This window comes from Oncorhynchus nerka, unplaced genomic scaffold, assembly GCF_034236695.1.
Source record: "Oncorhynchus nerka isolate Pitt River unplaced genomic scaffold, Oner_Uvic_2.0 unplaced_scaffold_15___fragment_2___debris, whole genome shotgun sequence".
Classification (NCBI taxonomy): domain Eukaryota; kingdom Metazoa; phylum Chordata; class Actinopteri; order Salmoniformes; family Salmonidae; genus Oncorhynchus; species Oncorhynchus nerka.
Window position 1 is genome coordinate 102,952 of NW_027040332.1, and position 144,179 is coordinate 247,130.

Genomic DNA, 144,179 nt, shown 5'->3' on the forward strand with positions numbered 1-144,179 from the left:
CAATGAACTTTTTGTCCTGAATGCAAGCAGTAATGTTTGGGGAAAATCCAATACAACACATTACTGAGAACCATATTTCCAAGCATAGTGGCTGCTGTATCATGTTATGTCATGCTTGTAATTGTTAAGAACTGGGGAGTTTTAAAAAAATACAAAAAATTAACGGAATGGATCTAAGCACTGGCAAAATCCTAGAGGAAAACCTGGTTCCGTCTGCTTTCCACCAGACACTGGTAGATGAATACACTTTTCAGCAGGACAATAACCAAAAACACAAAACCAAATCTCCACTGGAGTTGCTTACCAAGAAGACAGTCAATCTTCCTAAGTGGCCGAATTAAAGTTCTTTCTTAAATCTACTTGAAAATCTATGGCAAGAATTGGAAATAGTTGTCTAGCAATGATCAACAACCAATTTGTCAGTTTGAAGTATTTTAAAGTATGTGGAAAGGTGTGGAACAAAGCTCTTAGAGACTTACCCAGAAAGACTCGCAGCTGTAATCGCTGCCAAAGGTGATTCTAACATGTACTGACTATGTAATCAAGATATGTGTTTTATTTTGAATTGATATTTTATAAAATGTTGATATTTTTCTTCCACTTTGGCATTAGAGTGTTTTGTGTATATCGTCGACAAAAAATGTAAATGTAATCCATCGTAATACTACTTTGTAGCACAAAGTAAATGTGGAAAAAGTAGTGGTGTGAATACTTTCTGAAGGCACTGTATGTCAGGTGATATGTACAAAACAATACATTACAATACAATGCATCATGAGTTCACCTACAGAATGAGTCAGTAACTTATTGCAAAATTATCTTGGCAGAGTCCTGTACATTAGTCAGGTTTTGGATTTAATTCAATTGATTTGAATGTGTGACTACTGCAGAGATGCATGATGAACAGTAGCATTTCGGCAGTTCATAAAGGACTACGGGCAATTAGCTTAAAAAGTCATCCTGTTCATAACACAAAAGCCAAAGACACATCCTGTGTTGCAGTTTGACACATGTATGCCCCACACTGTATCAGTCAGTCAAAGCAGAACATTTGATGGTGAGGTTTGAGATGTTTCAACCCTGAGAAAACAGCAGGTATGAGGTGTGTTTCTGTAATGAAGCAAACATTCTCAGATAGGACTCCTTAGAATTGAAGATATGAAATAGGACTCATTGGAGAGGAACAAACACGTGAGAGATATCCAACACCATAAGTCTTTTGATCTGAAGTACAATTTACTTGTGCATTCAATGTCTCAGAAAATATTACCATCCAGACACTAAATCAGACATACATTATAAGATGGTGTTACATGTAACTCGATCATTAAGAATTATGATCATATTTGAAATAGAATATGTACGCTAGCAACATAGGTGTTTGATATACACCGCTGAATACCTTGATATTCGTTTACTAAGGTATTATTACAGTTCATATAAGGAATCAGTCGGTTGAAATAAATTCATTAGGCCCTAATCTATGGATTTCACATGACTGGGAATACGGATATGCATCTGCTGGTTACAGATACCTTTAAAAAAACATGGTTCTCACAATGAGTCTCAGGATCTTGTCATAGTCTTTCTGTGCATTCAAATAGCCATTGATAAAATGCAATTGTATTTGATATCCGTAGCTTATGCCTGCCCATATCATAACCCACCGCCACCATGGGGCACTCTGTTCACAACGTTGACATAAGCAAACCGTTCGCCCACAAGGCACCAAACACGTGAGGCCGCAGACCACGTTGGAGGCAGCTTATGGTAGAGAAATGAACATTCAATTCTCTGGCAAAAGCTCTGGTGGACATTCCTGCAATCAGCATGCCAACTGCAAGCTCCGTAAAAACTTGAAACATCTGTGGCATTGTGTTGTGTGACAAAACTGCACATTTTAGTGTGGCCTTTTATTGGCCCCAGCACAAGGTGCACCTGTGTGATGATCATACTGTTTAATCAGCTTCTTGATATGCCACACCTGTCAGGTGGATGGATTATCTTGGTAAAGAAGAAATACTAACTTAAAGGGATGTAAACAAATGTGTGCACAAAATGTGAGATAAATAAGGTTATTTTATTTAATCTCATGAAACATGGGACCAACATCTTACATGTTGCACATCTTGTTTCCACATCTTGTTACGTTACATCCTTATTCTAAAATTTATTAAATTATTATTTTTCCTAAGTCTACACACAAAAGTCAATGTCAAAGAAAAAACAAGTAATACATTTTTTTTTTTTAAGTATTCAGACCCTTTGCTATCAGACTCGACATTGAGCTCAGGTGCATCCTGTTTCCATTGATCATCCTTGAGATGTTTCTACAACTTGATTGGAGTCCACCTGTGGTCAATTCAATTGACTAGACATGATTTCGAAAGGTACACATCTGTCTATATCAGGTCTCACAGCTAACAGTGCATGTCAGAGCAAAAAACCAACAAGAAAACAACTCTGATGAAGGCTGTGAGGCCAATACGTAAAGCTTATTAAGGAGCAGTGATACTATCAAGAGCAGTGTGCATGTTTCTTTATTTTTCTCAAAGCAAAAAGGAATTGTCCATAGAGCTCCGAGAAAGGATTGTTACGAGGCACAGATTTGGGGAAGGGTACCAAAAAATGTCTGCAGCATTGAAGGTCCCCAAGCACACAGTGGCCTCCATCATTCTTAAAGGGAAGAAGTTTGAAACCACCAAGACTCATCCTAGAGCTGGCCGCCCGGCCAAACTGAGCAATCGAGGGAGAAGGACCTTGGTCATGGAGGTGACCAAGAACCCGATGGTCAGTCTGACAAAGCTCCAGAGTTCCTCTGTGGAGATGGGAGAATCTTCTCTGCAGCACTCCACCAATCAGGCCTTTATGGTAGTGGCCAGACGGAAGCCACTCCTCAGTAAAAGGCACATGACTCTCAGACCATGAGAAACAAGATTCTCTGGTCTGATGAAACCAAGATTGTACTCTGTCCTGAATGCCAAGCGTCACGTATGGAGGAAACCTGGCACCATCCTTATGGTGAAGCATGGTGGTGCCACATCATGCTGTGGGGAGGTTTTTCAGTGGCAAGGACTGAAAGACTAATCAGGATCGAGGGAAAGATGAACAGAGCAAAGTACAGAGATATCCTTGATGAAAACCTGCTCCAGAGCGGGACCTCAGACTGAGGCGTAGTTTCGCCTTCCAACAGGATAACAACCCTAAGCACACAGCCAAGACAACTCAGGAGTGGCTTTGGGACAAGTCTCTGAACGTTCTTGAGTGTCCCAACCAGAGCCCGGACGTGGACCCGATCGAACATCTCTGGAGATACCTGAAAATAGCTGTGCAGCAACGCTCCCCATCCAACCTGGCAGAGCTTGAGAGGATCTGAAGAATCAGAGCAACTCCCAAATACAGGTGTGCCAAGCTTGTAGCGTCATACCCAAGAAGATTTGAGGCTGTAATTGCTGCCAAAGGTGCTTCAACAAAATACTGAGTAAAGGGTCTGAATACTTATGTAAATGTGATATTTTATTTTATTTTTATTACAAAAATGTCTAAAAACCTGGTTTTGCTTTGTCATTGTGGGATATTGTGTGTAGATTGATGGGGGGGGGGGGGGGGGACGATCATATTCATTTTAGAATAAGGCTGTAACGTAACAAAATGTGAAAAAAAGGTGTCAATTCTTTCTGAATGTACTGTAAGTGGTAGGACTCAAACTAAAAAAAGATTATCTACATGTAAAGCAATGCTCCAAACAACCATTTTGAAAGGCAACATAATATCAAGATCAAATGGAGTGTTCTATCTTAGACAGTTCTTCATGTTTCAGATTGTTGCATGGCATTTCCTCTCACATGAACCAAAGATGGTGGGAATTCAAAGGGACTCGGCATGTCAAAATCATGATTCAACTGCACATCTTTCAGGTAGTTATGATAAGATGAGCTCAAAACAGGATGAAAACAATCTTTTTTAAAATTCTCCATAGTTTCTTCTTCCATTTTATCTCTTCCCCTACTGAGGGCACCTGTTTGACATGTCACTTATCAATCTCAGATATGGTCCTTATTTCTTTCTTTAGCTCCAACTTTAAAGAGTACAATTCTTAATGGCTACCAATTATAAATAAGTACGGAAGGGCTTTAGAAGATAATTGTCTAAGTCGTGCGTGTCACGACTTCCGCCGAAGTCGGTTCCTCTCCTTGTTTGGGCAGAGTTCGGCGTGCGATGTCACCGGTCTTCTAGCCATCGCTGATCCACCTTTCATTTTCCATTTGTTATGTCTTGTCTTCCTGCACACCTGGTTTACATCTCCTACTAATTAACATGTGTATTTAACCATCTGTTCCCTCCATTTCTGTGTGGGGTATTGTTTATTGTCAAGGTTGGTACCCTTCCGGCTGGTTTGCGCCGGGTTTTGTTTTATACCCGTGCTTTGTGGCAGTTGGTACGTTGTACTTGGGTTTTGTACTTTGTGCTGCCTCAATTGTTCTTTGGGCATTTGTGTTGTGACGCGGTCGCATTCTGCCTAAGTAAAGTGCTTTGTCCATTCATCTCTGCTCTCCTGCGCCTGACTTCCATGCACCAGCTACACCCACCACTGACAGTGCGGATGAATCACCTGCCAATATCATGATTTTACTCTCTTTCCCCCAAGTCTCTAAATCAGCACATTAGTGAAAAATCCCAATTTTGTGGTTAAAAAATAAAATCACAGCTCAAATAGGCCTATGTAACTGACGACAAAGTGCCACAAAGCACATTTCTCTCAACTAATTTATCTCCACAAACTGACTTAAAACATATAAATGAAAGGGGGGAATGCCTCTAGTATCTAGACGACTAATGATCAGTTGAATGAAGCTCTAGTAATTATCCAAAGACTCTCACAAGATCCCCAAACAAACAGGCAGGGCTTTGACTGACTGGAATCGATGTAGCCAGTATTCCCCCTTCTGAGTAGAGTTGAAAAACTGATAGCCAAACAGATTAATTCTCAAAGTGATGAAGTGCATGATCCTCTAAGGAGAGACCATTTCAGCTTCGGTGACCACAGAAAACCACTAACGATAATACTGTTGACTATCTTCTTATGTCCACTTCTTATGTCCACTTTTATGAGCTGAAAAAAATATCCCAGAAAATGTCCATACGCACAAAAAGCTTATTTTTCTCACATATTGTGCACACATTTGTTTACATCCCTGTTAGTGAGCAGTTCTCCTTTGCCAAGATAATCCATCCACCTGACAAGTGTGGCATATCAAGAAGCTGATTAAACGGCACGATAATTACACAGGTGCACCTTGTGCTGGTGCCAATAAAAGGCCACTCGAAAATGTGCAGTTTTGTCACACAACACAATGCCACAGATGACTCAAGTTGAGTGTGCAATTGGCATGCTGAATGCAAGAATGTCCATCAGAGAAAAGAATGTGGGGGGTGGGGGCGGTGGGGTTATATTATGGGCAGGCATCAGCTACGGACAACGAACACAATTTAATTTTATCGATGGCAATTTGAATACACAAAGCTACCGTGACGAGATCCTGAGGTCCATTGTCGTGCCATCCATCCGCCGCCATCACCTCACGTTTCAGCATGATAATGCACGGTCCAATGTTGCAAGGTTCTGTGCACAATTCATGGAAGCTGAAAATGTCCCAGTTCTTCCATGGTCTGCATACTCACCAGACATGTCACCCATTGAGCATGTTTGGGATGCTCTGGATCAACATGTACTACAGCGTGTTCCAGTTCCCACCAATATCCAGCAACTTCACACAGCCATTGAAGAGGAGTGGGACAACATTCCACAGGCCACAATCAACAGCCTGATCAACTCAATGCGAAGGAGATGTGTCGAACAGCATGAGGCAAATGGTGGTCACACCAGATACTGACTGGTTTCCTGATCAACGCCCCTACCTTTTTTAAGGTATCTGTGACCAAAAGATGCCTATCTGTATTCACAGTCATGTGAAATCAATAGATTTGATTTATTAAAATCGTCTGATTTCCTTTTTTGAACTGTAACTCAATATAAAATAGTTGAAATTGTTGCATGTTGCGTTTCTATTTTTGTTCAGTGTATTATTACCACCTAAATACAGTAAAAAAAAAACCATTTCAGCTCCATTCTTACCATCTGTACTGAAGCTATGTGCTACTATCTTTTTATTTCCTGAATGTGCATGTTAATCATTCATACAAAAGGAAAGGCTTTGTATTTCACAAAGAGAGAGACAATGGAGTGTGACAGCTCATTGGGAATGCCCAAGAGCACACAAGTCGTTATGATGCCGACAGTAAAAGGGAAGGGTAACCTTTCCTTCCCATACAACTGACACCATCCTTATGGGAGCTCCAAGTCATCCTGACTGGAATTCACAATGAGACACCATTCCAATCCAATGACCTCTGCAACTTTACAAAAAAAGGGATTGATTTATGGATAGGCCTTAAATACACAGCCTCTCCTCCCACTGGGCCATCAGATCTACATAAAAACTGTGATTAGAGAAAGCAGGAGGAAGAAATAATCTAACTATGAGGAGGAGAGACTGGAACTGAAGAAAATTTAGTGAGTACATTTTGGTCTTGGTCAAAATAGGGGTGGTACGAATGTATTATTCTAGCAGTTGGGTGTCAAGGTACTAAGAGCAGGAAATATTTGATATGGATTAACTCTTTTGAAAAGGCAAATTGGTTAGTACTGAAAAGGAAACCTGTTCCCCAAGAGAAATATCTGGCTCCTGAATGATTGAACTGTTAATATTTTTGTTCAGTATATATTATTAACACAACATGTGAAGTGTTGATTGCATGTTTCATGAGCTTAAACAAAAGTTCCCATGTTTTTTATCTCAAATTGTGTGCACAGATGTGTTTACATCTCTCTTAGTGAGCATTTCTCCCTTACCAAGATAATCCATATCAACAAGCTGATTTAAACAGTATGATCACACAGGTGCACCTTACGTTGGCGACAATAAAAGTCAACTCTAAAATGTGCAATTTTGTCACACAACATACTGCCACAGATATCTCAAGTTGAGGGAGCATGCAATTGGCATGCTGACTGTAGGAATGTCCATCAGAGCTGTTGCCAGAGAATTTAATGATTAAAGTCGTGTTAGAGAATTTGGCAGTATGTCCAACCGGCATCACAACCGCAGACCACATGTAACCACGCCAGCTCAGGACATCCACATCTGGCTTCTTCTCCTGTGGGATTGTCTGAGACCAGCCACCCGGACAGTTGATGAAACTGAGGAGTATTTCTGCCTGTAATAAAGCCCTTTTGTGGTGAAAAACGTATTCTGATTGGCTGGGCCTTGGCTCCCCAGTGGGTGAACCTATGCCCTCCCAGGCCCACCCATAGCTGCGCCCCTACCCAGTCATGTGAAATCCATAGATTAGGACCTAATGAATTTATTTCAATTGACTGGTTTCCTTATATGAACTGTAACTCAGTCAAATCGTATACGATGATGTTGCTATACCTTTCTTGTTGCTGCTGTTGATTATGATTATTTTATTTATCCTTTATTTTTTCAGGATATCAAATTGATATTAAATAATCTATTTTTCAAATAAGACCATGATGATGATGGCTATGATATTTACATCGGAATATGTATATTCCACCCTTGAATTCAAGGGTTAGTGGCATCTGGCTAATCAGTAATAAGCAGGCACTTTAGCAACTCTGAGGAAGCAGGGCTCTCTTCCCTCTCTGTCTCTGTCTCTGTGTGTGTGTGTGTGTGTGTGTGTGTGTGTGTGTGTGTGTGTGTGTGTGTGTGTGTGTGTGTGTGTGTGTGTGTGTGTGTGTGTGTGTGTGTGTGTGTGTGTGTGTGTGTGTGTGTGTGTGTGTGTGTGTGTGTGTGTGTGTGTGTGTGTGTGTGTGTGAGAGAGAGAGAGGCCATTACAGTCAACCTGTCACTGCAGACCAACACATGCTCAGTATTCTGGACAATGCTCAGGACCTCTTCAAAGCATCAGGAGCCAGAAGAAAACAGAGGTAGGACTGAGATTCCCGAGCATCGACCGGCTGAAGAACAGAGAACTAGCAGCCAGCATTCTCAGACAGACAGAGACAGGCACACTTCTGTTCCTCTGGACACAACACAACCAACCATCCCCTCTACACAGCACATCCTGCACACGCTTTCACATGTATTCCCTTTACATATTATGTCAAGTTGACATCCAGTTTCACATATTGATATTCAGTATGAGCATAAAACACATTATCCACATGCATAATTGAGACATTTTCTATTATGTCATTCACATTCACGGATGTGGTAGTTAAATATTCTCTTTTATTTCACCACATATTCTAACAGGCAGAACTTTTTCATAGGGCAACTCCACCACATGATGGATCAGGGACCATCCTATGGGACAGAAATCCTTTAACCCCTATTTTTCTCACGTGTGAATGCAAAAGTCAGCTAGCGCTAGTGAAAGCACTCCAGGACATGTATCATATTCTTTTATGTGAGCTGGGCCAGTTCGGTGCCATTAAATGCACAGTGGGATACTCCTTTTGTTCTCCTTACTTACAGACACAGGCTATTCTATCCACAATTATGGGATTTCTCACAAATTCTCGAGAATGACCCTCCATTCAATAGCTGAGAGCAATATGCAGAATATGAACATTGAGACTATTGTATAAACATTGAGACCATTATATCTGCTTACTACTTAGTCTAGATTGTAGCACCATGTCAATATGTCAACAAAAGGAAACTGCTGATAATGACTTCTGAGGAGCATTTTTACATGATTAGTTTTGTTTTCCTTAGGTTAGCCATTAGCCCTGTTGAAGGTCCTCTGTGTGTTTCCTTCATTTACTCTAGCAGCTCCTCTGAACCTTTTGACTCTTTCAAGGAAACATCAATGTTGATGGCAGCACAGAGGGAGTAGCCTACACGTGATTCTTTATCCAAGAACCATCTCTGTGGAAACCAATCCTGTTCAAATAGTTACAGAACTGAGAGGTTGAAAGCGGAGGGCTAAACCAACTATTCAAGTCGTAAAAGTGTAAGTATTGTTTTAGACAGGTCTACACATTCATTGATCTTTCAATACTAATCAAAGTCTCAATAGTACAACATAGAATACTAATATAACGCAGACATTGCAGACGTTCTAGGTTGGGATCTTTAATTCTTGCTTTTGTGTCTTTTCTGTACACACAATATGTACTGTACTCTGTTTATAGGTTCAAAGAGTGAAGGTCATTCCACAAAGTCAACTGGAGGCATACATTAAATTGCATGAACAGAAGTGTTTTGAACACAAAGTAAGAAATCACCCCACTGGGAACATACTGGTTGAATCAACGTTGTTTCAACGTAATTTGTCAATGTATTGTGTGACGTGGACCTACATGGAAAATAAATTGGATTTGAATAAAGTCATCATCGCAAACTGTTGTTCTGAGGGTGGAATTTCAACCACAGGATTATGTCAAGGACTACCTTCAAACTCAGTACCTCTTTGATTGACATCATGGGAAAATCAAAAGAAATCAGCCAAGTCTGGTTCATCCTTGGGAGCAATTTCCAAATGCCTGAAGGTACCACGTTCATCTGTACAAACAATAGTACGCAAGTTTAAATACCATGGGACCACACAGCCGTCATACTGCTCAGAAAGGAGACGCGTTCTGTCTCCTAGAAATGAACGTACTTTGGTGCAAAAAGTGCAAATCAATCTCAAATCAACAGCAAAGGACCTTGTGAAGATGCTGGAAGAAGCCACTGCTCCAAAACCACCATAAAAAAGCCAGACTACGGTTTGCAACTGGGGACAAAGATCGTACTTTTTGGAGACATGTCCTCTGGTCTGATGAAACAAAAATATAACTTTTTGGCCATAATGACCATTGTTATGTTTGGAGGAAAAAGGGGGAGGCTTGCAAGCCAAAGAACACCATCCCAACCGTGAAGCATGGGGGTGGCAGCATCATGTTGTGGGGGTGCTTTGCTGCAGGAGGCACTTCACAAAATTGATGGCATCATGAGGATGGAAAAGTATGTGGATATATTGAAGCAACATCTCAAGACATCAGTCAGGAAGTTAAAGCTTGGTAGGCAAATGGGTCATCCAAATGGACAATGACCCCAAGCATACTTCCAAAATCATGGGAAAATGGCTTAAGGACAAGAAAGTCAAGGTATTGGAGTGGCCATCAAAAAGCCCTGACCTCAATCCTATAGAAAATTTGTGGGCAGAACTGAAAAAAGCGTGTGCGTGCAAGGAAGCCTACAAACTTGACTCAGATACACCAACTCTGTCAGGAGGAATGGGCCAAAATTCACCCAACTTATTGTGAGAAGCTTGTGGAAGGAAGGCTACCCAAAACGTTTGACCCAAGTTGCAATGCTACCAAATACTAATTGAGTATGTAAACTTCTGACCCACCAGGAATGTGATGAAAGAAATAAAAGCTGAAATAAATAAATCATTCTCTACTAATTATACAGACATTTCACATTCTTAAAATAAAATGGTGATCCTAACTAACCTAAGACAGGGACTTTTTTAAATGTATTTTTTTATTTTAAATTTTACCCCCTTTTTCATGGTATCCAATTGTTTAAGTAGCTACTATCTTGTCTCATTGCTACAACTCCCATACGGGCTCGGGAGAGACAAAGGTTGAAAGTCATGCGTCCTCAGATACACAACCCAACCAAGCCGCACTGCTTCTTAACACAGCACACATCCAACCCAGAAGCCAGCCGCATCAATGTGCCGGAGGAAACACCGTGCACCTGGCAACCTTGGTTGCAGCGACAAGAGTCGCTGGAGCGCGATGAGACAAGTGTATCCCTACCGGCCAAGCCCTCCCTAACCCGGACGACACTAGGCCAATTGTGCGTCGCCCCACGGACCTCCCGGTCACAGCCAGTTGCGACAGAGCCTGGGCACGAACCCAGGGTCTCTGGTGGCACAGCTGGTGCTGCAGTACAGCGCCCTTAACCACTGCGCCATAACAGGGACTTATTACTCGGATTAAATGTCAGGAATTGTGGAAAACTGAGTTTGAATGTATTTGGCTAAGGTGTATGTAAACTTCCGACTTCAACTGTAAATAAACAAACACAAAACCAAGAGGGAGGAAGAATTTGAGGGATTTCTGAAGAATTCATGCCTTGATAGGGAAACAAGCATTCAGGTGAACAAGCAAAAGAGCACATCGAATGGAGGTGTGAACATTCAAAGCGTTGAGAGAGTGTCACGGGTGTCATTGGAAGTAGACCAAAGTGCAGCGTTGTGAGCGTACATTTTATTATAATGTCTCCAACAAAAACAATACAAACGACCGTGAATCTTACAGGACTAAGTGCCACAAACAAAGTTAACTACCCACAAAGACAGGTGGGAAAAGGGGCTGCCTAAGTATGGTTCTCAATCAGAGTCAACGATAGACAGCTGTCCCTGATTGAGAACCATATCCAGCCAAAACAAAGAAATACTAAACATAGAATGCCCACCCCACATCACACCCTGACCTAACCAAATAGAGAAATAAAACGTCTCTAAGGTCAGGGCGTGACAGAGAGTCTTTTAAAAAATGACTGCCTTTAAAAAGTGAAGAATCCATTTGAAAACAGCCTGTGGCATCAATATGAGTCAGAAATAGTTTTTCTACTGTCAAAATTGACTACAAAGTGTAAGCAGGATTATTTTGGTCATTAAGTCAGTTTCATCCAAAATGGAGTTTGGAATATCCTTTTGTCACAATGGGTAAATATGAAGGTTGAGTTTTGATTTGATGATGTCCATTTGCCCACGAACATGGAGTGAACAGCTGCGGTGATTGCTCTCAATCCAATAGCATAGATAGTGAAATAGACCTGCCCAGCAACTCCAACTGTTTACATAAGACAACACGTAGAGCATTTTATTTTTGAGAAATACTGCAACAAACACCACAGTCAGATGTAAAATTGTGCAACTAAAACATCCTCGGCAAAAACATAAAAATTAACTACAGATTTATTGAGTTCTTAGATTCATTCTGGAGATTGAGGAAGTGACTTAGGCTTCCACGTAGGGTTGGCCAGTATCCAGATTTTCATATTGTCATACTGTTCTTCTCTCATCCCAGGATTTACGGTATTACTGGTTTAGTACACAAGGCGGCACTAAAAATGCAATAAAAAGCCCAGAATACTAATAACATTTGCACAAGTAACAGCGAATTGCCATGGCGGCTGCTAGCTAAATATGCAAATGAACACAAATGTTGTTTTTTTTCATTGTAAAGACAGGTAGTCCAACTCATAACATTTTATAAATATATATGAGCTACCGAATTTCATTTTGGGTGAGGTCGGACATTTACAAGTGAATGTGAACAAGAGACATTGTGCAAATGAACAGTACTGGCTCTGGAGCAGCATGTGTACATGTTGTGTCTGTGTGGGGTCTCGAGTCTCTAGGGCAATATGCCTGCCTGCCTGCTCCTAGAAGATAGGGGAGGAGCAGACTGGCGGATGAACTGAGACGAGAAAAAATGCAAGGAAATCAAAAGATGGCAGTGGCACCTGTACCGATAACTCATCCAAAGGGCTTTGACTTCTCAAACACGGCAGAAAGCCGTGATGATGCCCCATCACCTTGTAAATGCAGCCACGTACTTAGATAACTGGCAAGTTCATTCTGTGTTAATAAGACCCCTAAGTGTATTTGTTTTTCACGCAGGAAAAATATATAAAAGGCATTGGATGAGAATTCGGGGAAGGACATTCTATCAGCAGACAGCACTGATGTATAGCTACTTTTCTCTGGTTCTTTTCTCAGTGTAGCCAGCCTACTTTTCTGCAATAAAATGCTAGATTAACTTTGAGGAAACAATAGGAAATGTAGCTGGCTATATTCTTTCTATGAAAACAGAAATATGATGGCCATGTATAGTTTTTGCAAAAAATACCTTGCTTTTTCATGGTAAATACAGTATACCACTTCTACATCTACAGTTTGTCATGGGGGACAAACATAATTAACTAAACGCGGAATCGGTCAGGATACAAACCTCTAAGACTGAAATCTTGTTTTTCGAATGAGTAACAGAAAAACACAAGTGCCAATCAGTGTGGTCAGGGGCTCTTTAAAAGTGTAACTGACAGCATTAACTATTTTATAGATACAAAAGAGACAATCATAATATCAGTCGAAAATATTAAATTCCCAGTTTATGTTTCAAAACAAACTTTATAAGAAGTGATGTACATTAAGGCATTGGCAGAATAGATGGATGCAGTTCAATGCATGATTAATATAACTAATTCACCAATACATTTCTTTGTAGTCCAACAAATATTGCTAACAGGTTGTAAATCACAGCTGGCCTGGTATTTAAGTACATTGGTACATTGTTTGGTTTCTTGATTTAGTCATTGTGTGCTATGAATATGGGACCAAATACGTTTGACTACTTTAATACACATGTAAGTACATTTGCCCCAATATATTTTTTAAATAAGTGCTTTCATCAAGACGTACATCATTCTAGAGCTGAGTGCATTGTTTAAAGAGGTCACCATGGAGATGAAGATGGATGCATTCTCTAAGCATTGTTTCCACTTGCCATCACTTATCCTGAAAATGTTACAAGTGAGTCAGGGAAAAAATCTACTCAAAAATAAATTACTAAGAGAAACACCAGAGACTTATAGGGCTTCCTCCTAAAAGCAAACAAGGAAATAAAATGCTGGGCACACATCTCTCTAAAAGCCCAACAATGAACTTAACATGTCAGAAAACAGAACAAATGAGGCAATTGTACATTGATTCCACCCCAAAATGTAAAATGTATATTTATAATAATGGCACTGTGATGGTTCAAGGTTCGGAGGCCAGTTGGATACATTTGTCCAGTACTTTAATCCAAATAAACCTCTTGTTGCCAAACTTAAAACCTCTCCACCAAAATTGGCTACAACAGGCTCCATTTCCTTTGTATCCCAGGATGTAGTCCCCAGTGTCCTTCTCCTTCCCCCGCCTGCAGCACATATAGCCCTCTGCATGCCACTCTCACATGTGACACCTGCAGTATCACAGGATCTCAGAGAGGAGGAGATCAGCCTGGTGAGTCAGCATAGGGATAAAATCTGGGAGTTGCCGTCTGCTATCAGGTGATTTGAGGAGGACAACTAGTCCCTCAGGTTGTAAGTGCGCAGAGTACAGTCAATATAAGCTATCTCCAGGATCTGCAGAAGGAGCTAAAGCAGGAATTGGTCAGCCACCACCCGTAAATACCCATCAACCAAGCCAACCAACCAATCCACCAACCCTGCTCACCCCCTCCACCCCAGTCTCACGGCCTGTGATTGCTCCCACTCCAGCCATCCTCCACAGGCCTGATAAGACGCCTGACATTGTTTTGATGATGGACTCCAATGGAAAATATAATAATTAGTATGAACTTTAAAAGAAAATTGAGTGGTGGCAAAGTTGTGGTGCCCCACATCTGAGAGAGCCTTAGAGCTTCTGACCGTGGCCCAGCTCACCGAGCCTTATCATTGTACATAACTGGAACCAATGACCTGCATGCTCAACAGGAAAAGGTGGCCACATCACTTGGGAGGGTGATGAGAGGGCCTCTACCACCTTTCCAGATGCTAGGATTGTAATTTCCACCCTGTTTTCACCATGCCACCATCAAGAGGCTAAATCAAATCGTATTTGTCACATGCGCCGAATACAACAAGTGTAGACCTTACCGTGAAATGCTTACTTACAAGCCCTTAGCCAACAGTGCTAAGAGGGAATATCTCTCTGCTCTGCAACCAGTACTGAATGATCCTAAGGTTAGCGGCCCAATAATAGAATCTGAAATCCGATAGCGCTAGACCGCCATCTGGTTTGGGCCTCTGCAAAATCTGTTTTCAGATCCTAGGGGGCTTTTTGTCCCATATAAAAAGGTAGAATTAGGCCGTCGATCTTTTTGAAAAATGCATTGGGAAGAAAATTCAGTAGGCACTGATAGAGATAAGAATTTATGGAGAGCATTCATTTTAAAATAATGAATTATTGCGACTAAGGAGAGGTGTAGCAAAGACCAGCGTTCCAAATTGTCCTCAGTAAGGGTTAAAAGAGGAGCAAAGTTGGCCTGAAAAAGGTTTTCAAATATGTTTGTGACGTGTACCCAGAAATAAATAAAACTACTGTGAGCAATTTTAAAATGTCAAGTTATGTAAAGGGCATTTTCTTTGCAGCCACATTGTGCATCAATTTGCTTTCACCCTGATAAGTGACCAAAGGATGTGAAAGTGGCAAGGGCAGCAGGAACAGAAACAGAAAGGTTGGATGTGTAAAAATAAAAATGTAATAAATCATCTACATATAAAAGACAGTTTGTGTTTGTGTCCGTATCTGACTATACCTTTCATGAGGGGTTGGAGCGGAGTGCTACTGCAAGGAGGTCTATGGATGAGGGCAAACAGTAATGGACTTAAAGGGCAACCCTGGCGTGTCGATCGTTGCAGAGGGAAGCTATCTGATTGTCAGGACTAATAACACTCAGAGGCTTGAGGGGATGAGTACAGAAGTCTTATTCAAGTAATGCATTTGGAGCCAAAGCCACATTTATTTAGAGTGTAAAAACTTTGCTCTCTCCGCATCCAGGGATATAATTGCTTCAGAGGCATTGGTGACAGAGGGATTAGATATAATCGAAGATTGATGAATGAGTGTCTATTTTTAATAAATGCTGTTTGGATCCGGAGAGATAAAATCATTACAGAATCGGATTGTGCTGTCTGGTTTCGGCACCAACACAATGTTGCTGCACCACTCACTATTTGACTCTTCGATTATATCAGTATCCAACATTGTTTTTACCTTGGTCCTGAAAGCCTTTCTCCTTGCTTCCTGTATGCGGTAGGATCTCAACTTCACCTTTTTCCCTGATTCGGTGATGATACGGTGTTGTACCAGATCGGTGTGTCCTAGTTCACTGGTGAACACATCCTGGTTTTGGCCGACCAATTCCCTCAGCTCCTGCTTCTGGGCTTGGCTCAGCTGCACCCCCATTGGCACCTCCACTGGCTCGGTCTCTATGGTAGCTTTCTTCGGGCAAATAGAGTAGAATACATCACGTGCATTCCATTTCTTTAGGAGATTCACAAGTCTGTGTCAGACGTCCCGGCTGTCCAATCTATGCATGCCAAATCTTTTCAGTCTCCCGAGATAGAAAAGGTTTTGTCGTGCCCTCTTCACGACTGTCTTGGTGTGTTTGGACCATGATAGTTCGTTGGGGATGTGGACACCAAGGAACTTGAAACTCTCGCCCCGCTCCACTACAGCCCCGTTGATGTTAATGAGGGCCTGTTCGGCCCACCTTTTCCTGTAGTCCACGATCAGCTCCTTTGTCTTGCTCACATTGAGGGAGAGGTTGTTGTTCTGGCACCACACTGCCAGTTCTCTGACATCCTCCCTATAGGCTGTCTCATCGTTGTTGGTGATCAAGCCTACCATTGTTGTGTCGTCAGCAAAAAATGCCAGCCTCTCCCGGTAATGTGCTAAATGGCCAAATGTAAAGTTGGCCCACCATCCCACCTTTAGTCTGGACTGTCTGTATGATAATGTACATTTGATCAAATGGCTGTTCCCACCTTTGCCAGGACGTTGCTCTGGGTGGCCAGTCATCCTCACCCCACAGGAGCAGCAGACCAGCCACCTGAGACAAACCCTGAGACAAATCAGATGCTCCTTTAGACCTACATCTGGTGGCACCTCACAGAGACTGGAGATCAGCCAGAAACGCTGCCCCCCATACCATGCTCCACCACTTCTCTCCCAGGAACTGCATGCAGATACACTGAGCCTAGCCCAAGCCATACGCAGTCACAGAGCCCCCACTCAGGAGCGTCGCTGTCTACACTGCCCTCCACACCACCCACTTCAATTCTCCCACAACCTCCCTCCCATGTTACCAGACTAGGCCCGCCTCAGCACAGCACAACCAAACCCAGCCCATCACAGCACAGCTCTACTAGATCCAGCCCATCACAGCACATCTCTATCAGACCAGGCCCACCTCAACTCAGCCCAGCTCTACACAGCACCAACTACTACCCTAGGGTCCCACAACCTCCCTCCCAGGCTAGTTTTGGTTGCCCTCTCTACTCATGTCCCTAGGACAGCCCTGGGACCCTCCTGCCCCTCATGGTAGACCCAAACCTGCAACAGAAGCTACACCAAGTAGTTGGTTATTTTAGGGGATTTAATTCTGGATTAGCTATCCCCGGTCTCAGATCAGTTTAAGAGTATATGCATTGATTTTAATCTGACTCAATTGATTTCAAAACCCACCTGTCTTTTAAAAAGCATATTGATGAGTTAGTTAAGAATCTAAGTTAAGTTAGTTAAGAATAAGACAATCTGGACCCTTTCTTTCTAAAATTATCTGCCGAAATTGTTGCAACCCCTATTACTAGCCTGTTCAACCTTTCTTTCGTGTTGTCTGAGATTCCCAAAGATTGGAAAGCAGCTGCGGTCATCCCCCTCTTCAAAGGGGGGGGACCCAAACTGCTACAGACCTATATCTATCCTACCATGCCTTTCTAAGGTCATCGAAAGCCAAGTCAACAAACAGATTACAACCATTTCGAATCCCACCATACCTTCTCCGCTATGCAATCTGGTTTCAGAGCTGGTCACCTCAGCCACGCTCAAGGTCCTAAACGATATCTTAACCGCCATCGATAAGAAACAATACGGTGCAGCCGTATTCATTGACCTGGCCAAAGCTTTCGACTCTGTGAATCACCACATCCTCATCGGCAGACTCGATAGCCTTGGTTTCTCAAATAATTGCCTCGCCTGGTTCACCAACTACTTATCTGATAGAGTTCAGTGTGTCAAATCAGAGGGTCTGTTGTCCGGGCCTCTGGCAGTCTCTATGGGGCTGCCACGGGGTTCAATTCTTGGACCGACTCTCTTCTCTGTATATATCAATGACGTCACTCTTGCTGCTGGTGAGTCTCTGATCCACCTCTACGCAGACGACACCATTCTGTATACTTCTGGCCCTTCTTTGGACACTGTGTTAACAACCCTCCAGACGAGCTTCAATGCCATACAACTCTCCTTCCGTAGCCTCAAGTAAAACTAAATGCATGCTCTTCAACCGATGGACGGTTCTGACTTAGAATATGTGGACAACTACAAATACATAGGTGTCTGGTTAGACTGTAAACTCTCCTTCCAGACTCACATCAAACATCTCCAATCCAAAGTTAAATCTTGAATTGGCTTCCTATTTCGCAACAAAGCATCCTTCACTCATGCTGCCAAACAAACCCTTGTAAAACTGACCATCTTACCGATACTCGACTTCAGCGATGTAATTTACAAAATAGCCTCCAATACCCTACTCAATAAATTGGATGCAGTCTATCACAGTTTTGTCACCAAAGCCCCACATACTACCCATCACTGCGACCTGTATGCTCTCGTTGGCTGGCCCTTGCTTCATACTCGTCGTCAAACCCACTGGCTCCAGGCCATCTACAAGACCCTGCTTGGTAAAGTCCCCTCTTATCTCAGCTCACTGGTCACCATAGCAGCATCCACCTGTAGCACGTGCTCCAGCAGGTATTTCTCTCTGGTCACCCCCAAAACCAATTCTTCCTTTGGCCGCCTCTCCTTCCAGTTCTCTGCTGCCAATGACTGGAACGAACTACAAAAACCTCTGAACTGGAAACACTTATCTCCCTCACTATCTTTAAGCACCAGCTGTCAGAGCAGCTCACAGATTACTGCACCTGTACATAGCCTATCTATAATTTAGACCAAACAACTACCTATCCCCCTACTGTATTTATTTATTTTGCTCCTTTGCACCCCATTATTTCTATCTCTACTTTGCACTTTCTTCCACTGCAAATCTACCATTCCAGTGTTTAATTTCTCTACCATAAGCTGCCTCCAACATTGTTTTAGAGAGTTTGTCCAACTGGCCTCACAACCGCAGACCATGTGTATGGCGTTGTGTTGGCAAGCGGTTTGCTGATGTCAATGTTGTAAACAGAGTGCCCCATGATGGCGGTGGGGTTATATTATGGGCAGGCATAAGCTACAGAACACGATTGCATTTTTTTCATGGCAATTTTAATGCACAGAGATAACGTGACGAGATCCTGAAGCCCATGGTCGTGACATTCATCTGCCGCTATCACCTCATGTGTCACGGTCGTCCTCCTCTTCATCTGAAGAGGAGAGGCGAGAAGGATCGGAGGACCAAAATGCAGCGTGATATGTGTTCATGTTGAATGTTTAACTAAAGAAAGAACTGAACACTGAAACACTATACACAAACAGTAAACAAAATAACAACCGTGAAGCTAATGCGAGCTGCGCTGAAACAAGCCATCAACATAGACAATCACCCACAAACAAACAGTGCAACCCAGGCTACCTAAGTATGATTCTCAATCAGAGACAACTAATGACACCTGCCTCTGATTAAGAACCATACTAGGCCGAAACATAGAAATACCCAAATCATAGAAAAACAAACATAGACTGCCCACCCAACTCACGCCCTGACCATACTAAATAAATACAAAACAAAGGAAATAAAGGTCAGAACGTGACATCATGTTCCAGCATGATTATGCACGGCCCCATGTCACAAGGAGCTGAAAATGTCCCAGTTCTTCCATCTCCTGCATAGTCACCAGACATGTCATTGAGCACGTTTGGGATGCTCTGGATCAACATCTACGACAGCGTGTGCCAGTTCCCGCCAATATCCAGTAACTTCGCACATCCATTGAAGAGGAGTGGGACAACATTCCACCGGCCACAATCAACAGCCTGATCAACTCTATGCGAAGGAGATGTGTTGCGCTGCATGAGGCAAATGGTGGTCACACCAGATACTGACTGGTTGTCTAATCTACGGCCCTACCTTTTTTTAAGGTATCTGTGACCTATAGATGCATATCTGTATTCACAGTCATGTGAAATCCATAGATTAGGGCCTAATGAATTTATCAATTTGACAGATTTTCTTATATAGACTGTGACTCAGTAAAAATCTTTGAAGTTGTTGCATGTTGCGTTTATAATTTAGTTCAGTAAATATGAAAGCAGCTGACACTTCATTAAAGCTGTTAGATGTAGTTAATCATTGCGCACTGCGCTTTAAGTACTGCATTCTCAACCAGAAAGTTGGTTGACCCTCTTTGATGTCACATGGGTTGATACATTGCTATGTTTCATGTATAAAGCTCTTTTACAAAGACTTTCACTGTACTTAACATCCTTACTAAACTTTAGAATTACGAGTTACCACACCCGGTCTCAGGGATGGTTAACTCTGGAAATGCATTTGGTCTCTACTGAGTTAACTAAAAGCTGAATTACCTTGCACCTTATTTGTTGAACAATCTTCAAAATGTTAAGTTTTGGTGCCTCTGGGGCAAGCTGATTGAGGACCTTATTGTGTAACCTTTATTTAACTAGGCAAGTCAGTTAATAACACATTCTTATTTACAATGACGGCCTACACCGGCCAAACCCGGACGACACTGGGCCAGTTGTGCGCTACCCTATGGGACTCCCAATCACGGGCAGTTGTGATACAGCCTGGATTCGAACCAGGGTGTCTGTAGTGACGCCTCTAGCACTGAGATGCAGTGCCATAGACCGCTGTGCCACTCGGGATCCCTATACATATTACTGAGGAATGTGTTTGTTTTTTATGACTGTCTTTTTCTTTTGCTTATATTTTGTATTTATAATTTCTGTACCACATCTGTAAAATAGTCCTTGGTCTCAGTATGACTTCCTGATAAAGTAAAGGTTCAATAAAAATACAATGAGATGAAAGGTTCTGTGTGATGTTCACAGCGGTGGGGGCAGATGTTTTGATTAAGACCTTTAGAAAATATGCACTAAACACACAAATGTGTATTTTACACTTATAAGGAATGTGAAATCTTATAGTTCGTAGTTTTATCATTTGATTGTGCTATATTTAGAAGGCAGTGGCATCAGTGGCATCAAAGCCTCTCATTGGCCAAAATCAGAGAGGAAGAGGTAAAGAGAGGCCCAACTCAGCTGAAAATCTGTCTCCCTCCAGCAGGTAGTGTTTTTATTCTTCGTTTTCTCACCCACCAAGCAATGAGTTTTTGAATGGTGGTCAATGAGTGTCGAATTTGGTCAACAACAAAACAATGTATGGCTTATTTGCTACGTGAGGTTTATTTGATTGAAGAGAAGTTTCGTAATGCTTAGGTTGTTACGAGTGTACTGATATCAGTAGGGCACATGACATCCACACAACTCTGAGAAAAAACACTTTATATCGGAGTTGTCCTGTGATGACTATGCATATTCATGGTTGGAGGCTAGTAGAATAGCATCTCTCCATTGTGTACATGTGGTTGACGTCAACAATCCTCATTGAATATTCAAACAAGTATTAAAATAATTAAATGTATCCACCAATCCAAAGAAAGGATAGACGGGAGCTAGACAGCACGTCGTGCTCCATTGTGGACAACGACTCCCATTGTTAGGGCGGAGAGACAAGTATCTTGTCAGTAAATCCATAATCTTTGCCAAAACATAGCATCAGCAATCCAGGGTTTGTATACATCATTGGTCGTAAGGGGGTCATAACTCAACATCCATCTAAAAATGATACCTGTTGCATTATACCTAGTAGAAGGCAGGCGTAGGGATTCAAATTGGGACTATATTCATCATGATACACACAGAAAATAATATCAAGCTATATATGTCTTGTGTTCATATTTCACAACCTCCAGACTTTTCGAGTTGCCTATGCATGAGTCAATAGCAAAATGATACACTTGATTTATGATACGTTGTAAACTGGGTGGTTTGAGCCCTGAATGCTGATTGGCTGACAGCTGTGGTATATGAGACTGTATACCACGGGTATGTCAAAACATTTATTTTTACTGCTCTAATTATGTTGGTAACCAGTTTATAATAGCCGTAAGGTACCTCAGGGGTTTGTGGTGTATGGCCAATACACCACGGCTAAGGGCTGTATCCAGGCACTCCGTATCACGTCATGCATAAGAACAGCCCTTAGCTGTGGCCATATACCAAACCCACTCGTGCCTTATTTCTTAATTATAGCATGCTAAACATGTCTGATCAGTGATAGATTAGCGAACTAGTAGATTGGCTACCACCTCCACTTATTTCCCAGCCAGAGATCAAATATACAGACGGAGATACAGTGAAACAAAATCACATTGATTGATTATCAGGCAAGTTGGGGAACTTTTGGTTGGGATATAGGCTAGATTACTAAGCGAGTGGAGAGCAAAAAAATCCACTTGATATACTAGGCTACGTAAAATGTAGCAAAATGTTCTGAGCAGTGCTAATAAATGAGCGAACTAGGTAGACTAAAGATTATCACTATGAGCACTCACCTCAATTCAGCTAACATTTTCCCAGCCTATATCGTAACCAAATATCCAAACAGAGATGCAATGAAAACAAACATCTGACATTGATTGATTTATCAAGACAAGTCTTCTAGCTGGTTTCAAAGTAGGGCGATGACACTGTCTCAATCAAAACAGTGCTGAAATTATAGTTGACCACACACGACTATTGCTTTAAATGATTTAAACGGTTGGATGCCTTTGGGAGATTCAGTCACCAACAATTTGATAGATACATGCCTTCAATGGCTTTAGACTACTTTATTCCAATATTTTCATAATTCGGTGATTTTCAATCCGACAGTAATTATTTATTGCTCCATTCAGTTGTAGTTTAAAAAAAATGTGCATATGCATATAGTGCTGGGCTTTGTGAAGGGATGGGTGAAGTGACATGCCTTGCAATGTTTCGACGTGCCACGAGGATGGTAACAGCCTGGCAAACGGGCGCTGCCTAGCAACCATCATTATGAAGCATCAAATCTTATGAACGTGCATCGCTTACGACGAATTTAGCTACGACTAGTCTTATTTCTGATTGGTTCAACAGGTGTCAATTCTGATCCCGAAGTCTGAATTGGCTACGCCTGACCTAGCATGTGATAAGACCAACCTTTTTTTTTACGTCCAACTGATGCAACTGGCTCGGACTGTCACATAAAAGAATTAAGGATGAGTCAAGAAATAGCCTAGCACCTCCATCAGATCAGAATATGCAGTAGCTTCTTTTTTTCTAAGTCATTATTCCTGGTTAAAATTATTCATTTTAGACAGGTTCTTAGAGACCTTAACTACAGTAATGGGTCAATGCCACCTTGAGCTTCTGAGCTTCAGAAACAATTGCCCTTGGGGCCCTGTGAATAGCACTGTGATGTTCTGAAGAGGATAACGTGTTAGCCATTGTTTGTTGTCATGTCTCCTCTCCTCAAGAGCTATTCTGAGAATGTGTTTAGCCCTGGATTGTGACCATGAAACAAGGTGACAGGGACTTCTTCAGCCTAAACAAAGCCAGGGTAAGCAGCAAAATATTTTGAAAATCCTTTGACTGAAATATTTTTATTCACTGAATAAAACATATAAAGGACAGACTATGTGAGCAATAGAAGGTATGTTTGTATGTGTGGCCTAAATGTGCATTAAATGGGTTTTCATTCGAGGGTGTCTTGTTGTACCATCTTTCTATTCAGCAGACACATACCTCGCAGCTGCCACATCTGAACCATTCAGTCATGTTGATGAAAGCACACTACCTTTTAGGACGAATTCACACACCTTGACCTTTCCGACCAAAGAAATGGTGTTACAAAGTGGGATTTAAATGGATTTAACTGTAGTTTTTTTTGTCAACAATCTACACAAAATAGTATGTAATGTCAAAGAGGAAGAAATTTTGAACATTTGTAAAACATTTGTGAAAAATAAAACACGAATACATCTTGATTAGAATAGAATTCAAACTCCTGAGTCAATACATGTTAGAATCACCTTTGTCAGCGATTACAGCTGTGAGTCGTTCTGGGTAAGTCTCTAAGAGCTTTGCACACCTGGGTTGTGCAATATTGGCACATAATTATGTTTGAAATTCTTCACGCTCTGTCAAGTTGGTTGTTGATCATCGCTTGACAGCCATTTCCAAGTCTTGCTCTAGATCTTCAGGAACATTCACAATGTTGTCTTGGTAAGCAAGCCCAGTGTATATTTGAACTTGTGTTTTAAGTTATTGGCCTGCTGAAAGGTGAATTTGTCTCCCAGTGTTTGTTGGAAAGCAGACTGAACCAGGTTTCTGGTCTCAGGAATGTGAGATTCTGTCCACACAGTCCCTGACTGTGCTGTCATATCCAAACATTGACGCATGGTAAGAAAAAGAAAAATCACTGAGAATACATTACATAGGATGAAGATGAAGGAACAAGTAGTATGGCCGCAGCTCAAAACTACTTGTCAGACACAGAGAACTGATACCAGAAACTCGTTGTTGGGGTGAGTTTGGCGTGGGGGGTCCGTGGGTGGCTTTTGACTATTTCTTTCGATTCCTCATTGTTGGAAAAAAAGTTTTGTTCAATATTATGTTAGGTAGGCCTACGATATTTACTGAATATTATATGAATCCTATAAATTAAAATGGACAATTTGAGTGCAATCAACAAGTAGCTTAATTTCTCAGAGATCAAACTATATACGGAACAAATTGAACGAAACATGCAACAATTACTAAGATTTTACTGAGTTACAGTTCATATTAGGAAATTTAAATTAATTAGGCCTAATCTATGGATTTCAGATGACTGTGGATACAGATATGCATCTGTTGGTCACAGATACTTTGAAAAAAAGGTTGGGGTATGGATCAGAAAACCAGTCAGTATCTGGTGTGACCACCATTTGCCTCATGCAGCGCGACACATCTCCTTTGCATAGAGTTGATGAGCCTGTTGATTGTGGCCTTTAGAATGTTGTCCCACTCCTCTTCAATGGCTGTGCGAAGTGGCTTGATATTAGCGGGAACTAGAACACGCTGTCGTACACGTCAATCCAGAACATCCCAAACAATCTCAATGGGTGACATGCCTTGTGAGTACGCAGGTCATTGAAGAACTGAGACATTTTCAGCTTCCAGGAATTGTGTACAGATCCTTGCGATATGGGGCCGTATATTATCATGCTAAAACATGAGGTGATAGCAGCAGATGAATGGCACGACAATGGGCCTCAGGATCTCATCACAGTATCTCTGTGCATTCAAATTGCCATAAATAAAATGCAATTGTATTTGTTGTCTGTAGATTATGCCTGCACATACCTCACCACCATAATGTGGCACTCTGTTCACAACATTGACATTAGCCTACTGCTCTCCCACATGTCACCATACATGTGGTCTGAGGCTGGTTGGATTCTTTAAAACAACGTTGGAGGCGGTTTATGGTAGAGAAATTAACATTCAATTCTCTGGCAACAGCTCTGGTGGACATTCATGCAGTCAGCATGCCAATTGCATGCTCCCTCAAAACTTGAGACACTTGTGGCATTGTGTTGTGTGACAAAACTGCCCATTTTAAAGTGGCCTTTTATTGTCCCAAGCACAAAGTGCACCTGTGTAATGATCATGCTGTTTAATCAGCTTCTTGATATGCCACACCTGTCAGATGGATGGATTATCTTGACAAAGGAGAAACGCTCACTAACAGGGATGTAAACAAATTTGTACACAACATTTGAGAGAAATAAACATTTTGTGAATATAGAACGTTTCTTTTAGCTCATGAAACATGGGACCAACACTTTACATGTTGCGTTTATATTTTTGTCAAGTGTATTTCAACAAAATAATGTTGCAGGAATACTACTCTTATCTCTTTCTAACGACAAACAATTTGAGAACAATCTGAGATGGTGGGTGTTGAAATCCTCTTTCTTCTTCGTTTTGAGGTGAAACGACCCTGTAATGAGTTAACATCAAGCCATAAGCTTGCTGTCGTAGGTGTCGTAGGGTGTTGTTGGACTTGCTCTCTTGCATTCATATAAGATTTTCATTAATCAATTGCATAGTTCAATTAATTAAAGGAAGGTAACAGAAAGGTCCAAATTCAATTCATGATTTTATTGTAATTTTTAGTTCCTGATTAAGAATCATTTTGGTCTCATGTCTTGGGCACTTATTTGTACTCTGTGTTGTTTGATTGGCTGATAAGCATGTGTAGATGGTTGCATAAGCTCATTATTTGTTTGTGAGGTAGGAACAATGAATCTCTTGAAAATCACTTAAGAATAATGGCCTGATGATCAAATTGTTTTCATTACCAGCATCATGTCTATTTAACAGTCCCTTTGTGCTGGCTTTTATATCATAATGTTCAAATAACTCAATTAGTCATATCGATCTTCAGATCGCACAGTAAATCCTTATGCATTGCAACATGATTTACATGGTTAAATTAGTCTCCATCTGTGCCCAGTTCTTTACCATTAGCCTACTTGAGTATCTGAGTAGAACGGGTCCTGTTTCGCCTCTCTGAGGAGATCAGGTGATTTAACAGAGTCAATATTTCCAAAGGTTACTCCACATTCCTTAGCTCACTCAGTCCTTGGATGTGGATAAGGATTCTGTCCAAATTTTAAAGGATTTCTTGTCAGTAACAAATGCTCTGCCTAACGACTGCCATTTCAAACTAATTAAATGGCTACCGGAAAGACAGGACCAGCTTATCAAAGACATGTTCATTGTTGCAACAAATAAACCGCTGGTCAGGGTAAGGGAGGAAAGAATATATTTTCCCACTATTAGATTTTTCTTTAGTGTAGATATGCAGTTAACGTATTCCTGGCATAACTTGAGTGATGAGTGATAGATTGGCGCCGGAGGGAATGGCATCCGTTTTCCTGACCAAGTGTGATATTTTGTGTATTTTTTTGCACTAATCTTAACTTTTTTTTGTACATAATGTTTTAGTCATCGTTTCCAATGACCCAAAACAAATTCTGGACATCAGAACAGCTATCACTAACCTCGATTTGGATGAGGACTTCTACTTCTTTGAGGAGGCGAAAGACATATTGATTATGCTGGATACGGCCCAAATCCACTACACTCATAGGAAGCGAAGATGGCGCAATAGAGGTGTGTGCCTCTATATTAATAACAGTGGTGCGCGATCTCTAATGTTATGAAATCTCGGGGTTCTGCTCGCCCTCATGATAAGCTGTAGACTATACTATTTACCAAGAGAGTTTTCAGCTGTATTTTCCGTAGCTATCTACTTATCACCACAAACCAATGCTGACACTAGGACCGCACTCAACGAGCTGCATAGGGCCATAAGCAAACAAGAAAAAGCTCATTCAGCGGCGGCGCTCCTAGTGGTCGGTGATTTTAATGTAGGAAAACTGAAATCCATTTCTACCAGCATGTCAACTATGCAACTAGAGGGATAAAGACTCTAGATCATCTTTGCTCCACACACAGAGACGCATACAAAGCTTTCCCCCACCCCACGTTTGGCAAATTGGACCATAACTCTATCTTCAGGATTCATGCTTAGAAGCAAACAGGATATACCATTGACACGCTCAATCCCGAAGTGATCCAATGAAGCAGATGCTAAGCTACAGGACTGTTTCACTAGCACAGACTGGAATATGTTCTGGGATTCATCCGATAACATTGAGGAGTTTACCACATCAATCAAATGTATTTATAAAGCCCTTCTTACATCAGCTGATGTCACAAAGTGCTGTACAGAAACCCAGCCTAAAACCCCAAACAGCAAGCAATGCAGGTGTAGAAGCACGGAGACTAGGAAAAACTCCCTAGAAAGTCCAGAACCTAGGGAGGAACCAGGCCAAGATGTTCAAAGATGTTCAAATGTTCATAGATGACCAGCAGGGTCAAATGATAATAATAATCACAGTGGTTGTCGAGGGTGCAACAGGTCAGCACCTCAGGAGTAAATGTCAGTTGGCTTTTCATAGCCGATCATTCAGAGTATCTCTACCACTCCTGCTGTCTCTAGAGATTTTAAAACAGCGGGTCTGAGACAGGTAGGGTTCCATAGCCGCAGGCAGAACAGTTGAAACTGGAGCAGCAGCATGGCCAGGTGGACTGGGGACAGCAAGGAGTCATCAGGCCATGTAGTCCTGAGGCATGGTCCTAGGGCTCAGGTCCTCTGAGAGAGAGAAAGAGAGAAAGAAAGAGAGAAAAAGAGGGAGAGAATTAGAGAGAGCATACTTAAATTCACACAGGACACCGGATAAGACAGGTGAGCAACAGCTGTTCGGGATGACTGTGTGATCACGCTCTCCTTAGCCGATATGAGTAAGATCTTTAAACAGGTTAACATTCACAAGTCCGCAGGGCCAGACGGATTACCAGGATGCGTACTCAAAGCATGCGCTGACCGGCTGGCAAGTGTCTTTACTGACATTTTCAACCTCTACCTACATGTTTCAAGCAAACCACCATAGTCCCTGCGCCTAAGAATGCCAAGGTAACATGTCTAAATGACTACCGCCCCGTAGAGCTCACATCTGTAGCAATGAAATGCTTTGAAAGGCTGGTCATGGCTCACATCAACACCATCATCCCAGAAACCCTGGACCCACTCCAATTCGTATACCACCCCGACACATCCACAGATGACACAATCTCTATTGCACTCCACACTGCCATTTTCCACTTTGACAAAAGGAACACCTACGTGAGAATGCTGTTCATTGACTACAATTTAGCGTTCAACACCATAGTTCCCTCCAAGCTCAACACTATGCTAAGGACTCCATCTGCAACTGGATCCTGGACTTCCTGACGGGCTGCCCCCAGGTGGTGAGGGTAGGCAAAAACACATCCGCCATGCTGACCCTCAACACGGGGGCCCCTCAGGGTTGCATGCTCAGTCCTCTCCTGTACTCCCTGTTCACCCTTGATCACCAACAACGATGAGACAGCCTATAGAGAGAAGGTCAGAGACCTGGCAGTGTGGTGCCAGGACAACAACCTCTCCCTCAACGTGGGAAAGACAAAGGAGCTTTTCGACGAAAATGCCCCCATTCACATCGACGGATCTGTAGAAGAGAGGGTCGAGAGCTTCAAGTTCCCCGGTGTCCACATCACTAAGGAACTGTCATGGTCCAAAAACACCACCACAGTTGTGAAGAGGGCATGACAATGCCTCTTCCCCCTCAGGAGGCTGAAAAGATTTGTCCTCAAAAAGTTCTACAGCTGCACCATTGAGAGCATCTTGACTGACTGCATCACCGTTTGGCATGGCAACCGCTCGGAGTCCGACCGCAAGGCGCTACAGAGGGTAATGCGTATGGCCCAGTACATCACTGGGGCCGAACTCCCTGTCATCCAGGACCTCTATACCAGGTGTTGACAGAGTAAGGCCCTAAAAATGGTCAAAGACTCCAGCCACCCAAGTAATAAACATTTCTCTCTGCTACCACACGGCACCTGAACAGCTCCTACCCCCAAGCCATAAGACTGCTGAACAGTTAATCAAATGGCTATCCAGACTATTTACATTAAACCCCTTTATTATTTATTTATTTATCTTCATTGTTTTGCACTGGATCTATGCACACTCACTAGACTCTACCCACACACACTCCAACTCACACGCAGACACACACTCACAGACACACACACTACATCTGCTCACACACATGCATATTGATGCCACACACACACACACACTCGCACATAGACACACTTTACATACACTACTGCTACTCTGTTTATTATCTATCCTGATTGCCTATTAACTTGTACCTCTACCTAGATGTACATAATGTATTACCTCTGTTACCTCAACTACCTTGTGCCCCTGCACATTGACTCGGTACTGTTACTCCTTGTAATTGAGGTAATACAGTATGTACATGTAGGTATGGGTAAAATATTCATGTTTTTTTGCAAATATTTGTCTTATTTTTAACTCTGCACTGTTGGGAATGGGCTCGTAAATGTGCATTTCACTGTAAAGCCTATACCTTTTGTATTCAGCACATGTGACCAATACAATTTGATTTGATTTTGATAACTTGCCAAACAACTGCATTGTGTATAGAAACCATTGGGAAAATATTAAGTTAGTCTCAGTTTTTCATAGCACTGTGCACTGTTCCATAACTACAACGTTATTGGAAAATACTCACCATTGCAATTGTTCAGCTCTTACGTTCTCCATTATGAGAATGTTTCCCATATCTGTTGTTTTGTGGGATATCATGGACTGAAGTTCCTGCGTGAGAAAACATATTGTAATCACTAATGTGTCTTACTGTATCAACAATCCTGCTTTGATGCTTTGATGCTTCTATCCCCTCCGGTGTCCCCCATCATTGATACTATATATGCTCCATTCATCAAACAAGGCCTTTGCACATGTTGCAGTTCACAAGGAGGACAACTGGGACTCCTTCCTCTGAACAGAACCCTGGAAGAAGAAGCACTGCAGTGATTGGTACACCGTTCCATCGGAGCGCTCTACTCCCACTCATAATACAAACCTTTCTTAGCTGCCTGCAGTACCTACAAGGGCATCTGCAGGTTGTTATAAATACCTCCCCAAATGATTCTCCAGTCCATAGCACAAGTCTTCAACACAACCCCAAGCAGCTTAGGACTCCGAGTATAGGGGAACCAAGTCCCCACCCCGTCACTTTTAAATATCGAATGGGGATTCTTGAATCCCTATAAATCACACCGCAGATAATATAGCCGGAAGGCTGCTGCATCTAAGATGCTTTGAAACGTGGCCAAGAATAGACTGCCTACTCTGCCCACAGTTTACAAGATGCTGGATCGACACCTAGAACATGCAGTAAGGTGTCAGGGGAGTCAGATTAGACCAACATTGACAGGTAGTGATTAGGAAAGATACTACACTGATTGAATGGATATGCAGATCTTATAATATGTGACTGTCACAAGACACGCTTCCACATGCAGAATACAGTATTTCATCTTCATGCGATTGTTTTGAGCATGTTGAGTTCTGAATGCATACCACATTGTGTTTTTTAGTTATTCCGCTAATGTCTCTGACTGGCATGATTCAGAAGGTAAGACTTCATTTAGAATACAAGGTATTCTACTCAATAGACAAACAAGCCGTCTCACAGGCAAGATGTTAGCACTGAGTCTCAGTGGAACTGAGCCAGTCCGGCACGTCTCACCTCAACCGTACAGACGGTATATATTTACTCTGTCTGCTCAGATGCAGTAAATAGCCACTAAACTGTCTGGCTGGGTAGAGTTTAGAAAATAAATGGTGTTCTTGGTTCAGAATTATTTCTTGTTGTAGTCAGTAACACCCACACAGTCTGATATGTTATGGTTATCTAACCCACCATTTCAACTTGCACTTTGCCATCTTGGAAAGAACAACAACAAAACACCATTGAAATAAAGGCAGAAATAAATTGAAGGCACTATATCTGTACATTTCCACTGAATCTTGTGCAGCACCTAGAGGTCAATGAGGCGTTACATCACCTGCCTCACGCCACCTTTGACCAGACATGTGAATTACATGTGGTGTGTGTTAGCAATGAGGATTTGTCTTTGACTATGCGAGAGGTCAAACACCCTTTATAATTGGCCTCTAGCAAACTGGAAGAGCGTTTCCTTGTAATGTGCGGACAGGAAATGGTATGTTTTTATTCTGTAGGCTACCAACCTCTCTCACAAACTCACTGCAAAGCTGTGTGTGTGCAGCTCCTGCCTGCCTGGCTGCCCACCTCCATCTAAACCAATGGGGAACCCATTTGCCTTTTAGCCTCCATTACTCCCCCCTCCGTTCTATCTCCTGAATCTTTCACAATCCCTGAATAGTTTTATATGCTGCCAGTGTTTTTCTGGTCACTATTATTATACTATTGTTGAATGGGTACTACTGTTGTCCGCTGATTCAGTGGGCACTACTGATCGTGAGGGAGAACACGAAATACAGTGCATTTGTGCCACTGTCATCCTCAATCAAATCAAATCAAATGGTATTTGTCACGTGACGAACAGGTGTGGCCCTTACAGTGAAAATCTTACTAACAAGCCCTTAATTAACCAACAATGCAGTTTTAAGAAAAAGTGTTAAGTAAAAAATAGATAAGATAAAAAATGTAATGGTTAAAGAGCAGCAGTAAAATAAAAGCAGCGAGGCTATATACACTACACGGGGGGTACCTGTACAGAACAATGCAAATAGTCTAGGTAGCTATTTGATTAGCTGTTCAGGAGTTTTATGGCTTAGGGTAGAAGCTGTTAAGAAGCCTTTTGGACCTCGACTTGGCGCTCTGGTACTGCTTGCTGTGCGGTAGAAGAGTGAACAGTCTATGACTAGGGTGACTGGAGTCGTTGACAATTTTTAGGACCTTCCTCTGACACCGCCTGGTATAGAGAGGTCCTGGACGGCAGGAAGCTTGGCCCCAGTGATGTAATGGGCCGTACGCACTACCCTCTGTAGTGCCTCATGGTCGGAGGCTGAGCAGTTGCCATACCAGGCAGTGATGCAACCTCGATGGTACAGCTGTAGAACCTTTTGAGGATCTGAGGACCCATGCCAAATCTTTTCAGTCTCCTGAGGGGGAATAGGCTTTGTCGTGCCCTCTTCACGACTGTCTTGGTGTGTTTGGACCATGATAGTTTGTTGGTGATGTGGACACAGAGGAACTTGAAGCTCTCAACCTGCTCCACTCCAACCCCATCGATGTGAATGGGAGTGTGCTCGATCGTCCTTTTCCTGTAGTCCAAAATCATCTCCTTTGTCTTGATCACGTTGATGGAGATGTTGTTATCCTGGCACCACACTGCCAGGTCTCTTACCTCCTCCCTATAAGCTGTCTCATCATTGTCGGTGATCAGACCTACCACTGTTGTGTCATCGGCCAACTTAATGATGGTGTTGGAGTCGTGCCTGGCAACACAGTCATGGGTGAACAGAGAGTACAGGAGGGAACTGAGCACGCATCTCTGAGGGGCCCCTGTGTTGAGGTTCAGCGTGGCAGATGTGTTGTTACCTACCCTCACCACCTTGGGGAGGCCCGTCAGGAAGTCCAGGATCCAGGTGCAGAGGGAGTTGTTCAGTCCCAGGGTCCTTAGCTTAATGATGAGCTTTGAGGGCACTATGGTGTTGAACGCTGAGCTGTAGTCAATGAATAGCATTCTCACGTAGGTGTTCCTTTTGTCCAGGTAGGAAAGGGCGGTGTGGAGTGCAAAAGAGATTGCATCATCTGTGGATCTGTTGGGGCGGTACGCAAATTGGAGTGGGTCTAGGGTTTCTGGGATAATGGTGTTGATGGTGTTGATGTGAGACATGACCAGCCTTGCAAAGCACTTCATGGCTACAGTCGTGAGTGCTACGGGTCGGTAGTCATTTAGGCAGGTTACCTTAGTGTTCTTGGGCCCAGGGACTATGGTGGTCTGCTTGAAACATGTTGGCATTACAGACTCAGCCAGGGACAGGTTGAAAATGTCAGTGAATACACTTGCCAGTTGGTCAGCGCATGCTGGGAGTACACGTCCTGGTAATCTGTCTGGCACCCTCGGCCTTGTGAATGTTGACCTGCTTAAAGGTCTTACTCACATTGGCTACAGAAAGCGTGATCACACAGTCGTTCAGAACAGCTGATGCTCTCATGCATGCTTCAGTGATGCTTAACTCGAAGCGAGCATAGAAGTAATTTAGCTCATCTGGTAGGCTCGTGTCACTGGGCTGCTTGTGGCTGTGCTTCCATTTGTAATCTGTAATAGTTTGCAAGCCCTGCCACATCCGATGAGCGTCCGAGCCGGTGTAGTATGATTCAATCTTAGTCCTGTATTGACGCTTTGCCTGTTTGATGGTTCGTCGGAGGGCATAGCGGGATTTCTTATAAGTGTCCGGGTTAGAGTCCCGCTCCTTGAAAGCGGCAGCTCTACCTTTCAGCTCAGTGCGAATGTTGCCTTTAATCCATGGCTTCTGGTTGGGGTATGTACATTCAGTCACTGTGGTGACGACGTCATTGATGTACTTATTGATGAAGCCATTGACTGATGTGGTATATTCCAGAACATATTCCAGTCTGTGCTAGCAAAACAGTTCTGTAGCTTAGCATCTGCGTCATCTGACCACTTCTTTATTGACCGAGTCACTGTTGCATCCTGCTTTAGTTTTTGCTTATAAGCAGGAATCTGAAGAATATAATTATGGTCAGATTTGCCAAATGGAGGGCGAGGGAAAGCTTTGTATGTGTCTCTGTGTGTGGAGTAAATGTGGTCTCGAGTTTTTTTTCCTCTGGTTGCACATTTAACATGCTGGTAGAAGTTAGGTAAAACGGATTTCATTTTCCCTGCATTAAAGTCCCCGGCCACGAGGGGCGGCGCCTCTAAATGAGTGTTTTCCTGTTTGCTTATGGCCTTATACAGTTCATTGAGTACGGACTTAGTACCAGCATTGGTTTGTGGTAGTAAATAGACAGCTATGAAAAATATAGATGAAAACTCTCTTGGTAAATAGTGTGTACAGTTTATCATGAGATACTCTACCTCAGGCGAGCAAAACCTAGAGAATTCCTTAATATTAGATTTCATTCACCAGGTGTTGTTTACAAATATACACAAACTGCCGCCCCTTGTCTTACCTGAGGCAGCTGTTCTATCTTGCCAATGCAGCGTAAATCCTTATGCCTTGTAAGGATCCGACGGCGAATGGGTAATCTGCCTCTACCATCATTGTTCAGCCACGACTCGGTGAAACATAAGATATTACAGTTTTTAATGTCCTGTTGGTAGACTATTCGTGATCGTAGCTCAACTATTTTGTTATCCAATGATTGCACGTTGGCTAATAGGACTGATGGTAGAGGCAGATTACCCACTCGCCGTCGGATCCTTACAAGGCATCACGACCTACGTCCTCCATGTCTCCGTCTCTTTCTCCTGCGAATGACGGGGATGAAGGCCTTGTCGGGTGTCTGAAGTAAATCCTTTGCGTCCAACTCGTTAAATAAAAATCTTTGTCCAGTACTAGGTGAGTATTCACTGCCCTGATATTCAGAAGCTCTTTTCGGTCATAAGTGTGGAAGGACCACCAGAGGGCAGGCTGGGCTCATGGATAGTAGCCCAACAAGGCATGGGAGACAAGGTAACCAGAGGCAATTAAGCACAGCTGACGGTACTAATGACATACTCTCCTTCCCCTATAAGAGAGAGAATGGAACCAGCAGAGAGGGGGGGGGGGACTATCTCTGGAAGATGGCCACCGAGAGAGAGGAGCTATCCAGGAAGAACCACTAAGACGGTGACAATCCCGTGACCTTTTTGTTATAGTTTAAAGATAATCCTATTGTGTTCCTGTTTCATCTGGAGAAGAAGATGTATGTTTTTCCTTGGAAGATTTTCATTGATTATGTTGGAGTGTTTGTGTTGACCAAATGCCCTCAATAGAGAACTGTGTTCAATCAAGAAAATCTACTCCTGACTCGTTTATTCCACCTTCCCGCTTTAGAGTGACGCCCAATTACTTGGTCCGCTCACATAAGAGACAGTGGCAGAAACATTATGCACAAAATAAGTTACAAATAATGTGAAAAAACACACACAACATCACAAATGGTTAAGAGGCCGTAAAACGGCAGCCATCTCCTCCGGCGCCATTCAAAGGTCATTTTAATCCTGGAATGTAGTTTATTCATCATCATCAAGTATCATGGCATACATTATTAAATTACTGTGCTTCTCTGCAGTAACTACAACATGACAACTGAGAGACATTCTCAATGTTTGCTCTTTATTCTAGTTAGATCAGGGTATTTTGACTGAACTGTTTCATCGTCATTCATTGCAATCATCTTCATTTAACCAGTTGAATGGAATATCGAAACTTGCTGATATTGTATTAAGAACAAACTTCAGTAACACTGAAATTGATGTAAACTGGAACATTACTGCTAGAAGCAGGCCTACTGTACATCGACTGAAAGAAACCAACCTTGGTTCTAAACTGGCACCCTGACTGGACCACTGAGGTCACGAGACAACACAACAAGGTCACACACCAACACTATTGCCTCACTGAAACCTATAGTAATGTAATGACATGTCCACTAAGCCATATGCAATATGACAGGCCAATTAAATACTGCTGTAAAACCACAGTCTGATAATCCATGAGAATTAGATATGACACCAGGGCATTCTCTCCTCTCTCCATTTTTCACTCCAGCTCTCCTCAGTGCAGTCAGCCAAATATAGAATGTAATGGGTGAAGAACAAAGGGGATTGCATTCCCCAAGGTCCATGAGAGTTGAGAGTTTGCCTGTATTTTGGTCTGGCTCTTGATTTGTGGACTTCTTCTGATTGGACAATCCCCTGGTAATGGTGTTGTCCTCCAATAGCCCAAATCAGCAGAGATTTGCATTGGCCTACTGGTACATTTCCAAAAAACAAAAACTGTGGAAAATCTAAGACTATTGTCAAATATAACTTCTGAGATTTGATCTCCTAGGCCTGTCTACACACAGGGCACAGAAGTAATTTCAGTCTAGTTTTGATTTACGTTTGGTTAAAAGTTGTCAACTAACTTGAATTCAACTTGAAATCAATAAAAAATGTGTGCTAATGTGTGTTCATGTTACGATTTCAAGCTAATAATCCTACTGCTACATGTTATACACAATATCATATGCGAGTTCAAAGTTTAACAACGTTTTTTGTTGTCATTATAATTTACATTGTATCATATCACCGACTTATAGGCAAGGCCTACACTCACCACTGCTGTTTTGTGGACTCTGGACTCGATTGAATAGCACAAATACAGGTCACGATAGTATAGCAGGTGCGTGTGCTCACTAATTAGAATGTTCTATGTTGAGGGATATTTAATTTCGTCAGGCTATTCTTTGAATCTCTGTCATATTATGTCCTCAGATGTTGAAATGTATTATCTATTGTCCATTGAAATGACAACTATTGAGAACTAGCTTATTGATTATAGCGTGATTGACTAAATACCTAAATAATTGCATTTGGATTATCCCATTGGTAGGGTTTGGGCGTTTAACCGGTTGCTCGTTTCAGGCAAGACATTATATACAGTGGGGAGAACAAGTATTTGATACACTTCCGATTTTGCAGGTTTTCCTACTTACAAAGCATGTAGAGGTCTGTCATTTTTATCATAGGTACACTTCAACTGTGAGAGACAGAATCTAAAACAAAAATCCAGAAAATCACATTGTAGGATTTTTAAGTAATTCATTTGCATTTAATTGCATGACATAAGTATTTATGATAAAAATGACAGACCTCTACATGCTTTGTAAGTAGGAAAACCTGCAAAATCGGCAGTGTATCAAACACTTGTTCTCCCCACTGTATACTCGAAATCTATGGATTTCACGACTGGGAATACAGATATGCATCTGTTAGTTACAGGAAAATTGTAAGAGTGAGAATCAGAAAACCAGTCCGTATCTGGTATGACCTCCATTTGCCTCATGCAGCGCGACACATCTACTTCGCATAGAGTTGATCAGAATGTTGATTGTGGCTTGTGGAATGTTGTCCCACTCCTCTTCAATGGCTGTGCAAAGTTGCTGGACATTGGCGGGAACTGGAACATGCTGTCGTACACGTCGATCCAGAGCATCCCAAACAATCTCAATGGATGATATGTCTTGTGAGTATGCAGGCCATGGAAGAACATTTTCAGCTTCCAGGAATAGTGTATAGATCCTTGCAACATGGGGCTGTGCATTATCATGCTGAAACATGAGGTGATGGCGGCGGATGAATGGTACGACAACGGGCCTCAGGATCTCGGCACGTTATCTCTGTGCATTCAAATTGACATGGATAAAATGCCATTGTGTTCACTTTCCGTAGCTTATGCCTGCCCATACCATAACCCCACCTCCACCATGAGGCACTCTGTTCACAACGTTGACATAAGCAAACCGCTCGCCCACATGACGCCATACACGCGGTCTGCGGTTATAAGGCTTATAGTAGAGAAATTAACATTAAACTCTCTGGCAACAGTTATGGTGGATATTCCTGCAGTCAGCATGCCAATTGCACGCTCTCTCAAAACTAGATACATCTTTGGCATTGTGTTGTGTGACAAAACATTTTAGTGTGACCTTTTATTGACCCCAGCACAAGGGGCACCTGTGTAATTATAATGCCGTTAAATTAACTTCTTGATATGCCACACCTGTCAGGTGGATGGATTATCTTAGGAAAGTAGAAATGCTCACTAACAGGGATATAAGCCTTTGTGCTATGAGAGAAATAAGCCTTTGTGCTATGGAAAATTACTGTGATCTTTACATGTTACGTTTATATTTTCTTCAGTTACAAATCAAATCAAATTTTAATGTCACATGCGCCAAATATACCTTACTGTGAAATGCTTACTTCCAAGCCCTTAACCAACAGCGCAGTTCAAGAAATACAGTTAGGAAATATTTACTAAATCAGCTAAAGTGAGAAGGAAAAAAATCAAATCAAATCAAAACGTAACACAAGAAAATGACATAACAATAACGACGCTATATACAGGGGGTACCGGTACCGAGTCAATGTGTGGGTGTACAGGTAAGTCGAGGTCATTTGTAAAGTGACTATGCATGGATAATAAACAGTGAGTAGCAGCAGTGTAAAAACGGGGGGAGGGAGGAGGAGGTCAACATAAATAGTCCAGATGGCCATTTGATTAATTGTTCAGCAGTCTTAAGGCTTGGGGGTAGAAGCTGTTAAGGAGCCTTTTGATCCTAGACTTGGTGCTCTGGTACCATTTGAGGTGCGGTAGCAGAGAGAACAGTCTATGACTTGAGTGACTAGAGTCTTTGACCATTTTTTTAAGCCACCCTCTGACACGCCTAGTATACAGGTCCTGGATGTCAGGAAGCTTGACCACAGTGGTGTACTGGGCCGTACGCACTACCCTCTGTAGCGCATTACATTCAGATGCCGAATTGGGGGTCATCTGCTTTAAGGTCCCTCAATAGGTTACATTTCTGTGTACATTTTCCAATGTTAATCACTTGACATGTTTCTTGAGTGTTGCATGTTTTACATCCATTCTGGCCTGATGAAAATTGTATCCTGCAGTATGTCATTCATTTATGCATCATGTGCTCAGGAGAGCAGTTTCACTGCCTGGTTGTGCCAAGATAGTATTTGCACTGCCAAACACCTAGGCAGGTGAGGAAATGCCTTGGTAACATCTGCTTAAGTGCTAGAGCATTTCAACTAGTTGGTGTTTCTAATGTCACCTTTGACAATCTCACTGAATTTCGGATTTTCACTTGCTCTCAAGCAAATCAAATCAAAAATCAAATCAAATCAATCATCTATGGCCAAACAATACGACAATTATGCAAGTTGCATAAGCACACCCATTGCTGCTATACAGCTACTATACTGCTATACAACATTCTGATACTTTTTACAAATGATGCACTTCAGACAAAAAAAATGGACATTGCCGCCCACGTACATCAGTAAATGTAGTAACATGCTCATTAAGGAAATCTAAATCAAAGACAGTTTTAAGAGGTCTAAAACACTGTCCACTTCCCCCCCAGACATCCTCTGGATCTTCCTTCAGATAGAGATTCCATGGCCAGCATCACAGAACCTGCGGCTCTGCTGCCTAGAAACAACAGAAGCCATTCCTCTATTCTCTCATCTTAACTAGCCCTGGGGGACTGGGGAAAACAAAGGCTCAGTGGAAAAGCGAGGTGACAAATATGAAAACCCTTAAATCTCACTCTTATGTTTATCAGGCTGTAAAAGTCCACTGGATAGGTTGCTGTTGGCTGGAACTGTCACAAGATTGAGAACGAAGAAAATATTTAAAGCCAGAGAGAATAGGGGGGAGAGAGAGAGAGCATGAGAGAGAGAGAATGATTGGAACTTTTGTGAATGTAATGTTTACTGTTCATTTTTCATTGTTAATTTCACATTTGTTTATTATCTATTTCACTTGCTTTGGCAATGTAAACATATGTTTCGCATGCCAATAAAGCCCCTTGAATTGAAATTGAGAGAGAGAGAGAAAGAGGAGAGAGAGGAAGGGAAGGAAGATAAAGAGGGGAGAGAGCGTGAATGAGAGTGTCACGCCCTGATCTGTTTCACCTGTCCCTGTGATTGTCTCCATCCCCTCCAGGTGTCGCTTATTTTCCCCAGTGTATTTATCCCTGTGTTTCCTGTCTCTCTGTGCCAGTTCGTCTTGTATGTTTAGTTAAGTCAACCAGTGTGTTTTTCCCTGTACTCCTTTTCTATTCTCTTTTGCTAGTCCTCCCGGTTCTGACCCCTGCCTGACTCTGGACTACTTTCCCGCCTGGACTACTTTGACCTTTTGCCTGTACACGACCATTCTCTTGCCTACCCCTTTTTTGATTTAGAAACATTGTGAGACTCCAACCATCTGCATCTGGGTCTCGCCTTATGCCTTGATGGAGAGAGAAAGAGGAGGGAGAGGCAGATGTTAACTGAAGAGCATCGACAGCAGTGAATTATAGAATGAGATGGGCGCTGGGGGTTTGTTTATCTAGAGTGAAAGTCAGAATATGTGTTTGTGAGTGGAATAGCAAGCAGAGTGAGGTGGTGTGTCCTAATCACTGATGCAAAGGGGGGTGGGGGTGGGATGTAGGGCAGAGCGTGGGTAAGAGACACAAATATTTAATTACCCCTCCTCACCATTAGCAAGACATGAATCAAATAGATCAAGCTTTAATAGGTCAGGTATAGAAATCATTCACTCAATAATCCTTATAACTTGAGTTGTGCACCACAGGAGGTTGGTGGCACCTTAATTGGGGAGGACGGGTTCGTGGTAATGGCTGGAGTGGAGTGAGTGGAATGGTATCAAATACATCAAACTCATGGTTTCCAGGTGTTTAATACCATTCCATTCGCTCTGTTCGAGCCATTATTATGAGCCGTCCTCCCCTCAGCAGCCTCCTGTGATTGTGCACAGTAGGTTGATGACATTGCTCGTTCGTGACATGAAGCAGGTTCTGGGTATTGATTGTCTGGGTGTTGTTTTTCATGTTATCAGATGTGCTAGGCTCTCTTTGCTCCCTGTCATTCAGAGCACGACAGCTAATCAGTGAAATGTGGTGCGTGCTGGTGGAAGGGAAGTCAGGCGTAAGAGAATGAACTTGGTAAAAACGGGACTGTTTTAATAAACATCAAAACCTCAGAAAACCAAAGTATACAAAATAACAAATAGAGGGTGCAAAACCCGTCGCCCACCAGAATAATAATAAACACCTACATACAACAAACAATCTCCGACAAGGACATGAGGGGAAACAGAGGGTTAAATACACAACATGTAATTGATGGGATTGGAAGCAGGTGTGTAAGAAGATGAGACAAAACCAATGGAAAATGAAAAATGGATCAATGATGGCTAGAAGGTCGGTGATGTCGACCGCCGAACACCGCCTGAACAAGGTGAGGGACCGACTTCGGCGTAAGTAATGACAGTACAGCATAGAAGGATCCAACACGTCCTCCACCGGAACCCAGCATCTCTCCTCCGGAGCATACCCCTCCCAGTCCACGAGGTACTGAAGGCCCCTCGCCCAACATCTCAAATCTAGTATGGAACGCCGGGGCCCCCTCGATGTCCAGAGGGGGCAGAGGAACCTCCCGCACCTCAGACCCCTGGAGTTGGCCAGCCACCACCAACCTGAGGAGAGGCACATGGAACGAGGGGTTAATACGGTAATTGGGGGGAAGCTGTAACCTATAACATACCTCGTTCACTCTCCTCAAGACTTTAAATGGCCCCACAAACCACGGACCCAGCTTCCGGCAGGGCAGGCGAAGGGGCAGGTTTCGGGTCAAGAGCCAGACCCGATCCCCTGGTGCGAACACCGGGGCCTCACTGCGGTGACGGTCTGTGCCCACTTTCTGGCACGATGAAGATGGACATGAGCAGCGTCCCATTCTCCTCCGCACGCCGGAACCAGTCGTCCACCGCAGGAGTCTCGGTCTGACTCTGATGCCAAGGAGCCAGAACCGGCTGATACCCAAATACACACTGGAAGGGGGTGAGGTTTGTGGAGGAGTGGCGGAGTGGCGGAGCGAGTTCTGGGCCATCTCTGCCCAGGGCACGAACGCTGCCCACTCCCCCGGCCGGTCCTGGAAATAAGACCTCAGAAACCTCTCCACCTGCCCGTTACTCTCGGGGTGAAAACCGGAGGTAAGGCTAACCGAGATCCCCAGACGTTCCATGAATACCTTCCAGACCCTTGAAGTGAACTGGGGACCTCGATCAGACACAATATCCTCAGGCACCCCGTAGTGCCGGAAGACATGTGTAAACAAGGCCTCCACAGTCTGTAGGGCTGTAGAGAGACCAGGCAGAGGGAGGAGACAGCAGGACTTAGAGAAACGATCCACAACAACCAGGATAGTGGTGTTTCCCTGTGAAGGAGGAAGATCAGTCAGGAAATCCACTGACCGGTGCGACCATGGCCGTTGTGGAACGGGTAAGGGTTGTAACTTACCTCTGGGCAGGTGTCTAGGAGCCTTGCACTGGGCGCACATCGAGCAGGAGGTAACATAAACCTTTAACCCTCACGGCCACCAGTACTTCTCACTAAGACAGCACACCGTCCGACCGATACCAGGATGACCAGAGGAGGGTGACGTATGGGCCCAATAGATTAGCAGGTCGCAGACAGCAGACGGATCGTACAGACGCCCAGCCGGACATTGAACGGGAGCGGGCTCTGTACGCAAAGCCTGCTCATTGTCCGCATCCAGCTCCCACACTACCAGGCAAGAGGCCGGGAGTATGGGAGTGGGATCCATGGGCCGCTCCTCTGTATCATATAGCCGCGACAATGTGTCTGTCTTAGCGTTCTGAGAGCCTGGTCCGTATGAAAGGGTAAATACAAAACGGGTGAAAAACATGGCCCACCTTGCCTGGTGAGGGTTCAGTCTCCTCGCCACCCGGATGTACTCCAGATTACGGACGTCAGTCCAGATGAGGAAAGGGTGTTTAGCCCCCTCAAGCCAATGTCTCCATGCCTTCAAGGCCTTGACGACAGCCAACAGCTCCCGGTCCCCCACATCATAGTTTCGCTCCGCCGGTCTGACCTTCTTCGAGAAGAAGGCACAGGGGCGCAGCTTCGGTGGCGTACCTGAGCACTGAGAGAGCACCGCTCCTATCCCAGCCTTGGACGCGTCCACCTACACTATGAACGCCAAAGAGGGATCCCGGATGGGCCAGCACGGGAGCCGAGGTAAACAGCCCTCAGGTGACCAAAAGCCCTGTCCGCCTCAGCTGACCACTGCAACCGCACCGGGCCCCCCTTCAGCAGTGAGGTAATGGGAGCTGCCACCTGACCAAAACCCCGGATAAACCTCCAGTAGTAGTTGGCAAACCCTAAGAACCGCTGCACCTCCTTTACTGTGGTGGGAGTCGGCCAATTACTCACGGCTGCAATGCGGTCACTCTCCATCTCCACCCCTGACATGGAAATGCGATACCCTAGGAAGGAGACGGACTGTTGGAAGAACAGTCATTTCTCAGCCTTGACGTACAGGTTATGCTCAAACAGGCGACCAAGCACTCTGTGCACCAGGGACACATGCTCAGCGCCTGTAGCGGAGTATATCAAAATGTCATCAATATACACCACTACACCCTGCCCATGCAGGTCCCTGACAATCTCGTCTACAAAGGCTTGGAAGACTGAGGGCGCATTCATCAACCCGTACGGCATGACGAGGTTCTCATAGTGCCCAGAGGTGGTACTGAAAGCCATCTTCCACTTGTCTCCCTCTCGGATACGCACCAGGTTGTAAGCGCTCCTGAGTTCTAGTTTGGTGAAGAAGTGCATTGACTCTATCGCTGTAGCTATGCACGGCAGCGGGTGACTATACCTCACCGTGATCTGATTCAGTGTCAATACACGGGTGCAGACCCCCATTCTTCTTCTTCACAAAAAAGAAACTCGAGGAGGCGGGTGAAGTGGAGGCCCGAATGTACCCCTGACGCAGGGACATATGTTTCCATTGCCTCCGTCTCCGCCTGTGAGAATGGATACACGTGACTCCTGGGAAGTGCAGCATCTACCAGGAGGTCTATCGCACAATCGCCCTGTCGATGAGGTGGTAATTCAGTCGCCTTTTTTTTAGAGAAGGCGAGAGCCAAATCGGCATGCGCACGGTGGAGACCTGGTCAGGACTCTCCACCGTTGTAGCACCAACAGAAACCCCTAAACACCTACCTGAGCACTCTCGTGACCACCCCGTGAGAGCCCTCTTTGGTCAAGAAACAGTGGGGTTATGAAAAGCTAACCAGAGAAGGCCCAGCACCATGGGAAACGCAGGAAGAGACTAATTCTTTCCGTATGACCCCCCCCCTGCGTCACCATACCCAATGGCGCGGTGACCTCTCTAATTATCCCTGACCCTAATGGTCGACTATCTTAGGCATGAACAAGGAAAGGCACATCCACAGGAAAAATGGGGGTCCCTAAACTATGAGCTAGTGCACTATCAATGAAATTCCCAGCCGCGCCTGAATCTACGAGCGCCTTATACTGGGAATACGGAGAAAACTCAGGAAAAGTAACAGACACAAACATATGTGCAACAGAGGGCTCTGGGAGAGAATGGTGCCGGCTCAACTGGGGTCACGCCAGAGCGCTCTGCCTGCTGCCTCGATTCCCAGAGGAACCAACCCGGCACCGACCGGCAGTGTGACCTCTGCGGCCACAGATGGTGCACGAGCGGGAACCCCCTCCGGTCTCCCTGCTCACTGCCCCTCCCAACTCCATAGGTATCAGAGAGGGGTGTGGGAGGATGGAACCACCAGACCCTGATCGGACGTCCACGAGTAGCCAGCAGGTTGTCCAGCCGGATAGACAGGTCCACCAGCTGGTCGGACGTGAGGTTGGTGTCTCTGCAGGCCAGCTCCCAACGGATGTCCTCGCGCAGACTGCAACAATCATGGTCGATCAGGGCCCTGTCGCTCCATCCTGCGCCGGCAGCCAGGGTCCTAAACTCCAGGGCGAACTCCTGGGTGCTCCCCGTCTCCTGCCTCAGATGGTAGAGGCGCTCACCCGCCGCTCTACCCTTGGGCGGGTGGTCGAAGACTGCCCAGAAACGGAGGGTGAACTCCTCAAACTTGTCCAAAGCCGCATCTCCCTCTCTCCATATGGCGTTGGCCCACTCCAGGGCTCTCCCGGTGAGGCACGAGACGAGGGCAGACACCTTCTCACAATCCTATGGAGCCGGGTGGACGGTGGCCAGATAAAGGTTTAATTGCAGTAAACCCCCCCCTGGCAGTTCGAAGCCCTCCCGTCATACTCCTGGGGCAAGGAGAGACGGATCCCACTGGGTTCAGGCGGGAAAGGGGCACTCAAGAGAGACCCTGGTTGTGCTAGTGGAGGCGCTGGAAGAACTCCCTGTCTCTCACAGCGGTCCATCGTCTGGACAACGCGATCCATGGCAACGCCAAGATGGTGAAGCATAACTGCATGCTCCTGGACGCGTTCCTCCACCTTAATGGCCAGGTATCCTCTCCTGCTGACTCCATAGTATGGTCGGAGATTCTGTAATGTGGTGGGTGCTGGTGGCAGGGAAGTCAGGCGCAGGAGAATGAACTTGGTAAAAACGGAGCTGTTAAATAAACATCAAAACCTACGAAAACCAAAGTATACAAAATAACAAATAGAGGGTGCAAAACCCGTCGCCCACCAGAATAACAATAAACACCTACATACAACAAACAATCTCCGACAAGGACATGAGGGGAAACAGAGGGTTAAATACACAACATGTAATTGATGGGATTGGAACCAGGTGTGTAGGAAGATAAGACAAAACCAATGGAAAATGAAAAATTGATCAATGATGGCTAGGAGGTCGGTGACGTCGACCTCCGAACACCGCCCGAACAAGGAGAGGGACCGACTTTGGTGGAAGTCGTGACAATCTGTCCCAACCACACAGACCCATTGCGTCACAAGAAAACTCTGTATTATGAGGGGAGCTGCAGAAACATCATCTATAGACGATGGAAATTCACAGCCAAGTTGTCAGTTATGTGCCCAAAACATTACTAGACTACAGAAAAAGTTCATATTCATGGGCAAAATAATCAAATGCTGAATTGGTTTGTTTCACTTATTGCCTGCACACAAATAATTGCTAATCTACTTCAGAGCTGTGAAGAGGAGCCTCTGCTTAGGTAATGTGTGGGAACTGCAAGAGCAATGTTCCACTCAATGACCCCCCAAACCAAGTCAGCACAGATTTCCCTCCAATAACCTTTGATAAGAGGTTGAGATTGCCCTGGAAGTTCTCAGAAGTCTGGTCCAATGTAGCTTTTATAGAAATTCATCCTGGTGGCCTATAGAATGGCAAACTGCAGTGGTCCTGCCATTTCATGGAGTTTAATTAGACAGCATGTGATGTTAAAAGACTGCGGCAATGGTGCTCCCACAGGGATAAAAAGGCAAGTTTTCCATTCTATCTCAATGGGGATCGCTGTAAGATTTTCTATTCATCTACATTCTGAATTCCTTTTTTTGTTCAATGATTATGTGACAAAATACAGTATGTTTCACAGAGCTGGGCGAGAAAATCTTGCATAAGGAGATGTTCCATTTTACAAGATATTAACAAACAGTATTTTGCCCACCCGGGATTCAAACTGTCAACAAATGTAATCTTCTCCATGGCAGAAGATGGCTGTGTTGTTAAACATGAGAAAGCTAATAATTGCAAAGTACTTAAATTTCAGTGCCACCAACCAACAAAGACAATGCTTTTTTTGGAGCCCTAGCATGATTTCTTTATTACCACCAATAAAATAATCCTACAGAAAGACAATATAGTACTAATAGTGTTCAATTTAATTATGCGAACACCTCATCAACACATCCCTTTGGATCTTTGGCCAAAGAGTGTCTATCTCTACAGTGAACACCTAGCATCAGCATACGTTTCACTATGGCTTGGCATATACATTTTTTTTTCAGGTTTTATTTAGACTTGTAAGGGACTCTGTCAAGGAATCTTCTTGTCTGTGTCACTCAACCTGCATGCGTTCCCTGTCTCTCTTCTCTGAGCGAAGGATCACAGCCACCCATCAGCAGCTCTGTTTTACCTGCATGTTCCAACTGAAGGTCAGTGGTGGAATATGCTTCTCCTGATAACATTCATATTTACCTAACTGCCATAACAAAATGGGATTTGCTTATGGTGTTTGACATCTGTTGGGAGGCAGAAGAACTTCCACTCTTCAAACAGAAAGAGGTGTATGAATATCAAGGTCCATGGATGCAGTATACACACAAAAACACAGAGATAGATATTGACAGAGATTGTATAATTAGATATGAATGCAGGGGAATAGATATGAGCACTAGAGACTAGAGGGAAAGGGTATGAATACAGGAATGAGGTGGGATATGAGTGCAAACGGAATTGATATGAGTACCAGGGTTCTGTAATAGATCTGAACCCAGAGATGCAGGAGTGATATCTGACACTAGAATGCCATGCTGAATATTACAGAGAGTAAACATTGTGGGCTCTCGCTCTCTCACCCACTCAACAGCCTCACCCTGACAACCTCACTGAATGCATCAAATTATGTTTTATCCACCTCCCCAGCTTGATCCACTAAGTTCAGCTTCACAGCTCTTTAAGGAGCATCTATTAACCAAAAGAAAATGAATCCGTGAGTCATGTCGTCCAGGGAAAACATGGGAATAGTAATTTGTTGCAAAACTAAGAATCCAGATGATTTCCTGCAGGAAAAAAAACTCTGATGCACAACGAATGCAGGCAGAAAAGGAAGCTTCAGAGACATATTTGAAACAAATAACTCTTAATAAATTTAAAATAAGTGCAATTATTTGAGTGTCCCCTTTTAGATTTGATCATTTGCAGCAAAGTGTGCGCTGTGCGTAACTGATCGATGTGGGCAATTAGGAAGGTCTTTCCAGGGCTGTCTGTTGATCCATGTCTTCCATTAGTTTTCTTCCTGATATAATCCAACAACAAAGGAAGTTGGCTGGAGGTCAGCCTTTGTTCAGGTAACATGTTAAGAGTGGAAGCAGGTAACATGTTAAGAGTGGAAGCAGGTAACACAGTAAGAGTGGAAGTATGTAACATGTTAAGAGTGGAAGCAGGTAACATGTTAAGAGTGGAAGCATGTAACATGTTAAGAGTGGAAGCAGGTAACATGTTAAGAGTGGAGGCACACACGCTATGCTTGACAGTGACAGATGTAGTCAAATTCATGCATAATCCACATTTTAAAGTGTTTTAACTATTAAGATGTTATGGGCACAAATGATATGTCAAACAAAATAAAAGCATTATCAGAACATGTTGGTTTCTAATTTATATCCTAATCCATTATCCATGGTCATTCATTTGTTTTAAATTCTTTCAGATATTTAACGCCCCTTTTGAAGAGGTCTTTAGGGACCTCTTTTGTGTTGCCAAAATGTAGAAGCACCTTACAAACACTCAATGCCCACCATGGTCATTTAGACACAGCTTCTTCGTGGCTTAAGGCGTTAATGCAAACCCATGCAGTCATGATTATTACCTTGTCTGTGTTTTGAGCATGTATGAATCCCAGTTAACCAGCAATGTACATTTTGATCATAAAATAACTATGCTGGGCTGGCCACTGTGCAAGTTTCCATGGTAACCAGCTCACAAAATAGGTTCTCTTCTCCCAACTTCCTTGTGGCAATGCCATAGAGTCCAGGAGATGTTTATTGTTTTGTTTATAGTTGAAGTCTGAAGTTTACATACACTTAGGTTGGAGTTATTAAAACTCGTTTTTCAACCACTCCACAAATGTCTTGTTAACAAACTATAGTTTTGGCAAGTCGGTTAGGACATCTACTTTGTGCATGACACAACTCATTTTTCCAACAATTATTTACAGACAGATTATTTCACTTATAATTCACTGTATCACAATTCCAGTGGGTCAGAAGTTTACTGTGCCTTATACAGCTTGGTAAATTCCAGAAAATGATGTCATGGCTTTAGAAGCTTCTGATATGCTAATTGACATCATTTGCGTCAGTTGGAGAAGTACTGGTGGATGTATGTCCCTAACCTTCAAACTGACTGACCCTCTTTGCTTGACATCATGGGAAAATAAAAAATAAATCAGCCAAGACCTCAGAAAAAAAATTGTAGACCTCCACAAGTCTGGTTCATCCTTGGGAGCAATTTCCAAACGCCTGAAGGTACCACGTTCATCTGTACAAACAATAGTACGCAAGTATAAACACCATGGGACCACGCAGACGTCATCCAACATCTCAAGACATCAGTCAGGAAGTAAAAGCTTGGTCGCAAATGGGTCTTCCAAATGGACAATGACCCCAAGCATACTTTCAAAGTTGTGGCAAAATGGCTTAAGGACAATACAAAGGTAATGGAGTGGCCAACACAAAGCCCTGACCTCAATCCCATAGAAAATGTGTGGGCAGAACTGAAAAGGCATGCGCGAGCAAGGAGGCCTAAAAATTGACTCAGTTGCACCAGCTCTGTCAGGAGGAATGGGCCAAAATTCACCCAACTTATTGTGGGAAGCTTGTGGAAGGCTACCCATAATGTTTGACCCAAGTTAAACAATTTAAAGGCAATGCTACCAAATACTAATTGAGTGTATGTAAACTTCTGACCAACTGGGAATGTGATGAAAGAAATAAAAGCTGAAAGAAATCATTCTCTCTACTATTATTCTGACATTTCCCATTCTTAAAATAAAGTGGTAATCCTAACTGGACTAAAACAGTTAATTTTTACTAGGATTAAACGTCAGGAATTGTGAAAAACTGAGTTTAAATGTATTTGGCTAAGGTGTATGTAAACTTCTGACTTCAACTGGGCAAGTCAGTTAAGAACAAATTCTTATTTACAATGACAGCCTACCAGGGAACAGTGGGTTAACTGCCTTGTTCAGGGGCAGAATGACAGATTTTCTTTTACCATGTCAATTTAGGGATTCAATCCAGCAACCTTTCGGTTACTGGCCTAACACTCTAACCACTAGGGTACCTGGAGTCTCACTGCAGAAGTCACTACAGAGGCCAGGGTCTACTGCCCTTCACAACATTCCATAGTACTTTATCGGACTATTCACTTAGGATTATCAGACTGAACCAGTGGGTTTTTTGTACAGATAAGTGCAGCCTAGTGTCAGAGCATTTCGTATTATTCTGTACGTAAATCAGTTCAATTTAGTATGATATGTTGCATTTTGTATGGTATGTATTATTTTGTATGATATGTTATCAATTACAATTGGTATTATATGTTACAAATTTGCAAAATGTACTATATGTTAAATTTGCAAAATGTATGATATGTTACGAATTCTAGCTAGGTGGCGAAAGTCAGCTAGCTGGCTAATGTTAGCTAGGCTAGGGGTTAGCATTAGGGGGTAGGGTTAAGGTTAGGGCTAAGTTTAGGAGTTAGGTTAAATGGTTAAGTCTAGGCTTAGGGGAAGGGTTAGCTAACATGCTAAGTAGTTGGAAAGTAGCTAATTATCTAAAATGCTAAAGTTGTCCATGATGAGATTTGAATTCGTAAACTTTGGGTTGCTAGACGTTCGTGTTATGAGCATACCCATCCACCCTACTTTTGTAACCATCTGTCTTATGTAACCATACCTAACGGAACATATCATACTAATTTGATTGTCCTGGATTTACATTTGTGTATGAGACAAGGCTGATAAGTGGGATAAGAGACCCTCTTTTAGTGGAGATTCACCATGCATGTCATGGTTGCACATTTTCCCCACCCGCTAATATGAACATAAATTTTACAATTTGTGTGTATTGTTTTATTATGCAATAAAACAGTTGGAACTTGTTTTACTGATACAGATTCTGTATGGTTTTTAAGAAGCTTCATTACGAAGGTGCTATACTGCCCCCTAGCAGCCAACAAATACACTGCTCCTTTATACAGCATCTGATATCATGATATGACAACCAAACCACTAACGGAATTGTCCCATAATTTGATTTTATACCTCATTTCCAGCCACAGCTCTATCAGTGTCAACAGCTGCAGTGAGATTGGAAATTTGTCAGACAGAGTGACTTTCAATTAGTCTAGTTCAGCACTGGCTTGGTGTGACACTGCAATATGTGCAGAACTTCTGTCTGTCATTGCTCATTAGACAGTTCTGTGGGCTTTGTGTCCTTTCTCTCATTAGTGGGATAAAATAGTGTATTGCAAAAGCACTGAATCTCTACATCATTAACTACAGCAGGCTAGCTACTATGCTGGCTGGTTCAGTGGCTCGGGGAAGCGTGACTCGTTTTGAAAATAATGCTGATCAATGTCTAACTGTCATGGAGAGAAAAGGGGATTATCCGACTAAAGCACTTGAACCTTGAGCCCTGTTTAAATGAACATCGACCTTCATTAGGACTGTGAATGACGATTTGCACACTCATTTATATGCCTTAATCTACTAAATAACACACATTTGGCATCTTCAGTATGAGAGGAGGGGAAAAGGATGTCATGCAGGCTTCAAGAGCCAAACTCTGAGAGTAGTTTTCAGATTTTGAAAAAAATATAAACAATCCTAAGAATAAATGAAACATCTTAGATGTCTGTAATCAGCTCATGGCTGTTATACATACATCAATGCAATAAGACAACATTGCATTAGGAGTAAGTAATTTATATTTATGTGCTCAGCCAAGTTGTTTAATCCAAGCTGTTCCATAAATCAGTTTGTAGCTTGGATATAGTGTGCTTTAAGCAACCCCATAATCGTGTGAGCCACAGATTGAACCCTAGCTCTGACAGGCACTGTATTTCAGGTGTGAGCATTTTCCGACAGAGTTCCCTGTATTTGGAGCCAATATTTTTCCTCAAGTTGTAACCCAGGATGGAGTTCTCTCAGACTGGCTGCCAGGGAAGCAGATCGCTGTCCCGAATCATCCCAGCCTCCACTGCTCTGACTCCCACCCTCAATGCACATGGCAGCCATCTCTGCATGCCTCATCCTCAGCTCTCTCACATCCTGCTCCATCCGTATCTGCTGGTACGCCTCCACCTTGGCCCAGAATGTAGAGTTAAAGTGCTGGCAGAGCCTCCTGTCATCCCCGTTCCACTCCAGGGCCTTGGCCCTCAGCTCAAATCCAAAGTCAAAGAAGAGCAGGTTCTTGAGGTAGAATTAGTTGTAGCTCTCTGGGGTGTAGCTCCCTGGCTCCCGAGTGGCACAGCGGTCTAAGGCACTGCATCTCAGTGCTAGAGGCATCACTACAGACCCTGGTTTGATTCCAGGCTGTATCACAACCGGACGTGATTGGGAGTCCCATAGGGTGGTGCACAATTGGCCCAGTGTCGTCCGGGTTAGGGTTTGGCCGGGGTAGGCTGTGATTATAAATAAGAATTTGTTCTTAACTGACTTGCCTAGTTAAATAGGAAGGATGACTCAATCGGCTCTGATGGGTCTTGTAGGATGGTGACATTGGCAGTGTCTACTGAGAGAAGCTTTGCCACCTCATGCCCATCAAAGCCCATATGGTTACATATGATGTTGAAACATGCCCCAGGCTGGTAGTCTTTGACCTGGGAGCAAAGGAAGGGGGATGGGTAGAAGAAGCAATTGTGTCCATCAAGAAAGGCACTTTTTAATCTGTAGTTCTCACCGAAGCGGAAGAGGATGTTGAGTAATGTATTGCTGGCAGTCTTGTGGGGCTTCCTGAACATGATGTTCATTGTGGGCACCCACTCCCCCGACAGACTTGTTCAGATGTCAATTCAATATCTATTCCACATTAAAATGACGTGGAAACAACATTGATTTAACCAGTGTGTGACCAGTGGGATGTTTGCATAGCAAACGATTAGAGGAAAAATGTTCCACTCCCATAGACAATGATGATGAAGATTTATAAAGGTCACGATACAGAAAGCAAGCAAAGCAAAACATATCAATTTGCACCCTTGAGACTCGGTTCAGCTGTCAGTCTTGTTTAAGCAGGTAGGGGTTTGTATTTGTCGCTCCTTTTTTATTAAATGTTTTGAGTACACAATTGTATGAAACAAGAACTTTGTTTGCATTTCTTTTTCATTTCAACTTTGAAAGGTAACTGACACAAAGTTACATATACATACATACACACACATACATATATATATATATCTATATATATATATACATACCAAGATGGCATAGCAGTCAGACGTCCATTGTCCTCGTCTTGTCGTGTCCCGTGTATATATATATTTACATCTTTCTTAACATATCTTTTATATGTTTTCTTTTCCAAAAACTCAACTTCAAAACACTCTCCTCACCAATTTTTTTAAAAAGTATAATTTACCTCAAATCTGAAATCCACAATAGAAGCTAGCCAAAAGCTATGCCAGAAGCTAGCCAGAAGCTAGCCAGAAGCAAGCCAGTTTAATGGCTAACGTTAGTATTAAGCTAACCACGGTTTGTGAGACAATAGACACAATATCTCTCTCATCATCACTCATTACCTAGGTTTACCTCCACTGCATTCACATCCCACCATACCTTTGTCTGTACATTATACCTTGAAGCTATTTTATCGCCCCCAGAAACCTCCTTTTACTCTCTGTTCCGGACGTTCTGGACGACCATTTCTCATATCTTTTAGCCGTACCCTTATCCTACTCCTCCTCTGTTCCTCTGGTGATGTCGAGGTGAATCCAGGCCCTGCAGTGCCGAGCTCCACTCCTATTCCCCAGGCGCTCTCTTTTGATGACTTCTGTAACCGTAATAGCCTTGGTTTCATGTATGTTAACATTAGAAGCCTCCTCCCTAAGTGTGTTTTATTCACTGCTTTAGCACACTCTGCCAACCCGTGTCTGAATCCTTGGTTTAGGAAGACCACCTAAAATTCCAAAATCTCCACCCCTAACTACAACATTTTCAGACACGATAGGACGGCCAAAGGGGGCGGTGTTGCAATCTACTGCAAAGATAGCCTGCAGAGTTCTGTCCTACTATCCAGGTCTGTATCCAAACAATTTGAACTTCTACTTTTAAAAATCCACCTCTCTAAAAATAAGTCTCTCACCGCTGCCGCCTGCTATAGACCACCCTCTGCCCCCAGCTGTGCTCTGGACACCATATGTGAACTGATTGCCCCCCATTTATCTTCAGAGCTCGTGCTGCTAGGCGACCTAAACTGGAACATGCTTAACACCCCAGCCATCCTACAATCTAAGCTTGATGCCCTCAATCTCACACAAATTATCAATGAACCTACCAGGTAGCACCCCAAAGCCATAAACACGGGCACCCTCATAGATATCATCCTAACCAACTTGCCCTCTAAATACACCTCTGCTGTTTTCAACCAAGATTTCAGCAATCACTGCCTCATTGCCTGCATCCGTAATGGGGTCAGCGGTCAAACGACCTCCACTCATCACTGTCAAACGCTCCCTGAAACACTTCAGCGAGCAGGCCTTTCTAATCGACCTGGCCGGGGTATCCTGGAAGGATATTGATCTCATCCGTCAGTAGAGGATGCCTGGTTATTTAAAGAAAATGACTTCCTCACCATCTTAAATAAGCATGCCCCATTCAAGAAATTTAGAACCAGGAACAGATATAGCCCTTGGTTCTCTCCAGACCTGACTGCCCTTAATTAACCAACACAAAAACATCCTATGGCGTTCTGCATTAGCATTGAATAGCCCCCGTGATATGCAACTTTTCAGGGAAGCTAGAAACCAATATACGCAGGCAGTTAGAAAAGCCAAGGCTAGCTTTTTCAAGCAGAAATTTGCTTCCTGCAACACAAACTCAAAAAGGTTCTGGGACACTGTAAAGTCCATGGAGAATAAGAACACCTCCTCCCAGCTGCCCACTGCACTGAGGATAGGAAACACTGTCACCACCGATAAATCCACTATAATTGAGAATTTCAATAAGCATTTTTCTACGGCTGGCCATGCTTTCCACCTGGCTACCCCTACCCCGGTCAACAACACTGCACCCACAGCAACTCGCCCAAGCATTCCCCATTTCTCCTTCTCCCAAATCCAGTCAGCTGATGTTCTGAAAGAGCTGCAAAATCTGGACCCCTACAAATCAGCCGGGCTAGACAATCTGGACCCTTTCTTTCTAAAATTATCTGCTGAAATTGTTGCAACCCCCATTGCTAGCCTGTTCAACCTCTCTTTCGTGTCGTCTGAGATTCCCAAAGATTGGAAAGCAGCTGCGGTCATTCCCCTCTTCAAAGGGGGGGACACTCTTGACCCAAACTGCTACATACATATATCTATCCTACCCTGCCTTTCTAAGGTCTTCGAAGGCCAAGTCAACAAACAGATTACCGACCATTTCGAATCCCACCATACCTTCTCCGCTATGCAATTTGGTTTCAGAGCTGGTCATGGGTGCACCTCAGCCATACTCAAGGTCCTAAACGATATCTTAACCGCCATCGATAAGAAACAGTACTGTGCAGCCGTATTCATTCACCTGGCCAAGGCTTTCGACTCTGTCAATCACCACATCCTCATCGGCACACTCAATAGCCTTGGTTTCTCAAATGATTGCCTCGCCTGGTTCACCAACTACTTCTCTGATAGAGTTCAGTGTGTCAAATCGAAGGGCCTGTTGTCCGGGCCTCTGGCAGTCTCTATGGGGGTGCCACAGGGTTCAATTCTTGGACCGACTCTGTTCTCTGTATACATCAATGATGTCGCTCTTGCTGCTGGTGAGTCTCTGATCCACCTCTACGCAGACGACACCATTCTGTATACTTCTGGCTGTATACTTCTGTATACCTCTGTATATTTATTTTCCACCATCAAACCATCCACCATTGCAAATAAATTCATTAAAAATCCTACAATGTGATTTTCTGGATTTCTTTTCTCATTTTGTCTGTCATAGTTGAAGTGTACCTATGATGAATATTACAGGCCTCTCTCATCTTTTTAAGTGGGAGAACTTGCCCAATTGGTGGCTGACTAAATACTTTTTTGCCCCACTGTATATATAATATGACTTTTTAGGTTTATGAATATGAATATGCTTTAGGGCTCCCGAGTGGTGCAGTGGTCTAAGACACTACATCTCAGTACAAGAGGTGTCACTGCAGTACCTGGTTTGAATCCAGGCTGCATCACATCCGGCTATGATTGGGAGTCCCATTGGGCGGCGCACAATTGCCCCAGCGTTGTCTGGGATTGGCCGGGGTAGGCTGTCATTGTAAATAAGAATTTGTTCTTAACTAGCGGGCTCAGGGTCAGGTAAGGCAGAGGTGGGTAATCCAGAGTAGCAGGCAGAACAGTCAGAACCGGGAAACTAGAAAACAGGAGCAAGGAAACAGGCAGGAGCAGGGAAACAAAACGCTGGTAGGTTCTACGAACAAAACGAACTGGCAACAGACAAACAGAGAACACAGGAATAAATACACAGGGGATAATGGGGAAGATGGGCGACACCTGGAGGGGGGTGGAGACAGCATAAAAAAGGTGAAACAGATCAGGGCGTGACACACTAGCATAAAAAAACTGTTTTAAGCAATGAGCCTGAGGCAACAGAAGAGAATGCTTAGCTTAAAATGTTGATAAAATGTTATGCTACTTCTTCACATTATAAGCACAGCAGTAAGTGTGAATGTTCCATTGGCAGGAAAACACCATTCTCAAAAGTGACCACAAATGTGATTATGCATGTATTGCTTTTATTATAAAAGTGCATTGTTATGGTGAAAATTATCTTCCCCAAAATTGAAACTCACACACTGCATATGTAGCCGATGCTAAATGGCTAGCTAGTTAGCGGTGGTGCGCGCTGGTAGCGTTTCAATCGGTGACGTCATTCGCTCTGAGACCTTGAAGTAGTGGTTCCCCTTGCTCTTGAAGGGCCATGGCTTTTGTGGAGCGATGGGTAAGATGCTTCAAGGGTGACGTATGCAGAGCGTCCCTGGTTCACGCCCAGGTCGGGGCGATGGGACGGACGTAAAGTCTTTACTGTTACACATATATATGCCAGTTATATGCCAGTTAGGATCTACACCCGTTGTGAAGCGGATTCGTGTGTTTCATTTAAAAAAACGTATTTGGCCTCTTTAGTTGGTGATACAAACCTAACCCTATGGGTTAGGCTACAATGATTTGAAAAAGTCGCCAAAAGAGATCATGCGCTTTTTGCCTTAAACTGGGCATCATTCACAAGTGATAGGCTAATATTGTTACCCATCACACTATTCTTGATTTAATCTTGTCTTTACATATACTCAATAATATATGTGTGAAATTTGTTATGATTTAGAATGGACCATTATAAAAAAATGTGTAACACCTATGCACTTAAAGAGCTAATGGAGGACGCTTTTCACGTGGTTCATTTTCATCCCAGCCAGGTAGGCTATACTCCTGTTGTAAAGAGAAACCATGTGCTACTATTAGGAAAGTTGAGAAATAAATATAGTAGTCCTAGCCAATAGAAAGCTGATGCGATACTCTTTTTCTGTACAGCACTTTGAGATATCAGCTGATGTAAGAAGTGCTATATAAATACATTTGATTTGATTTTTAATAGACGCCATCACTCTGTTTTCACGCAATTGCATAGCCTATAGAAATGTTGACCAACACGAGCTCATGGGCTCTCGTGAAAGTGTTTGATTAGATTTTCGATTACATTTGCATTGATGTCAGAGTGATTGGAGGGACAATAGAGTGCAGAGTACCAGGTAGTTAGCAGGTTTTGGTAGGCTGCCAATGACCATCAGCAGCATCAGCGCTTGGAGAAGCCTAATTACTGTGACTAAATGGTCACGTGGAATTTGACTGTCATCATGACTCGTGACCGCCCACCGCAACAGTGCCTTTTGCGTTCCAGTGATATTTTAAATAGAAATTGTGCACCAATATAGAATTTTAAAAGACTGTTAAATTCAATTAATTTAATTATAATGTAGCGACCCGCACAGACAGCTGTGTGTTATGTGCTAGGCTAGGAGGTGGTTGTGTTGTACTGACCAGTACCCGGTGTTCGCGGGGTCCGACATGTCAATCAACCTGCTATCTGCCAATCACGGGAATGCCTGGAATGTTCTGATGCCGGGCATCCTGGTGGTTGGCGGAGTGGCGTGGAGGGGGGGTTGGGCATTGGAAGTTAAGACCAGGTTCAGCCTTTGTTCTCTCTCTCTTACATCTGGGCTTCACAAGAGAAGGTCACGGTTGGATTGTGGGTGGTTGGATTGTGGGTTATCTATTTGGCGTGTGCTACGGCCCAAACAGTAGCCTGTGTAGAGTTGGTTCAATAAACCGTCAATTCGCAAACTCAAGCTTCTGTCTGGACAATTGTTCATTTATGAGCTAGTCAGGTCATTACAATAATATAAAACACATGGAACTTGCTAAAGTGCCAAAAATCTGCATTTTGACATGTCCTACATCATGTTTTTCTGACTTCTAGGAAGATTGTAACCCACTTAACCCCAACATTTCCCCAAGTTTTCACCATAATTGGTAAGCCCTAGTTATTTCGTTGCTTTGACAGTCCTTTTCTGATGATGATTATTTATTTGTAATTAGCGATTAATAAATTGGTGTCCCTCATTTTAAGGTGAACCCTGTTACGTGAACTGAACTCTCGTTTTAATATGGTGAAACTATTCCTTTTTAAATATTTGTTTCAAAAGAAACATTGAACATCTAATAGTCAAATCATAGTGTAAAATAAGGGGAGCTGGTTTTACTCTTTTTGACATTTTCCTGTGTTTTGTGGTAGATAACTGAGAGCGCGGCAAATAACGTATCAACCCTGTTACCCATAGATAGATGGACTACAAATAACAAGTTAGACAAATGTGTTATATAAGCTTGCATCATTTGAATGCCCCTCCCTGTTGCACACAACATGTTTCCATTCCTCCTGTCTTGGGTGATTTAGGATGAAAATGTCACTGACCAAACCAAAATAGAGACATAAACAGGTCAGGGTGTGAGTTGGGGTGGGTATTTTATACTCTTTTATTTGTATTTCTATGTTTTGGCCGGGTAGGGTTCTCAATCAGGGACAGCTGTCTATCGTTGTCTCTGATTGAGAACCATACTTAGGTAGCCATTTTTTCCACCTGTCTTTGTGGGAAGTTGACTTTGTTTAGGGCACATAGCCTTTAGCTTCACGGTTTTGTTCTGCATTTTCCAAATAAAGAGAAAATATACGCTCACAACGCCGCACCTTGGTCCTCTTCTTTTAATGGCCATGACAGAACTTCCCACTACAAACGGACCAAGCAGCGTGGTAAGGAGGAATGGACGTGGAAGGACATTTTGAATGGCAAGGGATCCTGGACGTGGGAGGAGATCCTGGTCGGGAAGGATCGCCTGCACTGGGAGCAGGTAGAAGCAGAGAGGAAGTCGAAGGCAGCAGCTAAAGCAGAGCGGCAGCAAGGAGAACGGCTAGCAAGGAAGCAGAACGGCTAGCAAGGAAGCCCGAGAGGCAGCACCCCAAAATCTTTTTTTGGGGGGGGGCACACGGGGAGTGTAGCAGAGTCAGGATTCAGACCTGAGCCAACTCCCCGTGCTTACCGTGGCGAGCATGTGACTGGTCAGGCATGGGGTGATGCGCACGGTGTCTCGGTTGAGCATTCACAGGCCGGTGTGCTCTGTGCCAGCATCCCGCATTTGCCGGCTGGAAGCGGGCATCCAGCCAGAACGGGTTGTGCAAGTTCTGCGCTCGAGACCGCCAGTGCCCCTCCACAGCCCAGTGTATCCGGTGCCTCTGCCAAGAACTAAGCCTCCTGTATGTCTCCCCAGCCTGGTGAGTCATGTGCCTGCTCCCAGAGCCAGGCCTCCTGCGTGTCTCTCCACTCCAGTGATGATCCATGGCACGAAGCCTCCAGTGATGATCCATGGCATGAAGCCTCCAGTGATGATCCATGGCACGAAGCCTCCCGTGATGATCCATGGCATGAAGCCTCCAGTGATGATCCATGGCACGAAGCCTCCAAAGACGGCCTCTAGTCCGGAGCCTCCAGCGACGGCCTCTAGTCGGGAGCCTCCAGCGACGTCCTTTAGTCGGTCTCCAGTCCGCAGCCTCTAGAGACGGTCTCCAGTCCGCAGCCTCCAGAGACGGCCTCCAGTCCGTCCGGAGCCTCCAGAGACGGCCCGCAGCGAGGGTGCCCAGTCCGGTGCCCAGATTTTTGTAGTTTACCTAGCAGGGTCTTGTAGATGACCTGGAGCCAGTGGGTTTGGAAACGAATATGAAGCGAGAGCCAGCCAACGAGAGCGTACAGGTCGCAGTGGTGGGTAGTAAATGGGGCTTTGGTGACAAAACGGATGGCACTGTGATAGACTGCATCCAATTTATTGAGTAGGGTATTGGAGGGTATTTTGTAAATGACATCGCCGAAGTCGAGGATTGGTAGGATGGTCAGTTTTACAAGGTTATGTTTGGCAGCATGAGAGAAGGATGCTTTGTTGCGAAATAGGAAGCCAATTCTAGATTTAACTTTGGATTGGAGATGTTTGATGTGAGTCTGGAAGGAGAGTTTACAGTCTAACCAGACTCCTAGGTATTTGTAGTTGTGCACATAGTCAGAGCCGTCCAGAGTAGTGATGTTGGACAGGTGGGCAGGTGCAGGCAGCGATCGGTTGAAGAGCATGCATTTAGTTTTACTTGTATTTAAGAGCAATTGGAGGAACACGGAATGAGTGTTGTATGGCATTGAAGCTCGCCTGGAAGGTTGTTAACACAGTGTCCAAAGGGCCAGAAGTGTATAGAATGGTGTTGTCTGCGTAGAGGTGGATCAGAAACTCACCAGCAGCAAGAGCGACATCATTGATGTATACAGAGAAGAGAGTCAGTCCAAGAATTTAACCCTGTGGCACCCCCATAGAGACTGCCAGAGGCCCGGGCAACAGACCATCCGATCTGACACACTGAACTCTATCAGAGAAGTACTTGGTGAACCAGCAGAGGCAATCTTTTGAGAAACCAAGGCTGTCGAGTCTGCGGTGATTGACAGAGTCGAAAGCCTTGGCCAGGTCAATGAATACGGCTGCACAGTATTGTTTTTTTTACCCCCCTTTTCTCCCCAATTTCCTGGTATCCAATTGTTAGTAATTCCTATCTTGTCTCATCGCTACAACTCCCATACGGGTTCGGGAGAGACGAAGGTCGAAAGCCATGCATCCTCCGAAACACAACCCAACCAAGCCGCACAGCGTGCATCCAACCCGGAAGCCATTATTTTTATTTAACCAAGCAAGTCAGTTAAGAACACATTATTTTACAATGACGGCCTACCCTGGCCAAACCCTAACTTGGACGACATTGGGCCAATTTTTCCCCACCACACACGCCTCCCAATCGCAGCCGGTTTTGACACAGCCTGGAATTGAATCAGGGTATGCAGTAACGCCTCTAGCACTGAGATGCAGTGCATTAGACCACTGCTCCACTTGGGAACTGAAGAAAAAAAAAATCTAGGAGCCTCATGGTTTTCACCCCCTTCCATAGATTTACACAGAATTATGACAACTCCCGGAGGCCGTCCTCCAGCCTATCAGAGCTCTTGCAGCATGAACTGACATGTTGTCCACACAATCAAAGGATCAGAGAATTAATCTAGTACTGAAAGCATAAACTACAGCTAGCTAGCACTGCAGTGTATAAAATGTGGTGAGTAGTTGACTCAAAGAGAGAGAAAGACAATAGTTTAACAGTTTTGAACAAATTAATTTCTTCCAAAATGAAGGAGAAGCAAGAGAGTGTCATTCTTTTCACTTACTTAGCTAGCAAATGCAGCTAGCTAGTTTAGCCTACTGAAACACCCTCCTCAAACAGAGAGATGCTATGTTAGCTAGCTGGCTATGACTTTCCAACACAACACTGGAACTCATTTAAGTCAAGGTAAGCTTTTGGTATTACTGCCACCAGGGCCGCCGGTGTAACTGCGTACTGACTGTACACTAACGTTGCACGATTGTAGCGTTAGTTATATTAACTATGCTGACTATGACATTAGTTTAGCTAATACGATGACAACGATGTGGGCTGTTTTTGGAGGTTTGACTTGGAAAGGTTGTTTCGCCTGGTCACATACAGCTGATTTGTTGTGCATTGAAGTCCACAACGGAAGATAACGTGGCTGTTATGAGAGTGAACTGTTTACGCGTGATCAGGAGTGTATTCATTCCGCCGATTCTGTTGAAAAACGTTTCTTAAACGGAACAACACGGGGATACACATACCTGAATTTGTCCAATAGAAGCTCTCGTTTGCAACTGTTGGACTAATGATTACACCCTATATCAGCTAGATGCAGGTAAGAGTGTGCACCTACATTGTAAACTTTCATTCATAGGCTAGGTTGTAGCAACCTCATGATGGGTATAGGGAAAATTCGAGATTATGTACATTGAACTGGGTGAAAGGAATATGAATGAGAGTCATCCAATATAATATAATAGAAATTAAGCCATTGCTCACGAAAGAAAATCGTCCTCCCTCATCTTAAACGGCACTGAGCGCCACTGTGTGTAACCTATACTATATGCCTCAAAGGGAATCTTGAAGGTGTCTTTAAAAAATATATATATTATTATTATTGTACCATAGCCATATGTTTGTTGAACACACATTTGTCATGTGTGAATCATGGCGTTGTAAATATATACAGGCAACTGCCAAAATAATGGAACACTTGTGTAGATGAGGGACACAAAGTATATTGAAAGCAGGTTCTTCCACACAGGTGTGGTTCCTGAGTTGATTAAGCAATTAACATCCCATCATGCGTAGGCTTGAAGATTGAATTAAGATGAGACAACTCAAGGAATCTCAGACAGTTCATCCAGGATTAATAATTTTCTAATACATAAATGGAAGGGTTCTGCTTCAACAAACACTTTGACAAGTTTTACATGGCTTATATACTGTCAACTCACACTTAATGCACTTTTTGATGTGGTGGGCACAGAACCACCCTCGGTAGTCAGTTACAGCCGGTATAGGCTAGGAGCCAACATGCTCAACAACTCAAGTTTCTTTACTGGCTGAAATAGCCTCCCTTCTAGGAGACTTTTCTCTGTGTCTTTAAATCAAATAACATTTTCTTTGTCACATACACATGGTTAGCAGATGTTAATGCGAGCGTAGCGAAATGCTTGTGCTTCTAGTTCCGACAATGCAGTAATATCCAACAAGTAATCTAACCTAACAATTTCACAACAACTACCTTATACACAAGTGTAAAAGAATTAATAAGAATATGTAGATAAAAACATATATGAATGAGTGATGGTATAGAATGGCATAGGCAAGATGCAGTGGATGGTATAGAGTACAGTATATACATATGAGATGAGTAATGTAGGGTATGTAAACATTATATGAAGTGGCATTGTTTAAAGTGGCTAGTGATACATTTATTACATCAATTTTTTCCATTATTAAAGTGGCTGGAGTTGAGTCAGTATGTTGGCAGCAGCCACTCAATGTTAGTGATGGCTATTTAACAGTCTGATGGCCTTGAGATATAAGCTGTTTTTCAGTCTCTCGGTCCCTGCTTTGATGCACCTGTACTGACCTCGCCTTCTGGATGATAGTGGGGTGAACAGGCAGCGTCTCGGGTGGTTGTTGTTCCTGATGATCTTTATGGCCTTCCTGTGACATCGGGTGGTGTAGGTGTCCTGGAGGGCAGGTAGTTTGCCCCCGGTGATGCGTTGTGCAGACCTCACTACCCTCTGGAGAGCCTTACGGTTATGGGCGGAGCAGTTGCCGTACCAGGCGGTGATACAGCCTGACAGGATGCTCTCGATTGTGCATCTGTAAAAGTTTTTGAGTGTTTTTGGTGACAAGTCAAATTTCTTCAGCCTCCTGAGGTTGAAGAGGCGCTGCTGCGCCTTCTTCACCACGATGTCTGTGTGGGTGGACAATTTCAGTTTGTCCGTGATGTGTACGCCGAGGAACTTAAAACTTTCTACCCTCTCCACTACTGTCCCGTCGATGTGGATAGGGGGGTGCTCCCTCTGCTGTTTCCTGAAGTCCACGATCATCTCCTTTGTTTTGTTGTGTGTGAGGTTATTGTCCTGACACCACACTCCGAGGGCCCTCACCTCCTCCCTGTAGGCCGTCTCGTCGTTGTTGGTAATCAAGCCTACCACTGTAGTGTTGTCTGCAAACTTGATGATTGAGTTGGAGGCGTGCATGGCCATGCAGTCGTGGGTGAACAGGGAGTACAAAGAGAGGGCTGAGAACGTACCCTTGTGGGGCCCCAGTGTTGAGGATCAGCGGGGTAGAGATGTTGTTACCTACCCTCACCACCTGGGGGACGGCCCGTCAGGAAGTCCAGGACCCAGTTGCACAGGGCGGGGTCGAGATCCAGGGACTCGAGCTTGATGACGAGTTTGAAGGGTACTATGGTGTTAAATGCTGAATGCTTAAATGCTAAATGCTTTACTGCTCAGAATAAGTAGAGCTCTCTTCCAGAGGAATCCCTCAGCATTGTGGCCCTTTCTAAGAATAGCACAGAGCAGAAGTGAAGGGTTAAAACTCACAGTATCTGACATAAAGTACTTGAGATCTCTATATGGATATACACTGAGTGTACAAAACATTATATTGAGTTGCACCCCCTCCCCCCTTTTGCCCTCAGAACAGTCTCAAATCGTCAGGGCATAGACTCAACAAAGTGTCGAAAGTATTCCATAGGGATTCTGGGCCATGTTGACTCAAATTCTTCCCACAGTTGGCTGGATGTCCTTCAGGTGATGGACTATTCTTGATACACAGAGGAAACGGTTCCGCATGAAAAACCCAGCAGCGTTGCAGATCTTAACTCAAATCGGTGCGCCTGGCACCTACTACCATACCCCGTTCAAAGGCACTTAAATATTTTGTCTTTCCCATTCACCCTCTGAATGGCACACATACACAATCCATGCCTCAAGGCTTAAAAATCCTTCTCCCCTTCATTTACAAGGACATCAATAAGGGATCATAGCTTTCACCTGAATTCACTTGGAAAGTATGCATCATGGAAAGAGCAGGTGTTCATAACTGCATTAGAAGTAATAATTAAGTATATATATTGCTACAAATCTCGATCTTCAGGGGCATGTATAAAAATGCTTGGCAGGCCATTATTTTGGCTACCATGGCTATATCCCCATATGATGACAATACCCCATCCACAGGGCACGAGTGGTTACTGAATGGTTTGATGAGCATGAAAACTATGTAAAGCACATGCCGTGGCCGCCTCAATCACCACATTTCAACCCAATTGAACACTGGATTCTGGAGCGGTGCCTGAGACAGCGTTTTCCACCACCATCAAATGATGGAATTTCTCGTGGAAGAATTGCATCACATCCCTCCAATAGAGTTCCAGACACTTTTAGAATCTATGCCAAGGTGCATTGAAGCTGTTGTGGCTCGTGGTGGCCCAACGCTCTATTAAGACACTTTATGTTGGTGTTACCTTTATCTAGTGAATACCATGCCTGCAAGACACTGTTATACATCAAGGCTCATGGGGTTATATCCTGCCTGTTTGGCCCTGTCTGGGGGTGTCATCAGATGGGGCCACAGTGTCTCCTGACCCCTCCTGTCTCAGCCTCCAGTATTTATGCTGCAGTAGTTTATGTGTCGGGGGGCTAGGGTCAGTCTGTTATATCTGGAGTATTTCTCCTGTCTTATCCGGTGTCCTGTGTGAATTTAAGTATGCTCTCTCTAATTCTCTCTCTCAGAGGACCTGAGCCCTATGACCATGCCTCCGGACTACCTGGCATGATGACTCCTTGCTGTCCCCAGTCCACCTGGCCTTGCTGCTGCTCCAATTTCAACTGTTCTGCCTGCGCTCTATGGAACCCTGACCTGTTCCCCCGGACGTGCTACCTGTCCCAGACCTGTTGTTTTCAACTCTCTAGAGACAGCAGGAGCGGATAGAGATACTCTCAATGATCGTCTATGAAAAGCCAACTGACATTACTCTTGAGGTGCTCCCCTGTTGCACCCTCGACAACTACTGTGATTATTATTATTTGACCATGCTGGTCATTTATGAACATTTGAACATCTTAGCCATGTTCTGTTGTAATCTCCACCCGGCACAGCCAGAAGAGGACTGGCCACCCCTCATAGCCTGGTTCCTCTCTAGGTTTTGGCCTTTTTAGGGCGTTTTTCCTAACCACCGTGCTTCTACGCTTGCTGTTTGGGGTTTTAGGCTGGGTTTCTGTACAGCACTTTGAGATATCAGCTGATGTAAGAAGGGCTATATAAATAAATTTGATTTGATTTCATATTATACATCATATTCACCCTCTATAACAACTGTGATAACAAAAAGGCTGCAATGTTATTTAAAAAATCCTTTATCAAGGGAGACAAATCGCATAAACCTTATTGATACAAATGAAATGAGATTGACCTGATAGGGCTGTAATACTCGTTAAATGCTCTGTTCTGAGAGTTGCCCCTCTGCCTGTTCCTGAAAAATCAGACCTCCCATCCACATGCACACATCTCTGTCGTGGAAGCATTTAGATGTCAGATTAGATGTGTCCCACAGCATGACAGCGGTGACACTGAAATGTTTTGGCACCTTCTTCTGTTGGCCTCCCTCCTCATCTCTATGGTTCAATGTTCCACAATGCAGCAGAACCTCAACTCGCTCTTACATGCCATCACTGGAGCTCACTCTGGTGGTGGCTACGGTATTAAAGGAAGGAAGCTATATCAGAAAAATGGACAGAAAAATGGAAACATACAAAAAGTCTTGAGTAAACCAGTCAGTGAGATTAACATGACATTGGGTAAATTATCTGACATTTTTGACAATCTTGTTGACTCCTTGCATCCATAAGTTCTAACTGTAAATTAATTTGGAGTGATTTATTCGCCAGCCCCATCCAACCCTCAGGTTACCAAACAAAGTCACAGGGTCAGACTGTTGAAATTAGATTGTGCCTTGCCTCCAAAGGGAAGATTGTATTGATAAGCCTATGCAAATAGTTCTGTCTCAAGTGGGCGCGTATTTCTGACGTAGAGAACCAGCGACAGCTCTATTTTTTTTTTAATTAAACAGTAACATGCTAAACATAAACAGCTCACATAAACATTCATAACCCATCAAAGTAGCTCTTGCTATTTACGCTTTAACATTGAAGAGGAGAGTAGACTTTAGCGTTAGCATTTCTGACGCGACTGCTCGAGCTGACTTCCTGCATTGAGGAAGCGACTGCTAGAGAGTATCTTTCATAAATTACACTGAGGTATGTCTGAAAATAAAATAAAAATTTATAGCAAGTAATTCGCTACACATAAACGACCAAAATACATGTTGCTATTTACACTTTAAAATTGAAGAGTGTAGACTTCAGCTTTAGTATTTCTGACGTGGATATCCAGCGACAGCTCGAGCTAACTTCCTGCATTGTTGAAGCACTGCTTGATAGCGTTCCAGTATTTTACATAAATTACACTGAGGTATGTCAATTTTTTTATAGCAAATCATTCGCTACTCAAACGATCAATGTACCTGTTGCTATTTGCACTTTAAAATTGAAGAGGGGAGTAGACTTTAGCAATTTAGTATTTCTGACGTAGAGATCAAACGACCGCCCGAGCTGACTTCCTGCATTGAGGAAGAGACTGCTAGATAGCGATCCCGCCCGTATTTTACATAAATTACAGTGAGGTATGTCTGAAATTTTATAGCAAATAATTTGCTACTCCGAAACATTCATAACCGATCGATGTACCTGTTGCTATTTACACTTTAAAACGGAAGAGCATAGTAGACAGCGTTAACTAGCTAACGTTAGCCTAGCTAGCAAGGATGGAATCAGAGGGCTAACGTTTGCTAACTAACTACTGTATCGAACGTTACCTAGTCAATCACTTTGTCACAGGAGGCTGGTGGCACATTTGAGGAGGACGGGCTCATGGTAATGCATGGAGCGGAATCAGTGTGGAATGTTATTAAATACATGAAACACACCTTGAAGTGCCAGCCCTCTTTGCTGTCTGTTTAGCTAACTGTAGCCCGCCTCTTTGCTACGAAGCCTAGCTATCGAAGTGGTTTGTAAATTATAGGCTACGTCACTTTGAGGGAAGGTCAGTAGTACTAGCTAGCTAGCCACTAATTAGTGTATGTTCAAACGACTTCTGATGGCTATATGGTTTGAATCTAAGGCATTCATCATTATCCTGTGTTTTAAAGCTTTCAGACTGGTCCAAGGTGCTGTGCAGATTGTCTTGAACTCAACATGTAACGTTACTGCTACTACTACTCCTGCTCCACAAAGATTCTAGATTTTTCCTAATTAAAGCATTAGAAGAGAATGGACAAATGTGGATTGGGACTAAGATTAGGATACGGATTCTAGATTTCTGAAGGTATATTTAAAGCATTTAGAAGAGGATGGATTGGGATTAGGATACGGCTCACCTCCACCTTTGTTCTTGGAATGGATCAATGAGTTTGAAGCCTGCAGGTGCCTTCGGTTTATTTTAGCAGGGCCTATCCAATACCAACAATGACTGATGGAAGGATCTACGTGGGAAATCTTCCAATAGACGTCCAGGAGAGGGACATAGAGGATCTCTTCTTCAAATATGGAAAAATTCGGGATATCGAACTAAAGAATAACAGGGGAACCATCCCTTTTGCTTTTGTTCGCTTCGAAGATCCACGGTGAGTTCCTGGAATGATCTAGTGTGTGTACACGTCCAATCACAATACCTGGCTGTTTGGCAAGGTGTTCTCCTGATTTAGTAACATCGCCTGGGACTGACCTCAGTGAATGGATGGAGAAGGCGTTGACAAGTGTATATCCCTTAGGCAAGTAAGTAAGGAGTTCTGTGCTCTCTTCTCTTAGGGATGCAGAAGATGCTGTCTATGGAAGGAATGGATATGGATTCGGTGACTCCAAGCTTCGTGTAGAATACCCTCGCTCCTCTGGTGCCAAATTTAGTGGCCCTATGGGAGGCGGAGAAAGAGGCGAAGGAGGGGGTCCTAAGGGGAGGTTTGGGCCTCCAACTCGGAGATCTGAGTTCCGGGTGATAGTGACTGGTAGGTGGACGTTCTGAGTCGTAGGCAGTTGTTTTTGTCTCTCTCTCTTGGCGGACTGGAGGTCAAAGGGACTAAGTGGAGGTCAAGTCAGCTGCCCAAAACAAACAGGAACAAAACAGTAAAAGCTCTAACTGATCATGTTGACTGCATATACCCAAACTCCGGCCATAGTGACTGGTAGGTGTATGTTTTATCATTCATTTTTGTTTTACCCATTGGTAGTTCTCTATTGTATCTGTGTTGTATGTCCTCTTATATAGCTAGACATTCCTATTTCTTAGGTTTCAATCTGGCAGTCAGATCATATGCCACTTTTTTTCTTTCAAATCAAGGGAAAATATTAGTTGAGAGACTGACAGTATTTGCATACTTATGGTGTCCCTCAAAGCTTTGCATGAAAATGTAGACACAAATGTGAATTGGAGATATGCCACTTGAAACAGGTCTATAAGAATCTGTAGTTGAAAAGGCGTAGTTGATTGTATCAAAATAATCACTTTTCCACTCCACTAAGCATTATGCAGACTTAGCAGCTTCTTGTATGACAATGTGCTGTCTCCCCTCCCAGGCTTGCCCCCATCAGGGAGCTGGCAGGATCTTAAAGACCACATGCGTGAGGCAGGGGATGTGTGTTTCGCCGACGTGCAGCGGGATGGTGAAGGGGTGGTGGAGTTTGTCCGTCGGGAGGACATGGAGTATGCCCTGCGCAGACTGGACAGGACTGAGTTCCGCTCCCATCAGGTGAGTACACCTCGCCACAGCAAAACATCTCAAATAGGAGTGCATTTGCGAGTTACAAGCATATTCAAGCCCATGGCGGAAGATTGTCTCCTCAGTCATTTGCTCTGTATGTCCTTCAGGGGGAGATGGCAAACATTCGTGTCCACGGAGAACATGGTGCCAGTTATGGTCGCTCGCAGTCCCGCTCCAGATCTCCCCGGGGGCGTGGCTACTCACCACCTCCTTACAAAAGCAGAGGGTCCCCTCCACAGCGCTACCAGTCACCTCCACGGCGCCATGTGTCCCGCCATAGCCCCCCAGCGAGGCGACACCCAGTAACACACCACAGCCCACCCCCACGCCACTATCGGTAGACCAGCCAGCCATTCACAAGAGGGCACTGATGATTAGGGGCAGTTTAATTATGTTTTGTTTATACCAGATCTCCTCCCTGACACACACAAATAATTGTCCCCCTTTTGCTTGCTATGTGCATTCCATGGTCAGTCACCCCTGCCTTCTTGTTGGCCTTAATATGGTTGATTTATTTTCCTGTTGATTGATGTAAACTTCAGTTCCCTGTGTCAGCGCACTGTATTGAGCTGAGTTCTGATGTCTGGTGAGACCATGTGTTAACTTGTCAATTTACTGGTCTTGCTGCTCTAGGTCATGTATGAACATGATCCATTTGTGATGAAGACTGCCCTGAGTGTGACTCTCAACAAAAACTAAATGTGAAGATCTGCCTGCAATGTCTATTTTTAAATGAATTGTAAGTGTGGACCTCCAAGTGTCTGAATACCTTTCGGAAATTGTTTGATTGTAATCTGCTGGTAAACCTGAAATCCTTAAATTTGTTTTATTTTAAATAAATGTCACTTTTTAATCAGTTCATTCCTTCCCCTCAATGTTTTGGTAACCTGTGGTGGCTGAACACCTGCACTCAATGGGTTGTCATGTTGCAGATTGGGTTTCATGCTATACCTTTTGTCATTTCTGGTCCATCCTCAGAGCTGAAAATATGAATTGGTAGTAGTAATGAAACATGATTATTCTATTTATTGCTTTGTCAATGTATATGTTAATCACATTACATTGCATCACTGAACTAAACACATTCCAGTAAAACAAAATTACTTGGAGCAAAGAGACCCACAACTTCTAATCTTGTACAGTATGAACCAAGTCCAATGCATCCACATTGATGCCCTCTTCAGTTGTCTTGAGGGACATTATGCCAGGACACTAATAGACATTGACAATTCCAGAATTTAAAAAGTTCAATAAAACTCCCTTTGCAAAGCATCATAATCATTTTACAATGATCATCTGAAGTGCCCACCACATATCCATCTTGTGACCATGGATGTTTATTGGTCTGACCCAAATGTCTGGATTCATAGGTTCCTTTTGTAATCAATACCCAAAATCCAATTGTCATTCAGCACTTTGGCTCCTTCATATGAATGCTCTTTAGTCTCCACACGAGGACAGCGACCTCAAACAAAACCCAATTCAAGCTAAATTGGTGGACACACTTTCATGTTCCATTGCATGCCCAGTAAGCGATGCCAGTGAGTCACAAGGCAACGTTGTTGGGGTGATCCATCTCATCTGTCACCTTTCTCTTTATTTGGGCCCATGAATTCTACGCCATCAATGGGAATGTCCTTTTCTTTTATGGCCTTCTGTGAATACAAGCACACCATATGTAGCTGTAACATTAGATTAGGTTCATGCAACTGACGTTTAAAAAGACAATGGATTGAGAGGACAATAGGCTATCATGAAGTGAGTATATTTACATTCATATATTGGAAATAGATGCCCTGTGTTTCAGTCCTGTGAAGAATAGACTTATGTGGCCTGACAGCTGACACATTGGTGTTGCATCATTTTGGTTAGCAAACAGTACGTGGTACAGCAGTTATCAATGCGTGGTGATGATGAACAGGCAGATAGCTAACATACGTCCGTGTTTGATATCATGTATTTACCTGGACACAATGCTGATATTTCTTGAACATTTCGGTACAGGGATCACCGCTTCGATCTCCCTTCAAGAATTTCTCAGCAAACCAACGGTTAAAGCACTGGTCATATTCCCGTTTTAGGTCAGTGCAGCCCTCTCCAACACTATTCATCTTCAATGCGGAATAACCATAGACCGTCTGAGAATAACAAATACTGAAAGAATAAAGATAACGATTAATTATTGAATTTATTGCAAGCAAAATTCTCTTCCGCACAGTTCTCTTGACTTCCCTTGAACCATATGATCTGTTTAGCCAGACACCATTGCGTACTTTGATGGCGTAATAAACAAGCGACACATTGTTAAAGCAACAGCACACTTTGGCTACAGGCAAACAATTTTACACCAAAGACCGCACAGAGAGTGAAACTAATTAAACCAAACTTTGCACAATGTTGAATCCAAAATATACTGATTGTTTAATACACAGCAAAGTAATAACATCAATAAACAATTCAAGAATACATTGAAAAAATAAGAGTATTTTTCTCATATGTTTGTCGGTATATTTATCTATTGTCGTCAAGCAACAAATCACATGTACAGTGGCCTACGTGTGTGTACATATCTGATATTACACAGTATAGCTACATTGTTATACTCACAGATACTTTTGAATATTAGCCTGTGTGTGTTTCAAATAATTGTACAGTTACCATTACAGTACAACAGCAATACACGCAGACATTTAGCCGATAAGGAGAAGATAAGAGACAGATTTAAGCACTTAATACAAAAACACTGGAATACATGGGGGACAATATGTTTGAGATACAGCCAGGGGTTTCAGCAAGTGTTCCTGCGATGTTGGAGAGGTGCAAGCTTTTTGGCTGCACCTTTACTCTGTGAATGGTTCTAACTGATGGGAAGTGTATGAAGGAAATGTACAAACAAGATCTCATTTGGTTATCATATTGAGAATATCCCTGCACAAGATAGCTACATTTAAGGCAAAACAAATACAAAAACATTCTGAAGCAATATGCAAAGAGTTTTTGTTTTTAAAATGGTACATTCACCAAGTGAACAATTACATTTTTTCATAAACTTATTGATTATAATGTTAATTACCTGAACATAGGAAAGTGCTTTTAGGGACAGACAGAAATACTGCATTGTGCAATTATTGTAGTGTGACAACAGCTTCAGTATGGTTCACCTGACGATTTCAGGAATAAAAATAATGATTGAGAAGCGTGATTTTAAAATACTGACCACTATGTCTGCTTTTGTCAATTGTTGGTTTAGCTTTCATACAAATACAAGTTACAATTTTCAGAATACATTAATTTTATGTGACTTTCTCACAATTTTCACAATTTTAGACACTGAGTGAAAGGGGAGGAAAAGACACATGCTGGATCACTTGTTTTCTATGAGAGTCTGCACTTTGAGGACCAAGTCTCGAGCCATCGTTAGGACCTGCGGGATGTTGTGATGCTCAGCCATTTCTGAAGAGGGAAATCAAATCAAAAACACACCGTGTCATTCGAGCCTAGCTGCTTGTGCTGATTTACATATGAGTGTAGTCTATGGAGGTAGCTAGGCTTTTTGCCTTTGTCAGCAAGCACAGTAAAGGAAGTTGGTACCTTCAGATCATACATTTAGCAAGCAAACACTCAGTGACAATGAAATGAATGAAATACCTGAATGATCAAATATTCCATTGCATAACAACATCTAACGTCATCGTTTAGCCTCACCGTTGAAGAACTTGATGATGTCAGTGAAGTCCATGTTGTTCTCCAGGATGATGTCTCGGTATATCTCCACCAGTGCCAGAGCGATGAAGAGGACAAAATGAGTGGAGGAGGTATATGTGGCCGCCCAGATGCTCTCCCACACGGAGAACACATCATCATACAACATCTCTGGAGGAAGAATGACACATCAGGTTATATACTGAGTAGGACTGTCAGATGTGACCTGCCTGCCGAAGAGTCATGTTAATGAAATAAAAACATTGACAATGAGATTTTCCAAAATCTATACAGGTCCTTCATATTGTATACCTTGAACACGATTAATTTAAGTTTTAACATCATCAGCATGAACTATTTCCTCAGGTTCCAATGTGAAATCCCCCCTTTCTGTTCGATTTCATCACCATACAGATAGTGTCTGCGGTCAAACACGCCCATGCAGATGCCAGTACCTCTTTTGAAGTCTAGCAGGAACCAGCGGTAGCAGAAGTAGAAGTGAGTGTAGTCTCCATTCATCTGCATCAGTTCAAAGAGCTCTGAATCAAGGATCTAGTGGGGGAAAAAATGGTAAGTGCCTATCTTTTACTACAATGTAATATCACTGTACTTATAATAATGTGCATGTGTGATTGAGTATGTACATGCACGTGTATGGTACCTGGATGAGGGAGCGCATGTTGGCAAAGTGTGAGTCCATGGCCCCTCCATGGGGGAAGTTCTGATTCATCCTCTTCATCAACTCAGAGAAGCAGCTGAAAGCCATGACCTCTGAGACACACATCAACAGCAAATTATTAATCTTATCTTACTCATGGCTGTGAATAATGCAGTTCAAGGAGAGCTATTGCTCATGCAGACTGACCGTCATCCAGAATGACCAGTAAAGGAGCCAGCAGATCACACATGCCCTGGACATAGCCAATCTCCAGATGCTGCCACACATAACTGCACATTATGTTGCGTAGTTTCTCCAGGTTAGCAGGGGTGAAGTACCAGTAGGTTCTGTCACAGCGTCTCACGTCCTTATCAATGCGATGCAGGTTGAGCAAGTACAAGTCCAGCTGCTCTTGCTGCACAGAGTGACAAAAGGAACTAAGGTTAGTTAAAGCGGTTCATGTTCAAATGGCTACTGTTTCATGATTCATTCCAGCATTGTGACAGCTCTGTTTGTAGTTGGGTATTTTATTAGGATCCCCATTAGCTGTTGCAAAAGCAGCAACTACACTTCCTGGGATCCACACAAAACATAATACAAAATGACATAATGCATCAATAGAAAAGAACAGCTGAAGGACAGAACTACATACATTTTATAAAAAGGCACATGTAGCCTACATATCAATGCAGACACACAAACTATCTAGGTCAAATAGGGGAGCGGCGTTGTGCCGCATGATGTTGCTTTATCTGTTTTTTTAAACCAGGTTTGCTGTTTATTTGAGCAATATGAGATGGAAGGAAGTTCCATGCAATAAGGGCTATATATAATACTGTACGTTTTCTTGAATTTATTCAGGATTTGGGGACTGAAAAAGACCCCTGGTGGCATGTCTGGTGGGATAAGTGTATTGTATGTTGAACCAACTCTTAGCCAATCAACCCCTAAAATCGGCAACATGCATTACAGTGCACACAGGTAACTCATTTGGAGTACTTACAGAGTAGGTAGTCCCTGCAGGGGACACTACCACTGGTGAAACCTCAGGTTCGAGTTCACCTGTCACAACCAAAAAGTCAGACTGGGGGTAGAGACTCTCCATCTCAGGCTCCTCCTCAGACAGGGTTGGCTCAGTTCCATCAAGACTGGTGTTGGAGCTTGCATGCAGGACAGGTTCCCCTGAAACAACTCTCCCCAGGGCCAAGAAGGGGGCAGCAGGGGGAGCCATCAGGCCGGACAAGGGTCTTGCCCAGGCCGTGGGAATGTCCTCCATCTCTAAGGCAGAGGGCGAGTCATCAGAATCTAGTGTATCAGGAGAACGCATAGAGTGGGCTGTCACTGTAACACTGGCCCTGGCCTCTAGCTGAGGTGGCTTCAGTACTGGCATGCAAGGTGCATGTTTCTCTGAATCTATGGCAACTGTCATTTCTGCAGCTTTTGTATTGCTTTTCTCAGGGACACTGGCCTCCACAGTGTCTAATGTTTTGGTTTCGGCTATTTCTGAAACCTTTTCTTCAGTACTACCCATATCTTTCTCACAAACACAAGCTTCGCTGGTTTGAGGTGTTTTAATTTTTTGTAATTCAGATTCTGTGATTTCTTCAATGTCAGAGAAGTTTGGGTCCTCTTTTTCAGCAATACCAGCCTCCACTGCTATTGTTGAAGCTTTGTTTCCTTCTGTTAAAGATGGCTCTGTGGCACAGGATGGTTCTGACACTGAGGCTTTGCTCTCTAGTGTTTTATTAACTGTGGCCTCGCCTAGTGGTGGAGCTGGAATATATACATTAGAAACCTCAGTTTCTAGTTTGAGAATATCAGTATTCTCAGTTGCGTACGCAGCTCTCACAGGCAGCTTTGGGTCTTTTGTGGTGGAAACTTCAGACAACCCATTTCCTGCAACCTTGTTTTCGGTTTCAGTATTTCCTAAGGACTTTACGTCTTCTTTGTCAGAACCCCTTTCTTTAACCTTCTCTGGGATTTGTATGATTTCTACCGATTCAGAGCATTCAACCTCTTTACTCTCTGGGGCTTTGGACTCTTGTGTTGGAGGCTTAGGACGCTCCTCCCCTGCCTTGTCATCAACTGTTATCATGACCTTTGGTTCCTCTGTTGATCTTGAGACAGGGAGATCCTCGGTTAGCTTTGACCCAGCTTGGGTCTCTGCCACTGGCCTAGATGCAGCTCCCTGGGGCTCTGATGGCTCTGGTGATGGCTGAGTGGCAACTGTTTTGACAGTTAAATCAGTTGCAGGAAGTTTTGTTGCAGGGCTGTTGTTGTTTGTGCTTTGGGGCTGTTCTGGAAGACCTGAGCCAACAGAGATTTTTTGGGGTGGGTCTCCAGATTCTGAGGTAACATTTCGGTTGGCCACATCTGGGCAGTCTTTCAATGGAATTTTGGACACCTCTTTGCCTTCCTCTGGCTTTATCTCGGATTCTATCGGATCCACCTCCTCCACAGACCCAAATGCCTGCAACACCGGACAACAGACAGTGAATACCCAGCATTATAAAGTCTCCCTACTATTGTAAGGCACAACTTCACAAGTATTCAGTATTAAGGGAAACTATAATGTTATGTGGTGATGTATTAAGCCCCAGAAAGAAAGCCTCCTGTACCTGTGTGCTACTGCTGGAGTCACTCTGGGTAATCTGTTTCTCTGAACTGGTGCTCTGTGAGGACTGGTGTAGGATATGGGGTCAAATGCCATCCAGGAAGAGAACACCATGAAGAATCATATGTTAGTACAGTATGTTAACCATATGCCAACGAGTCACTAACTCTATCATGTATTACCGTCATCAAATGGGACAGGTAGGACCCCCTTACATCAGTGCTGATGGTGGAGTCTCGCTGCACTGGTCCTGGTCTTTCCACAGAATTGCACTTGGCTATGGCTTCAGCATGCTTCTCCCCCTCCCTCTGCTTGACGATGGCCTCACAGCCCAGCCACTCCTTCATAGTCTGCTCATAGTAGGCCCGCACCTGCTTATCCACCTACACAGATGAACACACAGGGTCACTGGTATGTAATGGTATTACACATGACCCACCTCCCTACTTGGATTCCAGAGTTAGTAGTTTTACCTCATGGCAATATAACAGTACTCACCTCCAGCCTACGTTTCTGGGTCATATCGAAGTGGTAGTGTCCCAGCAGGAATGGCCAGACCTCCTTGCGTATTGTAGGGGCCACACCACCATAGTACACCATCCGCAGAAGCTCATGCTCATCATACGCCTGAGAAAATGTTGTGAACGTGATTACATATTGACTCAATACAGAAACATACAAGTTCAGTACGATCATCGGTTGCAGTGGAATGTTGGTGAATGCAGATACATTCAAGCTGTGACCTGTTAGCTAAGTCATAAAGAGCATGCACAGTCACTGCAGGTTGTGGTTGTGTGTACAGTATGTTTAGAGCAGATTGTACAGTAGATCTTACAGAGCAGTCCTGGAGGAAGCTGCTCCAGACATCCACAGTCAGCCCTCCTCTGGCATCATGAGGCACGTTAGGGTCAATGATGGTAGGGTTGACCAGGGCAGAGAGGTGGATACGAACGGTGGACAGGTGACGGCAGTAGGCAAGCCCTTCAATGAAGAAGTGAAGAAACACGCATGGTTATCAATCCAGCCATAACACGAAGACTATAGCATTTGAATCAGTCTTTCCTAAAGGAATTCATGATGCATGTACTCACAGCCATAGAAAGCACGGGAAATTATCTGGTACTTCATGGTGTCACAGAGGAGTTTCAGGGGAGCCCTGTCCTGGTTGCAGCCGTTGGATAGTGAGCCAACAGGGGATCCGTTCTGAGAGCAGGAGAAACAGGAGGACTTCCTGGGGGTGGGGTGCCACATATTCACCGCCTGGTCCATCAGCTCTGGAGCCACTAGACACCAAACAGGATCAATGGTATGATCAGCAGGATCATCGTCATCATTGTCATTAGCAACATGATCATCTACAACTGATGGAGGATTTGGGTGACTTTCTTTAATAATATACACTACCGGTCAAATGTTTCACAACACTTACTCATTCAAAGGTTTCTTAATTTTGACTATTTTCTACATTGTAGAATAATAGTGAAGATATCAAAACTATGAAATAACACATATGGAATCATGTAGTAACCAAAAAAGTGTTAAACAAATCAAAATATATTTATATTTGAGATTATTCAAATAGCCACCCTTTGCCTTGATGACAGCTTTGCACACTATTGGCATTCTCTCAATCAGCTTCACCCCTGAATGCTTAATTAACCAACAGTCTTGAAGGAGTTCCCACATATGCTGAGCACTTGTTGGCTACTTTTCCTTTATTCTGAGGTTCGACTCATCCCAAACCATCTCAATTTGGTTGAGGTCAGGGGATTGTGGGAGGCCAGGTCATCTGATGCAGCACTCCATCACTCTCCTTGGCCAAATAGCCCTTACGCAGCCTGGAGGTTTGTTGGGTCATTGTCCTGTTAAAAAACAAATTATAGACCCACTAAGAGCAAACAAGATGGGATGGTGTATCGCTGCAGAATGCTGTGGTAGCCATGCTGGTTAGGTGTGCCTTGAATTCTAAATAAAATCACAGACAGTGTCACCATCACACCACCTCCTCCATGCTTCACGGTGGGAACCACACATGCGGACATCATCTGATCACCTACTCTGCGTCTCACAAAGACATTGTGGTTGGAACCAAAATCTCACATTTTGACTCATCAGGCCAAAGGACAGATTTCCACCAATCTCATGTATATTGCTCGTGTTTCTTGGCCCAAGCAATTCTCTTCTTCTTATTGGTGTCCTTTAGTAGTGGTTTATTTGCAGCAATTCAACCATGAAGGCCTGATTCACGCTCTGAACAGTTGATGTTGAGATGTGTCTGTTACTAGAACTCTGAAGCATTTATTTGGGCTGCAATTTCTGAGGCTGGTAACTCTAATGAACTTATCCTCTGTGGCAGAGTTAACTTTGGGTCTTCCTTTCCTGTGGCGGTCCTCATGAGAGCCAGTTTCATCATAGCGCTTGATGGTTTTTGCGACTGCACTTGAAGAAACGTTCAAAGTTCTTGAAATGTTCCGGATTGACTGACCTTCATGTCTTAAAGTAATGGTGGACTGTCATTTCTCTTTGCTTATTTGAACTGTTCTTGCCATAATATGGACTTGGTCTTTTACCAAATAAGCTATCTTCTGTATACCCCCCTACCTTGTCACAACACAACTGATTGGCTCAAACGCATTAAGAAGGAAAGAAATTCCACAAATGTACTTTTAAGAAGACACCTGTTAATTGAAATTCCATGAAGCTGATTGAGAGAATGCCAAGAGTGTGCAAAGCAGTCATCAAGGCAAAGGGTGACTATTTGAATCATCTCAAATATAAAATATACTTTTTTTGGTTACTACATGATTCCATATGTGTTATTTCATAGTTTTGATGTCTTCACTATTATTCTACATTGTAGACAATAGTAAAAAATACAGAAAAACCCTTGAATGAGTAGGTGTTCTTAAACTTTTGACCGGTAGTGTATATGTATTTTTTTAAACATGGAAACATTGACAAACCAAGCCAGAAGATAGAGGTGTGACAAAGACAACTTCATGCCCATGCATGGTCTCAAATCCAGGGTAACCAATGTAAGGTGTTCCCAGGGCTACAGGCACAGGGGCTGGACAGAGAGGGGCTGAGGGAAGGGCAATGGTCAACAAAACGAACGGTGAGAGAAAAATAAATCATGAAAAAGTATATTATGTACAAATTTCAACAGAAAATCGACATAGAATAAGGAGATCACAAGTGAAATACCAAAGTCTGACGGAGTACCAGGAAGAAGGATCCGGAAGACATAGTCAGTGGCCTCGTCCTCCTCTTTATCCGACACAGACTCCACAGACCCCTGTGGACTCCTCTTCCGCAATTTAGGGAAAACCTTTCCCTGTGGGCAAAGGAAGGTAGGGCACTCAGTATAAGACATTAACATGTTGTTATTATGACGATTCGCAAGAGTGATTAAAGTTGATACCCTAAAACTCAGATCCCTATCATTGAATTGTGATGCAAGACTAGGCTAGATATAATTAATGATCCAGCCAATCTCAAGTTAGTCATATTTTCCTTTTCTGTTTAAAAAAACAACCATCTTTAGTCATTTAGCAGTCTTATCCAGAATGACGTACAGTTAGTGCACTCATCTTAAGATCGCTAGGTGAGACAACACGTCACAATCATAACAAGTACACTTTCCCTCAATAAAGTATTTAACAGCAAAGCCAGTGGTACAGTAGTAGGAAAATTACATTTGTATTATTTTTTGGGGGTCCTTGTCTTTGGTCTGCAACTTTCCTTCATGGTGGTTTGAGGACGTATTAAGACCCCACTCACTCCTAGACTCTCTGTGCCACTCCTAGGTTGTATAGTCTTTCCCTGCTCCACAGGGTAATATACCACAACCTTAACAATGCTATATTCTACAGCAGCCTGTAAATTATAGTCTCAGCTCTACTACGATTACCACATTTATCATCACAACCCCTCTAAAAACTTCCTCATGGGGTTCCCTTTGCTTTGGCAGGTCAGGGTTGATATTATCTACTTAGAGGCTAAATTGGTGGATAAGATCAATGAAATTACAGTGTCAGTGTAAAAGTATCCCTCTGGCAGCAGTGATCAGTACTAACACAGAGATCAGAGTTACCCTCAGTCCAACAACATCCACTATGCTATAGTTTAGTTGTTTCTAATGCTACAAGAAACAACTATCATACCATCACGTTTCAATTGGTTTAGTGGATGTGGACATAATAGCTACAGTAAACATGAATTGAGATCTGAATCATTGTCATGAATTCCAAATGTGAGGGATATATCTGGTGCATGTTAGGACATTTCTATGTTCCATGCTGACCTTTCCCCTCTGGGACCACAGAGGGGGGTCGAGTTGTCCGTGTGGCAGCAGGCCTGTCTCCAGGCAGGTCAGGAACTGGAGCAGGTGTCCTCCCCGGGGGAACCGCAGCGGAGGCCTCTGGATCCCATCCTGACTCACCAGAACCACTGTTCCACCACTGTCCACTGGGAAAAAACGTGAATTCAAGGTCAAGAAGACACACAAACACATGGATACAAAGATATATGCCTACATAATTAAAATAGGTTCCTCCTGTACCTTGCTGATGGCAGTGCAGATAAACAATCTCCTCCAGGCGAATGGTCATGGCAAAGTCCCAGTAAACACTGGGAAAATCAATATGAGAAATTGCTGAGATTTAAACAATATCCAATTATATAAATTGGCATGTCCTTTGTAGACACCTATGAGTGTCAGAATAGGTTTCTTTACTGTGATTTGATATTACATTACCTTTTTTCAGTGTCATCTGCCACAGTGCCATTCATGAGCTGGTTGGGGGTCCATTTCAGGGTCATGAGATCTGCAGTCTGGTGGAGAGACAGGTACCCTGGGATAGCCTCCATGTCATCCCTCTGTAGACCAAGACAGGAGATTTGTAGAAAGCATTCCTTGCTGTTTAAACAGTGATGAAAAGCAATGCCAAGTCCTTTAACACGCAGAGAGAGAGAGAGACACACACACACACACACACACACACATACACACCGGCTGCACCAGGACGTTGTTCTTGCCAAACAGCAGTGTAGCCCTGTTGTTCTGATGGAGGGACTCAACGTAGTCCCGAGCCCACAGGATGGGCCTGTCCTCCATACTGCCACTGGACTGCCTCTTCTGGATCTATTAGAAAATATCATTGTATTCGAGACCATTGGACCATTTTTTATGCATCATATATTATACACACACATCATTCGTTTAAACACATAATCCACACACTGACCAGGGCAGGTCGCCTGGAGGGGGAGTCCTGGCGACAGTGGCCACTGTGGATGCGGTGTCTCTGGACGAGCTCATCAGCAGAGGGGTCTGTCCAGAAGTGGTCGGCTGTCTTCACCTTAGTGTACTCCAGAGCACAGGGGCCGACTGCAAGGCATAAGGGCAAGACAACACTGAGATCCACAACAGTTTTCATGTAGAAAGGTGTAGTCACTATTTCTAACTTCTAAAGCACTGTACTGAACCATCATCATCCAGAGTGAAAGTTAGTGTTACCAGCAATGTCAATGTTACCCCCACAGTAGAAGGTAAATGCACTTGTCTATTATAAGTGTGAGTAAAGTCAATTTGGAGTTAGTTACCAGTATGTTTAACTTCAAAACCACAGAATTATGGCCTTATCTGAAATAAGGCAATTTCCACTGTAAAGCACTAGTCTCCAATGTCATGTTAACCTACAGACTATCTCAGAGGGAGTCAAATTCACTGTAATGTGCCATTCAGTGTGCTATTTCTTATCTTATCAGAGATCTGTCCGGCCACATCCTGGCAAGAGAGGCCATAAGAAGAGGTTCCATCAATACCTAACAGAGAGGCAAGGATTGGTCCATCCACAGGATCCATTAGAATGGCCTCACTGTCATAGAACGTACTGGAAAAGAGAAAATCATGTTTCCTCAAAATGGTGCAAGAAGAACCATTGCTGCATGTTCACTGAAAAGCGACTAGAAGTACAGATGTCAGATCTTAATTTGACCCGTTTAATTGCAGCAGGAAAATAATCTTGCAGCAGGAGGATTTGAATATCTGAAGAAATATTTAGAATGGCGCCAGGGGGCAGCTGGAATACAATGCAGTACCGTACCCACTTTGTACCTTAGACTGGAGGTCCACTGTGCCCCAGTTCAAGTAGGCTATGTGCAGGCTACAGCGCATCTCGTGTGAAATCTTATGTGGATTATAATAAATTGACATATTTGTAGAGGTAGATACATTTTTTTGTTAGGTAAAATCTATTTTTATTTTTATCAACTGTTTTAATATATGTTCAAGGCAAGTCATAATGCTGCCCTTACAGTAGGCTACACCTTAACCACAGCCCACTGTAGCCTATCAAAAGTAATTGCACACATAGGCTTATAATATCATATGTAAAGACGCAATGAAATTGAGAATAGTGAGGTATCCTACGGAATGGAGTGCAATGGTGGATGAAAGAGTGACTCAGATTGTAAAACCCCCAAGAATTTAGGAACCCAGAGAATACATGTGGGTGTATATATGAGAAGATCATAGCATTCATATATGTATGTGTGTGAAACACACACACACACACACACACACACACACACACACACACACACGTATCTATTCTCAGACATACATATATATACACTACCGCTCAAAAGTTTGAGGTCACTTAGAAATATCCTTGTTTTTGATAGAAAAGCACATTTTTTGTCCATTAAAATAACATCAAATTGATCAGAAATACAGTATAGACATTGTTAGTGTTGTAAATTACTATTGTAGCTGGAAACGGCAGATTCTTTATGAAATATCCACATAGGCGTACAGAGGCCCATTATCAGCAACCATCACTTCTGTGTTCCAATGGCAGGTTGTGTTAGCTAATCAAAGTTTATCATTTTAAAAGGCTAATTGATCATTTGAAAACCCTTTTGCAATTATGTTAGCACAGATGAAAACTGTTGTCCTGATTAAAGAATCAATAAAACCGGCCTTCTTTAGACTAGTTGAGTATCTGGAGCATCAGCATGTAGGTTCGATTACAGGCTCTAAATGGCCAGAAACAAAGACCTTTCTTCTGAAACTTGTCAGTCTATTTTTGTTCTGAGAAATGAAGGCTATTTCATGCAAGAAATTGCCAAGAAACTGAAAATCTTGTACAATGCTGTGTACTACTCCCTTCACAGAACAGCGCAAACTGGCTCTAACCAGAAGAGAAAGAGGAGTGGGAGGCCCCGGTGCATAAGTGAGCAAGAGGAGTACTTGACGCCATCTGTAAAGCATGGTGGAGGCAACGTGATGGTCTGGGGGTGCTTTGCTGGTGGTAAAGTGGGAGATTTGTACAGGATAAAAGGGATCTTGAAGAAGGAAGGCTATCACTCCATTTTGCAATGCCATGCCATACCCCGGGACGGCGCTTAATTGGCGTCAATTTCCTCCTACAACAGGACTATGACCCAAAACACAGCTCCAAACTATGCAATAACTATTTAGGTAAGAAGTAGTCAGCTGGTATTCTGTCTATAGTGGAGTGGCCAGCACAGTCACGGATCTCAACGCTATTGAGCTGTTGTGGGAGCAGCTTGACCGTATGGTACGTAAGAAGTGCCCATCAAGCCATCCAACTTGTGGGAGATGCTTCAGGAAGCAAGGGATGAAATCTCTTCAGATTACCTCAACCAATTAACAACTAGAATGCCAAAGGTCTGCAAGGCTGTAATTGCTGCAAATGGAGGATTCTTTGATGAAAGCAAAGTTTGAAGGACACAATTATTATTTAAATTACAAATCATTATTTATAACCTTGTCAGCATCTTGACTATATTTCCTATTCCTTTTGCAACTCATTTCATGTATGTTTTCATGGAAAACAAGGACATTTCAAAGTGACCCCAAACTTTTGAACGGTAGTGTACATTTTCTATTCTCATACATAGATATACCTACCTACATACATACATACATACATACATACATACATACATACAGTGAGGGAAAAAAGTAGTTGATTCCCTGCTGATTTTGTACGTTTGCCCACTGACAAAGAAGTTATCAGTCTATAATTTTAATGGTAGGTTTATTTGAACAGTGAGAGACAGAATAACAACAACAAAAACTCCAGAAAAACGCATGTCAAAAATGTTATAAATTGATTTGCATTTGAATGAGGAAAATAATTATTTGACTCCTCTGCAAAACATGACTTAGTACTTGGTGGCAAAACCCTTGTTGGCAATCACAGAGGTCAGATGTTTCTTGTAGTTGGCCACCAGGTTTGCACACATCTCAGGAGGGATTTTGTCCTCACTCCTCTTTGCAGATCTTCTCCAAGTCATTAAGGTTTCGAGGCTGACGTTAGGCAACTCGAACCTTCAGCTCCCTCCACAGATTTTCTATGGGATTAAGGTCTGGAGACTGGCTAGGCACTCCAGGACCTTAATGTGCTCCTTCTTGAGCCATTCCTTTGTTGCCTTGGCCTTGTGTTTTGGGTCATTGTCATGCTGGAATACCCATCCACGACCCATTTTCAATGCCCTGGCTGAGGGAAGGAGGTTCTCACCCAAGATTTGACGGTACATGGCCCCCGTCCATCGTCCCTTTGATGCGGTGAAGTCGTCCTGTCCCCTTAGCAGAAAAACACCCCCAAAGCATAATGTTTCCACCTCCATGTTTGACGGTGGGGATGGTGTTCTTGGGGTCATAGGCAGCCTTCCTCCTACTCCAAACACGGCGAGTTGAGTTGATGCCAAAGAGCTCCATTTTGGTCTCATCTGACCACAACACTTTCACCCAGTTGTCCTCTGAATCATTCAGATGTTCATTGGCAAACTTCAGACGGGCATGTATATGTGCTTTCTTGAGCAGGGGGACCTTGCGGACGCTGCAGGATTTCAGTGCTTCACTGCATACTGTGTTACCAATTGTTTTCTTGGTGACTTTGGTCCCAGCTGCCTTGAGATCATTGACAAGATCCTCCCGTGTAGTTCTGGGTTGATTCCTCACCGTTCTCATGATCATTGCAACTCCACGAGGTGAGATCTTGCATGGAGCCCCAGGCCGAGGGAGATTGACAGTTCTTTTGTGTTTCTTCCATTTGCGAATAATCGCACCAACTGTTGTCACCCTCTCACCAAGCTGCTTGGCGATGGTCTTGTAGCCCATTCCAGCCTTGTGTAGGTCTACAATCTTGTCCCTGACATCCTTGGAGAGCTCTTTGGTCTTGGCCATCGTGAAGAGTTTGGAATCTGATTGATTGATTGCTTCTGTGGACAGGTGTCTTTTATTCACGTAACAAACTGAGATTAGGAGCACTTCCTTTAAGAGTGTGCTCCTAATCTCAGCTCGTTACCTGTATAAAAGACACCTGGGAGCCAGAAATCTTTCTGATTGAGAGGGGGTCAAATACTTATTTCCCTCATTAAAATGCAAATCAATTTATAACATTTTTGACGAGTTTTTCTGGATTTTTGTTGTTGTTATTCTGTCTCTCACTGTTTCAAATAAACCTACCATTAAAATTATAGACTGATCATTTCTTTGTCAGTGGGCAAACGTACAAAATCAGCAGGGGATCAAATACTTTTTTTCCCTCACTGTATATGAATGCTATGATCTTCTCACATATGAGATATTGCCTCACATGCTGGTCAAAAGCATGGCTAAAATCTATCCAAACCTGTACACCTGAGTTATCTGTGGTTCCTCATATGTAAGACGACAGCTGATGATAGTGTTGTTGTTGTTGTTAGAATGCTATATTATTGGATGTGATGTATTGGTATGTTGTGTTGTTTTAGTGAGTATGTGTATTGTGGCTGAGTAATTGTCCTTAGCTGCACTGGCACCCACGGGTGCAAATGATCTTTTGGCTAACCCCGCCACATTTAAATGGATGTTGCATTATTGTAATATTGATTAATGTGCATTGTCCCCTATAAATAAATATATATATATGTATGAATGTGTGTATGAGAAAAGAGAATATATATATTGCATACATACTGTTGATCTGGGGGGTGTTGAGGTTTTAAAATCTGCACCATTTCACTCCATTCCGTAGGATACCTCACTATTCTCAATTTCATCTGATATTATAAGCCTGTGTGTGCAATTAGTTTTATAGGCTACAGTAAGCTCTGGTTTAGGTGTATTAATTTTGATAGGCTACAGTAGGCTAAAGTTTAGGTGTATTCATTTTGATAGGCTACAGTAGGCTATAATGTAGGTGTAGCCTACTGTAGGGCTGCATTTCAGATACACTTGATACCGTGTCATAGACCAATATCTATCTTGTGTTAAGCTATATAAAATGGCAGTTGTTGATGTGTATGGCTGCATTTCACATAAACTTATGTACATTTGAATGTTGCAGTAATAGGACCTATAGGTCTACAATATTAATAGGACATTTATTTGCTGAAACTCCCGTACGGACTCAGGAGAGGCAAAGGTCGAGAGCCATGCGTCCTCCGAAACACAACCCAACCAAGCCGCACTGCTTCTTGACACAATGCCCATTCAACCCGGAAGCCGGCCGCACCAATATGTCAGAGGAAACACTGTACACCTGGTGACTTGGTCAGCATGCACTGCGCCCGGCTCGCCACAGGAGTCGCTAGTGCGCGATGAGACAAGGATATCCCTGCCGGCCAAACCCTCCCTAAACCGGACGACGCCCCATGGGCATCCAGGTCGCGGCCGGCTGCGACAGAGCCTGGGCTCGAACCCAGATTCTCTGGTGGCACAGCTAGCACTGCGATGCAGTGCCTTAGACCACTGCGCCACCCGGGAGGCGTGTCTGGTGCTTTTAGTTTGAGCGAGCGAGAGAGGGAGAATGATTTTGATGGCTGGCACTGCTCTGAAATGACTGGACTGTTCCCACATGGAGATAAAGAGAACTGAGGATTTTCAGTGAATGTATGTAAATCACAAGCCCCATTTGAAATTTCCTGATGCGCAGGGGGAAAAAATGTGACAAAAGAGTGATCAAATTAAGATCGGACATCTGTAGTATACATATTGAGCAGCTACGACTGTTGGTATTTGTAAGATCAAACACAATGTCAGACTTTCAGCTGGAATCTGATCTGTTGATTGATTGGTAACCTGCTGTTCTCCACTAGGTACATGACAATCTTGTCCAGAAGCTTCTCCATGAGAGCAGTGCGGATCCACAGGTTCCTCAAGCCCTGAGGGGGGAGGTTGGTCAATCCAGGTTGCTTCTGAACACTGCCATTATTTAGTTGAGCCTGTCTGCTGGGGAATACAGAGAGAAGTGTTTGATACACATTTTGTATTCATTTATGGCATATTGGGGTGTGTGTGTGTGTGTGTGTGTGTGTGTGTGGGGGGGGGCTTAGGAGTAATGACTAGTCAAGATCAATGTCTTACTTGGTCTCGATGAGCTGCTCTAGTTCCTGGACCTTCTGACAGAGTTCCTCTGCCGGGGTGAAGCTCTTCCCCACTTTCATGAAGAGTGCTGCTACCTTATTACTGCAAAGGAGGCCCGCTGCTCGCCTCTTCAGCCCATGGAGCACACATGCCTCCACTACAGCTGTAGACACACGGAAACACATAGTATTGAATATACAGACACCAACAGTACACACAGAGTTTGGTTTCAAAACCAACTTTCCCCAAAGCGATATTCATTAAGCTATGATTGCATACATACACATGATTGCATACACTGTCAACAACAAGTAAACCACATGCAGAGTTTGCTAATTAGATTTTCAGGAGCAACCAGTGAAAACCCTTGAACAGTCTGAGTGCTACTGCAGGGAAGCAGAGACGGGTTAGAGGGAAGGTGCAGGTGGCTCTCAGCAGGACCAGAAATAGACTAAAAACTGACAAACGATGTTTACTGTTGCTAGGATATCTGTGGATGTGTAGAGGTGTAGTATCAACACCTTTGCATAGTGTCTGCTGTCAGTTAAATTTAACACAGATGGACCTACACATCTCTATGGCTGTGGCCGGTGCCAACCTAAAATCAAGCTGTGTTCGGTTGAGAACGTGACCGTACACACTTTGGCGTAGTAGGAGGTGGCCGGGCTTGACCTTTCAACTCCACAGGATGATGCCCAATGTCACTTGTTATGTAAATGTCAATGTAGTCATGAGACAAATTAATTTTTAAAAACATGTTCTGACTCAGATTTTTTATGTGAAATTAACATAATACCTATGGCATTTACCTCCGTACAATTCAACCAGCAATAATCTTACTGCTGTGCTCTTAATGTAACAATAATCCTATGTGTCACATCACAAGTGTGAAAAGTGAGGCTGTGACACCAGAGTGATGGGGTGGAGGACAATTGTGAAGAGATTACAAAGCACTAGTTCAAACCAACTGTGATTCTTTAGTTGACGGAGAATAGCAGCACTGCTCGAGTCTGCGATGAGAGAGAAAGGTGCTCTTTCTTTTTCATTTTGTTATTAACTTATATTTGTACTATATTTTCAAGCATAGCAATTCCTAATAGAGGTAGTGTAAACATAATTGTCGGCGTCATCATTATTATTATTGTCTAGCTCCCCCACCCATTCCCCAAACTACCTTGAGTCAGTATGTGTTATCTCCAATCAGCAGCGTGGTCTGGGTCACTGCGTGTCCAGCCCCCGTACCCTTTCCCAACCACTGAGGAGATTCCCACTTGCACTTTGCTCTATGTCGTGACTGCAATAGATTGGTATAGTTTTGTCATTTGTTAACTACCAGTTGCCCTTTTCTGAGTATTGATAAATGTTTTTCTATGAGAGAGGGCTCACCCTTCATTTCTACCCATTTGTGGTGTTTCAGTAAATAGTCTCTTAGCTGTAAATAGCTAAAGAAATCTGACTTTGGCAGATGGAAGTCTGAACTTAGTTCACAAAATGATTTAATTTGGTTGTTCTTCAAGACTTGGTGTACATATTGCAAAGGAAGTAATGACCACCATTTGGAAACCAGAATCGAGTGATAATGGGGAAATATCTGTAAGATCTGCAGTACCAGTTAGAGATGATATACCCATAGGCAGATGGAGACTTTTTAAACTTTCCTCCAAAACTGGAGCGTATGCTTTGACCATGGGTTCTTACTATCACGGTCTGTCCTCTTACCCAAGTAATCATTGGTTGCAATTGGGTGGCCCAGAAGTCCCACCTACCTTTTGGTAGGTGCTCTTTGGAGATAAGGTTACTTTCATCTCACCCAAAAATATTATGTATTTCTTGCCACGATCTCTTACTTCTTTCTATCCACTCTACTCTGGCTCTTATTACAATAGTAATGGTCTTCGGTCAAAGATGAGAAACCAAGCAGGTAAGTATCTGTTACACATACTGGAAGCAAAGCAGTCATTCATTTAAATCAACACTTCGACCTACCCAGACCAGCTATGCAGCTAGGCTTGCCCATCAACTATGGCATGCACCCTCCCTCCCATCCCGTCACAAGAGCACAGCACTGCCATGTGGCACTAAAGTCCTTCAGTGGGCTTGTAATAATTAAGTACCTCACTGTGATTGTTTAGAAACTGAAATGGTCAAAAAGAAACAAAAATAGCTTCTTAGCAAAGAGTCATTTCTCAAGCAAGAATTTTGCTAGGAGGGGAAAACTGAAAACTAACTGTTATTGGTAGAGGTTTGGAACTCTATTTCTTATTGGTCTATTAACTAATTTACCATCTGGTGATGTCACCAGGCAGGCCAAAACTCCATCCCACTAAAACAGGGTGAAATTTCAGGTCGTCTTTTTAAACAGCTTCCCTAGAAGGGAAATATCATAATTTTCACAATATTATTCCAACCTCATTATGTGGAAATATATATAAAACACAAGACTATCACAGTTTTGACTGCACTGGGCCTTTAATTGGGGGTTAACAAACCATAAAAACTCAAAATGAGCAAGCCGAAACTCTAATGAGCCATATGAACTGTAAATTCAATAAGTAATATATTACGACATGAACACACTCACCACAGAAGGATATGATATGGCTGCTGTCTGCATGCACAAACTTCCGAGTCACTGACTCCTCCATGATCTGTTTCACCTGAGAAAAAGAGAGAGAGACAAAGGTGAGGTGGGATTTGATATGACAGGCACTTAAAGAGACAGGGTCTGACAAGAGTAGGCACAGAAAGAGAAAAAATCAAAGTGCAGAAGGAGGCAAGGATGGGGAGCGATTTTGCAACAATAGATAAAAAAAAGTCTGGGTTTGAGATACAGTATATATTTACTATCACCAACTAGGACCCTCTTCCTTGCTGCATGACCTGGTGCTAGTCATGTCCCTTTTGTGATGTGGCCTCCACATGCAAACCTCACACTCCTGTTTACCATCCCAGGGGGCATGTGACCAATGATTGCCTTCATGAGACGAGAAGAATTGCTGCCAATAACTTGGCAGAATAAGAGTGTTTCTCTTGCATGTGCCTGTGTGCATGTGTGTGACTGCCTGTTTGCTTGCGTGTTCATGCATGCGTGCGTGCGTGCGTGCGAGAGAGAGACTGTTTTTCCGTCATCTAAAAAATGGCACAAAGATGGACAGGGCTATCCATACAAATTAGAACACGATACAATATGCTGCTAATAATGCTCCTTTACTTTTCAGGACAAAATAAAATCTCATAAACGAAGCTAGAACAGAGGACACACCAGCATGCAGCTACAAAGAAAATAAGCCAGACAGGGAGTTGGTCTCTTCTCTCCCTTTCAGGTTTCTGTAGTGCTGCAGCCCAACTATACCATAAACCAGACAATTTTCCTTTGAAGAATGGTCTGGCTGTAGCTAACAGATAACTGCGAGGAGTCCCCAAATAATAAACCGTGACTTTATGTCACAAGAACAACATCCTTATCACTTTAATTGAATAGTTTGTAGAGCATCTACAGATGGACTGTCTACAGACTATCAGTAACATTTCAACTTACTATCTACTAATCCTAACCCCATCCATAACACTAACCCTAAACTTAACCCTTATTCTAAACCTAACCCTAACCATAACCTTAGCAAGCAGTTTCTTATCAACAGATAGTTTGTTGATATTACAACCATATGTAGAGCATCTGGACTATCCAAATAAAGTGTGACCACTATCTGGACTATCCAAATAAAGTGTGACCACTATCTGGACTATCCAAATAAAGTGTGACCACTATCTGGACTATCCAAATAAAGTGTGACCACTATCTGGACTATCCAAATAAAGTGTGACCACTATCTGGACTATCCAAATAAAGTGTGACCACTATCTGGACTATCCAAATAAAGTGTGACCACTATCTGGACTATCCAAATAAAGTGTGACCACTATCTGGACTATCCAAATAAAGTGTGACCACTATCTGGACTATCCAAATAAAGTGTGACCACTATCTGGACTATCCAAATAAAGTGTGACCACTATCTGGACTATCCAAATAAAGTGTGACCACATCCTTTAGGCCTAATTTCCAGACACAGGATGAAGCAAGATATCATCTGATCAATTGATTACGTGTTTTTTCATATAAAAGAGAGAGGGGTAATAGGCTATCCGAGATATGAGCATGCCCAGTGAATGGAGTTGCCCTCCATTACAGCATTAGCATTCAGATAAAAGAAGAAACACACGTAAGAGCGGTTATCAATAATCCTAATGATGCTGCTCTTGGCTCTGCACTGTGACATGCACACGTATTCACGTCATGCAGAGATAACAGATCCATTACTGCTACTTTGATCGTGGCGTTATTGCCTAGGCCTGCCTACTGATACCAAATAATTGCTATGTATCTGTATATATACACGTATTTCAATCCAAGTCGCCCCTGAACGCATCCTTTATAATAAAATCACGATCCAAAGAATATAATAGCATATTAGGCTACATGTATCCTTATGATCAATTTTATTAAAGCATATACACCAGACTTCCCGGTGTCTCCAATTTACAATCTTATTTTGGGCATCCAAATACAACAGAACGGCTGCCAGAGATCCAGGACCAACGGTTGCTTCTAATAATTTGTCGTTAAAAACATTGCAAATACTGAAGGCACTCACCTCTTTCTTCACATTGCGCAGCAATTTCTGACGCGTCTCGGCCTCTGGAATGAAAAAAACATAACGATATCATTGAAAGTTGGTGAGGCATTCAAGACAATTTTGATATTTTATAACATAGCCTATTCAAATCGAAAAACCTAATTTACCTCCCATTGCGCCCCGCTGTTGCTGTTGATTCAATCGCACAAGGCCAGCTATTTGCTTCAAATGAGTCCCTCTCTTCAATTTACACTCTGGCAGATTGGGAATATGCGACCGAACGCCCCCTTTAAAGCGACACGGTGCAGTACACAGCCTAATTCTTGATGATAGGGCTTGTATTTGCAGTCTATGGTTGATAAAGAATGCACGGACGCACGCAGGTAGGCTACACACACAGGCAGGTACACGCGCACGCTCTCTCACTCACCCATTCACACAACATAAGGGGTTAAATGTGTGGGTTGAAAGATATTCCACTGTTCCAAGGTATTCTAACTGTCCACTGTTTTATTTTGCAGTGTAATCTGTGATTATCTCCACCTAATATATTAGGAGAGTATACCTAATCTGCATTAGGTTTACCAATAGTGTCAAAATTACAGCTAGTGAAAATTAAGATCTAGCCAGGCCTACAAATAGCTTCAACGTACCACCACCTCCATTGTAATCAATGTGAACATTTGACAAATATAATAGGCTATAATCACGCGGTGTATCAACAATAAATTAGTAGTACCACAATATGAGGTAAACATATATAGAATTTTGGTGTTTGCGTTTTCAATGACAACCCAGATGCCTCTCGCTTTCTGTTGTTGACGTCAGATAACGGGAGGGAGCCAGGGAGGGCTCTTTGGAGAGGGGATCTTGATGATAATGAGATAGCATAGACAGTTAGCATTTTCCCTTTGCAAATTATCTGACCTCGTCGTTGTAGCTACATTAGATACTAGCATAGTGTGTCTCATGAGTTTCCGTTGAACCGGATAGTTTAAAGGGCTTTCTCTATACAACCAGCTAGTTTGCGCGCTTACGGGATGTCAAAGCGTCTGCGCAACAACAGAGACTGTCAGGTCTGCGCTGATTGTAGCGCCCCGGGTAAGCTAAGCGATGGCTGGCTAGCCTTATGAATTTAGCAAGCAAGCTATCTTATGCTAGCAATTGTATTTCATGGAATGATAGCCCTTTTACTCTTTGTTTGCTTGATTTTCACTTTCAATGGGATTCACAGTCTTGAAACGTTAGTTCCAACAATGCATCATGTTGCTTGCAACTAGCTACATACTTGCTGCTATGACAATGATATCTACGTTAACAAAGAAGAATGGGGAAGTCCGCTACAGTAGCCTTAGCTGTCTGTTGCTAACTAGCAGCTCTCAACTTTATTGTTCCTAGTTAGCTGGTTAGCTTATGGCTAGCTAGACTTTACAAGAGTCATTCTTTTTTGTTTTAGCTTGCAAGCTAACGTTAGTTGGGGTATATCTCGTTTATATTGTGTAAAATAGTTCGCTATGACATTTGTAGCTAGGGAGTTGCTGTCTGGCTGAAATCATAAAACAAGTATGCATGAAGAATGATTTGTACACTCAACCTGGTTTCAGAGCACTTCGTTTTATTATGTACGTAAATCCGTTTTTGGTGTGATATGTTAAGTTTCGTATGGTATGTATTAATTTGTGAATATCTTTCATATTTCGTATGATATGTTATGAATTACAATTCCTATTTTATGTTATGCCTTTTCAAACATACAATATGTTGGGCTCCCGAATAGCGCAGTGGTCTAAGGCACTCAGTGCAAGACCCGTCACTAAAGTCCCTGGTTCGAATCCAGGCTGTATCACATAGGGTGGCACACCATTTGCCCAGTGTCAGCAGGGGTAGGCCGTCATTGTAAATAATAATTTGTTCTGTTCTTTAAATAAAAAATATGAATTTGCTAAAGTTTTATGTAACAGATTTGCAAACTTAAAATATGTTACGAATTTGCGAAACGTATGATATGTGTCAAATTTGCTAAACGTATATGCTATGAATTCTTGCTAGGTTGCTAACGTTAGCGAGCTAGGGGTTAGGGTTAAGTTTAGGAGTTAGATTAATGGGTTAGGTACATGCTAAGGTGAAAGCACCAATTTGTAAGTCGCTCTGGATAAGAGCGTCTGCTAAATGACTTAAATGTAAATGTAAATGTAAAATGCTAAAATTGTCCCAGATGAGATTTTAACTTGCAACCTTTGGGTAGCTAGATGTTCGTGTTATACATCCACCCTGACCAACCAACATACTTTCAGTTTTTGCCTTAAGTAACCATCTGTTTTATGTAACCAAACGTAACGTATCATACTGAATGGAATGTCTTGGATTTACGTACGGAATAATAGGAAATGCTCTGAGAACAGGCTGGTGCACTGGATGCATGACTCTTTTAGTCTTTATGGTGTTTGTGTGTGGACTTGGAGCCTTTGTAGTAATATTGAGTCTAATCTTGTGTGTGTGTTTTCCAGGCCCATGTTGGGGCTCAGTGAACAGGGGTGTGCTGGTCTGTGATGAGTGCTGCAGCATCCACCGGGGTCTGGGACGACACAGTTCCCAAGTCCGACACCTGACCCATACACCATGGCCCCCCTCCCAACTACAGGTGGGCACCTCACACAAACTCACACAGTAGTACTGACACAAGAACAGTCAGTGGTGTAAAGTACTTTGGTAGTCTTTAAAGTAATTTTACTTAAGTTGTTATTTTGGGTATCTGTACTTTACTATTTTATATTTTTGACTAATTTTAATTCACTACATTCCTTAAGAAGATAATGCTCATTTTAATCCAAACATTTTCCTTGATACCCTAAAGTACTCGTTACATTTTGAATGCTTAGCAGGACAGAAAATGGTCCAATTCACACACTATCATGAGAACATCCCTGGTCATTGCTACTGCCTCTGATCTGGCAGACTCACTAAACACACATGCTTTGTTTGTAAATTATGTCTGAGTGTTGGAGTGTGCCCCTGGTTTGCTGTCTAGTTTGCTTAATAAAAGTATATTTTACTCAAGTAGAATTTCAGGGTGACTTTCACTTTTACTTGCGTCATTTTCTATTGTGGTATCTTTGCTTTTACCATCGGAGAACTTCTTCAAATGTTGTTTTTCCCCTACCAATTGGTTTTATTGTTTGCTTCTTTTATAGATGGTTCAGACATTGTACAGCAATGGGTCCAACTCCATCTGGGAGCACTGCCTTCTGGATCCCTCGTCTATCTCGAGTGGGAAACGCAAGGCCAACCCCCAGGACAGAGTCCAGTGAGTGGAACACATTTCAAACTTTTTGTTGAAGGTTAAACAATGGAACTTTCAACAATGTCATGACAAAGCATAAGCATCTAGTCTCGCCATGATCTATCACCATCAGTGTGGGACTCTCTGTTGTATTAAAGTTCCATTGGGGTGAGGACCGTCTCAGAGGTTTATTAGTGTGTGTCTGTTCCCTTTCCAGTCCCCATAAAACGGAGTTCATCAAGGCCAAATATCAGATGCTGGCTTATGTCCATCGAATGCCCTGTCGAGAGGATGACAGTGTCACTACGAAGGACCTCAGTAAGGTGAGAGATTGCAGCTAGAACATCCCCTGGATTGCAAGCTTCGTTGCCATTGAGATCATTCATTTGCCTATTTATCCCCCCAATTTTTTTTGAGCTGTTAGCTAACCAAACCTCTCTTTGGTGTTGCCTCTAGCAACTCCACTCCAGTGTTCGGACTGGGAACCTGGAGACGTGCCTGAGACTGTTGTCTTTGGGAGCCCAGGCCAACTTCTTCCACCCGGTATGTTAAAAATAGCCTGAAATGTATCAATACATAATGGAATGATTATGAGCCTGCACATTATTACAACAGTGCCCACACAGTGTCCAGTGTCATATTGTTTTGGGGTGGTGGCCTGTTTGTTCTTCAGGAAAAAGGAAACACTCCGCTGCATGTAGCAGCTAAGGCAGGCCAGGTGTCGCAGGCAGAGTTGCTGGCTGTGTATGGGGCGGATCCCGATGCCCTAGACATGGGGGGTAAGACCCCTATTGACTACGCAAGGTAAAGCAGGCTTCATACTCTTTTTATACTGCACGGGAGCAATCCATTACCCCTGATGGTTGTACAACTCTTTCACAGAGAACAGTTTATGAGGCTGCCTAGTACTAAAGTTTATTAGAAGAATCTACATGATTACAGATGTGTCAACTCACTGAATAAAATATAACTTTACCACCCTTGGCTTTATTGTAGAGCGTTCTTAGAAATAAATAGTGCTATAGTTGGCATTTACAGTAAACAGAAATTGACCTAACCGCCACTAATATTGATGTGGAGAAGACTCATGACCTTTTATACCTGTTCCGCTCAGACAAGCAGGTCATCAGGAGCTGGCAGACAGACTGGTAGAGATCCAGTATGAACTCACTGACTGCTTGGCATTTTACCTCTGTGGGAGAAGGCCAGGTAAGAGTGCAGAGAAGGAGGGGGGGTTATAGGGAGATGGTGATTCATTGATGAATTGAACAATGATGTTTGTTTGTTCTAATCTGACTGTGTTTGCCTACTAGATCATAGAAACGGACAGCACTTCATAATTCCACAAATGGCTGACCGGTAAGAACTGAACCCAACACCATTGCTTGCTTATGGAGTAATAGAATGCTGTTCAGGCATCTTTGTGACATTTTACAAAAACCTCAGTCTGATAAGCCAAAATGAAATGCATCTGTGTGTATCCATAGTAACTGAGGTTAAAACATAATTCCTTTACCACACCATTGTTTATCTCCCTTTGCTTTCATATGTTAATGGAAAAGAAATGTGTAAGTATGTCAACTGTTGGCTATAATTTATTGTCTTGCATTTGCTATATAAACTGATGAGATATAGATTGTGTGTGTGTGTCTGTGTGTACCAGCACCAGTCAAAAGTTGGTTGGTTGAGAGAATGCCAAGAGTGTGCAAAGCTGTCATCAAGGCAAAGGGTGTCTACTTTGAAGAATCTCAAATGTATTTTGATTTGTTTAACACCTCTTTGGTTATTATATACAATTCTATATGTGTTATTTCATAGTTTTGATATCTTCACTATTATTCTATAATGTATAAAATACAAAAAATAAAGAAAAACACTTGAATGACTAGGTGTGTCCAAACTGTTGACTGGTACTGTGTGTGTGTGTAATTTATATATTATTTTATTTATTATTTTTGTCCACAGCAGTCTGGATTTGTCAGAATTTGCAAAAGCTGCAAAGAAAAAACTCCAGTCTGTGAGTGAAAGGAACTTTTGTTTTATTATGGTCCTTTTGACATACCAGTGATGTGATTTTACTGTGGCTTGTGATTTCAGCTCACTAACCATCAGTTTGAAGAGCTTGCCATGGACGTTTATGATGAAGTGGACAGAAGAGAAACTGATGCAGGTGAACAGATACAGTGACATTTGATTGTTTGTAGTAGGGTCGTTCTTGAATTGCGGTGGCATTTTGTGGCCCTTGCCTATGCAACCAAAAAAACAAAAACACTTTACAATGACATAGTTACACATCACGTTTGTTTATTTTGAACTGTTTATCAAGGATAAAACATAATGAAAGTATTTTTTTTACTGCAAACTTTTATTTAAAGGACTTAGGGTAAGAAAATGGGTTGTCACAGTAGTGACGTGTAGCGTTATAATGACATGTTTTGGGGATTTAGAGATCTATTATTTTGAATGCTAAAAGGTGAACAAAAGTAGTTAATGTATTGTATATTTCTATAACAAATGAGTAATGTCTGTCCCTCAGTTTTATGTCATTGGTGTTACTGCCTTAAATCAAACATTAAAGATCTTCAAGGACCTTGAGCATTCCCTCCAGCAGCAAACTGTTATCGGGGGAGGGGTCTATATTAAAGAAGTGTGATTAGCTAATCATTTATCTTTTATGTCATACATTTGAGGATTCCGTTGATACTTTGGTATGTCTGAGTCCAAAGTGTCACTTGGTGTTACTCAGTTTGAATGAAGAGAAATAACAATGTGAGCAAAATTATTAATGGTATCATTTAGTGAAGGGACCTTAGATTTGGGCATCTGTGGCCTCCATTTTAAGAAAATGTTCAATAACCTAAAATGTTGGTATTATCATCGTTAGTGTTACTAGCTCCTACTGGTGGCACAATGTTATTTAAAGTAATTAAGCTGCCATATCAGTTGATTTTGAATGGAAAGACGTACCCAAATACATTGAAATTATTTTTTTTCTTCTAAAATGCCATGCCCAAATGCCACTGCAATTCAAGACTGACCCAGTAGGTTTAGCAGAAATTGTGATTGCTTATAAGTGTTTGATAAAGGTATCACTAGGTGTGTTTTAATAGATTATTATTATGAATAATATGAAACAAATGATGTATATCTATGGTTTGTCTTTGCTGTATCAGTGTGGCTGGTGACTCAGAACCACGGCACTCTGGTAACAGACACAACTGTGGTGCCTTTCCTCCCTGTCAACCCTGAGTACTCATCCACCAGAAACCAGGCAAGTCAACTACAAATGCAATTCACTGTTCTGTCAAATTGGTGGGTCTCTTTCCCAAGCCATTAGGTGAGTTTTATGCAATTGATTGAAGAGTCTTAACTTCCAAAACAGCCGCTTCATAATGTTGTCTTGTTTTGCAGGGCCGGCAGAAACTAGCGAGGTTCAACGCACATGAATTTGCAACACTCGTCATTGACATATTAACTGACGCCAAACGTCGGCAACGGGGGAACTCCTGTAAAAGTCCCAGAGGTATAGTACAGTAATCTGAAGCTGCTTTACTTACATTTGGCACTTTGGAACAAAGCTCATTACTCTACCCACCATGGCATGGTTGTTGCGTGGTCCACTCCTCTGACCGTTGCTCTCTCTCCTCAGAGGACATAGAGCTCATCCTGGAGGGAATCAACAGCCGTCACGGGAGTGATAACCAGGATAATGAAGACCAGCCAGATTATGACAGTGTGGCGTCTGATGAAGATCCAGAGCGGGAACCAGCCCCTGGGAAGAATGGGAAAGATGGCAGGACCAAGGTAACACCATATTTGTTGTTTTTTTAGTTTCGCTTTTCATTACCATTAACATAGTATTGGCATAGCCATTATGTGAAACTGACACTATTTGAACTACTTTGCAGATATGAAACAAAGATTAATTTTCATTCAAAAAATATCAAATTCAGTTTGTTACAAAAACCAACATTTTGTAAGATGTTTTAAAAATGGGTTCTATTTGCATAATTCATATTCACCAATACATTTCTTGGTAGTCGAATAAATATTTCTAATAGTTGTAAATCACAGCTTGTACGTTGTTTGCTGTCTTTAGCCGTTCGGATGAAAGAGAAGTGCGGTTCTCAACACAAACCAGCCAGGGCAGTTCTCACAAGTCATAACGTGGCAAGCTTATCTATTTAGCTATGTATTTATTTGGCAAGCTAAAAACACAGAGCCTCGTAGCTAGCAAGTTGGAGGGATGGGATGTCATCTTATACCAGTGGGTGAGTGGCAGCTTCGGTGGCTAGCTACAAGTTGCATTTAGTTAGCTTGCATGTAACTCGCTTTGCTGAACTTGAATGATTGTTATCCACAGTTAGTGCATATCCCTTAGTTGTCAATCAAATGTATTGGGAATGTTTGTTATTTTGATAGTGGGTGCGGGACCTATGTGTGCACGCCCTTTCATATTTTTGGGGAATAATACTATAGATGTAATTTAACTGTAAAAAAGTAGGCTTTTAATGTGACATGAACACCACCCAGCATGATGTTTTCATCAAATCACTTCAAAAAGGAGGCTGCCTGCGCATGATCAATCCACTCCATAAGGATTCCAGCATCTAAAACAATGCACTGTGCACCTGCCATTCACCTTAAAAAAAACAAAAGTCTAATGATATTTGTTGATTGTCACTAGGTTCACTTGTAGCCTATAATGATTGATTGATTGCGTACACTATTGTCCGAACACGTCATGGTTCCAGCTAGTCATCTCTGCCTACTCGGGCTACTTTCACCCCATATCATTTCTGACATTTGGTAGGCTATGCAGCTTCTCTTCTGTCTTTACTTGTTGCTCTAGAAGACAAAAAAATAATAATTATAGAATGCATCAATAATAATTAGCCTAATCTAGTTAACATCAGTAAAGTTCTTTTCATTTCTGCTCTGATCGAGGATGTGTAGGGACCGGGGAGAAAATACATTAGCCTAACTAAAACAGCAAAAAGATTTTTCCTGCAAAACTTTGAAATTACATGAGTTGGACCAGTTTCAAGGATATGAAAAGCTGTGAAAACGATCCAACATGAATCTGATACATTTAAGTTGGACTTGGATGCATATTTTATGTGGTTGACATAGGCTATTGTCTCCTTTTATTTCGCTGACAAAGACTGCATGTTTGCACGGTCCCTAACTGTGCATTTTCATTATCTCAAGATGCTAAATGAAAACATTCCTCCACTTCTATTCCTGAGACAATTGTAAATTTGGTGTATAGTTTCACTGCAAGAAATACTATACCGAACAAAAATATAAACGCAACATGCAACAATTTCAAAGATTTAATTGAGTTACGGTTCATATAAGGAAATCTGTCGATTTGAAATAAATGACCTTTTAATAAAATGCCTTTTTTTTTTTTTTAAAGGTAGGGGCGTAGATCAGAAAACCAGTCAGTATCTGGTGTGACCACCATTTGCCTCATGCAGCGCAACATCTCCTTCGGATAAAGTTGATTGTGGCCTGTGGAATGTTGTCCCACTCCTCTTCAATGGCTGTGCGAAGTTGCTGAATATTGGCAAGAACTGGAACATGCTGTCATACACATTGACCCAGAGAATCCCAAACATGCTCAATGGGTGACATGTCTGGTGGGTATACAGGCCATGGAACAACTGGAACATTTTCAGCTTCCAGGAGTTGTGTACAGATCCTTGTGGTGTGGGGCTGTTCATTATCATGCTGAAGCATGAGGTCAATGGCAGCGGATAAATGGCACCACAATGGGCCTCAGGGTCTTGTCACGGTATCTCTGCATTCACATTTCCATGGATAAAATGCAATTGTGTTCTTTGTCGTAGCTTATGCCTGCCCATACCATAACACCACCGCCACCATGGGGCACTCTGTTCACAATGTTGACATCAGCAAACCGCTCGCCCACACGACGCCATACACTTGGTCTGCAGTTGTGAGGCCGGTTGGACGTACTGCCAATTTCAATCTATAAAACGACGGAAGCGGTTTATAGCAGAGAAATTAACATTAAATTCTCTGGCAACAGCTCTGGTGGACATTCCGGCAGTTAGCATTCCAATTGCACGCTCCCTCAACTTGAGACATCTGTGGCATTGTGTTGTGTGACAACTGCACATTTTAGTGGCCTTTTATTGTCCCCACCATAAGGTACACCAGTGTAATAATCATGCTGTTTAATCAGCTTCTTGATATGCCACACTTTTTAGGTGGATGGATTAGGAGAAATGCTCACTAACAGGGATGTAAATAAATGTGTGCACAAGTTCAGTATATATTATATTATGCTTCAGTCAGTGTCCGTAACTATAGTAGGCTAAAACACATTTGTATTTTTAGTTCAAAGGAGCTGTCGCACCCTGCAACCCTACTTCCTTCGTCAGCCAGGGCGAGTAGGCTACTATTCCTAATCGTATCAGTGCAATTTGGACTGCCAACTAGGACCACATGCTGAAAAAGTTTGAGACGGTTTATCCCTCACTGGATTTGAGCTAATTCGTTGTTGATGTGCATACAGTATCCGATTGAGGGAGAGAGAGCCTACTTTTTTTTTTTTGGTTGTTTGTTGTAAAGTTCTCCAAAGTAAGATGACTTCCATGGTATTTACATACTGTATTTAAAGAGAACCATTAAGGTGTAGTTTGTGGCTTTTGCAATTGCTTTTTAATGATCTAAAGTCGCACTGTTGCTGCTCTGTCGTCGTCTTCCTCAGGGTGTGTATGAACAGATTTGAATCAAATGGAATAGTGCTAAATGTGCATCTTTTAAAATCACCATCCTTCCCCATCCTTCAGAGCTCCGAGTCGTCGGACTTGTCTGATGGCCCCATTACGTTGCATGAGTTCATGGAGGTGAAGAGCGCCCTCACGGCCTCCGAGGCCAAGATACAGCAGCTACTCAAGGTCAACTGTCACCTGAGTGAGGAGCTCCAGTTGATGCAGAGCAAGGTACGTTTTATGACTTTGGCATTATAACAACCCACCGATCCCACATTAAGTCTAGTAGATTCAGATGTTTGCAGACCCACAAGAACTGCTCCCTTGTTGTGTTGGTCCTTCTCATGTTTCTTATGTTGTCGGTGCAAATAGGTATTTGGGTATTTGGTTGAACACGTTCAGATTGTAATCCATATATGACAGGAACCTTTAGCTCATTCAAGGAAGCAGCTGGTTTGTTGCTTTCTCATGAGAAGTTGAGAACAATAGTCTGGGAGTGTCCTTCGTGACCAGACCAGGGCTATTTACAGAAAAGGAAGTGAAAACACAGTGGAAGTGCAGCTGCCTGGTCATGGAGAGTCTGGATAGAGAGATTTTTCTCCATCCAAACCTGCACTGATATACTCACATCCTCCATGGTATTATCGCCTTAGGTTTCACACACAGGCCTTTTTTTTAGGCTATTATACAGAAATAATGCTGATATTCTGAACTTCTGTCCCCTCCAGCTGAACTCCCTGCAGACTGAGAAGTCCTCCCTGAGATGGCAGACACCCAGTGGCCAGCAGCACCCCCGGGACCTCTCCGGCCGCCCCCCTCTCCCCGGGGGCCGCCCCATGTCCATGTATGAAACGGGCTCAGCCATGAGGCAGTATCCCCACAGGGGCGTGCCTCCTCGCCGTGACGACAGCCTCACCGTCCAGCCCCTCCCTACAAACGTAAGTTCAGAGGTCACACCGCTCCCTCCTGGACTGTTCTATGCCGTTCACTGTGGACCGTTGCCTTCAGAGTTTTTGGTTTGTGGTAATTATTTTTAAGCATATTTGGTTTGGTTTGTGGCAATTCAGTTTTTGTTTGTGCATTTACCCCCGCCCCCTCCTCCTGTAGAATACAGTCAACTCCCTTTATGTGAACTTGGTTTGAACCCTTTCTAGATTGGGAGGGGTCCTTTGGGGAACGCCTCCTCCTCCCTCCCTACCTTCCCCTCCTCCCTGTCCTGGTCGCGGGACGAGCGAGCTCGAAGGGTTAAGTACCGAATCTTCCCTCTGAGAGGATGGGGGCAGCTGCCCCAGGGAAGGGGTGCTATCCCCTCTGCCTTGCCACTTCCTCTCCTCCTGTACCATCTCCTCATACTCTATCCTTCAACTGCTGCTGTACCTCACTGCCTCTCCTCTCTGCATGGTATGGCTGGCTGCATGCACCACTCTGCTGCTGTTCTTCACTAACCCTTATTCCCCCAGACAGCACTGCCGTGTCGAATACCTGAAGAAACTCTCTGGTTTTAGAAATGCCAGAGCTATACATTGGTGTCTGTGTGTTTTCAAAGGCCCCGAAACATGACATGTACACTGTGGTGTTTCCATACATCCTGTCAGAAGGCTACAGGGTTGTTGAAACAGATGAGGAATACAGAATGTCATGGTTCATTGTAATATTCCGTGCCACAGGAATATTGATCTCATTGACTGCTTAATGCCACAGAGCTGGTCCCTGGTTCAAACGTACTACCTCGTTTTCCTCTCTGCTTTGAAACCAGTTGAGGTCTGGTTTAATATGAAATGGCTTTTTAGGTTCAGAGAGCATGATTCTGATCCGTCTGCTTCATCAAGCACGTTCAGACTGTGGTAGCGTTTGTGCGGCTGTTCTCTCACCAGATTCAAAGGTTGTCTGCAAACTAAACTAAGAGACAAGCATCATCTTACTTGATCATTCATCCCATTGTAGGGTTGTAGCCTGGAGGGACAGAGCCGCATGCTGGAGAGTGACTATGACAACACACCAAACCACACAGAACTGGAGGAGTCTGGGTAGGACTTTTGATTTAAAATGTTTATAGTAGAAAAATATTGTATATTTCTGACTTCTGTATGTAAAATGTGGAAACATTTTAGCAGTCGCTCATATACAAAGTGATCCACAAGTGAGGGAGTGCCTAACCGTAGAACCTCTCCTCTCCCCATACAGTATGGGCAGGAACAGCAGTTGGCTCTGGGATAGCAGTACAGCAGAGCAGGGGGAGGATGAGACTGAGGCTGACTCCACCCTGCCCTGCACAGAGGACGTCATTTGTAAGACGGAGCAGATCACCAAGAATATTCAGGAGCTGCTGAGGGCCGCGCAGGAGAACAAACATGAGAGGTAAGGTCAGGGGAACACAGAAAACTACAATCAGCAGTTAGAGAAAAGATCTCTTGACTTAAAGGTTTGTGTGAAACTTGCCCTATCTGTTCTAAATACGGGAAATGGTGCTGCTCATATATTGTTCCTTCACCTATCCATCTTTCAACCTTCAGTAATTGTGATATTCAGAGGATGTATCCTGTTTTTCTTTCTGTTCTTCTCCTGAGTTCGGTTTTAACTGTCCTGCATTCCCACTCTGTCCTCTCCTTCCTGTCCTTGTGTCTTCCTGTCTGACTTTCTTCCTCACAGTGTGGGCTAGCTCCAGGCCAGGAAGTCTAGGCCGCTTCTCTGGCTTGCTGCCCTGCTGTGAGGGGGCCGGCCGCGGACGGACTTGTCTCTACAGCCTGGTGCCCTGCTCTGACAGGGCTGCCCAGGGCTGTCTATCTACCCTGCTGCCCTGTTCTGAGAGTGCTGAGGGGGCCCCTGCTTCCTCTCTCCAGGCCCCCCCTGGCTCGTGGTACTCTGGCCTCGGTCCCTGTCTCCCAGGCACTATCACCTTCTCCTCAGTCTGTGTGCTGAGGGGCGGGGGCGTGTGTCAAACGTAGCTGGCAGGAAACAAAGAGGACGATGTCTCAGATTCCCCTTTGGAATGCCAGATACAGTGCATTCGGAAAGTATTCAGACCCCCTTTTCCACATTTTGTTACGTTGCAACCTTATTCTAAAATGTGTAAAATAAAGCATTTTCCTCATCAATCTACACACAATATCCCATAATGACAAAGTGAAAACATTGAAAAAATTATAAATTATATAATCATGTACTAACCAAAAAACTGTTAATCAAATCAAAATATATTTTGTAATTTAGATTCTTAGTAGCCACCCTTTGTCTTGATGACAGGTTTGCACACTCTCTTGGCATTCTTTCAACCAGCTTTACCTGGAATGCTTAAACAACAGTCTTGAAGGAGTTCCCACATGCTGAGCACTTGTTGGCTGTTTTTCCTTCACTCTGCGGTCCAACTGATCCCAAACCATCTCATTTGGGTTGAGGTCGGGTGATTGTGGAGGCCAGGTCATCTGATGCAGCACCCCATCACTCTCCTTCTTGGCCAAATAGCCCTTAGACAGCCTGGAGGTGTGTAGGGTCATTGCCCTGTTGAAAAACAAATGATAATCTCACAAAGCGCAAACCAGATGGGATGGTGTATTGCTGCAGAATGCTGTGGTAGCCATGCTGGTTAAGTATGCATTGAATTCTAAATTTTTATTTTTTTTTTAAATTTTTTGATCTATTTGCTAAAATTAGTAAAAACCTGTTTTTTCTTTGTCATTATGGGGTATTGTGTGTAGATTTGAGGGGGGGACAATTTAATTATGGAATAAGGCTGTAATGTAACAATGTGGAAAAAGTCAAGGGGTCTGAATAATTTCTGAATGCACTGTACAGGCCTATGGGGCTTTTACATGTCAACACACAGGCAATTCTTGATTCTTAGATTTTAGTCTGTGTTTGGGGTGGGGGTTCTGTTTTTATTAAATACAGATTCACACTGGCATTCATTCAGTGTTTATACAATCCACTTGAATTCAAACTGTTGTCTTTAACACAAAACTTCACTATTGGCCCCCGTTTGACTAAAGCTGTGTCGTATTTGCTTTTTCGCTTGTGTGCCAAACCCCACTCCAGATGGTGACCACAGAACACTGCTGAAGAATTTCACCCTGCCAATTTGTATGCGTCCTCAGTCTACTGGGTTACAACGGAGACATTGTTATTGATTGAAATGGTGGAAAGTTATGATGCATTCCATTATCTGATTTCTAAGCCATGTGTTGGTTTCAAACAATGATTCATTGTTGACGATGTTTTCAGGGCGTAACAGACTCCACTTCATCATATAGTCTACGGGGGAAAATATGGGTGGTTCTTGAATTACGTTGGCATTTGGGCTTTTTTTTCATTTAAATGTATTTGGATACATCTTCCCATTCTAAATGAACCTATAGGTTAACTTAATGACTAAATCATTTCTACCATTATGATAAGTAGTAACACCAATGATGGTAACACCAATGAGAAGTTTTTAAGAAATCATCTTTAAAGAATTGATGACCTTCCATTTCAGAAAATCACAATTTACCAAAGTGATATGATTAATCAATTTGCTCACAATGTTATTTCCCTTCATTTAAATTGACTAGCACTAATGGACACTTTGGGTTTACACACACCAAACGATCATTGGAATCCTCAAATGTAGACAGACTAAAAGGTTGTGTTTAGCTAATAATTTTGATTAATATAGATCCCTCCCTCTAACAGTTTGCCGCTGGAGAGAATGCTCAAGGTCCTTGTATAACTTTGTAATCTGTGATTTAAGGCAATAACACCAATGACAGTAAACTGAAAGACACATTGTATTAGTAAAGAAAATCAGTATTTTAATAGCCTTTGATTTTATTGATCTATACAATATATGAAATACTTTTGTTTGCTGTCTAGCATCCAAAATAGATCTCTAAATACACCAAAACCTGTCATAATTAGGTTTGAGCGGTATCCAGATTTCATTTCATATACCGTCCTCTCATCCGGTATTTACGGTATTACTGGCTTAGTACACAAGGAGGTGGCAAAAACACGGAAAAAAACTTTGGGTGTCTTACCAGAATGCCAATAAATGTAGCACAAGTAATAGTGAATTTCCATGGATGCTGCTAGCAAAATATGCTAACAAGCCCAAACTGAAATAAACAAATTGCAATGACAGGCAATCCAGGTCATAAAGTTATACATACAGTACCAGTCAAAAGTTTGGACACATCTACTTCAAGTGTTGTTGTTTTTTTTACTATTTTCTACATTGTAGAATAATAGTTAAGACATCAAAACTATGAAATATCACATATGGAATCATGTAGTAACCAAAAAAGTGTTAAACAAATCAAAATATATTTTATATTTGAGATTCTTCAAAGTAGCCACCCTTTGCCTTGATGACAGCTTTGCATACTCTTGGCATCCTCTCAACCAGCTTAATGAGGAATGCTTTTTGAACAGTCTTGAAGGAGTTCCCACATGCTGAGCACTTATTGGCTGCTTTTCCTTCACTCTGCAGTGCAACTCAACCCAAACCATCTCAATTGGTTAAGGTTGGGTGATTGTGGAGGCCAGGTCATCTGATGCAGCACTCCATCACTCCTTCTTGGCCAAATAGCCCTTACACAGCCTGGAGGTGTGTTTTGGGTCATTGTCCTGTTGAAAAACAAAATCGTCCCAAAAATATTACATTTGGACTCACCAGACCAAAGGACAGATTTCCACCGGTCTAATGTCCATTGCTCGTGTTTCATGGCCCAAGCAAGTCTCTCTTCTCCTTATTGGTGTCCTTTTTAGTAGTGGTTTCTTTGCAGAAATTCAACCATGAAGGCCTGATTCACTCAGTCTCCTCTGGACAGTTGATGTTGAGATGTGTCTGTTACTTGAACTCTGAAGCATTTATTTGGTCTGCAATCTGAGGTGCAGGTAACTCTAATGAACTTATCCTCTGCGGCAGAGGTAACTCTGGGTCTTCCTTTCCTGTGGCATTCCTCATGAGAGCCTGTTTCGCCATAGCACTTGATGGTTTTTGCAACTGCACTTGAAGAAACTTTCAAAGTTCTTGAAATGTTCCCGGATTGACTGACCTTCATGTCTTAAAGTAATGATGCTGTCGTTTCTCTTTGCTTTATTTGAGCTGTTCTTGCTATAATAAAATGAAATAATAACTTTAATTAAAACAATAGGAAATGTAGCTGGCTACATTCTTTCTAGAATACAAATTAGAAACATGATGTCCATGCATCGTCTTTGCAAAAAATTTTTTATTATAAGCTCATTTACTTGCCAAATAGCGTTGCACTTCTGTCGCCATCTGAAAATGAAGCCATTGTCCTGCGAATGTTTTGCACTAATCTATTTTCTGAGAAGTAAAACTATACTTTCATGTCCTTGATCATTCTATTGAAGAAAAACACTTGCCTTTCAATATAAAACGCTACCCATCTCATTACACATCTGGACTCACCTGCTCCCTCTTTCTCCCGTGGTGCCATTTTACAAACAAACACGTGGCTCGCTCAACTGTTCTGGGGAACTACGGTAAGCTTCATAATATGTGACGGGTGAAATGAAGAACGCAATCTGCTGAATCTCCTAACTTATTGCACAAGTTGACTGCAGGTATTTACTTAAAAGTAGCTACAAATATTACAATTTATAGAAAATCTTTTAGTTTCAACGGTATTTACAGTATTGAATAATAAATACAAGTTAAATAAAACAAAAACATATTTGTCATGTTTTTGTCATTTTAAAGTGTTTTTACAGGATGCCAAAGACAAGGGACACCATTTACCACCATAATTCAAGAATTATCCATGCAGTACTGTGTTCAATGTCCTCAAATGGAGCACATTGTTGCTATTAATGAAGACCTTCAGTATATTCTATTTTGTCTGCTCCATGGTGGACATAACCAGGGCTGCTCATTCTCTCACTTGTCCACTAATAAACCTCCACCAGGACATGGCTTGCTGATTTTGTTCTTTAAGAAGTGTATTTTATGTAGTAAGGGGATCAATGGCTTTGCAAGCTTCTGGAAACATTCCTAAGTATTCAACATATTTGTTTAACTGTCTTACTGAGAAGAGAAAAAACTGGGCCAGAGTTATCTACTAACACCTATGTTGGAAAAAGGATCACTCGATTATTTGATGTTTTCTTCCTCCTCCCCCCTCAGCTTTGTACCGTGCTCAGAAAGAATCCGTGTGGCTGTGAGAGAGATGGCCATCCTGTTTCCAAAGGTAAGCTGGGATGACCAACTGAGACACTCCTCCTTTGTTTGCAAGAGCCAGAGGGTTTTTTGTTTGGTAAACATGGATGGGAAATTAATGTCCTGCATCTTAGCTCAGCTGGTGTTCTGTTGTTAGATGTTGCACTCTTTTCTTCAGGGTGGCCGAGAAAAGTTTATGCAATCACACACACACACAATGGCAGTAAATCCACTCCGTACACTGCAGTGTTAATAGGACCGTTAATGGCATATGTTTTGCCAACAGTACCTCCTGCCTCCTCTCTCCTTTACTCAGAGGCCATGCTCAGACACAGTGCGAGGGTCTCTGCGGCTGCTCACCTCTAGTGCCAGCCGGCTCCATGGGGAGTGCCAGAAGGCCTCGCCCCACAACCCTTGCCCCTCCGACATGCAGCTGGTCACGCAGCAGGTCATCCAGTGTGCCTATGACATTGCCAAGGCTGCCAAGCAACTCGTCACTGTGACAACCAAAGAGAACAGCAACTGATGTTTTTTTAACCCAAGGACTAACATCCCTTTTTAGATATTTGAGAGATATATATATTATCAGTACTAATTTCAAGTTAGTGTTTATCAGTGTTACCATTGTTATTTGTATGCCACCATTTTTATTTAAAGTACTCAATTCGTCTTAGTAAATTTTCTAGTGAAGAATGTTTACAGAAAGTGTACCTTGCGAAATGTGGGTCACCCAAGGGATTTGTCCATCGGTTTGTCTGTTAGGCAGGTCATCATACTCTAGCAGTATGAGTATATCTATCTGGGATTACCTCAAAAAGAGACATTCGTTACTATTTTGCAACATTACACATTTTAAACAGCCTTGGATCAATTTCAGGTGGCTGAACATTTGTGGTTGCTGGGAGTGCTTGTTCTTGGTGCTCTCTGCTATGCAACAAGGACAGTTGGCTGTCCAAAGCTTTCAAACAGTTCGCTTTTAACTTCTTATTCAAGGCCAAACACATTGGGATCTTAAACCTAGTCAGATCCATAATTATTGGCACCCTTGATAATGATGATACTAAAATAAATACATCTGACCATAGCACTGCCTGGAGTTTGATAAAAGGCATTGGCACATTGGATTGGTGGATCTTTGATGTTATGGGACTATTTTGCTTCCACTGGTCCTGGGGCCCGTGTTAAGGTCAACAGCAGCATGAACTTACCCAGTACCAGGACATTTGAACCAAAAACCTGGTTGCCAATGCCAGGAGGCTGACACTTGGCTGCAAGTGGATCTTCCAGCAAGACAATAACCCTAAGCACTAATGAAAATCCACGAAGAAATTGTTAATTGACCACAAAATCAACATTTTCCAATGGCCATCTCATTCTCCGGACTTGAACACCCAGTGGTTTAAATTGAAGAGGGCACTCCATAAGAGCATGAGGAATGCTCTAAGATCCCTCGCAACGTGTTCTCCAATCTCATGATACATTTTAGCAAAAGGCTGTGTCTTTATCCTCACAAGGGGAGGGCGATAGACTATTGAAAACAGGGGTGCCAATAATTTTGACTTATTTTATTTTTGAGCCAACAATATAGCTCAGTATTTGTATTTATTTGATAGTTTTTTGCTGATCTTTATCAAGGGTGCCAACAATTATGGGCCTGATTGTAGCTTAGTGGAATACTGAGCCATGATGCGTCCATTACAACGTTTTCCTCAAGGTATTTTCCATTAATGCCATTTTTATGTTTCATGCCAAAGCCATAAAGGTGAGGACAACGCCCAAGTCAGTTTTCCATTGGTCAGTTTCTTTTCGTAGTTGTTTGAGCTCAAAAGGTATAGCAAAAAAAGGATCATACCTCACACACATGCCCAATATCAATTTTGTTTTAGTGTAGTGTGTTTTTTATGACGTTTATCCCAAAGGGATACTCAAAACAGCCGACCCAAATTCTATAATTTGTTTTATAAAAAGATATTAGTATAAAAATGTACAAACCATCTATTCTTAATTCATACAACCCATCTCTATATTCTATGTATGAATACAATCTCACACTTGACAAATTGTCAACATTTTATTTTCTTAAAACTTTTTAACAGTTTTTAACGAGTTCCCTCGTATTCTGTGCTGTTTTAAGGCATGCAAGTTTTCATATTGGTGATGTCTTCTATACAGCATTTGGATTTCAATATATCCACAGGCAATCAGATGTGCTTGTGATCTCTCTCACTCTGTGTGTGTGTGTGTGTCCCATAATTTACATTGTCTTTCTTGTGCTGCATGTGGTAAAACATGTTCATCTAATAGGGTTTTAAGATGTGTTAAAAGCATTTGTCCTTTTTACATGTATTATGGGCCATACAGTCATGTGGGGGTCATGTGTTGTCCAGGGATGTGGGGATCAATTGTGTGCCATTGCGTGTTATGAGCCAGACAACAGTCATACAGTTACTTACATTGTGATTGAAATAAAGAACTGCCTTTTAAAGTAATAAACTTGAATTTATAACTCGACTACTAGTTTGCTTTATATTACTCAATCTATAAATAATGAATATGCCTACCTCAACTATTAGGCGACAGTTTGTTCTGTTCTGTCATATCCTTCCGATTTAATTGTTCCATTTTTTTTTCTTTATTGCTAATTTTATCAGAGTAATGTTTTGTACAGTAGCGTTGCTCATTGAATAAATCACAGGTGTGTTCCGTGTCTAAACGTGACATGCCATTCGCGTATTTCATTCAAACATGTTTAAAAAAATAATAATAATTGAATGTACGTAAAGTGAGAAGCACTCCCACGCCAACTTGGTGTTCCTTGCCAAAGTATACAGTTCAGTTGCCTTGCACAGTGAACACGGAAGAAAGCAATTGTGATCATTCAGGTTAGTCGTATTATTTCAGAAAACGATAGCACTATTAATGGATAACCAATTCGGAAAGCTTCCAGCCGACACCGCAGTGAATACAAAGTTGTTTCTGGAGTCAGTGGCATATCTTCCACCCTTTTTTGGTGAGTAGACCACCTGACTATCCTTGTTCTTCATGAAATTGTAGTCGCTCAAGCTCGCCTTCAACGATGCCTTTTATCTAGAAAATATCGTCGCTTCATTCTCTTTGTCTCACTAGCCATGGTTGTCTAACGACATTTTGAAATAAACTAAACTTACATTGTTATTTAGTCTTAACAAAACACAGGTTTGATATGCCACGTTCATGTCATGTCGGAATTTCTGACTTGCTAACCTACTCGGAAGAGTCAGATCGAGTTATGTATATAAACCTCGGATTGCTGATGCTATGTAATGGCCAATAAGAGGGTTTGAAGCCACCAGCCGGCCATATTGGCAGTCTTCCATAGGAATGAATGGAGCTCTACAGTATTTAATTTAAATGTTTAATATAGGCTATTTAAGTAGTGGCGGCAATAACATTAGAACTTTATAGAAGTTATACTTTATAGAAGTTATACTAAGTAAAAAAAGTTTTGTTTAGTTCATATATAAAAGTATGCATTAAGGTGGCTGTAGTAGAATAAATGTGACAAAAACAAATGTAGACATGAATGAATGCATTTCTATGGCTTCCAAAATATTTTATACAATGGACAGGGACTCCCAAGATGGAGGTTTCAAAACAGAGCCCCCAGTCATCAATACTAAACTGAAATATAAATGCAACATGTAAAGTGTTAGTTTCATAAGCTGAAATGGAGGATAGCAGAAATGTTTGATGCACACAAAAGCAAATTTCTCTAATTTTGTGCACCAATTTGTTTACATCCCTGTAAGTGAGAATGTCTCCTTTGCCACCTGACAGGTGTGGCGTATCGACAAAGCTGATTAAACGGCATGATCATTACACAGGTGCACCTTGTGCCGGGCACAAAAGGCCACTCTAAAATGTGCAGTTTTGTCCCACAACACAATAGATATCTCAAGTTTTGAGGGAGTGTGCAATTGGCACGCTGACTGCAGGAATGTCCACAAGGGACTCCCAATCACGGCCAGTTGTGATACAGCCTGGATCCGAACCAGGGTGTCTGTAGTGACGCCTCTAGCACTGAGATGTAGTGCCTTAGAATGCTGCGCCACTCGGGAGCCATTGACCTAGGTGAATAATAACATTATGTGGAGTGAGTACAGCGTTATAATTACTTGGTCAATGTCAGACTTGCAAAGATTACCATCACCCAAACTAATAAAGTACCATAATGGAATTTTGAATGAACCGCAAGTATCTTTGTGGATGGTTCAATCATAGGCTCATCTTGGGATTTAAATGGGCTATTGTCTGTTGTAACAACCTTGCACAATGTTGTTTTGATATCTTGGTCATTTCAATGAATAGTCTAGGCATAAGGTTTACGAATCTGATTTTAATTAAGTATTGTATTAAGGTAGTGAAACCAAAGGAGTGAAACCCCAGCACAAGAGGAACCATGTGAATGTGGGTTTGTATGGAGCTGCTGTAGCCCCTCTCTTTCCTCCCACACTACACACTGCATTGACCTCCTTGTGACTTCAGATTATATGAATGGACCCTTTTCTCTATTGATTGCCCAACAAGAAACAATCATAGAATTCCCATAAGCATTGTGGGAGAAAAATTCAATTTATAATTGTAAGTCGCTCTGGATAAGAGCGTCTGCTAAATGACTTAAATGTAAATGTAAATAATCTTTTCCTCCCCCCAAGAAGGTGTCCAGCTACGTCCAAGATGCTGAGTCTGCATATACTCACAACTGCTTGATTGCATTTCAATTCAATGTTTCATTCCTCTCCTTCTTTCCAGACTGCCTGGGGTCAAAAGTATTTGTTCCTATCAAATCAGACATCAGTGGCAATATAACAGTAAGCATGTTTTCCACACACTGTAATTGTGCCTTGTGTGTAACCCTACTGCAACTTACGTCTATAACTAATGCCTAAGCCTTAACATTTGGATGGTAATATTTTCCTTCCAGAAAATCCGAGGTGTGTTTGACAAGGACCCTGCCAAGTATGCAACTCTACAGCAGATAGTGGAGGCAGAGAAGGAGACACATGGCACAGAGTGGCCCAAAGTGGGAGCCACCTTGGCCCTAATGTGGCTGAAGAGGTGAGCTCAGAACCATCACATCTGAATGTGTTAGAGGTTTGTACTGCCTAAAGGCCGTGAAATTGTGTGCTTATGCCTAGATAGAGACCTACACTTCATGAATAATGGTGGGACTGAAATCAGGTGAGTTAAGCTGATTGTCCTCTCCCACAGAGGTCTCTGTTTCATCCAGATCCTGCTGCAGAGCTTGGCAGACGGAGAGAAAGACGAGAACAACCCTCAACTCATCCGTGTTAACATCACCAAAGCCTACGACCAGGCCCTGAAGAAATACCACGGCTGTCTCGTGCAGATGATCTTTAAGGTGAGACCATGTGACTAAAGTCATGTGGTAGCATAGTCTTGACGTCCTTTGACCCTTGACTGGGTTTTCTACTTAACCCTGGTGCTCAAGCACCTCTGAGTGTATTGCTTTCATATTGAACTTCATTCACCCAAAGCAAAACATTTATAAATATAATAACTGAAAACTACATAATTGAATTTGAATGTGTATGAACTGCTCAGTGAAGGTGTACTATGTAACAGATCTGGGTTCAAATACAATTTAGGGTATTACTTTCAAAGACATTTGGAAGTAAGTATTTAGAAAAGTTTTATTTGAAAAGGCAAGTAGTTGAATATGGGAATACATTTGGAAATACACTTGGAAAGTATTTGAAAATACTCAAATACACTGACTCAAATACACTCCCATGCATTAACCCAGGTATTTGAAAATATACAATCTTCCGAAAACATCTGAAACCCTATCTCTTCAAAGAAGAGTGTATTTTAAATAATACATCTGACTTACCCACACACACACACACACACACAAAGGCACATATTTTCCTACTGGTACTGACTTTGCCGATAACTTCTTTATTGAGAAAAATGTACTTCATACAACTGTGATATGTTGTTGTCCCACCGAGCTATCTTAAGATGAATGCACTAACTGTAAGTCGCTCTAGATAAGAGCGTCTGCTAAATTACTCAAATGTAAACTAATATTTGAAAGATGTATTTGAAAATACTTTCAAATAGTAGGCTATTTATAGGAAATTATGGTAACCCTTTACGTGACACCCAGCATCATAACACTTTCTGACACGGTCATAACCATGTCATAATTTCATAACTGATATAATATGGTCATAACACTGTCATGACCCATACATTGACACCTGTTGTGACTTATATTGCATTATTTTGTGGCTGGTTATGACACCTACATAAGGGTGTTAAAACTCACATTTCTTTAAATGTATTTTCTCCCTGCCAAGAAGTTCCCTTTCATTTGAAAGTTTGTTTCTTAAGTCCTTTGTTGTTGTTTAAAATCATATTTTAAATAAGTTGACACTGTCATGAAGCATTGTGACCATCCTGTGTCACTTGGACTAAGAAAATACACTTTATGACACTGTCAAGGATTATGACCGTCATATGACTGTCTGGCTTATATGATTATCACGTACATGCCCTTATGTCAGTCGTCAGTCACCAAGAGGGTGTCTTGTCCTGCTCCTGAAATCTGCTCCAGCATTCATCCCTGTCATCCGGAACAGAGCATTTGGGTAGGTGCATGTCTGACATCAATGTGTGTGCAATTACAATGATAATTTAATACGGTCAATTTCAGAAAATGCTAAAATAACATAAACATACTGTTGAGGCTATGGTGTAATGAACTGTTTTGCCTTGTGTGGTAGGTTTTGTGGGTTTTGACACTCTTATGTAGGTGTCATAACCAGTAACGCAATATATGTCACAACAGTCCTAAATATATGACAGTGTTATGATCATATTATAACAAGTTATGTCAGCTGTTATGACATATTATGACATGGTTATGGCCTCGTCAGTTGTACAACTGAATACATTCAACTGAAATATGTCTTCCACATTTAACCCAACCCCTCTGAATCAGAGAGGTGCAGGGGGGCTGCCATAATCGACAACCACGTCTTCGGTGCCCAGGGAACAGTGGGTTAACTGCCTTGCTCAGGGGCAGAGCGACAGATTTTTACCTTGTCAGCTTGGGGATTCGAACCAGCAACCTTTCGGTTACTGGCCCAACGCACAGTGGCCAAGTAGGACTAGTAACCGGAAGGTTGCAAGTTCAAACCCCCGAGCTGACAAGGTACAAATCTGTCGTTCTGCCCCTGAACAGGCAGTTAACCCACTGTTCCTAGGCCGTCATTGAAAATAAGAATTTGTTCTTAACTGACTTGCCTAGTTAAACAAAGGTATAAAAATAAAAAAAATTAAACTGGCAATTTGATCATAATGTAGGCCTACCAGAGTGGCCTACCATCAAAAACAATGGAGAAAATGCATCCCATAACATTTTAACATGGAAATAGTGGTTTTATCATTCAGCCTACAGAAGCAGCCAATGTGTGGTGTTCAATGTTGGCCTACATTCCATGAGAAATTCCATGAGAACATGCAGGGCTTGACATTAACCTGTTTATCCTTCAGACAAGGAGGTGACTGAAAATGTGATGTTTGATGCAAGAAACCTCTTTACATTTAAAAAAATATATATTATTACTATACCATTATTAGAGATAATCAGACAAATTATGCTACTCTCTACCTATTGTCTATTTAGCTTATTCAAGACCGTCTCAAAATACAACACTACCCCTTTACCTGACTAGTTTTTCAAAGATCACCCCCCCCCCCTTAAAAGATTTAGATGCACTACTGTTCCACTGGATGTCATAAGGTGAATGCACCAATTTGTAAGTCGCTCTGGATAAGAGCGTCTGCTAAATTACTTAAATGTAAATGTAATGGCTAGAAGGGCACATATTTTGTGCTCTTGTAGAAAGCAATCACTCCCCATTGCTGACTAGAAATGAGCTATAACTGGGCTAATAACTCTCTAACTAGCAAAGAATATGAACAAATGTGCACAGGTGGCTACATGCAGCTCTCACTTTGATATCAAAACAAGCTCATCTACTCGTGACGGCTCATGCTATAAACACAATCCAGTTCAAAGTGAATGTCACAGATCCATATATGGAAATGGATGTTTATAGGCCTACTGCAGCTCTGCAGGTTATGGTGCACCGTTCTGTGTAGAGTAGGGGCCTGAGTAGTGCCTGTTACTGCAATAGAATCCTACTCCAATACACTCTGCCCACATGAACATCTCTTGCACAGTTAGTTTTGCTTTGGTATGTTACATTGAAAGTGGCTAATATTGCGTTGATTCAACCAAAATTCCCACAGTAGAACAAAACATTGATAGTGTTAACTAAAGGGGAAAACAATACAAAATTAAGTGAAGTTCAATCTCGTGCTTCTCTGCGCGGGCTGATATTTCTTCTAAACCTGCAGCTTAGATGTAATATTGGTCATATTGTGTTATGACATTGGATGTCAAGTAAAGTGTTTGTGAAATTATTTGATAATCCTTTCAAATACTTCCAATATAAGTAGTTGATTCAGGCCATATCATTTGAAAATACTCAAATACACAGAAAATAAGTATTTAAATAACATGTACTCAAATATACACGTATTTGAGTACACACACACACACAGCTGTATTTCTCCCTGTCCACTCCAGGCGGTGTTGCTTGCAGCACCCTACAAGTCAGACTTTATCAAGGCCCTGTCAAAAGGTCAAGAGGTCACAGAGGAGGACTGCATGGCTATTGTATGCCAGTTCCTCGTCAATTTCACAGCCACTGTGGATGCCATCTATGAGATGTGCACAACGCTGAATGCAGAGCTGGACTATAGCGTGTGATGTTGTCCCCCAAACCGGACTGCAGCAGCATCCTGCTTGTTACTTTCTTTGCCTTCTGTTTTTCGTCCTTTCTCTCAGGTGATGGGACATTCCATCTTTTGAGGGTTGAGGATTCTATTTCAAAGAAGACGTTTTCATCCGTGTCACCATTTTTATTATTACTTTTCTGTCCCTCCTTTTAAATCCCTCCCTACCGAATGTTGATAGTTTGGCCCATGATGAGTTGCTGCTGGACAGAAAGTGGCATATTCCGTGTTGAGTGTTTTTTAATTCGTACAGGTCTAGCACAGCTCTTGGTGCGGTCTGATGCTGTTACACATGATTCACCACAGGTAAGAGACATTCAGAAGTGATATCCTGAGATCTGGTCAGTGTTATTTTAATACAGCATCTCTTTCTCTGTGGGAGGGGAGAATATTCCTGCTATTGATTCGCATTGCACATGACTCATAAAATTCCTACTGTAACTCTGCCAAGAAATGTGAGATAATGCCCTCACTGCCTGGTAGCTACTGGGAAGTCAACTATCCCATGCCTTTAAAGATTATAACCACCATTAGTGGTTTTAGTGACTTCAAATCACATTTTATTAGTCACATGCACCAAATACAACAGGTGTAGACCTTACAGTGAAATGCTTACTTACGAGCCCCTAACCAACAAAGCAGTTAAAAAAAAATACGGATAAGAATAAGAAATAAAAGTAACAAGTAATTAAAGAGCAGCAGTAAAATAACAATAGCGAGACTATATACAGGGGGGTACTGGTACAGAGTCAATGTGAATGTAGGAATGTGCTCATCGGTTAGTTGAGGTAATATGTACATGTAGGTAGAGTTGTTAAAGTGACTATGCATAGATGACAACAGAGAGAAGCAGCAGTGTAAAGGGGGGAATGTACTGGGCCGTACACACTACCCTCTGTAGTGCCTTGTGGTTTTTGTTGTGCCCTCTTCACTGTCTTGGTGTGCTTGGACCATGATAGTTTGTTGGTGATGTGAGCACCGAGGAACTTGAAGCTCTCAACCTGCTCCACTGCAGTCCCGTCGATGAGAATGGGGTGTGTGCTCGGTCCTCTTTTTCCTGTAGTCCACAATTATCTCCTTTGTCTTGATCACGTTGAGGGAGAGGTTGTTGTCCTGGCACCACGGCCAGATCTCTGACCTCCCTATAGGCTGTCTCATCGTTGTCGCTGATCAGGCCTACCACTGTTGTGTCATCGGCAAACTTAATGATGGTGTTGGAGTTGTGCCTGGCCGTGCAGTCATGAGTGAACAGGGAGTACAGGAGGGGCCGAGCATGCACCCCTCCGGGGCCCCTGTGTTGAGGATCAGCATGGCGGATGTGTTGTTACCTACCCTTACCACCTGGAGGGTTACCCATCAGGAATTCTAGGATCCAGTTGCAGAGGGAGGTGTTTAGTCCCAGGGTCCTTAGCTTATTGATGAGCTTTGAGGGGCACTATGGTGTTGAACGCTGAGCTGTAGTCAATGAGTAGCATTCTCACATAGGTGTTCTTAAGTTGTCTATGAGTGATGTTTTGTTTGCGTGGCTTTTGCATGCTTGTTTGAACAACTGAACGTTTAGTTGTGTAGGGTTGCACTTCTTTCATGTCTTTTTGTGTTAACGATTTCAGTCTGTAAGAGTTTCCATTAGTGGAATCCATATTTTCAGTTCCTTCAATTTTGTCAACACAATGCCAAACAGTATTTGGCACATACATTTACATGTCAGTTTCCTTCACTATTGGGTTGTCATACTTCATACTATTTTGAAAGCATTTTTTTTCAGAAAGGTTATTTCAGAAATTGTAATGTATTTGTTAATTGTTGGAAACTGAGGGGAGTCATTCTATAGTGTGGGTGACATCAAAAGAACAAAGTCAATGCATATATTTATTAATTTGCAAGAAACATGCTTGGGTTTGTACTGTATATATACCTGGAAAATGGTTATGTGCATTGCTCACATCAAATCTCTGAATGCCCTGTAGATTTCAAATGATGAACCTAATTTATATTGCATTTTAAACATTAAAATGTGAATTGAAGTACTGTGTATTGAGTCACGGTGTCCTTCATCACTTTATACCAAAAGCCAATGGATAAAACCAGCTCCTGCCTACCTGTCATAAGAAGCCATTCACTTGTCAACCTCATGGGGGGGACATTTACCAAATAAATATGAATTCATTGACTGTGTCCTTCTCATGGGATGCAGTTGCAACTTTTATCCAATAGAGGTCACCTTCTGTTTATTTACACACAACATAAAAAATGTGTACATACTTTATGTGCTCTAAATAAAAGGGCATGTATTTGATAACATACTGGAACACTTTCACCCTCTACATTTACTTAGCATCTTTATTACCAATAGTTTTATGCAGTCAATGTAATGGGGTGACCGCTCTAATGAGAGAGCCTTCCCCTTTTCACCGACCCCCATTATCTCCCTCTCTGTCCCTGAGGGACTGTGGTAGTGCTAAAGGACAGAGTGGCTCCTGTCCCTCTAATCCTTTGTGAGCGTGTGCTGTGCAGGTTGAACAGGCCTCTTAATCCTGCAGGTTTATCAGCACAGCTGCCTCAAAGCCCAGCCAGGAGCCAGGACACAGACAGACAGGATAGACAGACAGGCAGCCTGGGAGGAACAGGGAGGGAAGCCTCCCGGCAGGGCAGACAAAAAGACCAGAGACGGGGCCTCACCGACAGCTCCACCTTTACGACAGGTCTACTCAGCACCTAAACACTGAAGAAACAAAGCTAAATCAACAGCCCCCATTTACAGCAGTAGTGTCAAACATGCGGTCCGTAGTGTCAAACATGCGGTCCCGATCTGATTTATTGCGGCCCCATTTGTGCGCCTAACATGAATGAGCTTTTTTTTTACATACAGTGCCTTCAGAAATGATTCATACTCCTTGACTAATTCAAAAAAATTTTTGTGTTAGTCTGAATTCAAAATGTATTATATATTTTTCTCTCACCCATCTACACACAATACCCCATAATGACAAAGTGAAAACAGGTTTTTTGAGATTTGTGCAAATTTATTGAAAATGAAACGCATAAATATCTAATTTACATAAGTATTCACACCCCTTTGCTATTACACTCCAAATTGAGCTCCGGTGCATCCAATTTCCTTTGATCCTCCTTGAGCTGTCCATACAAGTTGATTGGACCACCTGTGGCCAATTCAATTGTTTGGACAGGATTAAGAAAGAAACACACCTGTCTATATGAGGGTCCACAGTTGTCAGAGCAGAAGCTATACCATGAAGTCCAGGGAAGTGTCCATAGATGTCCAAGATTTGCGTTCCAACAGGACAATGACCGCAAACATACAGCCAAGGCAACGCTGGAATGGCTTCAGAACAAGAATGTGAAAGTCCTTGAGTGGCCCAGCTAATTCCATTGAAAATCTGCTTACAATCTAATTTAACAAAGCCTGAGAAAATCTGCAAAGAAGAATGGGAGAAAATCCCCAAATCCAGATGTGCAGAGCTGATACATACCCAAGACGACTCAAAGCTGTAATCGCCGCCAAATGTGCTTCTACAAAGTATTGATTCAGGGGTGTGAATACTTATGTAAATGAGATTTATGTATTTCATTTTTAGTAAATTTGGCAAATATAAAAAATAACATGTTTTCACTTTGTCATTATGTGGTATTGTGTGTAGATTGGTAAGAATGTTTTTATTTTGAATTTGGGCTGTAACAACAAAATGTGGTATAAGTCATGGGGTGTGAATACTTTACAGTATAAGTAAGCACAATGGCAATTTTAGCATGTAAATCTTGGTGGGGCAAAAAAATGTGGAATGCATGCATGAAAAGCCACTACACAACACAACACTAAACAATACATTAATTGCACTACACCACTGCTACACCTGGCTATCAGTGGAGCCTTGTCTGGCAGTGAAACAGATCATTCAGCATAATTTACTGCCTTTAAAAAAAAACATAGATGACATGGTTGACTTGCTTAAACAAATGTGGTTTCTACTGACAATTGAGATGAACAAACTATGGCATAAGGGGACGACAAGCGTATAAGAGGCAATCCATAATTCCGATAAGACATTTATGAGCGAGCTCGGACGGATGTTTTCAATATAACTATCAGCACGTTTGAAATGTACAACGACAGAATTCAGAACATGGGCCATTCTTGCGGTGTTCTCCCTGTACACCAAGTCAGAACTGTAGGATAAATAAAGGGGACATATAAGCAGACAATGAAAGCTCTTACAATAATCGATGAGTACATTTATCAAAAACAGGTTATAGGCTACATGTGAAACTTTGTCATTAAAGTCTGGCATTCTCTGGATTTATGGTGCTTTCAAGACAACTGGGAACTCAAGGGGAACAAAGGTTGAATCATGATGACGTCAGTGATCTTCGGGTGTTAGCTCTAGACAGAAGCCAGAGTTCCCGATTTACAATTTCGAGTTGGATGAAAGTTCAAAACGTATTTTCCCAGTCGTAGCTCCCTTTTCCCGAGTTCCCCGTTGTCTTGAACTGTCTAAAGTCAGATTTGACCATTCCGAGTTAATAGTTGTTTTGAGCGCGGCACAAATCATGCTTCATTGACAGTGTGGCCAATGTTGAATGTTTATAATTTTAAACTACGAAAAGAGACCCTTAATCTTAGATTTGGGAACACACAGTCACTCCACTGAATAGGAGACCACTCATTGTTGAATTTGCGATTTCCAACTTGTTGTGTAAGCCTTTATGTCCAATGGCTGATGAGCACCGATACATTTTATCTAACATTTCTCTTCATTATTTCTCTTCATATGACAAGGATTAAAAATAATTTGCCAGTAGATTGTCGACTTGATTCATGATGATTCATGACTGCTAGCTAAGATTTTGAAAGTATGATGTTGTATGATCAAAGCTACTGTAGATATAACGTGATTTGACATCATTTTATCTGTGTCCAATGACCTTGAGCCTTCTTGGATGGACACTTCTAATGTAACATTTAGCAATGTAACAATGGCAGCACTCAAGGGAATTTAATTTTCGAGCTCTACCCGTAGACTTGGCGGTGACATAGTGTCCCCATGAGTGACAGAACACTGCGCCAATCACAGTGCAACGCTCCGTATTTTCTGCTGGCTTGCCCCACCGCCACAGAAAGCACCGAGCTAGGCTGGAACATCTGCATTTTGGAGCTGCCTTACTCAAGAAAACCAAAAAGAGACCATGTTTGTTATGCAGCTTTATTAACTCAATAATATATACATATATATATATATGCCAAAATAACAAGCAAAACAGGCTCTGCCCCACCTGCCCTGAATAACGGGTCATCACCGTGTAAGCAGAAGTGCTTTTCTTTCTATTTCAGTTTCTTTACACTGACGTTTAACCCTTCTCCTGATGTTTGCGTTAATAAAAATGGCCAAACTAACTGACATCATCAGATCTTTTGTGAGCTGACATTTTGGTAATGATACAAAACCAGTGCTGAAGACACAGAACCTCCGGCTCCAGGCTAAATATTCAACAGCTCAGAGTTGGCTAGCACATTTCTGAAGAATGGGATAATATACATTAATAAAAGTAATATATTCTTGTGCATTTATCCTGAGGAGAGCATGCATTTTTCACACATAAATGCAACACTGCAGGGAGAGGAGGGAGGGAAGGCCTATATGGAATCGTATTTCCATATACAGTACCAGTCAAAGGTTTGGACACACCTACTCATTCCAGGGTTTTTCTTTATTTTTACTATCTTCTACATTGTAGAATAATAGTGAAGACATCAAAACTACAAAATAACACATATGGAATCATGTAGTAACCAAAAAAGTGTTAAACAAATTTAAATATATTTTATATTTGAGATTCTTCAAAGTAGCCAACCTTTGCCTTGATGACAGCTTTGCACACTCTTGGCATTCTCTCAACCAGCTTCATGAGGTAGTCCACTGGAACGTATTTCATTTAACAGGTGTGCCTTGTTAAAAGTTCATTTGTGGAATTTGAGCCAATCAGTTGTGTTGTGACAAGGTAGGGGGGTGTATAAAAGATAGCCCTATTTGGTAAAAGACAAAGTCCATATTATGGCAAGAATAGCTCAAGTAAGAGAAACGACAGTCCATCATTACTTTAAGACATGAAGGTCAGTCAATCCGGAACATTTCAAGCTGCAGAGGATACGTTCATTAGAGTTAACTGCACCTCAGATTGCAACCCAAATAAATGCTTCACAGAGTTCAAGTAAGAGATACATCTCAACATCAACTGCGTGAATCAGGCCTTCATGGTCGAATTGCTGCAAAGAAACCAATACTAAAGAACACCAATAAGAAGAGACTTGCTTGGGCCAAGAAACACGAGCAATGGACATTAGACCGGTGGAAATCTGTCTTTTGGTCTGGTCCAAATTTGAGATTTTAGGTTCTAAACGCTGTGTCTTTGTGAGACGCAGAGTAGGTGAATGGATGATCTCCGCATGTATGGTTCCCAACGTGAAGCATGGAGGAGGTGGTGTGATGGTGCTTTGCTGGTGACACCCTCTGTGATTTATTTAGAATTCAAGAAACACTTAACTAGCATGACTACCACAGCTTTCTGCTGCGATATGCCATCCCATCTGGTTTGCGCTTAGTGGGATTATCATTTGTTTTTCAACAGGACAATGACCCAAAACACACCTCCAGGCTGTGTAAGGGCTATTTGACCAAGAAAGAGAGTGATGGAGTGCTGCATCAATGTCCTGGCCTCCACAATCACCCGAGCTCAATCCAATAGAGACGGATTGGGATGAGTTGGCCTGCAGAGTGAAGGAAAAGTGCTCAGCCAACAAGTGCTCAGCATAGGTGGGAAGTCCTTCAAGACTGTTGGAAAAGCATTCCTCATGAAGCTGGTTGAGAGAATGCCAAGAGAGTGCAAAGCTGTCATCAAAGCAAAGGGCGGCTACTTTGAAGAATGTCAAATATACAGTGGGGCAAAAAAGTATTTAGTCAGCCACCAATTGTGCAAGTTCTCCCACTTAAAAAGATGAGAGAGGCCTGTAATTTTCATCATAGGTACACTTCAACTATGACAGACAAAATGAGGGGGAAAAATCCAGAAAATCACATTAGGATTTTTTATGAATTTATTTGCAAATTATGGTGGAAAATAAGTATTTGGTCACCTACAAACAAGCAAGATTTCTGGCTCTGGCTCTGACTTCTTCTTTAAGAGGCTTTAAGAGGCTCCTCTGTCCTCTACTCGTTACCTGTATTAATGGCACCTGTTTGAACTTATCAGTATAAAAGATACCTGTCCACAACCTCAAACAGTCACACTCCGAACTCCACTATGGCCAAGACCAAAGAGCTGTCAAAGGACACCAGAAACAAAATTGTAGACCTGCACCAGGCTGGGAAGACTGAATCTGCAATAGGTAAGCAGCTTGGTTTGAAGAAATCAACTGTGGGAGCAATTATTAGGAAATGGAAGACATACAAGACCACTGATAATCTCCCTCGATCTGGGGCTCCACGCAAGATCTCACCCCGTGGGGTCAAAATGAACACAAGAACGGTGAGCAAAAATCCCAGAACCCCACGGGGGGACCTAGTGAATGACCTGCAGAGAGCTGGGACCAAAGTAACAAAGCCTACCATCAGTAACACACTACGCCGCCAGGGACTCAAATCCTGCAGTGCCAGACGTGTCCAGGCCCGTCTGAAGTTTGCTAGAGAGCATTTGGATGATCCAGAAGAAGATTGGGAGAATGTCATATGGTCAGATGAAAACAAAATATAACTTTTTGGTAAAAACTCAACTCGTCGTGTTTGGAGGACAAAGAATGCTGAGTTGCATCCAAAGAACACCATATCTACTGTGAAGCATGGGGGTGGAAACATCATGCTTTGGGGCTGTTTTTCTGCAAAGGGAACAGGACGACTGATCCGTGTAAAGGAAGAAATGAATGGGGCCATGTATCGTGAGATTTTGAGTGAAAACCTAAATACTTTTTTGCCCCACCATAAAACATATTTTGATTGAACACTTTGGTTACTACATGATTCCATGTGTGTTATTTCATAGTTTGTCTTCACTATTATTCTACAATGTAGAAAATAGTTTTCAAAAATTAAGAAAAAACCTTGAATGAGTAGGTATGTCCAAACTTTTGACTGGTACTGTATATGACTCTTAAGGTTGCACTAGCTCCAAGCTACCTCAAGCTTTTCCAGCCATTGCGGCTACTGTAATAATAGCCACTGAAGAGAATAGAATCCCCCCTTCCAAAATGAATAAAAAAGTATCCCATTTCCCAATCCATAGTAAATCCTTAGACAATGATGCTATAATCATGTAATCGATGTGCCGTTTAGAAAACTTTTTAACCTATAATTTTTTTATGGGTTCACACTCAGTGACAGAACCTCAGTGGCCATTAACAGTCCAACCACTTACAAAACCAATAACTAGCCAGCTGTTTTTGCTGCACTCATTATGCCTAAGGCCTAGCTACATGGCCTGTAACCTGAATTGATGTGTGCTTAATGTGTGACGTAAGCGTTTGCGCTGAGGTGTTGGTCCAGGGTCAGCTCCTTCTTGACCTTTTGGTCGGCCAGTCCAAGCAGATTATTATTTGTTCAGATGAGGACGAAACATAAATAGGTTAAAAAAAAGGCATGTCCAAACTAAAGACAAAACCAAAAGGAAAGCCCTCATGGCCACCCAACAAACCAGCAGCCTCATGGCTCTACAAGCTGGCACTCTGACTGACGATCACCTTAATTGGCAGCTCATGATGCGCTTCCATGTACTAGATGGACATTGAGATCTAGTACGTGTACTTAGAGATGTGAGCTGGGTTGATTGAGTTGTTAGCAGTTGGGTCATACTGAATCCGGATTAGCCTTTGATACCTAGGTCACTGTACTAAGCCTAGATAATATTTAGAGGAGTCAAATAGGCTCAGTGAAACAATGTTTGTGTTGGGTCTTCCACAATTTTCTTTCGCATTATATAGGATACACACCTTGGCATAATAAAATGTAAATATTTCACTTCAGAGAAGAACTTGAAAACGTATTTTACTCTCTAATGAACTTTCTCACTTGCTTGCAATTGTACTTTATCTGAACGCAGTTGAGTCGAACCGCCTCCTTTGCCTGCAGTACTTCAACTTGTGCACCAAAAAACAACTGAAACAAAGTGCTGGGTTTATATTTTTTATTTGACAATCTTAATTAAGAATAGGGGATTGGGTATGGGAGTCTGGGGTCGTACATGTACTCGTGTAAATGTTGTAATTTCAACATGTTTGTCGAGGCCTCACTGTTCAATATTATAATTGCACTTCATAGTCATTGAGTCGGTTACTTATGTTGTTCACCAACATAAATCCTAACTGGTTGAAGAAAATAAAAAGCAATTATCTTAGACAGTGCTGACAAAGATTCTTTATATAGCCAGACTTCTCAGGCCATCAAATAAACCACTAATGAAATAAATGCATCTAATCTTTAGAAAGAAAACATTGACAGAAAAGCAGTGACTGTATAAGGAATGCCTGTTCTCCAGTGATTGTGAAAACAGGACACCTATCCAGTGAACTCGACTAATTTGTAAATCAAATGGTCTTCCATGGATTTTGATAGTCATACTTTCACAGTTCTCCTGTCACCGGGAAACTCTGAGGGACTCCTGATGATTAAAGGTAGTATTTTTGTCATTCAGACCTAAAGGATGAATGATGAATGTCAACAAAAGCTAAGAAAATAGCAAGATGTGAACAAATGAGATAATCAAACTGGCACATCCTGTCCTCAAAGTCTGTGTTTGTTTTGGGTAAAACATAATTATCTGTCATGCCAATAAATTAAATGATCAAACATTAACGGTAATGGCTTGCAGATATCTGGCCTGTGACATGCAGCCTAGCAACAGACAGTCAGTAATCAATCAAAGATCAGACAAAAAATTTACAAAAACAAGGTCAATCATTATATAAAATACATTATGCTCCATTAGCAGCCAACACAGGTTATGCCAAACAAAAATACAAAACAACAAAAAATATTCAAGTGTTTATTTGAAAATAACAGATCCCAGACACCTTTCCCCATGTATAACCTATTCTTTTCCATTCTTACAGCAGTGCATTATAATCAGTGACCTTTATTGGTCAATTAAGTGTTAAGGGTTAAAGCATGACAGTCTTGAGCCCTGGAGCTGTGCCCTTGTATCCCCCATGTATAAAATGTTCCAGTTTGGCACTTTGTAAAAGGGCAATAGGAGGATTGCCCGCACGTCACCTTTTCCCCATACTTGAATTTACAACATTTTGAAATGGTTTAAAAATGGAAAAATAGGCCCCAAAACACCATTCTGACATAGTGCACAGCACTGGAATCTTCTGAGGAACTTCCAGAAGATGTGAACTGATATGATTGGATAACAAACCCTCCGAAATGAAAACATTAAGATGTCAAATGAGATGACCCTTTAGGTCATGATTATCATTACCCTTTAAAGGTTTAAAACACTTGGTCACATCCAAACCACATAGCCCTCTACCAATACAACCCACACATACACACTAAATAAAAGGTACTGTACATTTCTCATTCTGAGGTGGTCGCTTCAAAATGAAACGCTGCATCCATAGAGTTCCTGTTATACAGTATATTTCCTGTTATACAGTAAACAGTGCTTTCAGAAAGTATTCAGACCCCTTGCCTTTTTCCACATTGTTGTTACAGCCTTATTCTAAAATTGATTAAATTGTTGTTTCCCCCTCATCAAGCTACACACAATACCCCATAATGACAAAGCAAAAACAGCTCTTTATAATGTTTAGCAAATGGGCCTCCCAAGTGGCGCAGCGGTCTATGGCACTGCATTGCTGTGCTAGCTGCCTTACTACAGATCCTTGTTCGATACAGGGTTGTCGCTGCCGGCCGAGACCGGCAGACCCATGAGGCAACGCACAATTAGCCCAGCGTCATCTGGGTTAGGGGAGGGTTTGGCAGGAAGGGATGTCCTTGTCCCATCGAGCTCTCACAACTCCTGTGGCGGGACGGGCGCATGCACTCTGACACGGTCGCCAGGTGTACAGTGTTTCTCCGACACATTGGACATGCATCCTTTGTCAGCGATTACAGCTTTGAGTCTTCTTGGGTATGACGCTAAAAGCTTGGCACACCTGTATTTGGGGAGTTTCTCCCATTCTTCTCTGCAGATCCTCTCAAGCTCTGTCAGGTTGGATGGGGAGCGTCGCTGCACAGCTATTTTCAGGTCTCTCCAGAGATGTTCGATCGGGTTCAAGTCCAGGCCACTCATGGACATTCAAAGACTTGTCCCGAAGCCACTCCTGCATTGTTTTGGCTGTGTGCTCTGGAGCAGGTTTTCATCAAGGATCTCTCTGTACTTTGCTCCGTTCATCTTTCCTTCTTTCCTGTCCAGTCTCCCAGTCCCTGCCACTGAAAAACATCTCCACCGCATGATGCCGCCACCACCATGCTTCACTATAGGGATAGGGCCAGGTTTCCTCCAAACGTGACACTTGGTATTCAAGAGTTCAACCAGAGAATCTTGTCTCTCATGGTCTGAGAGTCCTTTAGGTGTATTTTGGTAAACTCCAAGCTGGCTGTCATGTACCTTTTACTGAGGAGTGGCTTCCGTCTAACCAATCTACCATAAAGGCCTGATTGGTGGAGTGCTGCAGAGATGATTGTCCTTCTGGAAGTTTTCCCATCTCCATAGAAGAACTCTAGAGCTCTGTCAGAGTGACCATCAGGTTCTTGGTCACCTCCCTGACCAAGGCCCTTCTCCCCCGATTGCTCAGTTTGGCCAGGCGGCCAGCTCTAGGAAGAGTCTTGGTGGTTCCAGACTTCTTCCATTTAAGAACAAAGGAGGCCACTGTGGTCTTGGGGACCTTCAATGCTGTAAGCATTTTTTGGTACTCTTCCCTCAACACAATCCTGTCTCAGAACTCTACGGACAATTACTTTGACCTCATGGCTTGTTTTTTTCTCTGACTTGTCCTGTCAACCTTATATAGACAGGTGTGTGCCTTTCCAAATCAATTGAATTTACCACGGGTGGATTTACCACAATACACTACAATCAAGTTGTAGAAACATCAAGGACGATCAATGGAAACCGGATGCACCTGAGCTCAATTTCGTGTCTCATACCAAAGGGTCTGAATACTTAGATAAATAAGATATTTCTGTTTTAAAAGTTTTATACATTTGGAAACATTTTTTTAAAATGTTGCTATTTAAAAAAAAACAATTTTAGAATAAGGCTGTAACGTAACAAAATGTGGAAAAAGTCAAGGGGTCTAAATAGTTTCCGAAGGCACTGTATGCCCTGTGTGGATATGTCCCGTCTTATCGGAACACAGGCAGCTGAATGTGGGTGTGCTGTAGGTTGTGGTCCAGTAGCTGGGGCATCCCCACCGCCTCATAGCCCCGTCCCAGCATGCGCTCCTTAATGCAGGGTGGGTGGATCTCACTGATCAGGCACTCCAGAGACTGCAGGCTGCTGCTCAGCACAGAGGCGTGGCACAGGCTGGTGCTGGGCATCCCAAAACAGAGGCCCAGGCTGTGGTCTGTGGCATAGGCCTGGGGGTGAGGGTGGGGGTGGGGGTGGCGGTTGGGGTGATGGTTTGGATGAGGGTGGGAGAGCCCCATGTCTCTGGGCCGGACAATAGAGGAGCCAGGCACCAGCTCCTGAGGGTTGTAACAGTCGCTGTCCGGAGTGACCAGAACACTGTTCCAGGGAGGGGCGAAGTACTGGCCCACAGAGAACTCCCCATGCATGGCAGCACAGTTCAGAGGGGAGGAGCTAACCCGGTCCTGCCCTATCCCTGCTCCTGCCCCGTTAGTGCCTGCACTGAGGGGATGAGGCCTATAGGAGAGCTGTGCCGAGCAGGCCAAAGGGAGACAAGTCTCTGGAGAGCGGCTGACCACGGCACCTCCCCCGCTGCCCATCCGAGCATTGTTGTATATCCTTAGCGCCCCCTGTTGATAGTGCTGCTGCTGTTGTTTGTGCTGCCATGTGCTATAATCCACTCTGTCCAGGTAGCCAGCCTTGGCCATGTCTGCACTCTGGGTGGGCAGCACGGCCCCCGAATATGCCAGACTGCTCTGGGGCGCTACTCCCAGCGTAAAGCCAGAATCTGAGCAGGCTACAGCAGCCACAGCCTGAAGGGAAGGGCTTGGCTGGGCCCCTCCCCCGTGCTGCAGGGCCTGGCTGTGGGTGTGTCTGTTCATCTGCCTCAGCAGGCTCTGGACATCCAGATCCGGCTGAGGGGCCAGAGTCTGCCCTACCGGGGTGGGAATGACTGACACAGCCCCAATGATATTAGAGGGTACAGACACATTGGGCCCGTCAGGAGGCTTGCAGGAGCCCATGTGGTAGCTCTTCTGCTGCCCGTGTCTGTTGTTACAGAAAAGGTTGTATGGTGCCACTGCAGTTTGGGCAGGGGAATGTTTAGTCCTCTTGCCCTCAGAGTTTTTCAGTACGCCTTTGACCACGGAGACGGAGGCCTTTACAACACCCAGTAGGCCCTGGTAGCCTCCTGAGTAGGGACTGTAGTGCTGGGTGCATGTGGTGTCCAGGCCGTTGACCGTCCTGTTCAGCTGTTTGTGCTGCGGCACTCTGATGTTGGATGGGAAGATCTTGATGGACAGGGGGCTGCTGGCCGTCTTCTGGGCAAAGGCATCCAGCTCTGCAGGGGAAGGATACCGAGGGCCATTCATGGAGACCAGCTCACCTGCAACACAAACACACAAAGAAATGGTTATACTTCCAGAAGAGTTCTCTCACACTATGTGCCTGGTTATAAAGTACAAGGGCAGGCTTGATGATACTTGCCAGCTGGGACTAAAATAAAAACAATCAATTGACCTTTCCACAAAAGCTGTTTTGCAAAAACACTCCTCGTGATAAATATTCAAACAAATAAACAAAACATGTCAGAACAGAGAACACAATGTCCAAGGAGCAAAGCTGAGACCAATAGACCAATAAAAACACACTTATTGTAATATCTCCTCCATTTCCCTTTCACACTCTCCAGTTTCACCCCCCCCTCTCTCTCTCTTTAGGAAGATGAACAGTCGACATCTGCATCTCTTATAAACTCATTTGGGGGAGGGAAACACCTACGGCACTGTTTGATCAGTGCTTTATAAAATTAATTTGGACTTATTTCAACCCAGAATCGGATTACCCTGGGAAATCAGGGAGTGGAGCAGGAGGCAACGGGGGAGAGAGAGAAAGCCAATTTTGTCGCAGCGGCTCAAGTGGGATTCATTTGGTGACATTTGGCCATGAAACTACCGTCAGATGTACCCGAGTTAAAAGCTGGAGCGGATGGGACTGGAAGTGAAGAAATTACAGCTGTGCTCATGTGCTTATATTGTTGGCCAATCGAAAACAGAAATGTAAAGCTGTTGTGGTTTCTCATACAGTCTTGACAGCCAATATCCTTGAAAAAAAATGATGAGGAGAATCATGTTTTTATTCCTTGTAATTACATCTTCTAATTTCACTGATTGAAAAGAAACACTCATGTTCTACCATGTAGCCCTATATCCAACCATCTCTAATGTGACTTGAAGATGACGATCGCTTTCAAATCTTCCCAAGGCTGCCTACCTGTAAAGTAAAAATTCAGCTAGCCTCTTACCAGAAGTCAGGACACACTGAGAAAGAGCAATCTCCACAGGGAAGGCTATTGAATGGTCTACGGGAACGCTGAGGGGACAAACCAAGATTGGATTTAAAACGCCATTATTCAGGCAATTTCATGGCTGCTTAGCTCACAGCGACAAAGGAGACGCGCAAAAGGCGCTCCATTTAAAAGCAATAAATCACCTGACAGAAATTACCACCGCCCCTCTGAACGACACTTATGGAATTCCTGACATGAAAACCAAAAGTGCTGAAATTAACCTACTCTATCGTCAGCGAAAATCACTGCCACAGCACACAGAACAAGGCAGAGAGAGAGGCGACAAAGGGAGCGTGAAAAACAAAACACTTCATTTCGTTTTCAATAACAAAACCCATTTGAAGAGGCACTTCAGCCGTGCAAGGGAGAACTCACTTGTTGTGCCCGTTCGGAATTGATTGGAGAGTTAATTTCATTTCAGGCCCACAATGAGCCTCCAACTGTGAAAATGATTCAATCTACAAGATCCATCTCATAAAAGGAAATACAATTGGGTGTTTAAAATGGAGGAAAGAGGAGAGGTGGAGTGTTTTATCCATCCAAGCATCTCCCAGTGGAGCCAAGGGAACAGAACAGAACAGCACCGCAGCAGTGCCAGCAGCAGCCGGAGTGAATTCCACAGAGAAATACAACAGAGAGAAACACTAGTTATTTATGTATCACTATACACCAGTGGTAAAGAAAACAAGGACATCTGGGAGTGTTAAACAGATGCCTACTCAACCTCTAGACGTCGAAACAACCCTGTGATCCTGCATGAGCATCAAGTCTCTCATTAAAGGTGAAAAACAAATTCAGTAAGGAGAATACTTTTTGAAAACGGGGAGTTACTGCCTGGACTTGTCCAATATGAGCAAGGATGTTCTTTTTTTCCCGTTGCAGAATGTTTTGATACTGTGTGTCACACTGAACAAGGACCCAGGAGTGTATAAAGAATGAGCTGCCTTTAACTGCCTTCTGGTCAAAACAGGGAGAGAGTTCATGACCCTTCGACAGTTAGAACTAGAGCAGATTAGTGCTTTCGTGCTCACCTGAAAGCACTAATCTACTCTACGTTAATGAGTTGACCTACTTCAGTGATATAATATCTATTATAAACCCAGTAGTTTGGGTCCTGGATGCTGACTGGCTGAAACAGCATTTCAGCCATGTGTAGGCTATGCCAGCAAATATACCACGGGTATGACGCAAAGATACTTGTTCACTGCTCTATTTAGGTTGGTAACCAGTTTATAAAGGCAATGAGGCACCTCAGGGGTTGTGGCATATGGCCAATATACTGGGCTGTATCCAGGCACGACGCGAAGTACAGCACTTAGCCGTGGTATATTGGCCATATACAAACGTTTGTGGTCATACACACGTCCTTCAAAATGCAGGTGCTGGGCTAATAAAAGAATACTTGGGAAGAACAGGAAGCCCCGCACAATGTTTATGCTCCCAATTCACCGCTTTATGGACCATATATACAGGACTTATTGGTTAATTACAGAAACCCACTTCAAGGCATATTCCATCACAACACAACCGCATCAATCAGAAGTACTGTACCACGCAAAGAGCGATCTATTCTGCTCCGAATCATCTCTCGCGCCCAATTACCACAGCGAGATAAATATTGTGAAACCAATCACGGAGTGCCGTTGGTGCCATCCTTGTTTGGTATGGAGTCAAATGTTTTGCCCTGATCCCTCCAGATTGGCTTGGTTTTCCGTAAACACTTCAAAAACACTCGGAATGCTAACTCATCTTCAAAGGCCGTCTCGCTCCATAAATCCACAGATTACAGCCCTGTCAGCGGCACAAAGACACAGTGTGGCCATGCCACCACAGTAACGGGCTCATGTGGCAACACACAGGCCTCGGCTGGTTTGAAACTCACCCGCTCAAATATTAAAGTCACTTATCAATTGAATACCATTGGCAGTGGCACGAATGGCATATCACAGCAGTTAGGGTGTTTCAAATGAAAGTGGAAACCTGGAATTATGTGGATTGCTGTGCTGCTGTGCACCAGGAACTGCCTCAGTGTGAACTCAGTGTTTAGGATCCGAAGAGAAGCTATGCCAGAGAGCGAGCTACAGTCTAGTCTGATGTCAGAGTCTATGCCTCTAGTTTCTCTAGAATTTCTCCATACAGAATTAACCACAGGCACATTCTGGAAATCAAATGAACAATTTTCAGCAGCCTGATTCCGTGTATCTGTATGTGAGGAGTTGTGTGTGTGTACACATTTCCATGCATGAATGTATGTAGGCCTAATAGTTAAGGTTTACAATATGTCAAACATAAACTGTCAATGAGAAACAGATTGGGGAGATGCTGTACAGCGTTAAGTACTCTTCACCATGCCACAGTCTTCCGTAACCCTGCACTGAATCCACCTCCGTACAATCCCACACCACGCTTTCAGTCGCGGGAAGCTGGCTAATCTTTTTTCCCATGGTCAAGCTTAATGCAATACCCCACAGATCAGAGTGGAGACCTCGTTGTTTTGGAGCGGTTTGAGTTAATCACTGATTAACAGGCAAAACAAGCCCCTGAGCCAGGGCTAAAAACTGCAGTTGGAGTGGCTCATTGAATTTCCAGTTCCACAGAAAACAACTGCTGCTCTTCTGGTTCTCACAAAACACCAAGACCAACAGAAGGAACCGAACAAAATGACCTTTACATCTCCCTCCATTACAATGATCACGAAAACCAGTAATGTAGTCCTATGCTTGGTGATTGTCCTTGTGCAACTATCACAAAAAGATCCTTAGCAGACAAATTTGAAAAACAGGGCAAGAAGCCCAAAAGTCTAGGTTGTGAGAAAGGTATTTGGTGTTAAATGCCTGTAAGATTAAAATGTTTGTTTGATAAACATGATTAATGAATAATCCTCACTGGGGACGCGCCACACAGCAGCACTCACGGAGGTTAATTAGTGCAGTTCTCAGAAATCACCAGCAAACACACACACATTGCCAAACATCGTGTTACACACCAGTGTTTCACGATGGCGATCCAAACAATAATATCAACACCACTATACACTAACCGTACATACCTGCCCTACACAACCACAGACTCTCCTTGACAACTAGGCTGATTAACACATTAAAAACCTAGGCCGCAGCATTGCCATGACAACCACTAGTACGAGCACAGTTGGCCCTAATAAGCCCACTCATTAGGGCCCATGTAATTAATTGACCCTGACTCCATTCAGCTCCTAGCGCCAAGGCACTGTAATTGACTACCCCCTGCTGCTCAGGCAGTGCAAGGACGCTTCGTATCGACTATCTGGACCTGCCTCACGTCCCACACAATACAGTACAATACAGTACAGTACACCATACAGCTCCACATGGTTACTTTACTTTCCTTTCAATTTGACCGAGGCATACAGTTACTGCTGTGAATGAAAATGAAGTCAGAAACCTCATGCATGCATTCAATATCCATGAGGGGAGTGGGGATCTCGGGCGCCGTCTGGATCTTACGGTAGAGCATCTGAATGGTGTCTAGCTGTGCACAGGTCGGTGCCCTTATAAAGCAGAGGTATTGAGATGCAGCGCCTGCAGCGCTCTTCACCTCTGTATCCATATTAACATGCATTAATATTAATGGAGTCTGAGGAGGTTAGCTGGGTCGAGGCGGAGGCCTCCTCACATAGATCCGGAGTGAGAGTAGAGAGGCTGGACAGAGCCCCTGTGTTCCAGTCCTCTGTGTGCAGACCTACATACTCAACTCCACCGAGGTTACTATTCCTGAGCTCCTGACCCTGGCAAACCAGAGGCTCATCAGCCCCAAGACACAGAACGAGAGAAAGACAAAGCACTGATACACACACACACACACACACAGAGCCTAGCACTCCATTCAGTCTACCGCTCCCTCGCTCTCATTAGTTAGTCCTCTTCGTCCCGGGTGGGACATAAGGCCGCCCGCTCTCATACACACATGAAGAGAAACTGCACTCATTCAACCCATTAACATCCCATCCCTCGCTTTCTCTCTCTCGCTCTCTGTAATCTCTTCATGAGGGGTGTTGGTCGTGGAACAGAATAACCTCAGTGGTGAAACACTTAGTTATTTGTGCTTGAAGAGACACAGGCGGGTAACTCTTTACGCGAGTGTCACTCCCCATTTGTCTCTGTGCCACTCTGCTCAGCAGCCCCGGGGAAAGCAGTGCGCCGCTCTAAAAGAGCCCTCCGGAAAGACAGGCCGGCAGCGTGGGAAAAAGCATTCCCGGCTCTGATCTGCCGTTCAGGCCAAGAGCAGAGTAGAGCAGAGCACTCATTAACTTTCATCACATAAACCGTCGCACTCAGTCACACATACACACTTCCTCATATTTAAGAGATGGGTTGTCATTGTCAGGGATTCCTCTGTGAAACCAAACCACAGACCGACAAACCATTCTAATGGATGTCTAAACCTGCAACCTCAATCCTCTGCGAAAGCTTTTCAACAAAAATCTGTGTGAAAACCACTCTTTCAACACAGAATCCCAATGGGAAAAACATCAACTCAAAAACCTTTTAGAGAACTATTCTGGGTCTAATCAAGTCCAACCAGCAGGCTGCAATCAGTAGAGCAGTTTGTTTCATATGGATGTGCTTGAAATGTCAGGTTAGTGCTGGAGGGAAGGGGGGGATGGATGCTGCTCCACACAGACGCACCCCCCTCCGATAGCTTATGAACACGTCAGAAGCAGTGACAAAGAAAAGCTGTAAAACTAACATCTTCTCAGCCTCATTGCAAAATGTGTAGAATTGTAGGAAATTAGCGGTAGTACGCCACTGACACACACACACACACACACACACACACACACCACACAGAGCTCCGGGAGGGAGGAATGATTCCTGCAGGTAAACAGGATGTGAAAGGCGCCCGTGGTTCTGCCTGAGGCAAACTAGGTCCTTCTGTTCCAGCATTTAGCAGACAAGTGCTCTACTGATTCCCAATTAATATTTAATAATGAGAGACAAAAGGGGGTGTTTCACCCCGGGAGAGAGATGAGGGACATGGGGATATGAGACTGCTAGTCTCCCAGAGAGCATTAGTGGAAGGTTTCAATGTGAAGGAAAGCTGAGGGATACACAGGATTTGTTTTCATGGCCCAAATCTGGGAAGTGAAGCTAGAGAAATACAATATACATTACAAATCCATCAGCTTGCATTTAGTCTGAAAGTCTCCACACAATTACTCATCGGCCAAGAGGTTAATCACTCAGACGATTTATGCATTTTCCATAGGCAATTTATATCACGAATAAAAAATGGAATATGTTATTACGCTAGCTATGTGGGGATAGGCACGGCGTGATATGCGGTTTCCCATAAATGTATGTCATAAACTCCCACAGAAGTCTGACAGAGCAGTATAAAACACAGTGATTAAACATTATCTCTGAATTGAATCATGGAAATATGACACGTAAACTCAGAATGCCCTGTGCTGGTTTCATCAGCCGACAACTGCCACAACATATACTCTCATTAAATGTGATAATAATGTGCACTGGCAGTGGGAATAATAAACACGGTCTTTTGAAACCTCTGTTTATGACATGGATAACATGGCTTGCAATCACTTATCAACTGATTAACACATGTGCTTGAGCAAGCATTTTCTTTGATCCAAGTTCAAAAGGAAGATCCTCAATTGGTTAGGGAATGAGGTCATCTCTAGCTTGTGTTACATAGGGGAGAGAGCGGGGTAAGTTGAGCCAAAGGGTTAGTTGAGCCACCCTTTGTTTGTAGGAAACAATACACACAATGAATCATGTGACCAAATATTTAGGAAGAGGTCATTTTCGTGGAGACTATGAAGGAAGACATGGGGAAAAGTGGTAAACAGATTTTCACAAAGTCAAATGAATTTGATGTGTTATAGGTTTCATGATGCTTGTATCTAAACCCAAAGTAGATGGTTTTATACATCAGTTGGGGTCTCTATAAGCTACAATATGAGGTCCTTAACCTAGCATGAAAGTGCATCCTTGTAGCTGTGTGGGATAATAGTCTAAATGTTTGCCTTAGGATAAGTTGAGCCAATGGCCACCATACCCCATACAGATAATGGATGACACTGTCAGTTGTATGTATAATATGCATAGTCTTTTTGTGTGTTATGCATATGAACTCAAAACAGTGAATTTTTATTGTTACAGAGCAGACATCATCATGCCCCGTAAAAAAAAGCAGCGGGTCTAGCCCCCTTAGTAGCCTCAAATGCAGAAATCTTGCTTACGAATTGGCACAACAAAACGAAAGCCCTGTTCCAGAAATAAGGGTAAGTGATATTGAGCAGAGACGTCTGAATGAAGGCATACAGCAAAGATAGGAATCATGTATCAACACATATGTAGCAACCCCAAAAAATGTTAAACAAATCTAAATATATTTTATATTTGAGATTCTTCAAAGTAGCCACCCTTTGCCTCGATGACACGCTCTTGGCGTTCTCTCAACTAGCTGGAAAGCATTTCAATTAACAGGTGTGCCTTGTTAAAAGAAACATTTGTGGAATTTCTTTCCTTCTTAATGTGTTTGAACCAATCAGTTGTGTTGTGACAAGGTAGGGTATACAGAAGATAGCCCTATTTGGTAAAAGACCAAGTCCATATTATGGCAAGAACAGCTCAAATAAGCAAAGAGAAACGACAGTCCATCATTACTTTAAGACACGAAGGCCAGTTAAACAGGAACATTTCAAGAACTTTGAAAGTTTCTTCAAGTGCAGTCGCAAAAACCATCAAGCGCTATGATGAAACTGGCTCTCATGAGGACCGCCACAGGAAAGGAAGACCCAGAGTTACCTCTGTTGCAGAGGATACGTTCATTAGAGTTACAAGCCTCAGAAATTGCAGGCCAAATAAATGTGTCCCAGAGTTCAAGTAAAAGAAACATCTCAATATCAACTGTTGCGTGAATCAGGCCTTCATCAGGCCTTCATGGTCAAATTGCTGCAAAGAAACCACTACTAAAGGGCACCAATAAGAAAAAGATACTTGTTTGGGCCAAGAAACATGAGCAATGGACATTAGACTGGTGGAAATCTGTCCTTTGGTCTGATGAGTCCAAATTTGAGATTTTTGGTTCCAACCGCGTGTCTTTGTGAAACGCAGAGTAGGTGAACAGATGATATCCGCATGTGTGGTTCCCACCATGAAACATGGAGGAGGTGGTGTGATGGTGCTTTGCTGGTGACACTGTCAGTGATTTATTTAGAATTCAAGGCACACTTGAATTGGGACAACGACCCAACACACCTCCAGGCTGTGTAAGGGCTATTTGATCAAGAAAGAGAGTGATGGAGTGCTGCATCAGATGACCTGGCCTCCACAATCACCCGACCCCAACCCAATTGAGATGGTTCGGGATGAGTTGGACCGCAGAGTAAAGGAAAAGCAGCCGACAAGTGCTCAGCATATGTGGGAACTCCTTGAAGACTGTTGGAAAAGCATTCCAGGTGACTACCTCATGAAGCTGGTTGAGAGAATGCCAAGAGTGTGCAAAGCTGTCAAGTCAAAGGGTGGCTACTTGGAAGAATCTCAAATATGTTTTGGTTATTACATGATTCCATATGTGTTATTTCATAGTTTGATGTCTCCACTATTATTCTACAATGTAGAAAATAGTCAAACTAAACAAAAACCCTTGAATGAATAGGTGTCCAAACTTTTGACTGGTACTGTATTTGTTAGAAATAATAATATATTTTCCTTGACATAGTGATGCTGAATGTAAAAAAAACATCTCAACAGACCCCACTCTCCCCTATGTCATTTAGGTCTCAGAGCGAGAGTGGCCATGACAACAGGGTTTTCTTTGACTGTGTACCAGCCATATAATGCTGCAAAAAGCAGCATAAATAGCAGAGAACACCTGAATAATAAACTGTAAGCACTGTGTTTAGAGTTAAAATGGCAGAGCGTGCAAGTACGTGTGAAAGAGGCATATAATAAGGTAAGAAGTGTAAAATAGTTATATTGGCAAAAGTTCAGGGCTGACTAGGAGAAGGTATGTGGGTGGGGGGTTGTGTGCTAGTATGCCCTTGGCAGGGAAAATCATCATCATCAGCAACAACAACCGGGCCAGCCAACATAACAGCGTTCCGCTCCATCATTGATCAGTGCTCTTAAGAATGAAATGAAAGAGTGCAAGATGACTACCTGTGATAAGACACAGAGGATCCACATAGATCTGAGTGGGAGATATCAACCCTGCACGGTTCTCTTCAGCAGGCCAGACAGCCAGGCAGGCAGCGGTAGATAGGCCAAGGTGAACTTGCCCTTCCTCACCACAGAACAGCCCTGTGGTCTCCTGCTCCGTAGCCCTGCAGGCAGAACTCCACACCTCCGATGGAGCATAGAGACGAGTGGCATAATTGAAGCCAATCAACTCCATCAGATGGAGGCACTGTGGTACAAATGGTTGCTACAGGAGAGTCTGGTTTACCCGGGTGCAACGCTCTACTTCTCTGAACTAAACTACAGTTGTGTATGTAAAGTGAAACTTTACTTTCCCCCTAAAAATCTTATACAGGGCTTTCTTTCGCGAAATCCGACTGTCACTACACAGAGCCACAAATTAAACAAAATGGGTCTCTGTAGTGAAATGTAGAGTCAGAGGCTGTTGTCAAAAGGAGATGATTGTGGACTACAGGAAAAGGAGGGCCGAGCACGCATCCATTCTCATCGACGGGGTTGTAGTGGAACAGGTTGAGAGCTTCAAGTTCCTTGGTGTCCACATCACCAACAAACTATCATGGTCCAAACACACTAAGACAGTCATGAAGAGGGCACGACAAAGCCTATTCCCCCTCATGAGACTGAAAAGATTTGGCATGGGTCTTCAGATCCTCAAAAGGTTCTACAACTGCACCAGAGAGCATCCTGACTGTTTGCATCACTGCCTGGTATGGCAACTGCTCAGCCTCCAACCGCAAGGCACTACAGAGGGTAGTGCGTACGGCCCAGTACATCACTGGGGCCAAGCTTCCTGCCATCCAGGACCTCTATACCAGGCGGTGTCAGAGGAAGGCCCTAAAAATTGTCAAAGACTCCCGCCACCCCAGTTATAGACTGTGGTCTCTGCTACCGCACGGCAAGCGGTAGCGGAGCGCCATGTCGAGGTCCAAAAGGCTTCTTAACAGCTTCTACCCCCAAGCCATAAGAACAGCTAATCCAATAGCTTACCCAGACCCCTATTTTACGCTGCTGCTGAACATATTACCACAATTACCTCAACTAACCAGTGCCCCTGCACATTGACTCTGTACCGGTACCCCCTGTATATAGCCTCGCTATTTTTATTTTACTGTTGCTGTTTTAATTATTTTTACTTTTATTTTCTATTTTTCACTTAGCACTTAAAAAAAAAAAAAAAAAAGCATTGTTGGTTAAGGGTTTGTAAGTAAGCATTTCACTGTAAGGTAACCTGTTGTATTTGGCGCATGTGACAAATACACATTTGATTTGATTTGTCCTGCGCTGCTGAGAGCAGAGACACGGGGACTCACTTTGCCGTGTGCTGGGCTGCTGCTGCGGAGCATCCAGGATCTTGGGGGTGCAGACCAGACGCTGAGATGAGAGGTTCTGCTGCCGTCTCTGTAGGCAGGCTAACATGGCTGCTGCTTTCTGGGATCTACAGCCACTCGGACCTTGGGGGATCCTGAGAGAGACCGAGAGAAAAGAAGAAAAAACACACCAGTTAGACTTTTTATCATGTATTAAATTATAAGCAGCTGGCAGTTGAACTGAATGCAAAACTGAAAGCAAACTGCTACCATGCTGATGGATGTTTTGGCCCTCAGGAGTTTCCCGTGCTCACTCGCTTTCCTTTTAAGCCCTAAATTTAAAAAAAATGTTCCCACTCGGGTCTGTAACACCATATTCTAACTCAGCAACCCCCCCCCCTTTGAACTACAGAGGCTACACATCTAAGAATGTAATATCACTTAACATCAAGTCAACTTCCCCCACTCTGCTCAGATGCTATGATGAGTCTTTTCTGCTCTCCATCTTACTCTGTTGCAAATAACACAGCGCAATTTACAAGGCCTGTTGTTGCTGTCGGCTGTATCCTTTACCAAGTCACTAGCCCGGAGTTCAGGAAGTCTAGAATGTCTCTATGAATTGATGCTGATATAGATCAGGAGTGAAAAGCCAAAAGCAGCCCTCTCGCCCAAATGGCTTCGGCACACACAAGGATACACTCCCCTCCATATGTACAGTGCATTCAGAAAGTATTCAAACCCTTTTACTTTTTCCACATTTTGTTGTGTTAGCCTACAGCCCAAACTTCAAATGTATTACATTGAGAGTGCCCATGATCTACACACAATACCCCATAATGTCAAAGTGGAATTTTGTTTGTAGAACATTTTAGAAATGAATACAAAACAAATGAAATGGCTTAAGTACTCAAGTCCTTTGTTATGGCAAGCCTAAATAAGTTCAGGAGTAAAAATGTGCTTCACAAAGTGCATAATTAGTTGCATGGACTCATTTTGTGTTCATTAATAGTGGTTAAATGATTTTTGAGTGACTGTATCCCACACATACAAATAATTGTAAGGTCCCTCAAATTGAGTAGTGAATTTCAAGCACAGATTCAACCACAAAGACAAGTGAGGATGTGGACAAATAAAA

The 144,179-nt window shown here is 42.8% G+C and overlaps 7 protein-coding genes across 15 annotated transcripts; 3 read left to right on the forward strand and 4 right to left on the reverse strand.

The window, feature by feature from the left end:
- Window positions 1–62,794: 62,794 nt before the first annotated feature.
- Window positions 62,795–68,173, reverse strand: LOC115125289 (uncharacterized). 6 transcript variants are annotated; one of them, XM_065016523.1, is made up of 2 exons: window positions 67,947–68,173; window positions 62,795–66,677 (listed from the first exon to the last, which is right to left on the reverse strand). In XM_065016523.1, exon 2 carries the CDS (start codon window positions 64,156–64,158, stop codon window positions 63,442–63,444), a length of 717 nt encoding a protein of 238 aa, XP_064872595.1. In that variant the 5' UTR covers window positions 64,159–66,677; window positions 67,947–68,173; the 3' UTR covers window positions 62,795–63,441. The 6 variants fall into 6 exon arrangements, with proteins under 6 accessions (XP_064872595.1, XP_064872596.1, XP_064872591.1 ...); XM_065016524.1 differs by having other exon boundaries at window positions 62,795–66,655; window positions 67,836–68,173; XM_065016519.1 differs by having other exon boundaries at window positions 67,836–68,173.
- Window positions 68,174–68,484: 311 nt separating this feature from the next.
- LOC115125211 (serine/arginine-rich splicing factor 9-like) lies at window positions 68,485–70,629 on the forward strand. The gene is made up of 4 exons (XM_029654754.2): window positions 68,485–68,642; window positions 68,827–69,020; window positions 69,589–69,761; window positions 69,881–70,629. The coding sequence occupies exons 1-4, from the start codon at window positions 68,485–68,487 to the stop codon at window positions 70,112–70,114; spliced, it is 759 nt and encodes a 252-aa protein (XP_029510614.1). The 3' UTR covers window positions 70,115–70,629.
- A 155-nt stretch (window positions 70,630–70,784) lies between these two features.
- triap1 (TP53 regulated inhibitor of apoptosis 1) lies at window positions 70,785–72,083 on the reverse strand. Its single transcript, XM_029654785.2, has 2 exons — window positions 71,738–72,083; window positions 70,785–71,428 (listed from the first exon to the last, which is right to left on the reverse strand). The coding sequence occupies exons 1-2, from the start codon at window positions 71,882–71,884 to the stop codon at window positions 71,351–71,353; spliced, it is 225 nt and encodes a 74-aa protein (XP_029510645.1). The 5' UTR covers window positions 71,885–72,083; the 3' UTR covers window positions 70,785–71,350.
- Window positions 72,084–72,170: 87 nt separating this feature from the next.
- Window positions 72,171–93,230, reverse strand: LOC115125170 (small G protein signaling modulator 1-like). Its single transcript, XM_029654672.2, has 23 exons — window positions 92,935–93,230; window positions 92,786–92,829; window positions 90,712–90,787; window positions 88,131–88,293; window positions 87,846–87,995; window positions 82,574–82,641; window positions 81,994–82,136; window positions 81,759–81,890; window positions 81,504–81,625; window positions 81,309–81,376; window positions 81,051–81,214; window positions 79,952–80,081; window positions 77,839–78,030; window positions 77,583–77,728; window positions 77,246–77,374; window positions 76,963–77,130; window positions 76,752–76,814; window positions 75,137–76,603; window positions 74,341–74,548; window positions 74,137–74,246; window positions 73,931–74,027; window positions 73,479–73,646; window positions 72,171–73,226 (listed from the first exon to the last, which is right to left on the reverse strand). Exons 1-23 carry the CDS (start codon window positions 92,939–92,941, stop codon window positions 73,138–73,140), a joined length of 4,104 nt encoding a protein of 1,367 aa, XP_029510532.2. The 5' UTR covers window positions 92,942–93,230; the 3' UTR covers window positions 72,171–73,137.
- A 369-nt stretch (window positions 93,231–93,599) lies between these two features.
- LOC115125180 (ARF GTPase-activating protein GIT2-like) lies at window positions 93,600–112,463 on the forward strand. Of its 4 annotated transcripts, XM_065016518.1 has the most exons (21): window positions 93,600–93,868; window positions 95,275–95,408; window positions 95,959–96,071; window positions 96,265–96,370; window positions 96,504–96,590; window positions 96,721–96,851; window positions 97,162–97,256; window positions 97,361–97,406; window positions 98,013–98,064; window positions 98,145–98,217; window positions 99,221–99,318; window positions 99,459–99,570; window positions 99,697–99,851; window positions 102,872–103,024; window positions 103,522–103,731; window positions 103,948–104,037; window positions 104,738–104,820; window positions 104,978–105,151; window positions 105,453–105,650; window positions 109,920–109,983; window positions 110,269–112,463. In XM_065016518.1, the coding sequence occupies exons 1-21, from the start codon at window positions 93,808–93,810 to the stop codon at window positions 110,476–110,478; spliced, it is 2,445 nt and encodes an 814-aa protein (XP_064872590.1). In that variant the 5' UTR covers window positions 93,600–93,807; the 3' UTR covers window positions 110,479–112,463. The 4 variants fall into 4 exon arrangements, with proteins under 4 accessions (XP_064872590.1, XP_029510547.2, XP_029510572.2 ...); XM_029654687.2 differs by lacking the exon at window positions 105,453–105,650; XM_065016517.1 differs by lacking the exons at window positions 93,600–93,868; window positions 105,453–105,650 and adding an exon at window positions 93,974–94,010.
- A 91-nt stretch (window positions 112,464–112,554) lies between these two features.
- On the forward strand, window positions 112,555–119,688 carry LOC115125260 (glycolipid transfer protein-like). The gene is made up of 5 exons (XM_029654772.2): window positions 112,555–112,962; window positions 114,744–114,802; window positions 114,916–115,049; window positions 115,203–115,353; window positions 118,618–119,688. The coding sequence occupies exons 1-5, from the start codon at window positions 112,872–112,874 to the stop codon at window positions 118,798–118,800; spliced, it is 618 nt and encodes a 205-aa protein (XP_029510632.1). The 5' UTR covers window positions 112,555–112,871; the 3' UTR covers window positions 118,801–119,688.
- An 8,310-nt stretch (window positions 119,689–127,998) lies between these two features.
- LOC115125302 (protein FAM222A-like) lies at window positions 127,999–143,354 on the reverse strand. The gene is made up of 2 exons (XM_065016525.1): window positions 143,048–143,354; window positions 127,999–132,567 (listed from the first exon to the last, which is right to left on the reverse strand). The coding sequence occupies exons 1-2, from the start codon at window positions 143,151–143,153 to the stop codon at window positions 131,180–131,182; spliced, it is 1,494 nt and encodes a 497-aa protein (XP_064872597.1). The 5' UTR covers window positions 143,154–143,354; the 3' UTR covers window positions 127,999–131,179.
- Between the last annotated feature and the right edge of the window lie 825 nt (window positions 143,355–144,179).

Excerpts from the sequence above, each read along its gene's own strand:
- LOC115125211 (XM_029654754.2), top strand. The coding sequence starts at position 68,485 with ATGACTGATGGAAGGATCTACGTGGGAAATCTTCCAATAGACGTCCAG. Across the intron at positions 69,021-69,588 it reads GTTCCGGGTGATAGTGACTG|GCTTGCCCCCATCAGGGAGC; the intron begins GTAGGTGGACGT and ends CTCCCCTCCCAG. Across the intron at positions 69,762-69,880 it reads CTGAGTTCCGCTCCCATCAG|GGGGAGATGGCAAACATTCG; the intron begins GTGAGTACACCT and ends TATGTCCTTCAG.
- LOC115125180 (XM_065016518.1), top strand. The coding sequence starts at position 93,808 with ATGTCAAAGCGTCTGCGCAACAACAGAGACTGTCAGGTCTGCGCTGAT. Across the intron at positions 96,852-97,161 it reads ACCCCTATTGACTACGCAAG|ACAAGCAGGTCATCAGGAGC; the intron begins GTAAAGCAGGCT and ends TGTTCCGCTCAG. Across the intron at positions 99,852-102,871 it reads GGAAAGATGGCAGGACCAAG|AGCTCCGAGTCGTCGGACTT; the intron begins GTAACACCATAT and ends CCCATCCTTCAG.
- triap1 (XM_029654785.2), bottom strand. The coding sequence starts at position 71,884 with ATGAATAGTGTTGGAGAGGGCTGCACTGACCTAAAACGGGAATATGAC. Across the intron at positions 71,429-71,737 it reads AATATCAGCATTGTGTCCAG|AAGGCCATAAAAGAAAAGGA; the intron begins GTAAATACATGA and ends TTGTATTCACAG.
- LOC115125260 (XM_029654772.2), top strand. The coding sequence starts at position 112,872 with ATGGATAACCAATTCGGAAAGCTTCCAGCCGACACCGCAGTGAATACA. Across the intron at positions 112,963-114,743 it reads ATATCTTCCACCCTTTTTTG|ACTGCCTGGGGTCAAAAGTA; the intron begins GTGAGTAGACCA and ends CCTTCTTTCCAG. Across the intron at positions 114,803-114,915 it reads ACATCAGTGGCAATATAACA|AAAATCCGAGGTGTGTTTGA; the intron begins GTAAGCATGTTT and ends TTTTCCTTCCAG.
- LOC115125170 (XM_029654672.2), bottom strand. Across the intron at positions 81,626-81,758 it reads ACAACGTCCTGGTGCAGCCG|AGGGATGACATGGAGGCTAT; the intron begins GTGTGTATGTGT and ends CTTGGTCTACAG. Across the intron at positions 74,028-74,136 it reads ACATGCGCTCCCTCATCCAG|ATCCTTGATTCAGAGCTCTT; the intron begins GTACCATACACG and ends TTCCCCCACTAG.
- LOC115125289 (XM_065016523.1), bottom strand. The coding sequence starts at position 64,158 with ATGGCCATGCACGCCTCCAACTCAATCATCAAGTTTGCAGACAACACT.
- LOC115125302 (XM_065016525.1), bottom strand. The coding sequence starts at position 143,153 with ATGTTAGCCTGCCTACAGAGACGGCAGCAGAACCTCTCATCTCAGCGT. Across the intron at positions 132,568-143,047 it reads GCAGCCCAGCACACGGCAAA|GTGAGCTGGTCTCCATGAAT; the intron begins GTGAGTCCCCGT and ends TTTGTGTTGCAG.